This window comes from Ahaetulla prasina, chromosome 8 (genome assembly GCF_028640845.1).
Source record: "Ahaetulla prasina isolate Xishuangbanna chromosome 8, ASM2864084v1, whole genome shotgun sequence".
NCBI lineage: Eukaryota > Metazoa > Chordata > Lepidosauria > Squamata > Colubridae > Ahaetulla > Ahaetulla prasina.
In genome coordinates, this window is record NC_080546.1 from 32,626,154 (window position 1) to 32,748,049 (window position 121,896).

The 121,896-nt window shown below is 38.0% G+C and overlaps 1 protein-coding gene across 2 annotated transcripts; it reads left to right on the forward strand.

The window, feature by feature from the left end:
* Positions 1–55,861: 55,861 nt before the first annotated feature.
* Positions 55,862–121,639, forward strand: GATB (glutamyl-tRNA amidotransferase subunit B). 2 transcript variants are annotated; one of them, XM_058193167.1, is made up of 15 exons: positions 55,862–56,058; positions 78,189–78,330; positions 79,637–79,799; positions 81,528–81,678; positions 87,502–87,615; positions 90,196–90,394; positions 91,467–91,589; positions 97,480–97,593; positions 101,442–101,526; positions 102,729–102,773; positions 104,451–104,640; positions 111,461–111,594; positions 112,721–112,799; positions 118,120–118,254; positions 119,081–121,639. In XM_058193167.1, the coding sequence occupies exons 3-15, from the start codon at positions 79,648–79,650 to the stop codon at positions 119,204–119,206; spliced, it is 1,647 nt and encodes a 548-aa protein (XP_058049150.1). In that variant the 5' UTR covers positions 55,862–56,058; positions 78,189–78,330; positions 79,637–79,647; the 3' UTR covers positions 119,207–121,639. The 2 variants fall into 2 exon arrangements, 1 of the variants encoding a protein (XP_058049150.1); XR_009156319.1 differs by lacking the exons at positions 55,862–56,058; positions 78,189–78,330 and having other exon boundaries at positions 79,648–79,799; positions 119,081–119,269; positions 119,640–121,639.
* Positions 121,640–121,896: the final 257 nt, after the last annotated feature.

Genomic DNA, 121,896 nt, shown 5'->3' on the forward strand with positions numbered 1-121,896 from the left:
CCGCCCTTCTCCGAAGACTCAGGGCGGCTTACACTATGTCAAGCAATAGTCTTCATCCATTTGTATATTATATACAAAGTCAACTTATTGCCCCCAACAATCTGGGTCCTCATTTTACCTACCTTATAAAGGATGGAAGGCTGAGTCAACCTTGGGCCTGGTGGGACTTGAACCTGCAGTAATTGCAAGCAACTGCTGTTAATAACAGACTGTCTTAGCAGTCTGAGCCACCAGAGGCCCGGTGCCTTTCATAAGCCACTGTGAAGAGTGTGTTCTACTCACAGACATCTCTTGCATGATTTATAAGTCTGAATATTCAAGATTCTAATCACACAGGAAGCCTAGAGATAAAATACCGTTCTTCTCCAAAAAGATGACCCACCATGAAAAGAAGCCCTATCACGTTTTTGCAATCAAATTAAACCCCACCCACAAAATTAGCCCTAATTAAGACCCCGCCCACCCTGGGGTTCAGGGGGTGGGGCGAGGCACACAGGTAAAAAATAAGCTAGGGTGGGGATGTGGGGGTGGAGCTGCCCTACTTACCAGGCCTTGCATACCCCAACACTTGTCTCGCCTTCTTCTGTGGCTGCTTCATCTGCAGCTGCTTGCGACCACTCACACACATTGCCCCAGCTTCTGCTGTGCTTTCAGATGCCTGCCGGAAGGCATCTGTAGCTGATAACAGAGCTCCGGATCTGGAGCTCTGTTACCGGTTGCAGATACCTGCCGGAAGGCAACTGAAAGCAAAACAGAGGCTGGGGCGATGCGTGCGAGTGGTGGCAAGCGGCTGCAGAAGAAGTGGGCCAGCAGCGGGCTCCTGCTGGGTGGGGCTGTCAGTGCCACCACCACAAGGTGAGTCAATAATTAGAGCCCTCCAAAAAGACTGCCTAGTCATTTTTTTGAGGGTCAAAAGAAAATAAGACCGGGCCTTCTTTTGGGAGAAACACAGTAGGTTTGCACTGATGACATTTGCTTCCTGGTTCATGCAGAAAATGATAGCTTTGCTTGAATGGGTGTTGCCATTTCAGACATTATTCTTCTTACTTGTGTATTTCTACCTATATGAGGAGTTGGAATCTTTAAGTACAGCTACTGCCTTTGAAGATCTTAGTTAAAATTAATGTTTCTCATTCTTGGCAATTTTAAGATATGTGGACTTCAACTCACACAATTCTTGAGCCAGCATGGCTTTTATCTCTTTTTCATAGCCTAAGTCAAACAATGACTTTTCTCATTCTTCTTCCTTGTTCCATGACTTGTTTGCATGCCTAGAATCAAAATATGGAAATAAAAGACTAATGATACTTAAGACATATCAGTCCTGTCTCCTTAGTAATAGAAGAAATCATCCAACATTTATAGTGTCCGTAATGTAATTGTGCCCCATATAACAGTGGTAATTTGTGTTCCTGTGTTATTATTTTTACCGATAGATTTTTTTGTGGTATCATTCTTTTTTGTGAGAAAGAAAAATTCTTTCGATATTATAATGCTTATATTCTTGGAGAAGCTCCTGAATGAGATCAAATGTAATCAAGTTGGTTGGTTGCAGCTTTGTTGCTATGTAAATCTTGGCTGCCTTAGATACAATCCCTGTCGAAAAAAGGATTCAGCTGATGGTTTAAAATGGAATAGGATTACTTTGTTGGTTTTCATCTGAGACTAGAGATTGTGGCTTCTTGGCCGGCTTCTCTTCTCTGGGGGTAACTGAATAACACTTTGAGCATAATCCTCCTTAAAACATCAAAAAAAAAACCTGCTTGGGGAACATGATTACAATTTTGGCATCACTGATATCTTGAATTCTATAGACTCAAATTTATTCTAAAACACACACATTCCTAGTGCTAGATGTGTACATCACACCTCTAGAAGCTGTCACTATGTTTCCAGGTTCATTGCACGCATGTAACTGAGAATTCACAAATACAAGGATCAAGATGCTCAATAGCATCTTAAAGACATACAGTATGCATAGCAAATATTTTATTTTTCCACATCCAAAATAAATCATTCTCATACCCCTTTTCTGAGCATGATAACAAGCATCTGTTTTCTTTGGTTTTGTTGAATAGTCCATCTTAGACATGAAGTACAGCTGTGTGATCTCAACCTACCTTAATGAGTTATTATGGGGGAAATGGGAGAAGAAAGCATTATGGACATTGTCTTGAATTGCACAAAATAGAAGTTAGAAATAAATCTAATTAGTAAATAAATAAAATACACATTTGAAAATCCCTACATAGAGAGTTATATGAGCCATATCCAATCCTCCAAATATATAGATGTTGACTTCCAATGAGCAGCTAGCTTGGAAATTAGAAGCTTGGTATCCACACAGCTCAACAGGGCTACAACTTAGGGAAGGGTGAGCTAGAGCAGAGCTGTCAAACTCACAGCCCGTGGGCCAGATGCATCATGCACTGGCCACACACACACACACACCTGGGTTTAGCAAAGGGGGAAATAGTCCCAATACGTCACATGACACCATCATGACAATGTGAGTTTTACACCCCTGATCTAGAGAATATTGCTCCTAATCACTTCTGTCAGTTTTGTAATTGGCAATTCCTCTCCACAGTTAAAAAAATCACTGCAGTTCAATATACAAGGTGTTTTAATGAAGTTCTTCTAATTAAAGCAAACCATAAATCATTAAGATTATATTATGAATATATTATGCAATTACTATCCCTCATTAATGATCAATCAGGAAACTACAGTGAAAGTTTTTGCAGGGATATGGCCTTTCATCCTCTATTTGATCTACATGATCACATCACAGCCAGTTTCAAGCAATAGTTGGAAAATGGACGGGCTCTCTGTTCTTGTATGGGAATTAAAAAGTTAAATAAAAATAGAGCTTTTGAAGAAAGTAACATCTTTCCTAACCTAAAAGAACAGAATGCCTTTAGTGAGTTCAAACGAACCAGTTTGCCATAAAGTTAAATCACAAATTATCTGATGTCAATAGGGTAGAGATTTCTTTGAATCTCTCTCTCTCTCTCTCTCTCTCTCTCTCTCTCTCTCTCTCTCTCTCTCTCTCTCCTCCCTCCCTCCCTCCCTCCCCCCCTCTCTCTCAACAGTGATGCCACAGATTATTTAAAACCTAGGATTGCTCTGACATCTTATGGAAAGTGCACTGTTGAGCTTGCCTTCTTAGGCAACTCAAGGTATGTTCCTCTGAGCACCCTCTTACAATAATGCATAAATGGAAATAGGTTTGCTGGCCTGTGGGAGAAGCTTTCAGATTCACCCCTTAAGCCTATTAATGCCCACTAATTCACAAGCTAAAAGCTGAACCTTTCTTGCTCAATGGAATAGTTGGTTATTGTATCGGCAGTAGTCACTGAACTGCCAAAGTGGAAAATCCCTTAAAGCCATATCAGTGAAACGAAATTGGCTTCATCCTTTAGTTCTTTGGGATTGTGCCCTTCCTAATTAAAAATAATGGGAAGTAAGTGGTGCGGGTGAAGTTATATGCTCTACAGAGTGAGAACAAACAATTATGATTCATATCACACAACTGTGAAACAGGGCCTTTGATTTGTATGTGCTACACAATTATTTAGCTTTCTAAATAAAAAGTATGTTCACATGAGCACTATGTGGTAAATCAGAAACAGTTCTATACTTGTCCAATCTCATGACGCTAAACAATTGGAAGTTGAGATAACTTATTTCTGGCTCTGTACAGTTTACTTTAAAATATTTATTTTCTTTTAACTTGAAAATTCCGGACAGTTTTTTGTGTAAGTGATTTTCCCATAATAGAAACACTTACCTCAATCACCTTAACTCTTATGATCAAGGAAAGCATTATTTTCCCCTGTCTACCCCAACTTTAGAGTCCTGTTGTTGGTGCCTAATTTAGAATGCATTTCCTTCACTTTGAGACTGCATCACCAACAACAGCTACTACTACTATAGCTATTGAGAACAGCAGCTGTTTCCAAAAAAGATGCTGTCATACTCAGTGGTAAAGTTTTTTTTACATGCAACAAAATAATGATGTCATTGCAGCTAGGGTTCTCTCCAGAGCAAGCATTCTGCTTTAATTTAAGCAATCAATAAATAAATAACTGCAATAGCAAGCAATTATGCCAGCAATTTGTTTCATTTCTTTTCTGAGTAGAAGTAAAGTGAATGGTTTTTGTTGCTTCTGGATCTAGGGCACTTCTATAGCAAGACACTGGCTTGATGACACTTTTTGCCTAGCCTCTTGGTCAGCACTGGACAGCTCCCCAGATATTCTTGGTATTTTGAATCAGCAGAACTGAGGACAACTGCAATTTTTCTCAAAAACTGTTTGGTGAGAGATTCAAAATAATGAATAAAACACTAATATTGGGAGGGGGGAATGTTTGTTACTAGTTTCTTCTGGGACAGAAGTGCAATAATAAACAACGGTCAAATTGCCAAAACTGAGATTGCATAATTTAAACAAAATTTATAACTCATTCTTATCACATAAATGCATTTTCATTTCTTTCCTTTTTTCTGCATGGCACATACATAAATGATTCATGGACTCCCAGCAACTTTGTTCTCTCATCTGACAACATAATAATCATTAGATATTTCAGAAGCCACTAGAAGCTTCAACTGAACTCCCAATATTGCCATAAATTAGAGTTAAATCCATGTTGATAGTTTTTTTTTCAAAGGAATGATAAATTCATCTTGCCACCCACTCCTAGCAGAGCTGAAACATGCTTATATAACAGCTTTATATACATGGAATGCCAAACAAGAGAGGCACAGAAATGAACAGAGGCCGTACGATCCAAATTTTTAATTATGCAAACATGATCAAAGGCTCAAGCTCAGTAGTTCCCTTTCCTTCTGTGAGATTAATTGTATTGCTTTACATTGTTTGAAACCTTTTCACCCAATCTTCCAGAAGAGGCCCTGTTATTTGGGGAATCTCAGATTTTACATTATGGAAAATGTACTTTCTTACTATCTCAAATAAAAACATAAAGAATTTACGGATTTTCAGATGTTGGTAAATGACAAGTCCCAGTAGTACCAGTCATAATATCCAATGTTGGGAAATGTACTTTAGCAATGTCTAGATTAGAAGGTCACACATTTCCCATTGCTATCCTGAAGAATAAGCAAATGGTACAGACCTTGGAATCCCAGGTGGATGAAGCAACTAACCTGATGCAAAAAGAACATCATACCAGAGATCTCCAACCTTGGTCCCTTTAAGATTTGTGGACTTCAACTCCCAGAGTTCCTCAGCCAGGTTGGAGACCCCTGCTCTATACTGTATATTAACAACTCAGATGTTTAGTTATCATCTTAACAACTACAGTCTTGAGTCAACTTCAGTTTGCATTTTCCTTCTCTCTCTGGATTTTTTTCCCTTCTTCCTGCTTTAAGAAACAAATTTAATGCTTTATCTTCCTTATCTCATCCCCAATGAGCTTTTCAAAGCTAATTTTGTAGTTTTACTTTATAATGGCACACAAAATGGCATTACTGTAGGAAGTATATGTTAGCCAGCACCTAGTAAGGCATCAGGAGTCTCATAATGCAGATAAAAATACATAATAATGTAAAAATAAGTATTCCATTCTTATTTGTAAGACTACTTGTGCATATGAAACATAGTTTTGTGTTTCTGCACATGATCATGTTTCTAGCTAGGGTACTGACTTTTTGATATGTATGTTAATTTTTGACTGTGTCCATGAGCAAACTAAAAATCCTTCTTCCAGTATTAGTTTTTATTTGACAAATCCTCAAATATTGCCTTGTCTTGACTCTAGCTGTCAGAGAGGGAGCTTACAGTCATCTTCGGCTCTTCCCAGTTTAAAATAATGTTTTCATCTTCTTGCAACATATTTCTTCTTTGAACATGATTTAGCCTACTTCCTCCAAGATGTAACTGATGATGCCAAGCTCCTTGTGGTTATTTTAGGTAAACATTATTGCATTTGATTGGGGTTTACTGCAGTACGTCTCTTCTTATAGGTACTAATCCTCTATAGCCATTGTGGACTAGGCTGCAGGAAAGACTCAATACATAGCTTCAGCAGAGACATCTATTAGTATTATGTCTAGTGCTTTCCAAAATGTCAGGTCTTATGTGAGCTTCACATATACACAGATTTTGCATTGTTTTGAACATTCATCAACATAGTTGAGTGTGTTTTGAAATAGTGTTAGAATTTGTTAAGATGTTGAGATTCTGGAAAGAGTGCAGAGAAGAGCAACAAAAATGATTAGGTGGGCAGGAGGCTAAAACAGTTTCAGTAACAGAGTTGTTAATACCTGACTCTGTGGTCTCTTCCCAAAATCCCCAAAGCTTTAACCAAAGACTATCTACTACTGACCTCACCCCATTCCTAAGAGGTCTGTAAGGGGCATGCATAAGAGCACCAGCATGCCTACTATTCCTGTCCTAATGTTCCCTTTGATTGTATCCAATTTGTATGGTTATTTCATGCTTATACTTATATATACTGTTGTGTTTGACAAATAAATAAATAAATAAAAACATATGAAGGACGGTTACAGGAATTGGGTATGCCTAGTCTAATGAAAAGAAGGAGTAGGGATGACATATAGTACTGTTCCAATATGTGAGGGGCTCCTACAAAAAAAGAGTCAAACTATTCTCCAAAGCACCTGAAGACAGGACAAGAAACAATGAATGGAAACCAACCAAGGAGAAAAGCAACCTAGAACTAAGAAGAAATTTCATGACAGTTAGAACACTTAATCAGTAGAACAGCTTCCCTTCAGAAATTGTGGGTGCTCCATTACTGATGCTTTCAAATAGAGACTGAACAACCATTTGTTTGAAATGGTATAGGTTCTCCTATTTGAACAGGGGGTTGGACTAGAAGACCTCTGAGGTCCCTTCCAACTCTATTATTCTATGTTCAGTTCTGTAAGCTATGTTTTGCTGCTTCTGCTACCAATAAATGTATTTTAGGTTTGATATTGCAATGGTATTATGCCAAAAAGAAGTTTCACAGGGCTATATTTTTATTATTTTTAATATTTTGTGGAAGGAATATCAATTTTCCTATATTTACATTTTGATTTTTATGTGCTGCCAGTCACAGGCACTCACTATGAGTACTGTTATTTCCTTGCAGCACCAATCAGAGATAGAGTTTGTACATTATTCATCATTTCCCATCCTGTACCTTCTGTCCTTCCTCTATTCCTCTTAGTACACTTGACAGTTCCATGATAAGGAGAAGGAATATAAGAAGCTAAAGAGGTATCTAGACACTTCCCATAATCCTTTAACTATATATGTGACCTGCGGCTGTTTATGAAAATAAATCCAGCACTCTTTCCAAAGAATGTTACATCTGTATGCAAAATCATCTGGCAAGTTGAGGCCCAGAGGAAGGATGCAAGGGGAAGCAAGACTATATTTATACATGGGTTTAGCATTGTTTCAAAAGGCCACTAGATCCATATTTAGAAATATCTTTAGGAGTGACCTCTTTTCCTCCGAGGGTGGAGGAAAATGTACAGTTAAATGTAAGTTAAAATGTTAAACCTGGGGGAAAGGGAAATAATTCCCAGTTTTAAAGGCTTAGAGAAAGAATTGTGTTGCTATTGCCTTGATTGCTAAGAAAACTGCTAAGCACACAGGATAAAAGAAGCTTTTGTAACTTTGTTAAGTCCTGTGATTTATAGATATTGCATTATCACTTATTAAGGATAAATAAGTTGGATATTATAAGTTAACACTCTGCGAGTGTGTATTTTGTTTAAAAAAGCTAAGTTTATAAATACCAAAGGAAAGCTTTCAGTTTCTTGATCTATGCTTTGTATCATACTTTAATTCTAACCTTGTCAGTCTTGCTGTCAATATACACAATACTGTGTTGGTAGACAATTGCTCAGGGTCATTGTAAAACAGATACCTGTGAGACTACCGGTATATATGTTTAAAACAGGGATTCTCAACCTTTTTTCCCTGGCCATTGCCCCTTCTGAACCTCATTTTCCTTTGTAAATGAGAGGTAAAGATAATGGAGAAATTTTACCATCTGCACTGTTGTAGATTATAATCTAAAGCATATTTATATTATAAAGGAGAAACAGTTTGGTGCAGTGGTTAAAGCGCAAGGCTAAAAACCTGGAAGACCACAAGTTCTACTTCTGCCCTAGCCATAGGCCACCGATGGCGAACCTTTTACACACCGAGTGCCCAAACTGTGCATGCATGCCCAAACTGAAAGGTGCATGCATGCACGGAAAGGTGCACATGCGCAGACATGTATGTGCACATACGTGGACATGCGCACATGTGCAGCAGAGACCCAAAGACCAGATGGCCAGTGGGAGGCAGGGCTTCCCAACACTGGCAGAACAGCAAGAGGTAAGATCTTTTTTTTTTGTGAGCTTCTGTTTCATTGTTTGCAGGGAAATGGAAGCTCACGAAAGAAATGCCACAGATATCTGACCTGGGGCAATGGCGTGCGTGCCAGCAGAGAGGGCTCTGTGTGCCACCTCTGGTACACGTGCCATAGGTTTGCCATCACGGCCATAGGCCATTCATTCTCTCTCAGCCTTAGAAAGTAGGCAATGGAAAACTACTTCTGAAAGACATTGCCAAGAAAACTAGTTCTGGCAGTATCCAGGAGTCAAACAACTGACTGGAAGGCACACAAAGATAAACACAAAGTCTCTAAATCAGCTAACAAAAACAATCCTACGCTAGACACAATTGTGTAATGGCAAACAGAATTTTTAAAGACATAAAATGTCTAGCAGCAGTATTAGCCCCCCCCCCAAAAAAATACATCATAGCCCCTTCAGCAGCTAAATGGTCCATGCTGAGAACTATTGGCTTAGGGAATAGATAGGTTGTTGAACAAATAGCTAGATTGTTCAACAAAGAAGTTAACAACACAGAAACCAAATCATTTGTATCATATTTAGAAGCAAAAATACACAGATGAATAAGAAGCTAGAGTATCAAATAATGCTTGAATCGAAAAGCATAGATAAAACAAATCAGTAGCAATAGGCTCTCTAGAGAACAAAAGATAACTATAACTTTAAGATGATAGTCATCTTCTATTGTCATTCCCTAGCACTGTGAAATTAAAATATGCTGCCTTTGATACAGGAGATAATATACAGCTTTTAAGATTGTAGCTATTGAAACATCACTAGGCATGATTTTATCTAATCTCATTAAAAACAATCCAAATTAGTAGTCATCACCACTTATAATGGCTAATTATATTGTTGTTTCTTTGTTACAATTATATTCCACTTTTTGCAGGATCCAATCCAGGTCAGCTACTAAGATTGTTGGATGAGCAGGCACAAAAACAGCCAGGGAAGTGATTGAAGCCTGGGAAATCGGCCCCTCATCAGTCAACAAGTGTGCTGATTTATCACCAGCTTATCAAGAATTTAGGAGGTGAGGGCTTAGCAGCACAAGGAAACAATAGCCAATGACTTTATAGCCAGCCATCAACACACAATCAACATTTAAAAAGCCACAGGCAACTTATAATACCATACACAGAATAACCTGAAGCACAGTATAAGTCACAAAGCTCGAATGACTAAACCTCTTGTCCCGGTGACCGTCCCAGATTGGATCCTGCAACAGTATCCTAGGACACAGATATTTGCCTTTATTCATTCTATTTTTTCCCCAAATCTCTATATCAGGTGTGTAAAACTCAAGGCCCCTGGGCCAGATCCAACCTGCAGCGTGCTAAGTTCTGGCCCCCAGAGCTGCCCTGGAAACAGCAAAGGACCAGTCTATGGTGCCTCTGCCAGTAAAAATAGAGCTCAGGAGTGCCACACGAAGCCTGCCCAGGCTCCGTTTTCAGCCACAATGGCCTCCTGCAGCCTTCTGTTAGGAAAAACAGAGCCTGGGCTCCATTTCTGCTGGCAGAGGTCTGTAGGAGGCCATCACAGTCAAAAATGGAGCCTTAACGGGTGATGTCAATTTAGCTATGCCCCTGGCCACCACCACCCGGCCACCACCCTTTGGCCACAGACATACCCAGCCTCAAACACAACCCTGATGCGGCCCTCGATAAAATTAAGTTTGACACTCCTGAGCTACTTCAAGCAAGCCCTATGACTAAGGCGAACTATTGTTTAAATATGTACTACCTGAGCTCACAAACACCTGCATCCCTCAGCATTTCAGATTTTCCTTCATGTTAGGAGGTTTCGCATGGATCAAGCCTAGGCCTGCATAAACAATACCTGTCTCTCCAGCAGTTCATATTTGTCCTCAGATTACTTTTTCCAGTTAATTCTGTATTTCCTGAAAGTTCTTTGTTTCAGAAAGACAGAATGAACTTATACAGAATAAGATGCATATATTGTGCATTTGGTTATGGTTATGAATTCCAATATATCAGTACCTTCTTAATTATTATTCCTTATTATCTCTATGCGCGCACACACACATGTGTATGTATGTATATATGTATGTATGTGTGTATATGTATGTGTGTGTGTGTATATATATATATATATATATATATATATATATATATATATGTTTTCGTAGGTTTTCAAGGTTTTCACAGGTATAGGTATGTAGGTCTTGGCGTGTTCGGGTCTTTTCCCATGAAAAGTTGAAAGTATCTAGGCGACGTTTAGACAAGGTCCTACTCATCATCTTTAGGCTGGTGCTTTCAGCTTTGTGCTTGTGTGAACAAAGCGTAGTCGGCACCGCTGTCTCTCTATAAATACTAAATATACATACATACATACATACATACATACATACATACATACATACATACATACACTAATATATATATATTAATTCAGTGCCAACTCCAGATGATACGAAACAAATGACAAATAGGACATTAAATCTGGAAAAGGTCACTACTTACAAATTACAAAAGGTTTGTATTGCTGAAATGCATGTTAAAATTAATTAGGATTTCTGGAAGATTAGATTAGTTTGATTACAGGAAAAAGCGTCTCCCCAAAAAATATGCTAGAAAACTTAGGCTGGATTGATTTCATTTGCAAACATAAAATGCTCCTCCCCAATCTCTTCGGCTTTATTATTTTTATGTAAAGAAAATGATAATCTTATTGAACCCAAACACATACACTACTGAATTTTAGCTCCAGCTAATCTTTCAACATCTAGTCAAAATGGGATTCATTTAGTATAAAATAGAAGATTGAAGCGCATAGCCTGAAATCCAGAGCCTACATTTTACATAATCACTACTGAGGTTTTCCTTGGATTAGTTTTCAGTGTTGCTTTTTTTCACCATAGTTTCAGAAAACTTCAGTATTTTGTTAACTTCCTAGCTGCTGCCTATTACTGTAGCTTTATCACCTACAATATTCCTTAGAAACCAAAATGCAACATTAAGATCCTTGGCAAGCTGTGACAGAGCAAATGTTTCTTCAATCAAAAAAATCACAGATCATACAAATCATATTATTGGGCTTTCAGGACTGCCAGACAGCAGTCAAGGATATTATAATGACAATTATATCTGTCCTTATTCTATTACAGCAGGACTGTGGGGGTTTTTTTCCTTGCTGTCTGCATGGATCCAGTTCAACTGATATTTAAATATGCAGCAAGGTGAAAAATGTATTTTGACACTTGTCATTACATCTTTAGCTCTAAAAGAAGTGTTGTTTCTAATCAAAACTGACAAAAGTAGTGTACCATCTGATGAATATTACAATTTCTAACGGGCACTGCATAGGGCATTCTAATAAGAGCACTTCTGGGTTTTTTTGACAATGAGAGCTGCAAGGAAATCTTAACCAGGCAGCTCCAGGCATGCAGACAGTTAATTATGACTTCACTAGAAATGAATTCATGAGACTGAACAATTTCAACACAGTTAACTCTCTTGCTTTTCATTTCAGGCAGATCTGTGGTATTAAAATGTGCCCGGAGTCTGTGGGAGTTGCTTAACATTTTTGCCTTTTTAGTAATTCTCTGTGAATGTTCATTGAATCATCTCAGATATTGCAGGGGGAGGGAGATGTAGAGGGAATTTACACTATGGAAAAGATGATAGAATGTTTTACTTCCAGCTCAAAGCAACTCCATATCCCATCCTCCTTTCTCCTCTTGCTTGATGTGGTGCACAAAAAGTACCATCTGTAAATTCAGATTCCCACCTAATATAATTTCCTTGTGTTTATTCAATACCAACTATTAAACTATAATTGGTGATAATCAGTGGTGGAATTCAAATTTTTTTACTACCAGTTCTGTGGGCGTGACTTGATGGGCGTGGTGTGGCTTGGTGGCCATGGCTTGGTGGGCATGGCAGGGGAAGGATACTGCAGAATCTCCATTTCCTCCCATTCCTGGGGGTAGGATGTTGCAAAATCTCCATTCCCACCCCACTCTGGGGCCAGCCAAAGGTGGTATTTGCTGGTTCTCTGAACTATTCAAAATTTCCGCTACTGGTCCTCCAGAACCTGTCAGAACCTGCTGAATAGCACCCCTGGTGGTAATACAGAATTAGTGGTAGTGCTATTAAAGCACATCAGGCCAATTGTTTGTTGAAAAGCCAGAATAGAATGTTGCAGTACTATTTGAAATAGTGTATAATAGCCAGAGTATAATAGCCCTTGGACTAATACGACAAATAACTATAAGCTACATACAGTCACACAAAATGAGCTATGGCTTTTTCAGAGTTCTCAAAGGCTGGTCAGTTATTTCTTCAAACCAAAGGTGGAATTAATTGCTTAGTAACATTAAAAAGACCTGTCATAACTGTGGTATATTCCAAGAAAAACAACAACAACAGTAACTGATCTCAAAACCTCTGGATTGCTCCCAAGTTTATTTGGCCTATCATTGGTCTTTGCTTCTTAATCTACTGAAAGCTATTTTTCTTTTTTATGTTGTAGTGTTGTAATTTTCTTGTCCAAAAATTGTTTTATATTGTTCTACTGTCATTTTAATTTCTTGCAAACAACAATAGAAGGGTGTAGCCTGTTGAAGAGTGTTCAGAAAACAAATACATACTTTCATATGCACTTATTTTCACAACTGTACTCACAGGAATAGAAAAAAGAAGAAAGCAGCTTACAAAGGCCCATTTCTGGCCCCTCAACATTTTGATAATTGGTAGATAGCAAAGAGATACTTGAAATAATAGCTCTTTGCTATAATTTAATGATCAGCTAGATTTTTGCACCCCTGGTATGGTAGCCCGAAACTTCAAGAAGGTGTCAGGAGGAGGCAAACATGAAAACATGGCACAAGTTTTGTCCCTTTGGTAAATATGTCATGATGACACTGTTTTTGTTAGTTTGACAAAGGCATCAAATCATGTGAAGACTTCTATGGAAATCTTACATGATTATATATTCCTAGTGTTTCAAATGATGGAAAGATAAATGCCATGTAAGGAAATCTCATTCAATACACACATACACACACACACACACTCATTCTGCAATGGAACCTTGCATTTTCTGATGCTTTTTCTACTTTCTAAACATAGCTTTTTTTGTTGTTTATTTTATCAGGGACATGATAATTAGACCATGTATAATTGACAGACTGGATTATACCATAGACTTTAGCTGTTATTTATTATTTCATTCTAGAATTTTTAATTGTATATTTATTGAGTATTTTACAGTATTTGTTCTGGTCTCTGGTCTATGACTGTAATAAACTGAATTGATCTGAATTATTAATAAAGGATGTAAGCTGTTCTGAGTAAAACTGCTTTATATTGTGTGCCAATAAGTCATTGTCAGAACTTAGTGACCGCATACAATAAATAGATTTTCTCTATGACAATCTCTCCTACCCTGGTCCTTCAGATCTAATTGCCACTGTAACCGAATCCATCCAATTTGCTGCTGGTTGTGTTCTTCCTGTTCAAGTTTTTCAAGCTTCAGGATTATCTCCAGAAATTTATATCCAATGAAGGAAAATGATAAAATTATGCACTCATGGCCTTTTTCAAAAAATAAAAAACACAAAGAAAAGTAAAAAGTTCAATGAAGTAAAAATAATATTTTTCCCCTTTTAAAAAGGTTTGCTTTGGAACCAGCAAAGCTTGTCCTTTGATTTACAGGACAATATTCATCACAACTGTATTATTTAAAACCATTAGTCCTTTTTAATAATTTAAACAATACAGTTAAAAGAGGAACAGCAGTAGATGCAAGCATTTCACGTTGATTCATCAATACCAACAACACAATAATGCAGTTAAAAATCACCCTAAAATATAAGATATTTATAATCTTATAATATAATGTAAGGGGAGTGCATAAGAGCACAAACATGCCTACCGTTCCTGTCCTATTGTTTCCTTTCATTATATCCAATTAATATAATTATTACATACTTATGCTTATATATATGTTTATATACTATATAGTTATTTTCATGCTTCTGCTTATATATACTGTTGTGACAAAATAAATAAATAAATAAAATAAATGTGCATGCAGAAAAAGCTGTATGTCAAACTACGCCTCTTGTGGGCATAGTGTTTGTCATTGGTTGATTCCCTGCACATGTTATAGACTTAATTAATGCTCTTGCTGGATCTTATATTTTAGGCTGATTCTAACCGCGTTTTTGTATTGTTGGTACTGATGAGTCAATACAAAATACTTGCATCACCACCATTCGTCTTGTAACTGTATTGTTTAAATTGTAGTATTATATAGTATTCATGATAACATATGGGAAAGCATTGTCAGCACTGATTCAGTTGAAGGGGTTGACTTTGTATATAATATACAAATGGATGAGACTATCGCTTAACACAATGTAAGCCGCCCTGAGTCTTCGGAGAAGGGCGGGATATAAATTCAAATATAAAAAAGGGAAGGGGGTTCTTATAATTCTGCTGAAATTAGCCAGACAAAAAATGAAGTGCATTATATGGAATTGACAGCAGCCCTTGGAAGGGCAACAGAAAACTACGCCATGAAGGTCAGTGTGATGTTGAGTGGGGGATTAGCAGAGGACAACCTTTTCTGCTTTTGCCCTTCTGGCTTGTTTTGCTGGCTTGTTTTGATGACTGGACAACCCAGCAATGTAGATAAGATCAGCTTATGTGATTTGGAGGTTCACAGTCTCCTAGTAGTTAGGATCAGATACAATTATGCATGTATTGTTTCAAGCATGTAAATTTTTCAAATTTCTCCCCTCCCCGCCCCCCATTTTTGGGAATGTAATAAATTGACTTTCATTTCTCATTTTTCCGGTCAAATTTGTCAAACATTTAATTCACACTACAATTTAAATGCATGTATGTGGAGATACTATAAGTAAGGTTACAAAAATATGGACCATCATAGAGTTAGAATTTTTCATATCTTTCTCATTATAATTTTTGCAACCACAAAATCCCTGATTCAAGAGCAAACTTTTTAAAAATGCATTTTTATTTGTAATTTTGCCTAATATACATCCTTTTTGAAAATAATTTTCCTTAATTTAATGTTTTTCGTACAGTATTTTTAGAATTATAGGCATTTTTGTTTAAGCTTTTCAGTAACATGATTAATGTTTATTTATTAATTTATTGGAGAACTGCATTGTAAAATTCAGGGAACAGTTACTTTTAAATTATAATGTTTATTAAAAGCAAGTTTAGATAGTTTCACATTCAAATGTAAATTAAAAGAATGTTTCTCTATGATACTTTAAAGTAATATCAATTAAATCCGTGAAATAACACAATTAAAAGTAAGTCCTGTCAATTTAAATAGGTGGAATATAAACATAAGCAGCCAGTTGTAAACTGTTCATGGTATTCTGTGCACACTTATGTAAAAATTAAGCTACTGAATTTAAATGAAAGCTCTATTTATGAAGTATATATTTTTTTTTTGTTTACATTTATACCCCGCCCTTCTCCGAAGACTTAGGGCGGCTTACAGTGTATAAGGCAATAGTCTCATTCTATTTGTATATTTTTACAAAGTCAACTTATTGCCCCCCCAACAATCTGGGTCCTCATTTTACCTACCTTATAAAGGATGGAAGGCTGAGTCAACCTTGGGCCGGGCTCGAACCTGCAGTAATTGCAGGCTACTGTGTTCTTAATAACAGGCTTTTACCAGCGTGAGCTAAACCGGCCCCTATAATAGTCATCTAGTATAGTATAATAGTCATCTAACCCAGAAAATCATCTAAAATGTAATTTGTAAAACAAAATCGTGTCACACAACATTGATGCATTGGAATTTCATTTTAGTGCATGCCATTGTACATACAGGAAATGGCAATAAAAGTTATTCATTCATTCATGCATTCATTCAAACGTTTCATTTATATGCAGTGGTTTTACTTCATTCCAATAAATTAATAAATATTTAATTGCCATCTTCAAGAGATTTACTCAAAATTAAATTTGAAGTCATGTTCTTATAGTACTTACATTTTAAGAATAGAGAACAATGTAAAAACCGAACAACTTATTAAGAAAACAATGATTTATTTTGTCCTTCCTAAAGAAAATCACTAGAAAATGTTACATTGCAGGTTGGTTTTTCTACTGTTCCTGACAACAAATTGGCCTGTGCTTTGGTTTAATCTTAACTCTGTTTTTATGCACATTTGCTATTTCATTGCTGCAAGTGCTGTGAACAAAACAGTTAACTAAATAAGAAAATAGATGATGATGGATTAGATAGATAGATAGATAGATAGATAGATAGATAGATAGATAGATAGATAGATAGATAGATAGAGTTTATGAATAATTCTTCTGATAGAAATAACTCTCATTTTGCTCAGAGCCATATTTCAAAAACACGTCGCATAATCTTAGTTTTAAAAGAAGAATACATTAAAGAAAAGGAAAAATTTTCATAAACACAGCACAAAGAAATTAAGAATCTTATTTTGTAAGCTAGAACCAGAATAGGAAATTATTTATTTGAAACACGTTTTGCCCGTTTCTCTATGCACAACAAATTTATTTTACAAAGGATTTAAAACTCAGTTTTAAAACACATATGTAGTCATCAAAATCATCCAATAAATAGAAGACAATATACTAAAAATGTTGCATTATTTTAAAAGCATATGTTGTAGCTACACAGAAATAATTTTACAAGTGAACAAGCCACAGCAATTTCTTGCATATCAGTAATCAGTTCATGAGACAAATCTAAGGAAGTAAACTTCTTCTAGTTTACTGCTACTATAATTGAACTTCTGGAAAAGAAGCAAGAGAGATTACACAGGATTACTGTATGACAATGCATATAGATTAACAGACAACATGTTTTCAATTAAAGCTTTTTTAAAGAACGAAATAAGGTATTAGATAAGCAAGCCCCTATTTCATTTCACTTCTTGGAGCAGTTGAAAAAATAACTGCAAACAACTTGCCATCTGATTCACCCATCATGTGCTAAATCTACAAAAATATCCCATGTTGTAATGCAGATTATTTTTTATTTGAATTTGTTACATACGACCCAATTCCAATGGACTCTGCACAGGGACATGGTAGTTGATTTCCCTACTATATTATGGAGCCTTTTCCAGGGGTAAAATTCACAGGTTCTGACAGGTTCTGGAGAACCGATAGCAGAAATTTTGAGTAGTTCGGAGAACCAGCAAATATCACTTCTGGATGGCCCTAGAGTGGGGTGGGAATGGAGATTTTGCAGTATCCTTCCCCCAGGAGTGGAGTGGGAATGGAGATTTTGCAGTATTCTTCCCCTGCCATGCCCACCAAGCCACACTACACCCACCAAGCCATGCCACACCCACAGAACTGGTAGTAAAAAAATTCAAAAAATTTGAATTCCACCACTGGCCTTTTCCCATTATCCTAACTGTACCTTCTCACAAACCAGGGAGAATCCATTTCGTTGATGTTACTTTCCTTACTTGTCTTCTTCACACCTTTATTCAGGAGGAAGAGAAAGGAAAAACAAATCCTCCTGTTGTCAGATTTTTTTTAATTTATACTGTATAGTAACCAGCAGAGTAACCAGGATGTATGGAAAGATAGAGTTCTTGTCAGAAATAGACTGTTTTGGGAAATCATACGGTTACAGAAGTAACTGAGAGACAAGACAGAAAAGAGAAAAAGAAAGGTAAATACAGCAAAATGACCCTTGTAGTCTTTAATTTGCAATAATCTTCCAAACAGGAATATAATCCAGGAACATAAAAACACAAAGCAGGTAGTAAAAATAGAAGATACAGGTAATCCTCAACTTAAAACTTTTCATAACCAGCTGAAGTTACAGCACTGAAAAAACTGACATGATCATTTTTCACACTTATAATCATTAAAGCATGCCCACGGTCATGTGATCAAAATTCAATGCTTGGCAACTGATACTTGCAACGTCCCAGAATCATGTGATCACTTTTCACAACCTTCTGACTAGCAAAGCCAGCTTTACTTAACAAAGTATTACTAAGTTAAAAACTGTAGTGATTCATTTAACAACGGTGGCAAGAAAGTTCGTTAAATGGGGGCAAAATTTATTTAACAAATATCTCACTTAGCAACAGAAATTTTGGGCTCAATTGTGGTCGTACTACCTGTACAAAGAAATTGCTTAGATCAATTTGTAACTAAGTTGCATCTGGTTCCACAGAGAGGGCCATTTCCATCTGATTCTCCAATGCTGCTCTGGAACAAGGTGCTTTTCTCTTACCTGGTGGTAGGTAGAGTCCAGAGAGATCTCCTTCTGTCTCCTCTCAGAATGGAAGACAGGAGAGCAGAATGGAAGTTTTGTATGAAACATTTCTGCTCTGGATAGCTCAGAGTTTTTTCCTTCGCAGGCTGTGCTGATTTCTTCTCATTGTCCTGATTGACAAGATTAACTCTGATTAGTCTGTCTGAATCTCTTGTGATTTTTTTCCTCTTTATTATGTATGTTCACAAAACATGGTTATCGATGTCTGTCAAAGACAACAGTGGTGGCATTTGCATAACATCTTAAGCTTTATTAGATTTAACCTTGGACAGGTAATCATTGTTTAATATTCCAGTTGTCAATAATCAGGGTAAATGTATTGTATGAATGCATCCAATGCAAAAAGTAATTCTGTATCCATCACAACTAAATCATGAAAACGTGCTTCTTATAAGCATTTTTTCCCAAAATCAAGGATTATCTACAATCAATTACAAACACTCTCCTGCAGAAAGAGTTAGTTGATTTCCTTCCTTGGTTGGGGACACTGAAATAGGAGAAATTTCAATAAGGTCCCAATGAACCTGCCATGTAAATATTATTCTAGTATGCCAAGAGTTTTCACTCTTCAGAATCTTTTTTCACTCCAGTTTTGTAGGATATACTTCCAGAACTAGGATGTACATCTGCTGATTACAACATCAAGTGACATTCATGGAGTGACTGCATCATTCACATAATAAATATTAGAATAGAATAGAATTCTTTATTGGCCAAGTGTGATTGGACACACAAGGAATTTGTCTTGGTGCATATGCTCTTGGAGTACATAAAAGAAAAGATACATTCGTCAAGAATCATTAAGTACAACACTTAATGATAGTCATAGGGAAACAGTCAATATAAATCTTAAGGATGCCAGCAACAAGGCATACCGTCATAAATGGGAGGAAATGGGTGATAGGCACTATGAGAAGATTAATAGTAATGCAGACTTAGTACATAGTTTGACAGTGTTGAGGGAATTATTTGTTTAGCAGAGTGATGGCGTTCAGGGAAAAACTGTTCTTGTGTCTAGTTGTCCTGGTGTGCAGTGCTCTGTAGCGTCATTTTGAGGATAGGAGTTGAAACAGTTTATGTCCAGAATGTGAGGGATCTGTAAATATTTTCATAGCCCTCTTTTTGACTCATGCAGTAGACAGGTCCTCAATGGAAGGCAGGTTGGTAGCAATGATTAGTTTTTTCTGCAGTTCTAATTATCCTCTGAAATCTGTGTCTGTCTTGTTGGGTCGCAGAACCAAACCAGACAGTTATAGAAGTGCAGACAGGGTGAAATGTAAAATTTGTTATTACCGGTTCTGTGGGTGTGGCTTGGTGGTGGGGTGGGGGTAATGTGTCTGGGTGTGGCCAACTTTTTTTTTTACTTTTAAAAGCATTTTTTTCTACAACCTCTTCAGCTGAATGCTTTTAAAAGCCTCTGATGATCAGGCAACTCAGCTGGGATCGCAGAGAGGTTGTAGAAACAACCTCAGCTGGGATCGGCCGAAGAGGTTATAGAAAAAATGTTTTTAAAGGGTTCTGACAATCCCAGCTGAGTTGCCTGATCGCCAGAACCCTTTAAAAGCATTTTTTACAGTGAAGAGGCTGTAAAAAAATGCTTTTAAAAGGTTCAGATGATCACAACTGAGCCGCACGATCATCAGAGGCTTTTTTTTTACTTTTAAAAGCATTTTTTTGGCTAAAGAAAAAATGCTTTTAAACATTTTTTTAAAAAAACCCTCTGATGATCGTGCGGCTCAGCAGGGCCGGGGGGGGGCAGGGATTTTTGCTACCACTTCTCTGAACCACCCACTGCTATCGCTACCAGATTGGGTGATCCGGTCCAAACCGGGAGCATTTCACGCCTGGGTGCAGATAACAGACTCAATAATTCCTCTGTAGAACTGTATCAGCAGCTCCTTGGGCAGTTTGAGCTTTCTGAGTTGGCGCAGAAAGAACATTCTTTAGACTGGTCTCTTAACTATAGCATTGGCTCTATATTATAATCCTGCTCCCCAATGTTAGCATCTCTTTATATTCTGGAACCAAATGAATACACGGTCAGGATAAATTGTTTTTATCCCATTCCAAAGACATACTTTGCTGAAAACAGGTTGTTTAGAGATTTAGGTAGAATGGATAATATGCATTGAAGGAACGGGCAGATGATTACATATACAGAACAATAAACAGAAAGCATTTCAGCAGGTGTATCATTGCATTGTCACAGGCAGGGAAAGGTGTTTAACAAGAAAGGAAAACACCTTCTATTGAAACAGGAATTTAGAATTTCATTGCTTTGGTACCTCTAGTTACCTGATGTCGATTTTGTTCAAGTTCTCAGAGAGTGTTTTAGGGAGCTGGGATTCGTGATTAAAAAGCTGTACAAGTTACACTCATTCTGCTAAGAAAGCTGTCCTTCAGGCACCCTAGTCGAAGGCAGTGCAACTTCAGGCCTGTTGCGGATGAAAAACAGACAGTATTCCTTTTCTGCAGGTCCCTTTCTACTCCTAGGTTACAGGAGATCTTATACTTCCAAACATTTGGTGCAAAGTGCCTCAGTCTGATAGACTCCTTCTCTCCAGGCCCTAAAAAAGAGGGGATACTGTAAAAACCCCACTCGCCTTCATCGGAAATCTCAATCTGGATTGTAGAGCCATATAGATCTCTCTGTTCACTTTAGGAAACCTAACTATAGCAAACTTCCTTTCCTCCCTGCTTGTATTTTGTTCTTCCATATAATGCCACATTCCTTCCCTCTCTCTTTTACCATGTGCTATTCCCTTCCCAGTATGGATCAATGTGCTAAATGTATTTGAAGAGAATATGTTGACTCCTACAATCCAATTTGCCTTTCCATTCTTACAGGGACAAATATTAGGGCCAATACTTGTTCTTAAGCTAAAAGTTTATAATAAATGAATGTTTTGTTGAAGAACTTAAAAAATATAGATAAAGAGAGAATTAGAAAGAAAATACAAATTTATAGCATTTATATTTTATGTATAATACCTACAGCTGGATACATATGTACACATAAATAAAAAAAGATTTGAACCTTTAAAACAAACACATAGATTCTAAATTGTATTTTTATATTCTGTCCATAAATTCTGCAATCGCATGCATCTATAAAGTATAAAAAATATTCATTCAGAAGAAATCTAAATTAACCTCTCATCTGATAAAGTTCATTTGTTTTCCTTCTGCCTTACATCCTGAAATGAAATATAATATAAATTCTCGTTGACACAGTCCTTTTTCATTTTTTCAGTTGAGAATGCACATCAGATTACTGAGTATCAGAAACTGATGGGGAGAAAATTGGTAATGCATCATTCCAGTCTATCACTGAGCACAGAAAAAAGACATTTTAATTAAGCAACTCATAGAGTAGAAAACTAAGTAAAAGAAAAATAAAACTTGATATTATTTATAATTCTTTTCATGTTAATGTACACGCAGTATCCACAACATTAATATATGCTATTTTGCACTGATTCTTCTCTATATATGTTTAATTGACTGGAAAATTCTGTAGCTATGTTGATCTGCAACTGGATGAAAAACTGCATCCAAATGTCATCAGTTGGTTCTGTGCTATCCTGGAAGCAAAAAAGAGACTAGACTACACAAGACCAAGTCTTAAGAACAAATGCATAGAAAGCCAGAATTGAGAAGTTAGCAACAGACAACAAATGCCAGCTCTGTAAAGAAGCTGAAGAAACCTAGTTAGCTGCTGCAAGAATATCGCACAGACCAGAGGTGGTATTCAGCCAGTTTGCACCGGTTCACGCAAATCATTGGAGGAAATTTGGCCAAGGTCGCTGAACCAGTAGCGATGTCCGGCTGGCCAAGCCCCTGAACCGGTCCCCCGGTCACTACTCGCTCACCCTGCCTGCCATGTTCATCGCTACCATGTTCTTTGCACACCTGTATTCCATTACCTTGCAAGTCCAATGGGATGTGCATATGCAAAGAACATGGTGGCGACGGCAGCAGCTTTTTTCGCAACCTCCAGTACTTTTCGGTGGCCTGTGGTTTGGGGCCACCAAAAACTCTGGTCAGCTTGCCTTCTGGACTCTGGACCAGCTGCCGTGGAAGGTAAGCAACCCAAACAAAGTGGTGTGGTGTGGGAGGAAGTGGGGCAAGGGCTGGGGCTGCTAAAGGAGGGGAAACGGAGGCGACTGGTGAAGGGAGGGTGAGGGTAGATAGGTGGAAATTCCAAAAAAAATCCTACCTTTTCCTGTGGGCATGTCTAGGTGGGGGGGGTTCATGTGAATGAGTAGGTGAGGGTGTGAGTGATGTCAAGATGGACATGCCCACTCAGCGAAAATTTTTGAAACCCACCACTGGCACAGACTGATTACAAACAATAGAATGACAAGTGGATGGTGGAAACATCATTTCTCACCAAGCAAAACTGATGGGATCACAAAGTAGACAAAATAACTGAAAATGAAAAAGCTAAAATGCTCTGAGACTTTAGAATTCAAACAGACAAGCATCTGCCATACAACATCCCAGACTTCTGGAAAGTGGATGTTGCAGTACCTGGAGACAGCAGAAGAGAAGAGAAAAAACTGGAGAAAATAACAAAATACAAAGACCTGCAAATATAAAAACTGTGGCAAAAAAAAGTAAATATAGTACCAATAGTAATAAGAGCCTTAGGTGCAGTTCCAAAACTTCTGGAACACCACTTGAACACCATTCTTCTTGTCCTTTGCATTATTCCCATCACATCTTAAGGTCTGCAACTTTGCATTTCACTCACCACTTCATCTGCTCTGCAGCATCAGCAGGGCATCCTGTATGTCTACAGCTCACATGTCTTCATGCAAGCAGTCCATTCATCGCTTTTTCAGTCATCCTTCAGGCCACCAGCCATATGGGCTGAGCACCCACTTCACAATGGATTTCACGTCAGCTCTGACCACATGTCTGTACCACTGGAGCCTCACTTCTCTCATTTTGTCTGGAGTTGGGTTGTCTTTGAAGACCTTCTGGATATCTTTGTTTAAAATATGATCCAGCTGCATGATTCACCAATGACCATCTGATCATTCACATTTCCACTCTGTGCAGTGCCTGTTCATTTTTCTTTGTCTTTGACCATCATTTCACCCCATAGAGTGCCACTGGGTGGACAGCCATGTGATAAATCTTTGATTTAAGGCGCAGCAGGATCTTCCTGTCACAGAAGATACCAGTGACCTGGCACCACTTCAGCTAGACAGAATTGACTCATGCCTGGACATCCAGAAGCATATCACCATCATTTGTTATACAGGATATGACGAAAATCAGAGTCCTTTACAAGCAGGATACCATCAACTATGATCATACCATCTGTCTGGTCACCACATTCTAGGTATTCGGGTTTTGCCAAATTAAGTTGCAGTCCAAATTTATCGAGCCATGTCTTCCACTGTTGACCAGTCAGTTGATCCCATCTGAGTCTATCCCGGGTCTGAACATCATTGGCATTGACAAAATCATCATCAGTCACCATTAGTCAATTGCAAAAGGCAGTTTTACTTGGAATAGCTTACATTCTGGAATGATACCATTTAAAACCATCAAACAACAACATCTGCCTATCCTAGGTCCTTGAGATGTATGATGTATTCCAAAGTATACCATATCCTACAGTTTATCCCCATAGTTTCCTATGTCCTAGTATAACATTTGGAAATTACTGTAAATGGAACTAGGACGTGAAATGAGTCCAGCACATTGACTGAAGGTAATTTCTGTACCTTCTACATAGGGCCAACTACAGACATGAACGATATATTTTTAAAAATCACCTACTGTATGTCAGCACTCTATTTTAGATGCTCTTTGCACATCCACTGACATATCCACATGCTGCCTACAGCTCAGCTGCAGCTGTTGCTAGAGTGTGCTGGTCTTGATAGTTAACACAAGTATTTCTCAAGTGATTACTACCAGATTTTCTGACAGATTTAAATCAGTCCCCATTTACATGATCATTTCAGTATATGCATACTAAATGAAAAAGCAGTACACATAAAAAAAACCCACAGAAGTTAAGTTGTGCTAAATAATTACACAGATTTTATTATTCCTGATGTATACGGTATGCTCTTTACCTGACTGCTTCTCTGATATAGAAGTATGAGAAAAATAATCTTAGTAAATTGCATCATTACTGCTTCCCTCCCTGCATATCCCATATATGCAAGAGAAGCTCTTTAGGAAATTATTGTCCCCGGCTGCCCAAACTTCACAGGGAGCAGCATCAACCTTAATCTTGTAAAATATCAATAGTAAGCCATCGACATGCTGTCACAAGTAACACTGCATTGGATGAGGTCCATAAAGTCTCTAGAAATGAAGCCCAAAATAAAGGATTTTTATCTTTGGTATATTTTAACTACATTAGACAAAGACTTATGGGCAGCTTCATTAGGAGGAAACCACTATAAGCCTCTCGAAAAACACTGAAACTTGGGATGAGTCAGAGAATGAAAATATGTTATAAATTTATATTATACTAATTATATTATCATACTGTTTTATTGTAGTATAGTGTGGTATGGTATGGTATGGTATGGTATGGTATGGTATGGTATGGTATGGTATGGTATGGTATGGTATGGTATGGTACAGAGGTGGGTTTCAGCAGGTTCTGACCAGTTCTGGAGAACCGGTAGTGGAAATTTTGAGTAGTTCAGAGAACCGGTAGTAAAACTTCTGACTGGCCCCGTCCACATCTATTCTCTGCCTCCCAAATCCCAGCTGACTGGGAGGAAATGGGGATTTTGCAGTAACCTTCCCCCGGAGTGAGATGGTAATAAGAGATTTTACAGTATCCTTTCCCCTGCCTTTCCCCTGCCACGCCCACATGCACCAAACCGGTAGTAAAAAAATTTGAAGCCCACCACTGGTATGGTATTGATATGAATCAATATTGGCTATTTGCTTTTATTATGAATTGCTTATGCTACTATATAATTGTTACTGATTAAACCAATATTTGCTATTTGCTCCTGATATGATATACTGCTAGAAATCATTTATTAGGAATTAAGCTTTGTTATTGGCTTCTGCTTATATTATTGTATATTGTTAGAAATTAGTTGTTAGAAACTAATTTTAGCTTAGTAAATTGTAACCTTAATACTGGTTGGCATTAGTGCGAAGTTTGTTATCTCACTGCTGTGTCTTGCTTCTATTCTTGGCTTCAAGCTAAGCATATCTTTGAAAATATAGAAGAAAATGTTACCCAAGAATATCAGACTCCATAGATAAACAAGGTACAGGAATGCTCCATAGATGGACAGACAGGGGCCTGAAGAAAGAAATGCTTTAAAGATGGTACGTTGGTAATGAACCTTTGTCTCTGATTGGGTAAACTTTGTTTCTATCTGCGTAAAACGTATATAATACTCTGAGCCACTCTCGCATGGTGTGGATATTCCTTACATGCATTTTGTTTGTATGTTTTAGATATAGTTTTCTCACCCAGCTTTTGCTATGGCCATAAATAAAAGCTGATTTTTTTGCAAGTCTCATCTTGAGTCTCACTCTCTTTGGCATCTCAGTGGCTCAGGGAAACCTCTGGGACCTTACTGTATGGTGTGGTATTCCAGTTATTCTCCTGAATCTGTTCCAATAACTGGCATTGTGTTGGGAATATCTGCATAGCATGTGGATCGGAACCTCCAAAGTCCAGATTGGAGTTTTCATAGAGGTTTATGGAGAATAGCGTGGCTAAGATCCTGTGGGACATACAGAGAGGCAGGTCTACTACTCTTGTAGTAGACAAGAGCCAAGAGACTAGTGGTGGTGGTGGATGTAGTGGTATCAAGTGACACCACTACATCAGAAAGAAGGAGTATGAGAAGCTGAAAAAATCCTACAGCCTGAAGGAGGAACTAGAGAGATTGTGCAAAGTTAAGGCCAAAATGATCCTATTGGTGGTAGAAGCACTCAGGGCTGTGACCCCTAAACTAAGAAAATGGCTGTAGCAGATCCCAAGGAACAATATCAAAGCTCTCTGTCCAGAAGAGTGCAGTGTTAGGAACAGCTAAGATATTGTGCAGAAACCTCAAATTCCCAGGCCCCTGGTAGAGTACCCAAAATTAAGGAAGATATCCAAGCCTCATTTTGAATAAAGGAGAGGTTAAAGTAGTATCACCTATGTCTAAGTTTGCACAAAGAAGAAGATGGGGGAACCAATAATTTCTAATTCATTGCTAACTCTTAGAGCAAATGAGGACAAGCAATATAAATGGATTGCAGAGAATTTGTATTATTTAGGTAATTAAGCTAGCAGATGGTTAATGCAATTTATTATAACAGAATGTTAAATAATTGGTTGGGAAAATGTACCAAATGGAACAATATATAGTGCAATGAAAGGGTGACAGAGAGGGGGAGAGTTTTTATATTACTGAATAAGAAAATGAGAAACCATTCATAGATACACACAAAAACAGATTGTGATTTATTTTCAAAAGAACCAAATTTATAATGTGGGCATTGCAGCTGGATTACTGTTATTACTTTGTATACAATAAAGGTAAATTAAATTGAATCTCTAGAACAAAACTGTCCAGATTAAATATCACAATGTATAAATGAAAAGATTCCCATCCAATAAAGATTTAGAGTTTATTTTGACAAACAGTAGAATTTTATTAGTCAATTTCCTTACAGGATAGGATATATTTAGTAAACAGAATTCCTGATTGTGTTCGTACCTATGAAGACTCTCTGCAATCTCATATCATTTTTCTGCCCCAGTGGAGAACCACATAAAGAGCTTTCCATCAGCCCTTGAACTGACAGAAAAGTATACTGTCCCAACTACCATACTCTAATCTACCACAAAGATGGAGCTATCCTTACATCTTTAGTCTGAAACAAATTAAAGGAAGTGGTTGCTGGATTCCTGATGCTTCATTTTTCTTGCCATCAAGTGTTGCCTGTTAGCAGGGAAATCACCAATCATTGTGTAACACAAGGTGGAGGGCTGGCAGATGTTTTAAATGGCTTGTTTAGCCAACTCTCAGACTGCTCTGCTAACAGGTTAATAGAATAGAGGATGAATAACCTTTGAATGTTCAAGCTTTTATGAAGGCAAGCCTGGGTGCCATTTAAATGTTCAACTAATATGCCAAAATAGTCTGACTGACAGGTTGCAGTTGCAGAGGAAGGACATGACATAAGAAAGTGATTGATATTCTTTCCAGTTCTTGTGAGGTGCAATCCATCCCTGGGCAGTCCTTCATGTAGGTAATGCAGGCCATGGTCTAGAAAGCTGTTCTAAGTTATAATAGCAATAGCACTTAGACTTATATATCACTTCACAGTACTTTACAGCCCTCTATAAGTGGTTTACAGAGTCAGCATATTGCTCCCAATAATCTGGGTCCTCATTTTACCCACCTTGGAAGGCTGAGTCAACCTTGAGCCTGCTGAGATTTGAAATGCCAAATTGCAGGCAGCCGGCAGGCAGCAGAAGTAACCTGCTGTACTGCGTTCTAACCACTGCACCACCAATATTCGTAATAATGAATAATGACCCTTATGTAGCTAGCAGAATCCAAAAATAGCCAACACATGGCCCTGAAGCCACAATGCAATACCCTGCTAAACAATACAAATAGTAAAAAGCATGGCCCTTTAGTCATTTGTGCATCCATTGATAACAGAAAACACAATTGGCCAAACCCATATAATCAATAAAACATGCCAGACCTTATTCATGGCCAAAACTTATACAGAGAAAGTAGGCTTCTGCAGAACTCTGGTCTCCTGTAATTTGCTTTACTTTTCAAGTCTTCGTTTGGAAAAGTGGACCGGCAGTGGGAAATATAATTGAAACGATATACATATAACTCACTTATCAGATCTGAGACTAGAGCCATTTTAGGGTTTATTAAACATTTCATTCATCAGTGTCACTACTGCTCACTTGTTAGACAGCATGTTTTTTTAGACCTCATTTGTATACAGTAGGAAACAAAATGGCAAACAAGGCATGGATTCAAAAAAGACTGATGTAGTGGAATGGTTTCTCCCATAATATGCAAAGAGGATGCAGCTTTTACCATTTAAATATTAGTTGTTAATTTTTAATAATTTGAATTTATATCCCACCCTTCTCCGAAGACTCAGGGCGGCTTACATTGTGTAAGGCAATAGTCTCATCCTATTTGTATATTTATATACAAAGTCAACTTATTGCCCCCCCCAACAATCTGGGTCCTCATTTTACCTACCTTATAAAGGATGGAAGGCTGAGTCAACCTTGGGCCTGGTGGGATTCGAGCCTGCAGTAGTTGTAATTGCAGGCAGCTGTGTGTTAATAACAGGCTGCATTAGCAGCCTGAGCCACTTCCCAGCCCTTCTTCACTTGAATGAACCTTCTTCACTTGAATGAACTGTTCACTCTTGAGGTAAGACAATGACTGATCAAGGAAATAATAAAAAGGGATAGAATTAAGCAAATCACGCATAACAAAAGGCTCAACAATGCTTAGGCTAATATTACAATTTTTATATTAAAACAGAAACTGAGCCATATCCCCTTTCTATTTTCTTCAGTTAATTGTATTTCCAGCTAAACACATGTTTGTAAATAGTCTAAGCCTTTTTCTTCACCTGCAGTGATGCATTTAGGTGAACTATTATCTATTTTATTTTCATTTCAAACTGCCACTTCTTTTTACCTATAACCATTATCCTGGAAAAATGGGAGGATTCTGTCTTTATCAGAAAATAACATTTCCTGAAAAAAATTATGAGGAGATTGTACTGTAAGTACAGATTTCTTGATAAATCATCTTTTTCTGAAGATCATTTACTGCTTCAGCAGGGGAAGGAAATACTATGTGTATAGCAAGTATTTCATTTTCCTGCTTACAAAGTTGTAAGAATTTATTAAACAAAATATAGCACTGTCATGGTTACATTATGTCCTTAGCAAATACAAGAAGCAAAAGAATTTCAGCGGGCTTAAAATAAAAGATGCATTCATTATATGTACACACACACACATTTACATATACAGTACATATACCATCAAACTATTCCCTTTGAAAGTAAGCAACATTATGCATAATACAGAAAAACAGTAAGAACTTTAGAGAATAAATTTCAGTGTATGAATTTTATTCTTTAAAGGAACTCCCCTGCCTTCGACATGACCTGAGTAACTCATAGAATCATCTGTTGCAGTGTCCTTCCTGTTGAAGACTACTTCAGCTTCAATCGCAACAATACACAAGGACACAATAGATTTAAGCTTAATGTGAACCGCTCCAATCTTGACTGCAGAAAATATGACTTCAGTAACAGAGTTGTTAATACCTGGAATGCACTAACAGACTCTGTGGTCTCTTCCCAAAATCCCCAAAGCTTTAACCAGAAACTATCTACTATTGACCTCACCCCATTCCTAAGAGGTCTGTAAGGGGCGTGCATAAGAGCACAAGCGTGCCTACTGTTCCTGTCCTAATGTTCCCTTTAATTGTATCCAATTTGTATAGTTATTACATACTTATGCTTATATATATGCTTATATATCCTATAGTTATTTCATGCTTATGCCTATATATACCATTGTGACTAATAAATAAATAAATAAATAAATAAATTGACATGAATGGAAATGAAACCAAGGTCCAAGCATAGAAGGGCAGATAAAAGTGAGACAGAACAAAGGGGGGGAAATATACCTAGATCTAAATTATACCAACATCATATTACTGCTATCTGCCCTTCTATGCTTGGACCTTGGTTTCATTTCCATTCACCCCAATTCATACACTGAATTTTGTTCTTTAAAATTCTCACCTCTCTTGACTCGTGCACCCATTAATTCTTGACAAGGAAACCCTTTCCCATCATTCCTCATTTTGCATAGACGTTTGTTATGTATTCCATTTTCAATGTATTCAATTTATTTTTATTTTTATCCCAACTTATGCTTTTTTTAGTTTCATACCAGAAATTGGACAATCTAAATCTGGTTTCTCAACCAACAATACACTCATTACCTGCACTCAAAAGCAAATGTACACTCATATCTTCAACTAACACTCCTTGGTTGTCATCAGTTACAACTTCAAGAGGTCAGACTTAGACCCTGGATCTTTGTGACAGCTGTAAATCTATACTATAAAGCTTAGAAAATATAAACAAGCTTACTTCAGGGGCTGAGGTATCATGGAGATGAATCCAAGATGGGGAGCCAGAGCTGAGGATTGATTTATGCAAGCCCACAGGTCATTGCTGGAATCAGAGCAGCCCACATTCCAAAAGTTAGACCCAGGCTGGAATGCCACAACTGGCTGATTCCTAAGCCATTTTTATACCACTAATTAAGACATGCCTTTATTTCTGAGTCATGCCTCTGTCTTTCAAACAGCCTCATTGAACATCTATTCACTTGAGCTTTCTGTCTGCAGAGGGCGGAGAGTCTTTTTCTGTTCAGGCTTCTACTTCAGCTGACCTAGCTTGCTGTTGTGCATTCGCAAGAGGGGAGAGCTGATTGCCTGACCATTCCAGACTTACAAGCTTATCATCTAGCTAGTCCTGTTCTTTTTGAGCCTCAACCACCTGTTAACTCTTGAGTTGCAAGGATAAAACCTGTCAACCCCTGCTTCAGTTCAGAGTCTGGCTAAGCAAGGAGGCCCATCACATAACAGGCCCATAATCTTTAATGTCACTACAAACATTCCATCAATGAACCACTACATTTATCTATCAATGCATTAAACAACCAAAGGAAGTTCACACCTCTGATGCTCTGATGCTCTGCTCAGGGCTGAACCATTAGCTAAGCATTCTATTTAGTCTCACGCAGGCTTTACAGGTGATCCTCGGTTAATGACCACTAATTTATACAGTAACAACAAACCTTGGTTCACACCTAAACTTAAGCAGCTACGACATTCCAAAGAGGAAGCCTACAGAAAAGGTGATAAAATGCTGTACAATCAGGCCAGAAGTGCACTAACAAGGGAGATCAGAGCAGCAAAAAGAAGCTACTCTGAAAAGCTAAAGAATCAGTTTTCAGCAAATGAACCAGCAAACATGTGGAAAACTCTTAAAAATATCACCAGCCATGGCAAACCTCCTTCCCAGGCTGAAGGTAATCAACAACTGGCAGATGACCTGAATGAGTTTTACTGCAGGTTTGAAAGGAAACTACAGCCACCTATCTCCACAACCCCCATCTCAGACACACCAACAACAGCCAAGCCTCCTACAACTGACCCCATTTCATTGGGTTCACAACCCCTAGTGATCACAGAAAAGGAAGTGCAGGACCTATTTCACAGACAAAAGCCAGGAAAAGCTCCAGGCCCAGACAAGATAACTCCTTCTTGCTTAAAAGTCTGTGCTGACCAATTGGCCCCCATCTTCACCCATATTTTCAATAAATCACTAGAGATGTGCTATGTTCCTTCTTGCTTCAAATGCTCTACCATCATCCCAGTGCCAAAGAAGCCCACCATCAAGGAACTGAATGACTACAGACCAGTTGCTTTAACATCTGTAGTCATGAAAACCTTTGAAAGGCTAGTGCTTTCCTACTTGAAAACCATCACGGATCCGCTGTTAGACCCCTTGCAATTTGCATACCGAGCAAATAGATCAACAGATGATGCTGTTAATATGGCTCTGCACTACATCCTACAACATCTTGAGTCTCCAAAGACCTATGCAAGGGTCCTTTTTGTAGACTTTAGTTCAGCATTCAATACCATCATTCCAGACATTCTTCTAACTAAGCTAAACCAGCTACAGGTACCGGAACAGACTTGTAAGTGGATCACAAGCTTCCTAACAAACAGGAAGCAGCAGGTGAAGCTAAGCAAGATCACATCAAATACCTGTACAATTAGCACAGGGGCCCCACAAGGCTGTGTGCTCTCCCCACTTCTCTTCTCTCTGTATACCAATGACTGCATCTCCAATGATCCATCTGTTAAGCTACTGAAGTTCGCAGATGACACAACAGTGATTGGTCTCATTCGAGACAATGATGAATCCGCATATAGATGAGAGGTCGAACGACTAGCCTTGTGGTGCAACCAAAACAATCTGGAACTGAACACACTCAAAACCGTAGAAATGGTGGTAGACTTTAGGAGAAACCCTTCCATACTTCCACCTCTCACAATACTTGACAACACAGTATCAACAGTAGAAACCTTCAAATTTCTAGGTTCTATCATATCGCAAGATCTCAAATGGACAGCTAACATCAAAAACATCATTAAAAAAGGACAACAAAGAATGTTCTTTCTGCGCCAACTCAGTAAGCTCAAACTGCCCAAGGAGCTGCTGATTCAGTTCTACAGAGGAATTATTGAGTCTGTCATTTGCACCTCTATAACTGTCTGGTTCGGTTCTGCAACCCAACAAGAAAAACACAGACTTCAGAGGATAATTAGAACTGCAGAAAAAATAATTGCTACCAACCTGCCTTCCATTGAGGACCTGTATACTGCCCGAATCAAGAAGAGGGCCGTGAAAATATTTACAGACCCCTCGCATCCTGGATATAAACTGTTTCAACTCCTACCCTCAAAACGACGCTATAGAGCACTGCACACCAGAACAACTAGACACAAGAACAGTTTTTTCCCAAAGGCCATCACTCTGCTAAACAAATAATTCCATCAACACTGTCAAACTATTTACTGAATCTGCACTACTATTAATCTTCTCATAGTTCCCATCACCAATCTCTTTCCACTTATGACTGTATGACTGTAACTTGTTGCTGGCAATCCTTATGATTTATATTGATATACTGACCATCAATTGTGTTGTAAATGTTGTACCTTGATGAACGTATCTTTTCTTTTATGTACACTGAGAGCAAATGCATCAAGACAAATTCCTTGTGTGTCCAATCACACTTGGCCAATAAAATTCTATTCTATTCTATTCTATTTAGTGATAGTTCAAACATATGACAGCACCGAACAAGTGGTTCGTACAACCAGCCCTCACAGCATTTCAATGGTCAAGTGATCACAATCCAGATGTTTGGCTACTAGCCCAGATTTCTGTCACAGTATCCAGCAGTCATATAAGTGCAACTTGTGACTTTTCTTCAGCATAAAGCTGCACTCCACTTCCCAAATTCTGTTCATCATCATTTCTCCGTTGTACTATAGAGAGTATTTTAACTTACTGCACCCGTGTATGGTTTGCCAATTACTGCACCTTTTTTTTTTAACTATTACCACCTGGCAGATGGTACAGGATTATAAAAACAAGGACAAATAGGCTGAAAAATAACTTCTATCCCAGAGCAGTAGCTATATTGAATTCTATTGTATAGCGTAATATTAATGTAATATCAGGGGTTTTCAATTCAATTGTATAGAATGTGAAGGATGTGTGTTTGTGTTTTATTTTTATAGTTATAATGTACACCATGGTGGGTTTCAAAATATTTTACTACCAGTTCTGTGGGAGTGGCTTGGTGAGCATGGCATTGCTTGGTGGGTGTGGCTTGGTGGACATGGCAGGGGAAGGATACTGTAAAATCCCCATTTCCTCCCGATCAGCTGGGACTTCGGAGGCAAAGAATAGATGGGGATGGGGCCAGTCAGCATTTTTACTACTGGTTCTCTGAACTACTCAAAATTTCCGCTACCGGTTCTCCAGAACTGGTCAGAACCTGCTGAATCCCACCTCTGATGTACACTGAAGAGGGCATTTAATTTGTTGTATGAAGTGCAATGACAATAAAGTAAACTAAAGTTTTCAATCAGAATTCTGAAAGTTACATGTCCAGGCATACTTCAAGAATTGACCTCTCTGTCGCTTTTTGCATTCACTCTTATTATGCTTCCTTTGTAAGGAAACAATAGTGGCAATCTTTCCATTGTTAGCAGAGATACAACAGGTTGCACTGCCATCACACAAGCAAACCACACCAAAATGCAGCCCGTGCTAGGTCATAGAAATTGGGCCTCAGGTCAAGAGCCAATTCCCTCAGAGTCTAAGGAATGAACAGCTCCCTTCCCAAACTTTGGTCACTAGCCACAGTCATCCTTGTCTTCAAAAAAGGAGACCCCAGCCTAGTTGAAAATTACAGACCAATCTCTTTATGCTGCGTCACCTACAAAGTAATGGAATCAATCATCAACCAATACATTACCCTCCACCTAGAAAAAAACATCCTACTCTCTAATAAACAATTTGGTTTCAGAAAAAAAATATCCTCTAATTTACAACTTCTTCACTGCAAAAACATATGGACTACAAATCTTGATCAGGGCAAAGCAATAGATGCAATTTACATAGACTTCTGTAAAGCTTTTGACTCAGTGGTACATGACAAACGTCTCCTAAAACTAAAATCCTACGGCATCTCCGGACCCCCTCCACTGGCTCGTTTCTGGGTTTCCGGTGCTTCTGGTAGGCCTGTTTTTTGCCCTCCCAGGCTCTGGAGGCTTTCCTCAAGCCTTTGGGAGGGCAAAAATATCCTCTCCCAGGTTCTAGAGGCCCTCCAGATGCCAGAAACGAGCCTGTTTCTGGACTTCTGGAACTTCCAGGAGGCCTGTTTTTCACCTTCCCAGAGCCTCCGCGCAGGCCCTACACTTACCTGGCATTCAAAACAGGCCATGTGGAAAATCCAGGGAGGGGAGGGGAGGGGTGGGCGGGGTCAGCCAGTGCTTGCAACTACCAGTTCGGTGAACCAAATTAAAATTAACATCCCGTTCGCCCAAACCCGTCCGAACCAGCTGAAGATATGTATATTAAAAATCATGTAAACTATCTCTATAATAAAGAATTTTTTTGAATATCAATATATTTGTACAATACAGCCTTGAATTCTAAAAACTTACCTAAAAATAATTTATCTTAAGCTAGTCCATTCACAAGACATAGCAGAACCCATTTAAACAGTTAACTTCTCTGTCCACCAAATCAAATTTGTGGCATTTGAACTGACAAAAAACGACTGCTATATCAGAAGCTGGAAGGAATTTTCAAGCATTCCCAACAGTTTTCAAGATACTAGATTGACTCTTATCATGAAACAAGTACAAGTTGTCTTTCTGTATATTAAGTCTGCAGAATTATTGACCTGTTAATCTAAATCAGGGGTGTCAAACTAGCGGCCCTTGACCTAGATGTGTCATGCATTGGCCTTGCCTACCCCCATTTTAGCAAAGGGGGGAAAAGTCATGATACTTCACATAACAATAATGTGACACTGCGAGTTTGACACCCCTGATCCAAATAATTATTAGATGGCAGCAAAGAGATAAGAAAATTCCACCTAGTATCCTGTCTTGCTTTTGCGGCCTACTCATTTAAAACTAACAAACTAACAAACAATTGTAAATGAAGTAAGAAACTATGATAAGTAGAGTTCATCCATTATGCTAAGCCAAAGCATAGTTTTGTTTTGGTTTATTATCAGGGTAAGGGACCCACAACTGCATAAGGCCCCAAAGCTTTTTGCAATCCTTTGAGCCCCCTCTAATCATGACAGCTAAGAGATATAATCTCCTGACATCTGGAGCTGAAAAACATGAAAACTGTAATACAAGGCCTAAAATAGACAAAGGTTTAGAAAAGCAAACAATTGCCTCCCCCATTAAGCTTCACATACATGTATAATCAGTGGTGGAATCCTGCCGGTTTGACATCCAATTCGGTGATCGCGTGATTTGCATGCGCGCACTTCGCATGTGCCCGCCCCTGCCATGAGCTGCGCATGCATGCACAGTTTTAACAAAACTAACCTTCCATGTTACTTCTGGGAAGTAACACAGCTGAGGCGCGGCAACCCACTCTACCACGCAAATCAGCTGAGAGGATAAAGGTAAGTAAAGCGCAAGGGCAGGCGGGCCAACCTGATCGTCGGAGCGAACCAATCTGCTCCCTGCTGATCGTCGGAGCTACCGGTTCACCCAAATCAGTACGAACCGGCTGAATTCCACCCCTATGTATAATGTGTTCCCATCCAGTTTGCAGCCTTCAACTCAAGAAAACTAGTATGCCTCGTTTACCAAAACGTTGCTTACCCCTGACTGTTGTGCAAACCTATACACTGTGATTTTATAAATCAGGTTTTTGCTTAGTGTGTGGTATGACTATGGCTTCAGAAATTACAGAATATGCATATACTAGTTCTGGTTCTGTCTTTTTCATTTGGAATGCAATCATTGCTTCTTATCTTCAAATGTCTCCTGGCAGGCCACTTTTATTGACTTTCTTCTAAACCAGGGGTGTCAAACTGGCATCATCACAGTAGTGTCATGTGATGTGTCACAACTTTTTTCCCCTTCGCTAAACCAGGCATGGGTGTGGCCAGCACGTGACATATCTGGCCCGTGGGCCACAAGTTTGACACCCCTATCCTAAACTATTGATACTGGATGCCTATCTGAGATAGATCTGGGTTAAAGTGTAAAATAGAAGGTTAGGTAAAATGTTATTCAGGTGCACTGAAAAAGAGAGCCTTATCTTGGCAATATTTCAACATGCAAAACAAATTTTAGAATCTATTTATTAAGAGAAGGCAGCACAAATTATGCTTTATGTATTGAATTTTTTACAAGCTACTGAATAATTTATTAACAATGAATGTTAACTAATCTACCATTATTGGTAATCCGTGGGTGACCTCAGAGCAAATATCAATTTGAATTTCCTACAGATATGTATTAAGATGCCCAACCTATGCCAGTGACTGCCATGCTTCAGTTGCTGCTATACATACAAAACAGATTATTCAAATAAATAATAATATGTATTAAGATTGCTAATCAGTGTGGGAAATTAATATTTAGAGCAGAAATAGATTAGAGACTCAAAATGCCTGTAATCCCAATTTGGCAGACTCCCACAGCCAGGAAACATAATAGCAATTGCAAATTGATAGCAGCATTGACAGATTGGCAGTCATGAAGGAAAGAAATTGAGTGAAGCAGAACTATACACTGCAGAAGTTGGCTAATACACACAATAGTGGAGGTTAGAAAATTAATTCTGGAATGGAAGACTACAGACTCTGGTCCTTTCCGTAAAACTGCAATATAGTGTCATGGACATGCCTCCGTCCTGTATTTCTTATTGAAGCATCTTTAACAAATAAACATAGTGCCTTTTCTATGATTCAATGCAGTCTGAATCAACATGTTACTACCGGTAATCTGAAATACTTTGAAGTCTTAATCTGTTTGCCTATCCCTCCCTTGTAACAGGTAAGGCAATGTACAAAAATGGAATAGAAAGAAGGTCCTATCCTGTTGATTGGGTTGCATAGAAAAGTTTGTATTAGCACGGTAACTGGGATAGGTAATGGATGATAGATAATAAAGTTATGGTATTTAAGGCCTAATTATGTGATTAGATAACCAAGTGTGTACAAGGGAAAACATAGAAAAAAAATAACAGAACCTTAGGTAACATTTGTAGAAAGATGGAACACCGTGAAATGCACTCAGTCCAGAATAACTGAAAAACAATAGCCAGGAAAACATAACTGATGCCAAGACAAAACATTGCTAGTGATGCCTGGGGATTATAGCCTCATCAGCATTATTTGATGGACAAGAACATCAAATGCTACAGGCAGAAATAAAAGCACTAGCTCTGAGAAAAAGTGCTGGCTCTTAGCCATCACAGTGTCATTCAATACCCAAAACAGTGCTGACTCAGTTGAATGAACTGCTTGGATGTTGACTGAAATGGATCGGCGAGACCGTGGTTGATTAGATGAACAGCCCAATTATAAAAGGACAAACCTATGAAAGATTTTAGATAAAAAGAGAAGGAACAAAACAGGGCTCTAAGGAGTATATACTGTGCTAAGGAATGTAAGAGAAGACTCCTTCAATTATAGATGGATGAAATTTGGTTAAATATTGCTGGTGCTCTGGGGAAAAATGCCCACTCAAAGAAGGACAAAATGCCCTCTTAAATAAAGCATTTATTTAATAGGCAAGATAGATAAAACAAAATATATTTTATTGGCATGCACAACTACAGTAATCACTGGGGTGTTGGTCAAAATAATGCAAAAGAGCTCCGAATCCAGCAAGGTTACTGGTTATATACCTTCCAAATTGTTACATAAAGTAGTAAAGAAAGCAGTGTAAATCATATTGTGGAGCCAAAATGTAGCATTTGATAATATTATGAGATGACCTTACTATGGCTATCCAAGCATTTGCACATTTCTCCCTATATTAGGTGAAAGGGACTTGGATGATAAGGATCAATGACAAACCCTAGGTGGTGACACATGATAAGGGCAGAATGGAGTAGAAAAAGAGATAGGAACTAAACTTGGTTTGATCTCAATCATCACTCAAATTAACATATTGAACAACTAAAGATGAATGAACATAGAAATTAGCTAATTCCCATGCACTATATGTTCCTACAAAATAGAATCTGTATGAAATACAAACTGGAATTTCTATGATAAACATTTGTTAGAAATTCATTCTAAGAAGAGTGGGGGAAAAGAAATAAGCAATTCTTCCTTCTCAGAATCAGAATCAAGCTATAAGGGACCTTGGAAGTCTTCTAGTCCAGCTCCCTGCTCAAGCAGGAGATACCATTTCAGACAAGTGACTGTCCAGTCTCTTCTTAAAAACCTCCAGTAATGAAGCACCCACAACATCTGAAGGCAAGCTGTTCCACCGGTTAATTGTCCTCTCTGTTAGTAAGTTTCTCCTTAATTTCAGGTTGTTTCTCTCCTTGATTAGCTTCCATCCATTATTACTTGTCCTGCCCTCTGGTACTTTGGGAAATAATTTGATCCCCTCCTCTTTGTGGCAGCCTCTTAAATACTGGAATATTGCTAGCATGTCCCGTCCCCCCCAGTCCTTCTTTTCTCTAGACTAGCCAAACTCAAATCCTGCAACCGTTCTTCATATGTTTTAGTCTCCAGGCCTTTAATCATCTTAGTTGCTCTTCTTGGTACTTTTTCCAAAGTCTCAACATCTTTTTTGTAATGTGGTGACCAAAACTAGATGCAATATTCCAGGTGTGGTCTTACTAAGGAACAAGAGTCTTGATCTTCACTGTAAGCCACCAGCAAGAAGTTTATTCAGCAGTAGCAGATGGGGAGAGTAGAAGACTACTAAAAATTCTACTTATAGCACCAGGTCAGTTTCTATTAAAACAGATATAGTACTATTAATAACCTAACCCTGATGAAAACACTGGCTTAATATATTTCACAGAGACTACAGGAAAGTTCAACTATCCCAGTGCTGTCTCCCAGGCATCTTCATGTTTCAGCTGGCCAGAATTAATGTCCTGGGAGGTTGTGTTTCCTAGACCACAGACATTTTATCTTGCTAATCAGATGGTCCATGTGACAAGTTGATAACTTTGAGTGCACGCTAGAGTATTTGAGTAGCTGGAGTGGTATAGGGGAATGGTTATTGTACTATAACCTTTTCGTGAGCTTCCAACATTTGCAAGGAGATTTGCCCACTCACGAGCAGTTCAAGATTTTATATACCTCACTGAGCTATCACAACTAATATCTAGTGTTTCTAACAGCATATATGCAGCAGGAAGCACACTGGGTTTCCATTGGATAGAACTGATGGTCTGAAGGTTGGGGGCCTTGTCTGAATCCATTCAGATGGACAGATTGTTCTCTGGTCAGCTGTAGATTGGCAGCCAGTACATTGTACATTAGGGAGGTAGAACTGGCTAAGTACACTGATGCACCTGTTTTTAGTCCTACTGTACTATTGATGTAAAGATATAATCTTGTCCATTTCTTGTTGCGTTTGGGGAATTCTTTTCGGCTGATTTTGAAGATGTAGGTCTCAAGTTGATAAACCAAGGAAGTAAGAACAAATTTGAGACAGTTATTTTTAAAGTTAATCTGGGTAGAAATAAACAGATATTTCTTTTTCTAAAATATAAAATAAGTTTTTGCATTTTTTTTTTTACAAGTATACATTTTGAAATTTTGAATCTAGGACGACGTATTAAACCTATGGCTATATTCTGGGTGTAACAGTCTTTATTCCCTTGATTAAAAAAAAAACAACCACGGATGATCATGGTAGATTTTAAGACTGAAGGATTGCCCTGTTGTAAATCTTTGACCAGAAACCTGCAGAGTAGAAATTCTATTTAAGTACTTGGGAATTTCCATTAAGAATTGAATACAAGAAAATTTGGGAAACCAACACATGCCACAGGACTAGAAACACTCAGTGTTCATTCCACTGCTGAAAAAGGCTGATTCTAAAAATCACTCCAATTATCACACAATTCTCTCATACCTCACATCAGCAAGATTCTGCTTAAAATTATATCACAACATCTAGCACCAACCATCGAAAAAGAATTACAAGATGCCCAAGACCCTTCTGCAGGATCATGGCACCAGTGACCATATTGCAAATCTATGCTAGATTTTAGAAAAATCACTTGAATATCAAAGATCAGTTATATATGCTTCATTAACTACAAGAAAGCCTTTGATTGTGCTGATTATGGAGACCCCTACGAAATCTGGGGGTACCAACATATCTAGTCAAGTTAGTGAAATCACTGTACACAAATCAGGAGACCACTGTGCAAACACCATTTGGAAACATCGATTGTTTAAAATAATGAATGCAACAGGGTTGAATTCTCTCTTCTTTCTTATTCAACCTGTATGCCAAAATGATCATGAGGAAGCTAGATCTTGAAGAATCAAAAATCTGTGTAAAGATTGGAGGAAGAAACATCAACAATCTTCAATATGCTGACGATACAACTCATCTCTCAGAAACCAAAGAAGTCCTGGAACATTTGATCATGAAAATCAAAGAAGAAAGTGAAAATTTTGGTCTCTTTCTGAACATCAAAAAGACCAAGTTCATTAGAATAGCAAAGAATGAAAACATCAGAATAGAAATTGACAGCGAAGAGATAGAATGCATAGAAAAATTCATTTTCTAGGGTCACAGATCACTCAAAGTGGTGAATGCAGCACAGAAATAAAACGTCAGATTGCTCTGGGTCGCACAGCAAAAAGGAACATGAATCTAATATGGAAAAGCAAAGGTCATCAGCCTGGCAACCAAATGTCATTTAGTCCGCTGTATTGTATTCCCCGTAGTTACCTACGATTGTGAAAATTGGACCTTAAATAAGCAAGACAGGAAGAAAATCGACTCATTTGAGTTGTGGTGCTGGAGAAGGATCCTGCATGTTCCTTGGACAGTAAAGGTGACTAACAATGAAGTAGTGGAGTGCACAACACCAAATATGTCACTAGAAGGAAAAATTACAAAACTGCATCTCATTTACTTTGGTTAGATTGTGTGGAAAAATTCACCGGAAAAAGCAATCATATTTGGAAGAGTTAGTAGCAAAACGAAACCAGGCGGCCAAAGAACACGAAAGCTGGATACTATCAAAGCTAACACAAGCCAGAGTACCAGTGCAAGATTGGAATAATGTGGAGAGACCTGGCCCATAGAATCATCAAGAGTCAGACTCGACTGAATGGATAACATCATCATCAAGTAGAAAGGCTGGGATCAGATTTAAATAATAAATTAAAATAGTCTCTTTCAACCACAAAAAACTAATTTCAAAATTTAATTTTTAACAAAAAAAACATAAACTGAATTTCTCTACTCTGGCCCTTTACACTGCATATCCAGTATGTAAACCATGCCTATTTAATTTACTGCTCGACAGATAAATCTCTATTTATTGATTCAAATTCATGTAGGATTAAAAACCATTATCTCTTTCACTATCCCTGACAGGTAAAAAATCAGCATGCATCAAATATGGAAAAAATTGTGGACATGCATTGAGAGAGAAATCTGCTTTCATTCCACAAAATAAATGTTATTCAGCTATATCTAATTAATCACAAAAGATCTGTTAGATATGAATCAATGAGTGTGTGTTTGTATGTGTACGAGTGTGTTTATATACATAACACACATACAAACATTAGGATACGTAACTGAATGCTGCAAAAAATAAAACATTAGCATACAGGAGGAAACTATGGAAACACACTAGATGAGCAAATGAATGAAAGCAAGGCAAAATTGAGATTTGTGTATGTATTTCTAATTAACAATAGCAATAGCACTTAGTTTTATATACCGCTTCACAGGGCTTTTCAGACCTCTCTAAGTGGTTTACAGAGTCAGCATATTGACCCCAACAATCTGGATCTTCATTTTACCAACCTCGGAAAGATGGAGGGTTGAGTTAACCTTGAGTCACCAAAAAAGGAGACCCCAGCTTAGTTGAAAATTACAGACCAATCTCTCTATGCTACGTTACCTGTAAAATTATGGAATCCATCATCAACCATTACATTACCCTCCACATAGAAACAATCTACTCTCTAATAAACAATTTGGTTTCAGAAAAAAATTATCATGTAACTTACAACTTCTTCACTGCAAAAACAAATGGACTACTAATCTTGATCAAGGCAAAACAATAGATGCAATTTACATAGACTCCTGTAAAGCTTTTGACTCAGTGGCACACGGCAAACTTCTCCTCAAACTAACATCCTACGGCATCTCTGGACCCCTCCACAATTGGATAACAGCATTCCTGTCAAACAGACAACAAGTGGTCAAAATAGGCAGTGCCCTATCAAATCCTGTTCCTGTCAATAGCGGCGTTCCCCAAGGCAGTGTTCTTGGACCAACACACTTCATATTATACATTAATGATCTCTGCGACCATATTAAAAGTAATTGTGTTCTGTTTGCTGACAATGTCACACTATTTAACACTACCAACAATACAGCTACCCTTCAAAAAGACCTTGACTTTGTGTCAGAATGGTCTAAAACCTGGCAACTCCAAATCTCAACCAGCAAATGCTCTGTCTTACACATTGGAAAAAAGAATCTAAACGCTAAATACAAACTCAACAGATATTATCTTACAGATGACCCCCACCCTGTCAAAGACCTTGGAGTCTTCATATCCAATGACCTAAGTGCCAAAGCCCACTGCAACTACATCGCAAAAAAGGCATTAAGAGTTGTAAACCTAATCTTACGTAGCTTCTTCTCCAGAAACACTACACTACTAACCAGAGCTTATAAAACATTTGCTAGACCAATTCTTGAATACAGCTCGCCTGTCTGGAACCCATACCACATTTCAGACATCAATACAATTGAACGTGTCCAGAAATATTTTACAAGAAGAGTTCTCCATTCCTCTGAATACAACAAAATACCTTATGCCACCAGACTTGAAATCTTGGGTTTAGAAAACTTAGAACTCCACCGCCTTCGACAGGACCTATGTTTAACTCATAGATCTATTGCAATGTCCTTCCTGTTGAAGATTACTTCAGCTTCAATCACAACAATACAAGAGCAAACAATAGATTTAAACTTAATGTTAACCGCTTCAATATTGAGTGCAGAAAATATGATTTCAGTAACAGAGTTATTAATACTTGGAACACACTACCTGACTCTGTGATCTCTACTCAAAATCCCCAAATCTTTAACCAAAAACTGTCTACTATTGACCTCACCCCATTCCTAAGTGGTCTCTAAGGGGCATGCATAAGAGCACTACCGTTCCTGTCCTACTGTTTCTTTTCATTATATCCAATTTATATAGTTATTACATGCTTATACTCATATATATGCTTATATGTTATATAGTTGCTTCATGCTTATGCTTATGTATGCTGTTATGACAAATAAAATAAATAAAAATAAAATAAATAAATAAATTTTAAAAAATTGAATTCCTGGAGTGAGCAGTGAGTTAGCCCTGCAGTATTGTATTGTAACCACTGTGCCACCACAGCTCTATGACCTGCTTAGTTCAAATAATTATTTATTCTTTATATGACAGCTAATTTCACAATTTCTCTAGCAATAAAAACTTGAACTTTGAATTTTCATGTGCCCAGTGGATTATAAATCAACATTATCCCACTGCTCTGAATTTATTCAACTTCCAAATATATTTTAGCCTACCCTTTTTCATGTTTACCTACTAAAATAAGTATATGTTGATACACAACTGAGCATTCATAATTTCTTTTAAGCCTGTGATAGAGGTTATAAAAGAAGGCCTACATTCAGCCTTTGGATTCTGCAAATTGTGCTGGAAAAAATCCGTTATGAACCAATGGAGATCCATTGGAGTTGGATGTTCCTATTGGAATAAGCTGCAATGTTAGTTGTTTGATTTTGATTTACCGTTATTTCTAAACCTACTCAGTTATGGCTTCTTCAGTCAACTATGATTCATCAAATAATGGCTTAGTGTAATTTGTGAACCCATTCATAATTTAAGACAGTTAAGTGAGTTTTTAGCTTCCTTGTTCTTTTTTATTGTTCATTACATCAGAAACAGGACTTTTTTTGGTTATGTTTTATCACTAGAGACCATGAGAGACAAATCTTACATCATGATATATTTAAGTGCATTTCATCACTCTTCCTTATTCTTCCTGGGGACATTTATGTTTATTGTCCAGACTATAATTAAAGTTGAGCACAATGTTTTGGTTTGGATATCATGACAAGCAAGTCTTGAGCAAAAGTGAAAGCAAATACTTTTAAATCTCTGGCTGATATACTTTAGAGAAGAAAACAGAAAGATATACGCAATCTGCTCACCACATTAGTTAATTTAATCTATGGAGTTTGCATAGAAAGAAATAACTAGAACCAAATTTTCATCATAGCACTATGAGATTTGAATTATTTTTTAATATGAAACACTGAGGGAAAAAGTAGGGTCAAGACATGAAAATCTCTCTTTTCTTTTCTTATATATCTTCATCTATGTCGGAAATAGCTTAAGCAAATTCCTTCCAGAAAATGAAAAATGGATTGGTTCCATATTTGTAATATTTACACTCTTAATATCTACAATATCTATTTGTCACTCCTCTTATCTGATAAGAATCCAAGAATATCCCTCCAGGTTGCCAAGTTTCATGCTATTCATTTTGCAGGCAGTCTTCAACTTACGACCACAACTGAGCCCAACATTTATGTGGCTAAGTAAGATATTTGTTAAGTGAATTTTGCCCAGTTTTGCAACCTGTCTTGCCATAGTTGTTAATGTCAGGATTCCAAGTAATAGATCCATTGCAAGCAAAACTCTGAGGCAGGTGAATTCCTCAAAGAATAATTTTATTGGAAATATTAAATTGACACATATCTGTGTTGTGGCCCACCAGCTGCCAGTGGAGCTGATGGCAGACTCAGACGATGAGGCAGTTGGGGAGGAATTTGGGCCGGTTCTGGAGTCTGGAGAAGGCTCTGATGGATGCTCTGTGTCGGACACAGAGATAGAGCCAGGGCTGTCTGACATTTCCCAGCCACCAGAGAGGCAGCTGCCTTTGGAGGCTGAGATTAGTGAGGAGGAAGAACAGCTGGGGCCTGTTCCAGATGCATGTATTGCAGAGCAGTTAGGAGAGGTGAACAATGGAGGACAAGGAGTCAATTTGGGAACCAAAGTACACACTGACTGGCCTCTCCCTAACTGGGGAATACAGTTCATATTTCTGAAGATTTTGCTCATTGTGTTTCATGCATCAAAGACTGCTTGCCAGAACTTAATTTGAAGCCTTTCAGCTGGGAGCTCACAGCCCTGCAATTATCGCAAGGAACTGATATGATCTGTTGCTGCATTTAACTTGTTGCAGGTCTCTTGCTTGGACTTTTCAGTGGGTGCATGCCATTAATTCAGAAGAGATAAATAAAGAGGGGTTTTTCGTGATGAGTCTGTTTCTTGCTTCTGTTAAGGCTGGGTCAGACCATTCTGGTGAAAACTAACTCTGAAAGGCCCCTCGGTTTTCACCTAATGAAAAGTAAACATTTTTCCCTCGATCCAATCAGTCACATGGCCCAATCAATGCAGCATCTGATGGTCTGGTGACACCACTCCTTCCTCCAGCCAGGTGTGAGAACGTCCTTGGTTCCCAAGAGAAAGTATTTTATTTTGACTACACATTCCCAGCTATCTCTAATCCCCCCTCACTATCCCTCACTCCAGTGTGGCAACACTGAAGCTCCAAGACAGCTTCGGTCAGGTCAGTTTAAGGGTTGACAGTAACACAGTTGTTAAATGAATCTAGATTTCCCTTTGACTTTGCTTGTGAGGTTCCAAAAGGTGATCACATGACCCTGGGACACTGCGACCATCAAAAATATGAGTCAGTTGCCAAGCTTATGAATTTTGATCACATGACCATTGGGATGCTGTAATGATCGCAGGTGTGAAAAATGATAAGTCACTTTTTTCAGTGAGATTGTAACTTTGAATGGTCACTAAATGAACTGTTGTAAGTCGAGGACTACCTGCATTTGTGGTTGAAGATTCTGATTAATTTCCTTGCTTGTATTTTATTTTATTCTACTGTTTTTTTTACTTTTATCTCTCTATGGTTATATTCTGTTTTTCATTCTTATTCCTTGTTATATTTATATATTTATACGTAGATTCAACTGATATATACTTACTGTATGTTTATATTTACTTTCTTTTTAGATTTTAGATCATTTTTCCGGGCTATTTTATTTCTGTAAGAAGAGTTTTGTTAATTTGTTAAGTGGTGGAGGGGAACCTGTTGTAACTTAAAGATCATCCAATTTATTATGGTCTTCATGTATTTTTTATTTCATTCATAAAGAAAACAAGAAAAAGTGTCCACAAATTTTATTTCCTAAACTGTTAGTAAAGAGAGAAAAATATTTAGTTTCCACTCATAAAATGAGAATATGTTTACTGTTGCATGCTTAATGATGCCTGCAAAAACATAAAAGCAGAAAATTGCATTTTGTATTGTCTTAACCTTGATAGGAAAGTAGGACTAGTTCATTCTTTCCTTTCTTTGTGAACATTTGTGGCCCGTATTGACTTTCAATATGCCTATGATCAAAATGTGAAGCGAACTGTATACAGATCCAGCCAGTAATAGTATCTATTACCACATCACTTTTTCCAGACTACTGTAAACATGAAAGGTTATTTTTATCCTTGAGGAAGATTCCACTTTTATTGGAAGAAAGACTTCCTTCCAATCAAGCCAAATTGACATACAAACTGGAGGTTTCATGTCTACCCCTTTAAATATCATAATCATCCTAATATATTACATTAATCCCGTTCCTTTTGCAAAAACCAGTTTCATTAGAAGACATTACTGTTCTGTCAGGCATAACTAATAAATGCTTCAGGATTAGCAATTTTTATATGTCAGGAAAGAAAAATTCTCTTCCCCAATTCTACAGTCCCAGCCAAGCTTTTCCTAGGCGCTTATTCTAAGCAATTCTAAAAAAGCAAAACAATGTCGAGGTACCCGCCATCATATCTTATGTCCTTTTTTCTTTGGTCCTTAGAAAGATTTTTCAAGTATTTTACAATCTAAAAATAAAGTCTTACTTGATAAGTTTTTACATTCCCTTTCTCTCCATTTCTGTCCTATGGGAATTATAGCTTCTTCCAATTTGTCATCTCATCATTCTAATTCTGTACTATAGAAAGGGCAACTGTTAGTAGTTGAGCTGCAACAGGGAAGTGTGCCAGCACACGCACTAGACTCAAGGCATTTTCAGGATGTCAATTCGGCTGCCTGGAGTGCTATTAGCCTTCATTAGCCAAAAATGGAAATATTGCAAATGCATGCAGTAAAATGTTTCAGAGTGACTACCACAGGAGCCAGTCAAAAGCCAGAAGTGTGTAAAACTAAAGGTAATCTGATTCTGTCTGGTAAAAAGAATGCAAATATCTTTTCTTCTCTTGAATCTGAAAAAAATATTCAAAAATCAAGCTCAGGAAAGGTTAGCATTATATAAGCATCATTTCTTCTGAATGAACAGAAGATGTTCAATTATATCCAATCAATATAGTTATTACATACTCATGCTTATATATTGTATAGTTATTACATGCTTATGCTTATATATACTGTGTGACAAATAAATAAATAAAAATAAATAAAAAATGTCAGATGTCCGTTAAGCAAAATATTGTGTTACCATGGCCTACCCAATGTCTTAAGTAACAAGATTAAAGAAGAAAGACATTACTAATGTAAAATTTCTTTCAAAATGAAGAACAGCCACTCAGATGTAAATTTCAATATAGGAAATAATTTCATATGAGGGTTAATAGATAACCTGCCAAACAGAAGTCCATAGAGTCACCCTTAGTCTTGCTTCTAAATTTTATCTTTGAAGGTGAGCTTCTGAGAATAATCTAGAGTCGTGATGGCGAACCTATGGCACACGTACCACAGGTGCCTGCAGAGCTCCCTCCGCAGGTACGCGAGCCGTTGTCCAGCTCAGCTCCACCCTGCATGTACTTGCGCCTCCCACCAGCCAGCTGATTTTCAGGTCTCTGCCATGCATGCACGGGGGTGGGGCGCATGCAGGAGACATTCGTGCATGCCCGGTAGGTCTGCTAGGCCCAAAATGGGTTGGGGGGGTCGGGCAGGCATGCGTGGGGGTTGGTGGGAGCACATGGGTTTGTGCAGGCATGCATGGTAGGGTGGGGGAGCAGGGGGTCACGCACGCATGCACACACTTTCAACATGCAACAACAAAAAGGTTAGCCATCACTGATCTAGAGATTCCGATTCTTGAAGAATCAGTTTGGTCAACGCTTCAAATTGTTACTAGATACCAAACTGTGTATGTATCATTTTTATATACTGAGAAAATCAGTATAAAATCTCACATACAAGAACCAATACAGTATATTAATTAAAATGTTGGACTCATGTTTTTTATATGTACATCCCAGCTATACTCTAAGGTTCTTACATAGGCTAAATGATAGGAGTTCCCCATACACGAGAAATCAGGATGGTTCTGATAGCACTTTTTCAAACACACATTTTATAAAGAGGCATAAGCTTTTGTGACCAGCATTAAACTTCATCAGATCATCAATGAATTGTGTGAGTGAGTTACAGCTCACAAGAGCTTATGCCTCTTAATAAAATGTTCTAGTTGGAGAGATGCTACCAAACTTCTCCTGATTTTTTTGGCGGGAAGCAATATGAATCAATACAGGTCTACGTCAACAATAAGTTCTCAGAAGGAATTATGGGATATAAATGCCATTAATTAATAATTGCTGCAACATTCCTTTCCCAGTCATTTTAATAACATTTATTGTTATTGTCAAAAATCTACTCCTTTCAACTCATTCAGTCCTTTAATCATAGTTCAAATTTCCTCACGAATCTGATCATCTGATAATTCATGGCTACAGTTCAAATGCCAAAAGCCATATGTCGTGCTGAACCGATACTGAACCGAGTCTCAAAAAATGCTAGAAAGAAAGTAGAACTGAATTTGTTAAATAGAATTGAATGTTAAACCTTACATTAGTAATAAATAATTATTCAAGGGTTTAGAATTATTCATATTTTGAAGTATTTTTTTTTTGCTTTACTACCAGGCATATAAACTTGTATTTATATGCAAAAGATTACAAAAACACTATTCTGAAATAGCGACTTTATTTTCCCAATCTGAATAAAATTATGGAATAAGATAGGAAGATATAGATCTAATCTGTGAAGTTAAATTTCATAGATACAGCTATGGAGTTATTTTGGCAACCATGAAGGTTTCTTTCCTATTTTCCAATATGTTTTCAACTTCACAGGCTAACTCTTGGAATTTCCTAGCGTGCTCCCATTCAAACACCAACCAAATCCGAACCTATTTAGCTTTTCAAAATCAGCAAAGGTTAGATAGATGCTGTCAGAGATGATCACCAATAAAATCTTTTAAACTTCTTTTAGTATTTCTTTGGAATGTTCATTATTGTCAGAAGGCAGATTAAGATATTTCTCATAAAATGGACTGTTTTCATTTCTTTTTTTTTAACTTTCAAAGCTTTCAAGATTATGTCCATCCCTAATAGATAGCTAAAAAGTATATTTCTTCCTTTCAAACTTTCACCAAAATTATTTTCCTGTTTGAAAGAATCAAAAGCAAATTCCATTTCATCAAACTGAATGAGAAAAGCATGTAAAAGATGAAAGGTTATGCAGGACTCATTAGGAACAGTCTGATTTGATTAAGCTTGTTAAAAGTTTAATAATTATTATTATAAAACCCCAGGTTTATGTCTCTCATTAAAATTTATGAGCCTTCACTGAAGCCTTACTGGCTAACAGATTCTGAAAGTTAAACCTCTTCTGATTGTACTTATTTTGCTCTTTATTTTTATTTCTATGCTACTGTATGTTATTTAAGGCTTATCTGAAAAATCATTCAATTCACCTGTTTCTTGGTCTTTGTTCTGTCATTGTCTCTGCTTTTATGGAAATATTGATTCACCATACTTATCCTGAAAATTTCCTGTTTTCAATTTTATAGAAAAGAACCCTAATCCAGACATTACATTCAACAACTAATTAGGTTTTGTTTTTTTTAAAAATGTAAATAATTTCTGGCTTATCAGGTGTGTGTATAGGCTTGAAGTTCCTTTTTCCCTACTTAAGTCCATTAGAAATGATTTTCCCTTTCAGGCCATATGCAACTTGTATATGTGTATAGGTGGAGTGAAATTACAAATAAAAGCTAAGACAATGATCTGGAAAAGGACACTTTATTCGATATCAAAATAAAGTGGCTGAAGTTTTAAAATTTAAAAAGGAAATACAAATGATAAAAAAATTGCAGCAATTTAAAGTGGCACAAGTTTCTTAATTTCTTCTTCAGAAGTCCAACCCAGGTTCCCATTTGGATATAGCTACAATGAAAGAAAAGAGGATTGTTCTGAAATAATTGAGGACTGGGTCATTTTATTGAATCCCTTTCAAATATTTAATATTGTTGTTGTTATTTGCGAACTTGTGTACAATTTGTGTAAAACCCCATGGACAACTTTCCTCCAGGCCTTCCTGTCCTCTACCATCCCCCAGAGACCATTTAAGCTCACGCTGATTGCTTCAGTGACTCCAGCCAGCCACCTCATTCTCTGCCGGCTCCTTCTTCTTTTGCCCTCAATTGTTCCCAGCATTAGGCTCTTCTTCAGTAGTCCTTTCTTCTCATTAGGTGGCCAAAGTATTTGAGTTTCATCTTCAGGATCTGGCCTTCTAAAGAGCAGTCAGGGTTGATCTCCTCTAGGACTGACTGGTTTGATGGCCTTGCAGTCCAAGGGACTCACAGGAGACTTCTCCAGCACCAGAGTTCAAATACCTCAATTCTTTGATGCTTAGCCTTCCTTATGGTCCAACTTTTACAACCATACATTGCAACTGGGGAAACCATAGCGTTGACTATACGTACTTTTGTTGACAGGGTGATGTCTCTGCTTTTTAGTATGCTGTCTAACTTTGCCATAGTTTTCCTCCCCAGGAGCAAACGTCTTTTAATTTCTTGTCTGTAAATACATACTAGGACATTTCATAAAAGAGCAAACAGTAATAACATTCTTCCTGTATAACTTTTTCTCTATCAGGAGTGATTCTTGAAGCAGTGGGGGATTGAAAGTATGAAAAATAAAATATCCCTAAAATTTGAAATACAATATTCATTTAGCACACATCCTCTAAAGATAGTTGTAGGAACAAAGTGCTTGTCCCTCTATGATAAAAAAGCAGCCATTCAATAAATCTGTAAATTCATAACTTAGTTATATATTAATTCTTGTTCGGCACTGGGACACAATCTTGTCATATTTGTTAACAAAGAGCTTTTACCACTTCAACTTCCTTTTCCCTGCAATCTTAAAATCTTCAATAGTATTCTATCTATTAGAGCCGTGGTGGTGCAGTGGTTAGAATGCAGTACTGCAGGCTACTTCTGCTGATTGCAGGCTGGCAGCAGTTCAGCAGTTCAATTCTCACTGGCTCAAGGTTAACTCAGCCTTCCATCCTTCCGAGATCAGTAAAATGAGGTTCCAGATTGTTAGTAAAATGATGATGAAATGTCGGTAAAATGACCCAAATTATATACTGACTGTAAACCACTTAGAGAGGACTATAAAGCAGTATATCAGTCTAAGACAGTGCTATTGCTATCTTTGCTTGGTTCTTTCAAATATGACCTGATTACTTTTTAATGGAGTCAGTTCCTGAATATATTTTTTCTACAAATATTTCTAATATTATATAATTCCATTTATAAAGAAAATATAGTAGTATAGTATAGTATAGTATAGTATAGTATAGTATAGTATAGTATAGTATAGTATAGTATAGTAGTATAGTACAGTACAGTATAGAATAGTATTTTTAACAATTTCCTCTCTTCTGTGATTGTTATATATTCCTACAATTTTTTGTGATTTCTCTGATCATCTTAGAAATCAAAAGAGAACATCTTTTTCCTTTTATAATGTATTCATATATTCTTAATTGAGATAGATATCATAATTTTTTGCTGGACATTAAAATATGCATTCATTCATAGTATATCTTTCTATTGCTCCATCTTTGGCTATCATGAAAGCTACTTGAATATTTTTCTCCTTGAAATATTGGCAATATTTTTATGCTTTTATACATAATGTCATCTATCTCTTCTCAGAGGCTGTCAGATTCACTTTGACATAAATTAAACATACTAAATCTGTTGCTTGCATTGATCTTATATTCTGACTGTATGTTATCCAAATTAGATTTTATTGATATACTTACACTCTTAACTACATATTTTACACCTATAATTTATACAAACATCTACATTGTAAGATGATACTGTTTGTAAACGATATGGAGTCAATGATATAACCATGTTTGTGCCTGACACCAAATGACCTAGCTTACCACAGACCGAAACAAGCTATGCACAGAAGATATTTTTAAAAAATCGTAACTATTAAATGAATGCAAGATGTATTAAAATTAACTGTGATTTATCAGATAGACCTATTTCATTCAATGTCAGACTTTTATTAACACAGCAACGCACACCCAATCATATGTATATATAATTTCCAAATTTAAAGAAGTATTTGTGAAATTGTAGCCATTCTTACCAGCTAATGTCAGAAGCAAGTTTCTGAAGAGACTCTTAACTTGTTCCAGCAGGACTTTTCTAATATGCATAATCCAACTCCTGTGAAGATGAAACTGATTTAGCCAAACATCTAATTTACGTGTTTGGCAATAGAGGCTCATTTACCTCCTCCTGTGGTGTTTTCACGACAAACCTGGCATGCAACAGGTACTCCATCCTAAAAACAATTTCAGGCAGCATAAAATGTGGGGGGGGGAGGCAGAGAAGCTACTATCATCAGTAAGGAACAAAGCAAGAAAGTGAAGTAAACAAATCTCAATTTTTCCATAGAGGCATAAAATCTGGGCAGAGATCAAAGGAAAGCAGAGGTAATTAACTTTATGAAAAGTAGATCAAGGTAGTATAGTATGATCTGGACACTAAAAAAAATCATTTTCGCTGGTGTTTGAGTAGTTTTTACAAGAATTATAATGCTGTACCTAAATTGTACTATACTTAGCATTTTTCTGATGTCCTAGTTACTTCATAAGTGCTCTCTATGTTAATTTTTATAATATCTCCTGAAAGTATAGTACATTCATCTATAACTATCATATTATCCCCATTTAAGATAAATTAGACAACTATATTATTTTAAAAAAGGAAACAACTAAATTCAATTTACACCAATAATATTCACTCTATTAGTCCATCACTTTATAGTTTTGCAAGCCATTGTTTATTTTATAATGTCCATTCACCGCATCATGTATTGTCGTTTCTTCTTTAAACCTCTCATTTCTCCTTTTTTTTGAAGAACTTATCAACTCACTTCAACCACAACTTTCTTGTTGATCTTTCTTTTCCTTTTTGTTCTTGCTTTATAGTTTGCATCCGTAATTAGCATTTGATATTGTTGGGTGCAAAACACTTAAGATACTAACAAACTACTTGGTGAGAGTAGGTAAAGGAAATGAAAAAAACCCTAAGAAATCTTTAACAAGCTTTCACCCTGTTGCCATCTTGAATCATCCCCAATTCTTTTTCTTCCATTTTTTCACCTATTTCTTAACTCACTCATTCTTCCGTCATGTATTTGTTTCATTATTTAATCCCTTCATTCCAAATTCTCAAATCATCTTGACATACTTCTTTCATATTAATTTGTATTGACATTCATTCACTATCCAGTCATTGGATAGTGAATGAATGTATACTCACATCTGTTGGCACAGAATTCAACTCATTTTGATGTTTCTCTTGCCATATTTAATTCCTGCTTCCATGGGCAGAAACCTGTTGTCATACACCATAATTTTTACTTCTTTGACAATATTCATTCCTTTCAATAGATATTTTCTACCAGAAATTGCCTATTTTAAATCTTATATATTGCATTTGAGGAGTTTTGGAAGATAACCCAATGCCAAAAGCGAGAATTTTTTTTTCTTTTTATATCTAGGTGTATTTTTCCAATTTATTGATCTTCCCATGTGTATCATATGCGCCATGGTGGCATAGTGGTTAGAATGCTGTACTGCAGGCTACTTCTGCTGATTGCTGGCTGCCAGCAGTTCAGCAGTTCAATTCTCACTGCCTCAAGGTTGACTCAGACTTCCATCCTTGCGAGGTTGGTAAAATGAGGACCCAGATTGTTGGGGGCAATAAGCTGGCTCTGTAAACTGCTTAGAGAGGGCTGTAATGCACCATGAAGCAGTATATAGGTCTAAGTGCTATTACTATTGCTGTTATGTTTTCTTCAAAGAGCTCACAGCTTAGCTTTCCAAATAAAAATCTTACTTTATGTTAGACTTATTAGGTTATTTTATTTCATTTTTTTTAATGTCAGGTTTTGGAAGCAGACTGGACTCAAAACATTTAATCATAAAAGCAACACTCCCTAAATTCCAGCTTGTAAAATGTATTTAAACAATGATTAATACCAATGCAAGAATTCTGGTGAGCAATCTACCTTCAAATGAAAGACCTATAGACAATAGGTATGCAAAATAGTGAGGAGGTTTTACTTCTTTTTTGCATGCTTTCTACGTAAAGGGGGGAAAATGTGACTCTTGTGAAAGGGGGCAACTTCACATGCTGCTTGTTTTAATAACATCTATTCAAATTTATATGAATCTGAGAACTGGCTTTTAAAAAAACATCATGCTGCCGTTAGCTGTACTACTTTCTAGATGACTCATAAAACCATTAAAACAGTAAGATCAAGCATCACATTTGCAGCACGACAGATCAAACAATAACACTGCCTGGGAGATAAAAGTAAATCCAACTGATTTTCTTAAGAAGTGAAAAAATAAAAACAATCCTGTTTAGTGTGAAAAATCCCCTGACGATCACACCAGGTGAGCTTCCCTGTAGACAAGCATTCTGAATTCATGCTGTGCTGGAAACAGTTTTGCTAGAGGCAGCCAGGAGGAGCATCAGAAGACGATCTTTGCAGGTAAGCCAAGTTCACATGGGAGAAGGCAGTCCTTCAAGTGCTCTATCCAAAGCTGTTTAAGAATTTAAAGCACTTTAATTTGATTCATGAACAGTCTGCGAAGCTATTTTAAACCAAAATTTTTCAGACCATGTCAGCAATCTAGCTGCTGCATTTTGTATTGACTAAGTGCATACCTGACTGACTGCATTTTTTATTAGTTATCAAAGACAATCCATTGCACAATACCTGGCTTCCCACATCGCACTAAGCTATAATGTGATTTATGCAGTTTTTGCTTGATGTATTGTGTAAATGCGCCTGCTCTGTTTATAAACAACAATTTATGGCTTAGAAAGTTCTATAAGCCCAGCCAATTGTGGTTTATTTGTTAAGTTGTGGTTAAGTAAGCAGGTCATAGCACAATGCAAAAAGTCAATTTTCATGCATGCTGTCAGATTTGCTGTAATACGGGGTGCTTGCCCATATTTGAAAAGATTATGGAATATATATACACTTCAGGATCGTTTGTAAAATGCCATACAGTGCCTTGGAGTTAAATTCCAAATTATGATTTGGCATTCATTCAACTGTGCCCTTTCTTCTTTTCTTTCCATAATCTTATTCCTTTTCTTTCACAACAAACCAAAACTTGCAGTTTTATTTAAATTGCAAACCATAATGACAGAATTCTGGAACAAAGAATCACTAAAACACTTCAAAAGAAGGATATGTAGGAGGTTACAAAGAAAGGAACAAGCTTGACACTGCTTAGTATAAATAATCCTAAATCTTGCATAAATTTGACTGTTTATCTGTCCTGGCAGAATAAAATCCTGCTCCCTCAAAAAAAAGAACTTCACAAAAACAGAACTGAAAGAACAGTGTTTTTTTTAAATCAAAAGATCTTGGAATTTATGTTTTAAAAAATATAGAGGTTACTTTCCAGTGAAATTATAGAGATCCACAGACAACTATAAGGTTGGTTTGTGATGATATAGGATTTATATACCGTTATGTTGGCTGCAACTTCAATATCCAAGTGCAAGAAGGAAGAGAGAACATATCTCATTTGAAGCCCCATGGGCATATTCCCCTTTCAGTAGCTGATGTACAATAACACTGATTAACCCTTTATTATGCCAACATTATTTCTTCACTTCAGTAATGATTTTGTTCAAAGCCTAGCCTGTGGGCTTTATTACGGCTGAAGCTAATGAAAACTGATGTTGCTAAATTGGACCTACATAAACCAGAATTTGTTCATCAGTTTAATATATTACTGTACTTAGATTATTTGGAGGAGGGGATGAAAAGCGAACCAAACTTCTATTCAAATTCCACATATCCTGTAATTTGTGTCAGTCTTACATTTATTTCAGCAATTTGTTAACTTAGTTGCCAAAGCAAGAAAAGAAGGATCGAAAACACAAATATAATTATATAAGAAACAGATAGAACAGCCCATGTTACAAAACAGTTTCTGAGCAGCCTACAAACCACTCTGCCCCAGAACCTGTCAAAAGAGTCAGCTCTTCATGGCCTTATGTTGAAACTTTTATGGTGAATTAACCTTATTGTATCAACCATTGCTCTTCATCTGAAAGACTAATGGAAATGAACTCCCAAGAAATCCAAAAACCTCCCAGTCTAGCTAGAGAAAACGCTATTTTTCACTAAAGCTCCCAAGGTTCTGGAGCAGAGGTGGGTTTCAACAGGTTCTGACCAGTTCCAGAAAACCAGTAGTGGAAATTTTGAGTAGTTCGGAGAACCAGTAGTAAAAATTCTGACTGGCCCCACCCCCAACTATTCTCTGCCTCCCGAGTCCCAGCTGATTGGGAGGAAATGGGGATTTTGCAGTAACATTCCTCTGAAGTGGGGTGCGAATGGAGATTTTACAGTAGCCTTCCTCTGCCATGCTCACCAAGCCACACCCACCAAGCCATGACATGCCCACCAAGCCACACCCACAGAACCAGTAGTAAAAAAATTTGAAACCCACCACTGTTCAGGAGGTCTTAATATCTATAAAAGGCCAGTTCTGAATCAAATCAGAAAGAGAAATAGATAATTCCATATCCAGGAATGTCTACCAAAGTATCTCCCAGTTGTAGCTGCTTTGACTTAGAGAGAAGCCTCAGACTAATCAATGGGACTGTTTTGAACAGACAAAAGTAGGCTTGCCCTAGTTTGAATTTATTTCTGCCACAACAGCGTCAGTACAATCATATATATTTTTCCCCTGCTTCTGTTGTATCCTTGGTCTCACTCCTCAATGTACTCAAGGAAGCAACTAGGAATTCTGAGGTACAAAATACACATTTTTATTAGTTAAATACAATCAAGAATTGCTTTACTCACATTGCAATCATGATTCCCTCCATTACATGGACAACAAATTAAGGCTGAGATATTTATAAATACTAATGATTATTTAACTAACAAATTGCTGATTAATTAGTTAAATGTGTGTGCTGTGCTCTGAAACTGTGAAGTGCTATGGAGGTGCTAAATATTTATACTGTATATAAGGGAATGTGTGATTAAACTGTGAAAGCTGAAACTGAAGGAGGAAGGGACTTGTGGTAGAACAAATGGTTAAGATCTTCTCATCGGATAGCCAGCTCTTTCAATTGCTCACTTGCAATTGTAATTATATTGCATGATTGGTTATGCAATAACCAGTTCTTAGTTGGTATAACAGGTGTAAATAAGGAGATGCAACCCCTAGTCAGTAACTGTCATTTTTCTGGACCGGACTGAAGTGGATGGACTTTCATATTAAAGGAAATTTTTTAAGTGACTTTGCCAAAGGCTCTCTAAATTACATGGACTTCATGGTGGCGCAGGTAGCACAGCTCCGGACATAGTCTTCGACATCTGATTTCATTTTTGGCCACCAGAATTGTCTTCTAGCCAAGTGGAGAGTCTTTAAAAATCCAAAGTGACCTCCTAGGCGAGAGTCATGGCTTCTCTGTAGTATAGGCAGCCGCATAGCGACGGGTACATAAATCTTGCACTCTGGTTGGAATCTGTGGGTTAAATCTTCAGCTGCTGCAGGGCATTAAACTACCTTTTAGTCTCTAGGGTGTTAGTGGAATTGTTTGGGCTCAATGTAACTTACAAACCAAAGGTTGTTCTATATTTTACCTTTCTGCACTAGCTTTTCTATGTGGTATCCACATAATCAGAATGATTATGTAGTTCATGGTGGACCAATATGTTTCCTCCCCACACCAATTCTATATATCCATGATGGCAAATCTATGGCACGCGTGCCACAGGTGGTACGCAGAGCCATATTTGTGGTGACACGAGCGTTGCTCTAGCTTAGCTCCAATGAGCATGTGCGTGCCGGCCAGCTGATTTTTGGGCCTTCCGAGCCCACTGGAAGTTGGGAAATGGGCCTCTGGGGGGTGGAGGAGGCAATTTTCGCTCTCTCAGGCTCCAAGAAAACCTCTGGAACCTCTGGTGGCCTACCACAGCCACCGATAACCTTTTTGCCATCACATGCCAAAAGCAGGGGGAGTGCAGCGGAGTTATGGGCATGCATGGGAAGGAGGGGTGGGGGGCATTGAATTATAGGTGTGGGCACGCGCATGCATGACTCCCTCGTCCTCCCCCGCTTTTGGCACACAACAGCAAAAAGGTTAGCCATAACTACTATATATAGAACAACTCGGTATTGAATTTTCAGCTATACAAGAGATTTCACCAGGGCATGTTTGTGGTTTGTGTTCTTTTTTCCAAAACAATAAATCATAGTATTTCAAGAAAGGAGATATAGTAAACCATACTCTGTGAAACTGTTCACACAGGGCCACAAACTGCCTTATCCTGTCTTGTCCCTGGTTTATCCCAATGTCCCATAAAATAGGAATAGGGAGAATATGGTGGTAGGGAGAATATATGGGAGAATATAGGGAGAATATATGGACATAGCAGGTATATTAGTGGTAACATAAGCGTTATACTTTAAGATAGTCAAGTCCAAAACAAGATTGATCAGAACAAAAATGACATTTAAAGTTAGATAAATACAATTAAATTTTACATTCATTAAATACAATTAATATTCTTTCCCATATGTTTAATAATGTCTTCTATCTATTGTATTAAATATGATAATAAGATAGCTTATTAAAGAGTTCTGCACCCTGCATCTAAGGTCTAACCCTCTTCATGGTTGGCGGTTGAGTTGCTTGATGGCCCCAATTCCCAAATCACCTATTTTATTAAATCCACTTTGTTTATTGTACGTTATACTTATCTCCATGTAAGCCCATGTTAAACTACAGCAGGTAGAGCAATACAACTCATAGCAGAATTATAACTCAGATTATATATAGTAATTGTGCATAAAAAGCTCCTATGAGTACATGTCCAAAAACATTCCACTATTTATTCCAAGATCCTTTAATTTAGTTAATAAACAATTTGGAACTTTTTACAGAAAAGGGCAATGAGGAAGAATATCCTAGTATATTTTGGTATTTGAAATGGTTAGAAGAATTTATATTCTTCATTCAAGAGGTAGTAAAACTAATACATTTAAATTAAATCCAGTCTTTTTATCATATCAGTATCTTCCTCAGAATCCCACTTACTTCAATGGAAAAAAGAATTACATGGATAATTATTTCAATTTAATAATGTTCTGCTACCAAACCTCTGAAGAATCTTCAGAAGGCTGTCCTAAGTTCATTTAGTGATGGCTAACCTTTTCCAGATCAAGTGCTCAAAGCGTGCATGTGAACCCCCAAAATGCAATGTGCATGCAGCCCCTGTGCATGCTCCCCACGCATGTGTGTGGCCCTTCCACATGTGCCCTGTCCTGCATGCCCCCCACCCCCTGCATGCACCCATCCCTGCATTTACCCCCCCCTCCCCACACATACACGTGAGGCCCTGCACGTACGCCCCCCCATCTGTGGCAGAGACCCAAAGACCAGATGGCCAGTGGGAGGCGCACACGCATGCACAGCAGAGCCAAGCTGGGGCAACAGCTCGTGTGCCCACAGAGAGGGCTCTGTGTGTCACTTCTGACAGTTGTGCCATAGATTTGCCACTACGGATTTAGGAGATACAAATCCAGTGATGTCATATGCTGTCATCTCACCAGCATTACTCTGATGGTTTTCTGCAAGAATGTTTATGTTGGCCACTTCGTGTGTCTGTACAAACAAAACCAACATATGATTCTCAGGTATCCGTACATACACAAAACAGATGTATTTCACTTTCCTCCAATCAGAATGTAGGTTGGTTTTGCCTATCTCCATAATGTATTTCCTGTCAGGCCTGGAAACCATACTAGGCCTTAGGGTTCCAGACTCTGCCACATTTTTCCCCTGAGGGGAAGAAGGGGGGTTGAGGGGTATGGTAACATTCTTCAAGCGGTCAAAGTCGGATGGTGTTCACATCTGCAGGAGGAGTGGCAGGAAGATATTCGAATGAACTGGGAGAACGTGGGACCATGTGACCAGCAAAGGGGTTAGGGGGGTGGGACTCTTGGGGTTTGTATAACTGGGAAAAGAATCCAGAAGTTCAGTTTTGGAATTTCACTCATCGTGTGCCAGTTTCCTTATGCTAGTAAAGAACTCTGAAAGACAATGGCTTCTGAGGTTTTTTTATGCAGAAGAGGTTTTTCTGGAACCTTGACAGTATTCCTTGACATTTCCTACAAATAAGTTTATAACACAAAACATTCTGTGCTAAAGCTAGATTTTTATTCTCAGATACAGAAGGCTTCAGCACAAATCAGCTCCTTCATTTTATTTTATTTATTTTATTTTGTCACAACAATATATGTAGATATCATACAAAAAGATTATATAGTAAATAAACCCATATATGGGTAAATATAAGGAGGTATAAGCATATATATAGGAAGAAGAAAAGAAAAACAATAGGACAGGAACAGTAGGCACATTTGTGCGCTTATGCACGCCCCTTATGGTCCTCTTAGGAATGGGGTGAGGTCAATAGTAGAAAGTTTTTGGATAAAACTTTTAGGATTATGGGAAGAGACCACAGAGTCAGGTAAAGTATTCCAAGCACTGATGATTCTGTTACAGAAGTCATATTTTCTGCAATCTAGATTAAAGCGGTTGACATTAAGTTTAAATCTATTAGTTGCTCTAGTATTATTTCAATTAAAGCTGAAGTAGTCTTTAACAGGAAGGACATTACAGTAGATGATTCTATGAGTTAAACTTAGGTCTTGTCGAAGGCGACGGAGTTCCAAGTTTTCTAAGCCTAGGATTTCAAGTCTGGTGGGATAGGGTATTTTATTGTTTTCAGAGGAATGGAGAACTCTTCTTGTAAAATATTTCTGGACAGTTCAATTGTATTGATGTCAGAGATGTGGTGAGGGTTCCAAACTGGTGAGCTGTATTCAGTAGCACTGCAACCCCATTTGGAGTATTACAATGATTGTTCCTGAATGCATTTTGATAAAGACTAACTCAAACTTGAAAGCATTCTATACAAACTTATTTTACCCCATTCAGAATCTGAGAGTTTTCAGAGTCTCCTTCAGGCTTTCCACAATAGCTCAAGAAGGGGGTGGGGATAGCTGAAATCATCCGTGTACTTACAACATTTCACTCAAAACAAGTGGATGACCTCTCCCAGAGGTTGCACACAGATGTTAAATTGGATGTGAATTGCATTTCCCACCCATATGTTACAATGGATTTAATCTTCCAGATCTGGTAAATACCTGAGGCAGCCTGCCTTAACTTTTATATGTGATATTTCAAGTTCTTTATTTCTCATTCAGTAGATTCCCAAGGTTTATGTAATTCAGATTCAATACAGATGGGGAAACTGATGCAGAGAGCTTGTTGTAATCTTATTTATCCTATCTGGTGTGTTTTAAATTCTGAAGAAAAATGTTAAGACATTCACTTCTTGATGCATGCACTGATATTATCTTGAAATTGTCATGCAAGGAGGGGACAGCATTCAATAGTATGTTCTAAGTGTGATATTTTTGGATATTTCAATTGAGCCTAGGAACTAAGGAACTAAGGAACTAAGGATACCATCTATTACAGTTTTTGAAATGACTGAAATATACAAGCATGTTACTTGTTGACATTCAGAAGTAATGTTTAAAATCTTTTTACCAAGTTATTTTTCCATTAAGCTTTTCTATAATAATAATAATAATAATAATAATAATAATAATAATAATAATAATAATAATAACAACAACAACAACAACAACAACAACAATAACAACAACAACTGCATAAACCAGTGCAGATGATTCCACTGGTACTCGGCACACTGGGAGCTGTGCCTAAAGACCCAGGCAAGCACTTAAAAGCAATTGGCGCTGACAAGATCACCATTGGTCAGCTACAGAAGGCCACCTTACTGGGATCTGCTTGCATAATTCGCCGATACATCCCACAGTCCTAAACGCTTGGGAAGTGTTCGACTAGTGATCTGTGATACGAAATCCAGCATAGTTATCTCGTTTGCTGTGTATACTGTCATTTTGTGTTAATAATAATAATAATAATAATAATAATAATAATAATAATAATAATAATAATAATAATAACAACAACAACAACAACAACAACAACAACAACAACAAACATTAACCCGGGGGGAATTAAAGACGATATCTACCAGTTCTCATTCCATGCCATTAGTGATGGTTGGGATTATTTGATATAAAAGGTCTTGCAATATTCTGAGCTTCTATAGTACACTTTAGAGAGGTTTTCTTCTCCCAATTTATTAACAAATTAAATATAATTAATACACTAGGGAGAGGTGAAGATGAATTTGTGCAAACTCCAAGAGACAGGGGAGGACAGGGGAGCCTGACCTGTGTGATTCATGGGATTACAAAGAGTTGGATGTGACTTAGCAACTGAACAACGAATTCTTGCCTCACTCGTTGAATATAGAATAAGGATTTGAGTTTAGAAGCATGTGTAATGTTGGTTTTGATGTTTATTATTGAAAATATGGGCAATTAACATTCTTTAGATGACAACATTTTAATGTGTAGAAAATTTCTTTGGCCAAAAAAATTAAAGAGGTGTTAAAAAGCTTTAATTTTTTCCTTAACGTTGCACAGATGTTTACCTCAAATTGTTCCTGTTGCTGCTTTTATTTATTTTTCAAAAGAAATATGTATATAATTTAAGATCTTGCCTTCATTTTAAGCTATTAATGGAGGCACAGATGGCTCAGTAGGGAGAAGGGCTTAAGTCTAGCTGGCACATCAGTCACACAACCTTTATCTGAAGATGATAGCTGTGGTGGCACAGTGGTTAGAATGCACTATTGGAAGCTACTTCTGCTGACTGCAGTTCGGCAGTTCAGTTCTCACCAGCTCAAAGTTGACTCAGACTTCCATCCTTCAGAAATGAAATGAAATGAAATGAAATGAAATTCTGAAACGGGTAAAATGAGGACCCAGATTTTACAGATTTGTCAGCAATATGCTGACTCTATAAACTGCTTAGAGAGGGCTGTAAAGCACTGTGAAGCAGTATATAAGTCTCAGTGCTATTGCTATAGTCAGAGATGGGCTTCAAAAATTTTACCAAGGGTTCTCTGTCCAGTTGCTGGGTGGGCATAGTCACAGTGGGCATAGCCTAGTCGGCCTCCTGCACTATGGCAGGGAGGCATTTTTGCCCTCCCCGGGCTCTGGAGCCTTTTTCTGAGCCTCCGGGAGGGCAAAAACAGCCTCCCCAGGCTTCAGAGGCCCACTGGAAGGCAGAAACAGGCTCGTTTCCAGCCTTCCTGAACTTCCGGTAGGCCCATTTTTCACCTTCCCCAAGCCTCCGCATGCACCCTGCACATCTGCATCCAAACGGGCTGCGTGGGGACTCCTGGGATGGGCGGGGTGGGGTGGGCAGGTCCAGCCAGAAGTGGGATTTGGGGGTTATCCAAACTGCACAGAATCTTAGCTAGAGGTTCTCCCGAACCCCTGCAAACCCCAGCAGCCCACCCTGGCTATAGTCTAGCTTTCGTTATAATACTTAGCCTTACCAGATATCTGAATAGGCAATGGAGAAAATGGATAATTGGAAAGGAAGATGAATAGGGAGAAAAGGAGAACACACTAATGGTTTAACTTTATTGACATATGTGATAAAAATTACAGCAAAAAATTACTACCCCCAACATGTAACATGTATATGTAATTATTTTTTCCAGCATCAAAAAAACTGATTTTCAATGACAGAAATACGTTAGAGCCCATTATAGGAGGCCAAGGTCTTGTCAATTTCAGGCAGCAGGACAAGGGGACTGGAAGGTAATAATAAGGTCACAAAGTGAAGCTTGTTAACATTTGTTAGTACTTACTAGGGAACCACTATACTGCACTGCAGAGAAAAGCTTGTCATATACTCAAAAAGCTGACAATATTTGATTTTTGATATTTGATTTTACAGATATGGCTGCCAGATGGAGGATCTGTTCTCTTTTTGTCAGACACCTGGTAACTGTAGCCACACTGTAATCTCCATATTGAATTATTCAATATACATTGTAGAACAGAATTCTGACATTGAAGAAGGAAATTCCTGTCAAATTCTTCTTCCTACTTTCCTATTAGCTTTAATGATTGCCTCCTTTTGAAAACCTCAAAACTTCTTGTGGTTGGCCTAAAAGGTTGAAATTATGGACCTAAAAATTTCAGAGTCCTTTACCATATTCCCAACTGGGTAAAAAGTTAAATTGATCTAAATTATTTTGTTTGCAACAAAAATAGCATTTTTAAAGAGGAAAAGAAAGAAAGAAGGAATAGACCAAGAATACTACATTTCCTCATCTATAAATACCACACACCCAAACTTCTTAGTTTGATTACACAGCTACATAAATATTGTTTTTTACATTACTTTTTAAAGTATTTGACAAATCTGACCTCATGTTAATATTTCTGTGGGCAAAGAGTATACTTTCATTCCTTTGTAATTTTCCTATATTTTTTTAATCACCCTTTACAAATAATTTTAGATTTTTAATCTGATGTCTTAGTATTGTTGTTGTTAGTTGCGAAGTCGAGTCCGACCCATCGCAACCCCATGGACAACGTTCCTCCAGGCCTTCCTGTCCTCTACCATCCTCTGGAGTCCATTTAAACTCATGCTTACTGCTTCAGTGACTCCATCCAGCCACCTCGTTCTCTGTCGTCCCCTTCTTCTTTTGCCCTCAATCTTTCCCAGCATTAGGCTCTTCTCCAGTGAGTCCTTCTTTCTCATTAGGTGGCCAAAGTATTTCAGTTTCATCTTCAGGATCTGGCCTTCTAAAGAGCAGTCAGGGTTGATCTCCTCTAGGACTTGCAGTCCAAGGGACTGATGGCCTTGCAGTCCAAGGGACTCACAGAAGACTTCTCCAGCACTATAGTTCAAATACCTTAATTCTTTGATGCTCAGCCTTTCTTATGGTCCAACGTTCACAGCCATATATTGCAACTGGGAAAACCATAGCCTTGACTATACGCATGTTTGTTGGCAGGGTAATGTCTCTGCTTTTTAGTACGCTGTCTAGATTTGCCATAGCTTTCCTCCCCAGGAGCAAGCGTCTTTTAATTTCTTGGCTGCAATCCCCATCTTGGAGTCCAGGAAAATAAAATCTGTCACTACCTCCATTTCTTCACCATCTATCTGCCAGGAATTGAGAGGGCCAGATGCCATGATTTTAGTTTTCTTAATGTTGAGTTTCAAGCCAACTTTTGCACTCTCCTCCTTCACCCGCATCAAGAGGCTCTTTAGTTCCTCTTCGCTTTCTGCCATTAGAGTGGTATCATCTGCATATCTGAGGTTGTTGATATTTCTTCCGGCAATCTTAATTCCAATTTTTGATTCATCTAGCCCCATCTTTCTCATGATGTGTTCTGCATATAAGTTAAATAGGCAGGGTGATAGAATACAGCCTTGCCGGACTCCTTTCCCAATTTTGAACCAATCAGTGGTTCTGTGTCCAATTCTCACTGTGGCTTCTTGACTCGCATACAGGTTTCTCAAGAGACAAATAAGATGGTCTGGTACTCCCATCTCTTTAAGAACTTGCCACAATTTGTTGTGATCCACACAATCAAAGGCTTTAGCATAGTCAGTGAAGCAGAAGTAGATATTTTTCTGGAACTCCCATGATCCAGCGTATGTTGGCAATTTGATCTCTAGTTCCTCTGCCTCTACAAAATCCTGCCTGTACTTCTGGTAGTTCTCGATCCACATACTGCTGGAGCCTAGCTTGTAGGATTTTAAGCATAACCTTACTAGCATGTGAGATGAGTGCAATGGTGCGATAGTTTGAACAGTCTTTGGCATTGCCTTTCTTTGGAATTGGAATGTAAACTGACCTTTTCCAATCCTGTGGCCATTGTTGAGTTTTCCAAATTTGCTGGCAAATTGGGTGTAGCACTTTTACTGCGTCGTCTTTTAAGATTTTGAATAGCTCAGCTGGAATACTGTCTCCTCCACTAGCTTTGTTGTTGCTCAGATTTCCTAAGGCCCATTTGACTTCACATTCTAGGATGTCTGGCTCAAGGTTAGTGAGCACCCCATCATGGTTATCAGGGATGTTAAGCTCATTCTTGTATAGTTCTTCTGTGTAATTTTGCCACCTCTTCTTAATCTCTTCTGCCTCTGTTAGGTCCCTGCCATTTTGGTCCTTTATCATGCTCATCTTTGAATGAAAAGTTCCTTTCATATCTTCAATTTTCTTGAATAGATCTCTGGTCCTTCCTATTCCATTGTTTTCTTCTATTTCTTTGCACTGTTCATTTAAGAATGCATTCTTATCTCTTCTAGCTATTCTCTGGAATTCTGCATTCAACTGGGTGTATCGTTCTCTTTCTCCCTTGCCTTTCGCTTCCCTTCTTTCCTCAGCTATTTGCAAAGCTTCCTCAGACAGCCATTTTGCTTTCTTGCATTTCTTTTCTTTTTTTTTCTTTTTTTTTTTTGGAATGATTTTAGTTGCTACCTCTTGTAAATGTTGCGAACCTCCGTCCATAGTTCATCAGGCACTCTGTCTATCAGATCTAATTCTTTAAATCTATTTGTCACCTCTACTGTATATTCATCAGGGATATGATTTAGTTCATACCTGAGTGGCCTGGTGCTTTTCCCTACTTTCTTTAGTTTAAGCCTAAATTTTGCAAGAAGAAGCTCATGATCTGAGCCACAGTCAGCTCCTGGTCTTGTTTTTACTGACTGTATAATATACACATTATTAGTATACACATCATCATTTTAGCCATTGTCTATCCAATGCAGGATGAAGGCCTCTTCTGCATGTTTCCAATCTAAATGGGTCCTGAGCTTTCTTTTGCCAATTGGGTGCGCAATACTTGCTTAATTATACATATATAATATGTATACACATATAATAATTTATATATAATTTTACAAAGGACATAACTAACACAAAGAAAGAAGGGAGGGAGGGAGGAGGGAGGAGGGAGGAGGGAGGAGGGAGGAGGGAGGAGGGAGGAGGAGGGAGGAGGGAGGAGGGAGGAAGGAAGGAAGGAAGGAAGGAAGGAGTTTATGGTTTCCCTTGCAGAAAATATAATTCCAGTTTCAAAATTGTTTCTTACCTTATATTTACAAAAGAACGGTCCCTTTTTTCTAGTCATCAAACTACAAATCATAAGTGCATTTTTTCCATTTTATAGAAAACATCTATAAGGGCTTTCCAGCTAAAAGCTAATCAAAATGATTAATTTAATCATTTCTGCAAATTCCATCATCTTCACCAACAATTCCTCCATTGGAGTAATGCCAAACTTTTCCATTTTTGAGCATACTGTACAGTCTTTTTCAAGGGCTTATTATTTCTTCATATAATTTAACCATCATTGTCTCAAACCATCTACATAATACAGGCATCAAATTCATACAGACGTATGAATTTGCTATGATACAGTTAATATTTTCTCTGATAGCGTTTATTAGGGATTCAGTTGAAAAACAAATAATGAGGAATGGATCATCTCTACATAAGCTAAAATTTATTCTTACGAGTGTTTTTACTGTTTAATCCACTTATTATTTGTAAATATTTCTAAATATTATTTCTAAACATTTACTTCTAAATTCTTATTGTCAACATTGATTGAATTAAGAAGTCATACAAAAAATATTGTGACTCATCAAATGCTTTACATTAATGCTGTTAAGCAGTGGTGGGTTTCAAATTTTTTACTACCAGTTCTGTGGGTGTGGCTTGGTGGGCATGGCATGGCTTGGTGGGCATGGCAGGGGAAGGATACTGTAAAATCTCCATTCCCACCCCACTCCAGGGGAAGGTTACTGCAAAATCCCCATTTCCTAACTAGGATTTAGGAGGCAGAGAATAGATGGGGGCAGGGCCAGTCAGAATTTTTACTACCGGTTCTCCAGAACTGGTCAGAACCTGCTGAAATCCATCTCTGCTGTTAAGCCCCCTGGAACATCATGCCCCCAAAAGCTAAAATCCATAACCACCCTTTTGGCCTTCTGAAAAGCCTTGAAGACATGGCTGTGCCAACCAACCTGAGGCCTCATTGCAGATGTGGTACTTTGAAAATGGCTAATGGAATAAATAACACCTCACCTTTTCCCTGTGCGCATCTCGCTCCCTTCCTCTCCATCTTGATTAGTTTTATTTTAACCAAATCTTACATTTATGATTCTTATTTATTGTTTTAATGATTCATAGTGTATTACTACTTCTGCCTGCAGTTCAGCAGTTTGATTCTCACTGGCTCAAGGTTGATTCACCTTTCCATCCTTCCGAGATGGGTAAAATGAGGACCCAGATTGTTGGAGGCAATATGCTGACTCTGTAAACTGCTTAGAGAAGGCTGTAAAACACTGTGAAACAGTATATAAGTCTAAGTGCTATTGCTATTTTATTGTCTGTAAGCTGGCTAGAGTCACCTCTGGCGAGATAGGCGGCATACAGAGTTAATAAATAAATAAATACATATATACATACATACATACATACATACATACATACATACATACATACTAGAATTACTTTTAATTCATAAATTGATTACAATTATTAATATTGCAACCTTATTAGTCGCTTGAATTTAATGGTATTTAGCCCTAGAAAACTATGCGTAGGAAGTCTATGTGTAGTCTTAGTGGGAAAGGCAGTCCTGTATGACAACAGCATGGAATGCCAAATAAGAAAAATCCAATGATGTCTTTACATTAGAGTTCCTCCTAAAAAAGGGTGAAACTCGTAAGTATTTTATCATTTCTACTATTCTTCCAGAACATTTTAATATAAAACCATTTTCACTGCAATTATGAATAGCATATATTATAAACCAGTTTGAGACAATGTTAGGACAGCAATGAGATTATGAATCCCAGGGACTTACAGCTTCTCCCTCAAGTCCCCTGCTCAATTACTCTAGGCTTTTTTTAAAACCTTCCTTTATTTGACTGTAGGACCATTGCCATTTTTAGGTCTTACTAAAATTACTGGTACTGATTTGTGTCAGACTGCTTAATCATCATAATTCAAAGCTGTTGTTGTTTTTACAATTATTCCTGTGCTATTTTGAAAGTTAAACTGCTGTGATGATTTGCAAAGATGAGGTATTTTATTTGTTTGCTATGTTAGATGCAGCCAATGAAAATGCTAGTGGAGCATTGCTGACAAATCGTGGCATGTACTACACAGGAAGATAAGCATCAGCTGCTTATCCGGATGCTGTGGATATACTAATTAAAATCAAGAATAGGTAAAAGGCAATACTATTACAGGATTATAGCAACCCAAGATGTAACAAAGCAAGGTTAATCAAACCTTTAGTGTCCTTTCACCTTGACAGACCTTTTGTGCTTCCTTCTTAATGAGTAACACTTCCCCAGAAAGATCTCCATAGTGGACGACTGACATTTGTCTTGTCAAGGTAATCAAGGGTTAGGATCATGACGAATATTTCATTGCTTTACTTGAAGGAAGTAATATTGTTCTCATGTACCATAATTACTGGGAATGTTATAGAAAATAATACGTATTATGGATAGTTGTTTAAATGGTTCTCAAACATTTATATCAACATCTTACTAATATCTGTTAGTTTTGGTTCATTTTTATGTGAATAGTGCAACATAATTTGATGGGTAATATACTTTTATTAGATTTTTGAGGAGCAATTGAGCTTGAACATTTTATGAACAGTGATATTACTTGGATTAAATGGAAACAAAAATAGCAGCAAGCAAGTGCTCAATAAATAATAGGTTTTTGGTTTTCACTATTCATTAACTCTGTTCTACTTTCCAAGAGCGGGGTTGTAAGAAATGTGACAACTCTCATTAAAATTTGTATGTAATATACAAATGGATGAAGACTATTGCTTGACATAGTGTAAGCCGCCCTGAGTCTTCGGAGAAGGGCGGGATATAAATGCCAAAAAAAAAAAATGGGTACTTATTTTTCTCTTACTGTACATGTTTAGATGAACATTGAAGGTATCTTATATATTTTTTACGCTTGAGACTGTTTTCTTTTCATTGTGGGTTCCAAAAATATAAATGATATTTAAACCTGTACCAAGGCCAGTAGTGAAATATAGTATAATCTTATTTCTTATAACAGAGTTGGAAAGGACCTTAATCTTCTAGTCCAACCTCCTGTTCAGGCAGGAAACCCTATACTATTCCAGACAAATAGTTGTCCTTAAAAAACTTCCAGTGTTGGAGCATCCACAACTTCTGGAAGCAAGTTGTTGCACTGATTAATTGTTCCAACTGTGGGGAAATTTCTCCTTAGTTCTAGGTTGCTTCTCTCCTTGATTAGTTTCCACTGCTTCTGGTCCTGCCTTCAGGTGCTTTGGAGAATAGGTTGACACCCTCTTCTTTGTGCAACCCCTTACATATTGGAACACTGATATCATGTAAATCTTTTGTAATTGAAGATGTTAATCCAGGTGAAATGAATGTCATTCACAAACTTAATTACTATAAACGAGTGACTAGTTTGGTTTGCCAGTTCCAGACATCTGGAAAACTGAATATGCATTTTAGAATTCATACGAATGTCTTGATGAAGGAAACAGTCATTTATTCAGTCATTCACTGAAACAATTCAGGTAGAGTTAACATCCATTTCAAGAGACTAGAAAGGAATTGGACGTTTGATTAATTAGAAATGTTCAACTGTCAATTTGGTTCCAGACTTAATTCATTTCAAAAGCAGTCCCAATATCATGGGTGTGTAATCTGAGGCCCCAAGCCACATGTGACTTATCACAACCTTAGATCTGGCTTCAAGAACTCTTCAAAAATTATCATTGAAAGGTAATTGTTAATATGAGATAAGTAAATGGGATATTTTAGTAAATAAAAGAACAGTGACACTACCTGTATATATATTATCTGTTATGGGCAGATATTTACATAAATAAGGAAGAATGTCTATTTGAAGAACAAACATAACTTCTAAATGTCATTAAATGCTCTCATTTTCTTTCCACTTAGGCAAATTTCTGCTTATTGGTAACATACCTTTACTATTTTTAGAGACTTGATATTTGTCTAAACGAGGTACACCGCCTGTTAAAATGTTTGTTGTAAATGTAATCCTGTAATGTTCAACCTGGTTTTCTCATTTAATACCCCTCTCTACCAGTGGTGGGATTCAAAAAAATTTATTACCAGTTCTGTGGGTGTGGCTTGGTGGGTGTAGCAGGGGAAGGATACTGTAAAATCTCCATTCTCTCCCCACTCCAGGGGAAGGTTACTGCAAAAGCCCCATTTCCTCCCGATCAGCTGGGACTTGGGACGCAGAGAATAGATGGGGGCAGGGCCAGTCAGAGGTGGTATTTACCGGTTCTCTGAACTACTCAAAATTTCCTCTACCGGTTCTCCAGAACTAGTCAGAACCTGCTGAATACCACCTTTGCTCTCTATCCTACTCTTTACTTTTATGTAATAGCGAAGGCGTTTCAACTAAAACTAGAATTGACTGTCCCAAAGCCAAATTTTGTCGTCATCCATCAGCAGCCTGCGGAGCTGTTAACGGAATCGGAGCCTGTTCCTAATGCCCGCATGAGAAGAACTGCCAAGAGGCAAGAGCAGCTCAAGCAGAGAGGTCACCTCGGGAGTAGGGCCCAGAGATGATTGGCCCCTCCCATAAGGTTTAAAAGAAGACCAGCACCGGTGTCTCAGTTTGCCGGAAAGCAACGTTGCAGCTGCACTCTTTGCTCTGTTCTCTGCTCTGGACATTTATCAGAAAGGACCTTGGCAATTATCCAAACTGAACTCAGGTTTGTGATAACCGAGGAATGTTTGTTTGTTGGTGAAGCCTTTATTTTATTTTGAGTTACACGATGCTGGGAATGAACTAATTCCCAGCTCTTCGAATAAAGTGTATTTTTCTTAAGAACTGAGTTTGCTGCTACCTACTTGGGTCTGGGTCACAACAGATTGCTTTCTGGCCCACGAGGAGAAGTAGTCAACAAACCTCTAAGAATGGAGGAGCTCCGTGCTGTGACTGCACAGCTTCAGCAGCAAGTAGCTTTGTTATCTGCACAGATGGCTCAACCCCAAGCTCCAGCTCCTCTCCCTCCCTGTAGAAGAGCTCATTTTGCCGTGCCAGACAAGTTTGATGGTACTCAAGCCATGTTTCCTGCTTTTATGGGACAATGCCAGCTTTTTATCAGCCTGAAAAGAGAGGACTTTCTCACTGACCGGGATAAAGTGGGATTTGTACTCAGCCTGCTTTCAGGTTCTGCAGCTCACTGGGCCATGCCCCTGATGGTGCAGGATAGTTCTCTGTTGGATGATTTCAGGGGGTTTTGTGATCATCTCCGACTGATGTATGAGGACCCCATCCACATGCAGACTGCCACCAGACCACTGAAGACCCTGAAGCAGGGCTGGAATCCATTGCAGGAGTATATCAATGAGTTTCGGCTGCTTAGCCAGGATTCAGCCTGGAATGAGACAGCCCTTATGGATGCATTCCAGGATGGCTTCTCAGAGGAGTTGCAGGATGAGTTGGTTCGGGCAGATACCCCTCCAACCCTCAACACGCTGGTACATCTGTGTCTTAGGATCGATGCCCGATTACAGAGACAGACCGGTTGACATGCCTGCCAGGAGACCCATGTGGTTTTAGTCAGGCGGGAGTCTCCACCTCCATGGGTGAAGCCCATGGAAGTCGGCACAGCCAGACACTGTCTGTCAGTGGCTGAGAAAACTAGATGACGTTCAGGAGGGTTGTGCTTGTATTGTGGGGAACCTGGGCACATGGCCGCCTATTGCCCACAGAAGCGACAAGGGGAACCGGTTCCTGTGCCTGCCCCAAAGCCACAGAAAACCTTGTCGGGAAAATACCCTGAGCCTGATCTAGGGGAGACTCTGGATTGGGTGCGCACCAAAACCAAGGAACGCCCAGCAGATGTGGAGCCCGGACCACCACCACCCGACACCTGATTTTGGCAGCAAAAGTCTTCTTGCCCAATAATCAGCAGGGGATTCCAGCTCGCGCCTTGGTGGACTCCGGAGCTACAACTAACTTTATGGACACGGCGTTTGCAACCAAATATTTAATCCCTCAGTTTCCGGTGGATCCTCCCATGCTCGTGGAGACCATTGATGGCCTAGTACTTTTGTCTGGGCCTATTACGGCCACCACACAACCCTTGCGCATGACCATCAGATCTCATGAGGAGGCCATTCAGTTTTATATTACCTCCGGCCTGCATTTTCCAGTGGTTTTGGGCTTGGCTTCGCTCCGGACATATGACCCGCAGATCTAATGGTCCCAGAACTTCATTGCTTTCCCGAGCCTGCAATGTGTAGACCACATCCGCCAAGTCTGTGCAGGCCAGCTGCAGGATCCAACCAGGGTGTCCTTGCCTTCCGTCCGTGAGAACTCTGTGGATGTTTCCAGCGTGAAAGAGGCAGATCGATTGCCCCCGCACCGGCCATACAATTGCCCCAGTGGTCGCAATCAAAGGGCGGATGCGCTCTTGAGTAAACTGGAGTATTCCCACATCGAAGACCTGCTTCCGCTCCAGACAGTGTTGCCTGTAGAACCTTTCTCCGTGGTTCAGGAACCAGTGGATTTACAGGCTCCGACACAGAAAGCGCAGCAGCCTGCCTGTCCACTCCACCAACCTGACTGTCCCCAACTGGCACCACATGATGGAGATGAACCACCCATGTACAAGGTTGCCAGCATTCGGGACTCCCGGTGGCTCAAAGGACAGTTCCAGCATCTCGTTGCATGGAAGGGATATGGGCAGGAGAACTTCACCTGGGAGGATGCAACCTCCATGCATGCACCTGCCATAGTGAACACCTTCCATGACCAATCCCCGTCCTGGCCGCATCCGGATCTTCAGCCCCGGGGGAAGGGCCCTGTGGTGGGGGATAGTGTCGTGATCCGTCAGCAGCCTGCGGAGCTGTCAACGGAATCGGACTGCGAGGAGCCTGTTCCTAATGCCCGCATGAGAAGAGCTGCCAAGAGGCAAGAGCAGCTCAAGCAGAGTGGTCACCTCGGGAGTAGGGCCAAGAGATGATTGGCCCCTCCCATAAGGTTCAAAAGAAGACCAGCACCAGTGTCAGTTTGCCGGAAAGCAACGTTGCAGCTGCACTCTTTGCTCTGCTCTCTGCTCTGGACATTTATCAGAAAGGACCTTGGCAGTTATCCAAACTGAACTCAGGTTTGTGATAACCGAGGAATGTTTGTTTGTTGGTGAAGCCTTTGTTTTATTTCAAGTTACATGACACTGGGAATGAACTAATTCTCAGCTGTTCGAATAAAGTGTATTTTTCTTAAGAACTGCATTTGTTGCTACCTACTCAGGTCTGGGTCACAACAGATTTGTCTCTTAAAAATTTAATAGGAATTCCAGTATATTCCTTACAGTTTATCACAGATACTTCAAGCTTTCTGGATATTTTCTAGGTAATCTTCAGGATGAATATCTGTATTTTGAATGTCATGTGTACAGGTCTTCATGATGCTATAAGGATCAAGTAAGCATGTTAATCAGCATACATGCCTGTAGAACATAAGTTACCTCTTACACATTTCATGTGTAAGTACACATGTGTAAGTACACATTTCTTACACATCTCATATTCTTCTAGTACTTGAATCTTTGTCTATTTTTTATAATAATTCTCCTGTAGTATTGGAAGTTACTTGCTATTCTTAGAACGGACTAGCATCTTTTACTATGCAAAACTCTAATGATAATCCTGCTACAAATACATATCTTTATTTAACCCCATTTCAACAATCTGGCAAATTAAGAGTTTTAATAATAGCAGCTGGTATCACAACATTTTAAGTCAGGTATTGAATAATTCTGTAGATATCTCAAGCACTGAAAATAGTTATAATTATATGTTCACATATAGTTCGTAAGACTACACTACAATCAATGGCATCAATAGTTCCATTGTAAAACATTAACCAAAATATTTTGGCATTAGAATGTCTAATTTGATAATTCTTTAGAAGGAACAGTTAGTGACATCAGGAAAGCTGGGCTTTTACCCCCTATCTTTTTAAATTCTTTAAGATAGTTAGTTACAGCACTAGAGCACTGGAATTTTGACACATGCTCACACATTTCTTAATAGAAATAATGTAACTGAATCAATTGTGACTTAGCTCAAGAAATGGTAAAAAAATAAACACTTTGTAAAATACAATAAGCCCTCAAACATTTGAAAGTCATTTTTCCCCAAGTTTTCCCTTTATTATTGTTCACGAGACATAAAGCAATACAAAGATATTTTCCTAAAAGTACAACTGTAGTATAATTCTCTACAAATAATTTCAAACTATTCAATTAAAACATTTTATTCCACAAGAGTGAGGAATCTAAAGCCTCTAGAATCTAGATCCTATCGAATTACAACTGCCAGCAGTCCCAATAATGTAGCCTGAAGGGAAGGATGCTTGGAATTTTAGTTCAGCAATTTTGGAAGGGTCACAATTTCCCCACCCATCATACACAGAATATTGAACCATCTGCCCAATATATTATGATCACTTAATACCATAGATTTTACATGTATTTTTAGAGCCCCACTTGAAGGTGTCAAGAACTGAACCTACAATTTTTCAGGCTAAGCATCAAGCAAAATTCATTTCATGCAGAACTTTTTAAAGACAAGCTTTGTGATTTGTTTTTACTTCATTCTCTGTATAACGTTCTGTTTTATACTGTTATAACAGTTGGTTTCAGAATTATTGGTGTTGTACTACTATGATCAATTTGAAAAGTAAGTTCAAGCTTTTCATTTTATACCATAAGGATGCTCTATTAAACCATAATACGTATTATCCAATTGAAGGGAACATGATTGCTTCTGAATGAATGAATGAATGAATAAATGAATAAATATATATATATATATATATATATATATATATATATATATATATATATATATATATATATATATATATATTCAATTACATATCGCTGTTTTACATTCATTATCCAACATGCTGCTAAATTCATGAACACAATAAAAAGGAAAAACAAATGGAACAATATATTCCTCTTTACTGTAATAATCAGCCCAATAATAAATTGGATAGGATGCTACCTGGTGCCTATATAGATGTTCCCACTGCGCTGGAGCACAAAACTTTTTTACCGTTAATAATAAAAATGCCAGAAACTCTAATAAACCTTTCAAAACTCTGCAAATGCATGTGATTTAAGATCTAAAATGGCCTTTATTCCTTCCTGAAGTGTCACAGAGGGATTGCCTCCAATTTCTTTATTGCTATTATAGAAGTTCAATTCATCCTGAGCAGAGAGAGGAGAATTTGAGGAAACAAACAAACATCAGCTTAAATCTGGATGGAACAGTGAAACATAAACAAGTATTTGCTACATCTAGCTGCCAGCTCACCCAGGAACACCATTCATTATGGAAAAATATAATTTGGCATGTACTGGTTAGGCAGCATCTGTAATGTAAAATGCTTCACCTTTCCAATCTTGTTTTCCATAAATCTTATTTCCATTGCATAGCTCATTGCTTTCATCCATATTAAATCATTTATTATTATTTCCATGTCATAATTATTTTGCCCCAAAGAAAATGGGGGCAATTTCTATACAATAACGTCATCTTTCCAAAAGAAACTGACAGCGCTGATCTCCATTTTTGTAGGGATATGAAATACTGTTGAGGGCTTATGTACTCCGCTGACCTCTACTGGATAAAAATTCAGCTGCTGACTCAACAAGCCCATGACTCATCATCTTTTCAAAGAAGCCTCCTACAAGGATGACAAGAACATTTCAGTGAAGTTGTAAGAGCTCTATATTATAGAATACAGTTTTAAATCACTTAAAGAATGCCGTAAAGCATTGTGGAATGGTATGTAAGTCTAAATGTTCTTGCTATATGCCAATCCTTACAGTTGGTATCTACACTGTTACTTATTATCTAGTGGGTTTTGTGAGATAAAGTTAGCATTTGTTTCCAAGCCCAAGGGCCTAAGAATGTTCTGATCTGGATCGTGTCACAATTTTATTGGTACACAGTGGAGAAGGATTATAGGGTGAGCTATAGCACTTAAGGGTCTTCCGTTGTACTATGTTCAATTTACCATAAGGGTTATGACTCTCCAAACTCAGTTGCTTATGGGCAAATAAGACCTCATAGCTGTGCTCAAAAGTGAAGAAATCTCTTATGGCTATTATTTGCATGTCATTAAAAGGCCGTCAGAAATAAATTCAAGCAGTAAATGCTCAAAAACACAGCAGTATCAGAATATCTATACAGTAGCATTCTTCCATTTAACCACGAGAGGAATCTTAAAAATTCTTGTAGCACAACCTGCAAAATGTTCTTCTTTTCAAGGACAGACAAGCTATTAATCTTTAAGATGTTGCCATATCTAGCTACATAGAAATGCAACTATTTATGCAAATAAGGAAATAAAAGAATGCTTTTCCTTAATAGGAAAGTATCTATTAAAAACATCACTGCTTCTCTATAATAAAAGACCTATAGATGAATGTCAGCATTCCTTAATTATTGCTCCATTTCTAGTGATTATGCATGCTTTGTTGCCATAAAATACAGAATCTAGTAACATTTTAACAAACAATGAATTGGCCTTCAATTGTTTGGGTGCACATTGCTTTATAACCCAATCAGTCCTAATGCAGAGGGTTTCTCCATTACAAGAGAATGGAATTGATAATAAACAAAATTTTCCATTTTCTAAGGAAAGCACCCATTAATTACAGGCATGCTATTTGCTTAGTTAACATTTATTAAACATCTGTCACGATATGACTGCTTGAGCACCAAGAACAACGTCCTCTCTAGTTCTTTTTAATTTCTACCCATAGGCATCTAATGCTCTTCTGCCTACTCAATGAACGGGAATCACCGACTCATTTCTACCTAACTCGCACAAAAGTCCCGCAGCTCTCGCTCGCTTTCCCTGCTAGCCTCCCAGTTTGAGTGGAGCAGCTCAGTGATGGAGCATCACGGGAACTGAAGGCTTTCATTTCTCTCGCCATCCCCTTTTCGGTAAACAAGCTCAGGACTGCATTTCCCAAGAGGACTTGCTATAAGAACGAGATCACCTGATGTTTCCCCAGCGCCGAACAAAATGGCGGCCCCCATAATGCGGCGCTACCGCGCTTGGCTTCGAGCTGGCAAAGTTAGCTTTGCGAATGACACCGTACTTGAAGATTGGAAGAGACCGGTATCCACCAGCGTTCTCTGCTGGAATTCGAAGGGGATTGCAACGAAAGAGAACCGGTATGACTGTCGATATTTCGGTTTGTTGCTCTTGGCTGATAAAAAAAAAAAAAAACTTTCCTCGCGTTTCACGTTTCCGCTCTTCTAGTGGCTTCCTGGTACGGATTGAAACGCGAAAGCAGTCTCACTAGATTTCAAATGTCCTATGTAGAATACTGATTAATTTTAGTATTAGTGTATTGGATGAAAATATAATAAACTAAAGCACTAAAGGATAAGGAAAAGAAGGTATTTTTTCTCAAATTTGAAATAGAACTGAAGATGCAGTTAAAGTATAGAATCCAAACTCTTATCTTTACCTGCTGGCAGATCTTAATGTCATGCTGCTTTGCTGCATAAATTCGTGGGCTGCTTCACAACTAGCACTTTTCCCTTGCAGCATGGAGAACGAAAAACATATACTACGGAAAACAGCGATGCATTTATAAATTGTTTGCATTATTGTATGAGCCTGTAACACACACCATCTTGTAAGCAGATTTGTATTAAAAACATTAAATGATGGTATTAATATTCATATATCAAGGTTTTTCTTCTCCTGTAGCAACAGTTTTAAAACTCAATGTGATTTTAAAAATTACACAGCAAGATCACACAGCAAACATTTATACAGGATACCCATTTGGGAAGCCCCATTTACCATACAATGATAATGCAAAGAGAAAAAGAAATCTTTTCTAAATTAGCACTGAACTAAAATACATGCTTCGATGTGCTTTTAAATAAATATCTTCTGTATTATCTGGTCTTAAGTACATTTTGAACACACTGTACAGACAAATATTATATAGCAATGGGTGGAAACTAATCAAGGAGAGAAGTAACCTACAACTAAGGAGAAATTTTCTGACAGAACAATTAATCAATGGAATAACTCGCCTCCAGAAGTGAATGCTCCAACAATGGAAGTTTTTAAGATATTGGACAACCATTTGTCTAAAATGGTATAGTTTTTCCTGCCTGAGCAGTGGATTGGATTAGAAGACCTCTAAAGTTCCTTCCACCTTCGTTATTTTGTATTCTGTAAAATGATCAGGAGCCTACATAAATACTGAAAAATTCTGAAAATGTCCACTTTTATTAATAAATATGATTATATTGGCCCCACTTCATTATGGTTTCAATTATTTCATTTCAAAGAAATACAGAAACCTGAATTGTCATCTTCTTAAGAAAAGAAAAAAAAATTGTATCTACGTAATTCTTTTATGGATCTCAAGTATTGATTTCAGTGCTATTATTACAATGGCATAAGATTGACTTCACTAAATAAATGTATTTGTTTATGTCATTGTATAAATCCAAATCATTTCTTTCAGATTCTGTAAAGCATTTACTGCAAAATTGCACATTCTCTCACTCATATCAAAATACAGATGCATGAAGTGCAGTTACTTTTAGTGGCTATGTAGATTTTGTTCCATTTTTTTCAAATGAAAATTTTTGACACCTTCTCAATGAATGTGACCCTTTTAAAAGGCATGTGTAGGACAATAGGGTAATGTATGTTGGCTATAAGAACTGGCATCTATCTAACAAATCGGGTTTTTTTTAGAAACCTTTCAGTTTTTAATTTATTTAAGCTGTTCAGAATTTGAGTTTCTTTTAATGTCCTATCGTTTTGTTCCACTGTTAATTGTGCTTGATTTTCTTTCCCCTTTCCCAAGTGCTTTAAAATTTTAATTTTATTTATCTAACTACTGATTACACATGTTGGCTTTCTTTTAGTGATGTTTCCTGGGCAGCAGTTGTAGGCTTGGAAATCCATGCACAGATCTCATCCAACTCTAAGCTTTTTTCTGGTTCCCAAGTTCAGTTTGCAGCTCCACCTAATTCTCTAGTATCATTCTTGGATGCTTCTCTTCCTGGCACTCTACCGGTAGGTTTTTTCAGTCCTGAGTATTTATTTATTTTATTTATTTATTTAGTCACACAGTATATATATAAGCATAAGCATGAAATAACTATACAATATATAAGCATATATATAAGTATGAGTATGTAATAACTATATTAATTGGATATAACGAAAGGAAACAATAGGACAGGAACGGTAGGCACGCTTGTGCTCTTATGCACGCCCCTTAGAACATGATCAACCTGGCTTTTTCTAAGGAAAGGAGCAAACTTTAATAAGCTCAAAGCAATGTGGAGTATATAAAATGCAGTTTTATTGAAACATGGTTACAAACACCTATCAGAGCCCAAAGCAGAACATAAAGTGCATCAAAGAAATTTAAAATAATAGATATAAAGACCTCAAATCAGATTCTGTCTCACAAGTTGAACTGAAACAGCACATTTGTACTTAGTCTAAAGCTATACAGATACCAACTGCTTCTGGAATTCCATAGGGATAATTCCATGGTATCAGCTAAGCTCCACTGGAAGTTGTGCTATCTATTGAATCAAGAATGTTAACAAGGTAAGAGTAGCTTGGCTACCACCAAATAGAACATTGACAACTTAAGAATAACAGAATAAAAGAGTTGGAAAGGACCTTGGAGGTCTTCTAGTCCAATCCCCTACTGAAACAGGAAACCCTATATCATTTTAGACAAATGGTTGTCCAATCTCAGGTTTACCTTCTATTTTTTATTTATTGCCTGATTTATTGTAAATAAGAGGCCTATAATGAAGATTTGAGTGTATATTTATATTTACTCTCTTCTCTCATATTATGTTATGTGTTGTGTTATATATTATGTTCCTGTTGCTGTGGCACAGATTGGATAGAGGAATACATAGGGTGGTGTAATATGTAGGCTGGAATGTTAAATTTATTCACAGTTATTAAGGGTTTGTCTTATGACCTTTGTGGGGTCTGCTCTCTTGTTTCTGTTATTCCAAGGAGCCTACCTACTGATACATAAGTAAATTACTGCTGTTTTTAAAATCTTTTGTTATGGATACATTAAGGTTTGTAATACCAGTTGCATCATGAATGCTAATTTAATGTGGTGTTCTATTTTAATATGTAAGCCCATAGCTTGCAAAAGAAATCAGTTAATTGGATAAATGAAGATGGGTAATATCACTGTGTGCATATGTGTGGTTTAGAGTTTTGCTAATACTGAAGAGGTTGAAAAAGCCAAGACTGTGATTGTACTATTTTGGTTGATTACTGAACTTCATTGAGAGTTTTCATCTTGTTTTTTTGTCCTGTTAATGTCAAACCTCAGTAAGTATTTAGAACTACATTCTGATCTTTTATGGACTCTTCTGCAGTATAATATGATTTTGGGTTTTGTTTTGTTTTGTTTTTTTATTTTTTGCTGTTGTAAAAGTTTGTCTTGTTCATACAAAATACAGTAAAGCAGCAATACCTGTTTTTTCAGCTATATGTATTAATATTCATATAAAAATAATCTGTATTCTGAAAGGTAATAAATATTTTTGTCTGGTATTTTTTCTATAATACTTGTATTTTAGACTGGCCACTTTTAAATCTTACATACATAAACAGGGCATATAAGTAACTTAGAATTGGTTATAAGCGGAACAGACTATAATCTTTAGAGTTAATAAATAAGCCAGCATTCTACTCACAAAACCCAAATAGGCACCGAAGTCAGACAGACTAAAATGCCAATTTATCTTTGTTGGACCATTATAATCAAAGTCCTCATTTTTCATCAAACATATTCTATAAAGTCCATTTTTCTGTAGGTTGGCTGCTAGTGTGAGTCCACTGTTTCCTTTAAGGTTATTTTTATTTTTAAAATAATCTAGTTTGAGAAATAGTAACCATCAGTATGGACAGCTACTTTCAAACACTCTTTTGATGATACAGCAACAAATAAATAAATAATAACTTATTTCTGTTGTCTTGTGTATCTTATAGACACAATATTTAAGCCCTCAACTCATGGAATCCTTCAGTTATTTTGAATTTTATTTATCTAACTACTGATTACACATGTTGGCTTTCTTTAGTGATGTTTCCTGGGCAGCAGTTGTAGGCTTGAAATCCATGCACAGATCTCATCCAACTCTAAGCTTTTTCTGGTTCCCAAGTTCAGTTTGCAGCTCCACCTAATTCTCTAGTATCATTCTTGGATGCTTCTCTTCCTGGCACTCTACCGGTAGGTTTTTTCAGTCCTGAGTATTTATTTTATTTTATTTTTATTTAAAAAAAAACTACTTTAGAATGTTCCATAGAAGTCCTTTGTGGATAGGGTGTTTCATATTGACCTTATAACAAAATATGCTCACATTTTGTGAATACAGCTGCTAGTTTCAGCTTGTATGTACCATGTACCCTGACAGTCTGAGAAGTGATGCAATGTAATGTTTAATATTTATGACAAGTTGCTTCAACAAAATGAGAAGAGCAGATTCTTATCTGCACATACTGGCTATGTGCAGATAACCTGGCTTCAGTGCATTTTAAGAGGACTTTTTTTTTTTTAATTGCTCAGTAGTGGATTAATTTGATCCAAATTGGCTTTTTTAAATGATAAATCCTCTTGATTTGCTTGTTAACCTGTGAGGAAAAAAATGGATCTGGTGATTTGCAATTTCAGCTATAGCTTTTTGTCTATACAAGGAGGATCTCTTTCTTTTTATTTATTCTTTTATTGCTTTTAAAATAATGACAGAGAAGTAGGGGGGGGGGACTACACAGATAAAAATACATGTATTGTCAAAGAAAGCACAGTTTTTTTATTTTAAAAAAGTAAAAAAAGAAAAAGAAAAAAGGTATATTATTTTAGCTGTGAATAATTGCAATTCACAGATAACTATATAATTATATATAGTTATCTAATGAAATGTTTACTTAAATACATGTATATTTCTAATATGTTTATATAACTTTTATATAATATTATATAATATAAAGGTAAAGGTTCCCCTCGCACATACGTGCTAGTCATTCCTGACTCTAGGGGGAAATGCTCATCTCTGTTTCAAAGCTAAAGAGCCATCACTGTCTGAAGACATCTCCGTGATTATGTGGCCGGCATGACTGAATGCTAAAGGTGCACGGAACGCTGTTACCTTCCCACCAAAGGGTCCCTATTTTTTTACTTGCATTTTTTACATGCTTTCGAACTGCTAGGTTGGGCAAAGCTGGGACAAGTAACGTAAGTTCATCCCATTACACAGCACTAGGGATTCAAACCACTGAATTGCTGACCTTTTGATCAACAAGCTCAGCGTCTTAGCCACTGAGCCACTGCGTCCCTATTATTATTATTATTATAACATGTATATTTATAATACATTTATATAACTATTATATTTTTAAACTAGAGTAGTTTGTATGAATCTCATATTTCATTATATTTATCTATACATGGTCTATAGCTATAGGCAATTTGCTCATAGATAGTAAGTGCAATTAGATCTTCAATATTCTAGCTGAAGGGATGAGGAGTTTCTTTCTCACCAGTGCTTGGTAGATATGTCCAAACTATTTTATATTATTTATTATACTGTAAGGCTGAAAAATATTTTTTGAATGCAGTGGAGGACTTTGCCAGATAATTTTTAATAGTGAAATGTTTGTATTAATCAAGGTATAACTTGGTCCACAGACCCAATGGGGGAGTACCACAGTGAAGGTGGCTACCAGATTGGTAGCAAACCCACAGATTCCTTGCTTTAGTAATAGTCTCAAATTACTGCATTATCATTGTTTGTTTTATTGTTTCATTATTTTGCTACTGTTACGTTTACATTTCTTTTCATTTCTCTGTTTTTATTGTTGTAAGCCGCCTAGAGTAGACCCATGGCAAGATGGGTAGCAAAGAAATTTAATAAACAAGCAAGCAAGCAAATAACTGAATAGCTCTTTCTCTACCTATCTATATTCTGATTACCATTTCAGTGGACTAGAGCAGTGGTTCTCAACCTGTGGTCTGTGGACCCCTGGGGGGCTGGGATGTCATCACAGGAATTCCGCAAGGGCTTGAAGAAATATTAAGATTTAAATCTTGAATTAAGTCTTTTTTTTAATTTATTTTGTCACAACATTATATACAAGCACATACAATGAAAGGAAACAACAAGACAGGAACGGTAGGCACTTTTGTGCACTTATGCACGCCCCTTATAGTCCTCTTATGAATGGGGTGAGGTCAATGGTAGATAGTTTTTGGTTAAAGTCTTAAAAGTTTAAAGTTTAAAGTCTTTAACTTTAAAGACTTTAAAGTTAAAGTCTTGGGGGTCTGTGGTCACAAAAGGTATTTAAAGGCAATCCATGGTGAAGAAAAGGTTGAGAACCATTGGTTTAGAACAGGGTTAAGCAACCTGTGGCTCTGGAGCCACATGTTTATTTATTTATTTATTTATAATTACATTTCTATACCGCACCATCTCCCGAAGGACTCAGGGCGGTGTACAACCAATATTAAAATACACATAACACTATATAAATATAATAAATAAACACTATTTAAAAACAATTTAAAAACAAATATTTAGTGGCCGAATCACTAAAACGGTCAAAGACCGATTAAAAATCCATTAAAATTTCACTAAAATACATTCTTAGGCTAGTCCCGCTCGGTGAAATAATAGAGTCTTTAGTTCACGTTTGAAGGCCCGGAGGTCAGGGAGTTGGTGCAACTCCGGAGATAACTCGTTCCATAGGGCTGGTGCCGTCACAGAGAAGGCCCTCCCCCTGGGGGCCACCAACCTACATTGTTTGGTCGACGGCACCCTGAGGAGGCCCACTCTGTGGGAGCGCACAGGTCGTTGGGAGGCAATCGGTGGCAGAAGGTGGTCTCGCAAATGCCCCGGTCCTAAGCCATGGAGCGCTTTAAAGGTGGTAACCAGCACCTTGAATTGCACGCGGAAAGCTACCGGCAGCCAGTGCAGGCCGCGCAGGATGGGTGTTATATGGAGCAACGTGGTGCCCCCTCTATCACCCGCGCGGCCGCATTCTGGACTAGCTGGAGCCTCCCGGTGCTCTTCAAGGGGAGCCCCTTGTAGAGAGCATTGCAATGGTCCAGGCGGGAAGTGATGAGGGCATGAGTGACCGTGCGTAATGTGGCTCTTTCACCCCTCTGCTGCGTCTCCCTGTCACTCAAAATATGTGTAACAACCGCCAATGTGTGACACCCGCTGGCATGTGATTTATTGAGCTTTTCGATCCCCGGTAGGCCAACCATGGATAAATCCAAGGAAAGAAAAGTTTCAGAAGAAAGCAAAATGTTTAATGGTATGTGGGCAGATTCATTTGCTTTCACTGCTGATGAGGCTGGTTTGTCAGTATGTTTAATATGTGATGAGAAATTGGATATATACAGTGTTATCTTCATTTTAGATGTCAAAAGGGTTTTGTGGCTCCCGGAGTTTTCTGTGGGAAACGGATCCAAATGGCTCTTTGAGTGTTTAATGTTGCCGACCCCTGGTTTAGAACATATTAGAATTGTTACATAGCAAAACATTTAAATCTATGTATCCATGTTAATTTAGGTCAGTGTTTTGTTAAAGGTTAAAACTCAGCTCTGTGTCATCTTCCAATGAATGTAGTTAAGAGCATTAAAACAAAAGCAACAAACTTACACATAGAGTGTGCAATATTAAAAACCATTGTGCTCTGCACCATAAAATGGAAAAACAAGTTTTCCCTTATTACCCTTTGTACTTCCCATTTGCAGGGAAATTGTGGGTTTTTTAAAGCAATCAAAACGGAAACGCACACTGTTTAAAAAGATATGAATCAAGTTGTGCGTTGTGTGTCTCTCTCTAGGTTCTCAACAGACGATGCGTGGAAGCAGCAGTGTCAACAGGCCTTGCACTGAACTGCACCATAAACAAGAAGTCCTTGTTTGACAGAAAACACTATTTCTATGCAGATCTGCCTGTGAGTATATATCAGGCTTTGTCCTTGACAAATCGGAAGAGGAACATGCCTGAAGAACAGATGGGGGGCAGTGGTGGGGGGCAGGCCAACAAAAGAGAAGCTTTGTTTTTTTTTCAGCCACTGTTTACCCTTCCAAGCTGGATGCAGCCCTGAATTCAGATGAATGGGCAGCTGTAGCCAGGAGCTTGCAGATTGACGATGATTGTTCTGATGGCTGTGCCTCGTGTTTTCAGGGCTTTGGGAATAATTTAACTGGGGAAGGTACCGCTAGGACCAGCCTGCCTTTATTCTCATTAATGGCCTGTTAGGATTAAGACAAACAGTATGAATCTTTTTAAATGAATGTATTATAGACGTATATTGGTGCTCCAGTGACTTCATAAGCACTTATTGTCATTATGCCTGAGAATTTCAAGCACAGTGTTTTGTTTTTAATTTGTTCAGATATCTAAAGCAAATAAAAGCAAACTAAAACAGTAATATTCACTGTATGACACTAGATATTACGTTTAAGTCAGACTTGTTTGAGATTGGGCTTGACTTGTTACATTTAACAAATTGAAGCTGCCCAGTCTATCAGAAAAACAGGATACATCATTATAATAATTAAATAAGGATATTGCAGAGTTTCTTGTTAGCAAACAGCTCCCATTGTCCTCCCCACAACAGATGAAAAGGGATGCCCTAGGCTCACAGTGTATCTTTGTAAAAATTAACTATGAGATGGAGTGATGATATATGATGTGTGATAAGTTTGCAAATATCACTGAGGTTTAAAAGACTATCTTCAGTCAGATTAATGTTCTTCCGACAGATGTTCCTTTTTAATTTTTTATTACATTTCAAAAACATTGCAATTTCTTTTAAAATCCTCAGTGGTCTATAGTAATGTACATAAACTAAAGAGCAGTATAATTATAATAGCATTACAATATATAAATATTGTATACCATATACCATATATAAAATTATATCGTTTAAAATGGAAATTCAATAAAAGGTAGTGTGGAAAAAACCAAGGAGGAAAAAACTAAATCACCTAAAGAAAAGAATTTAATTCCCTTGTTAATATCATTTGAAACCGATCACTCAGGAAGGGAGGAAACCACTGTAAATTTTTATTACTGATGGTATTGAAGCAATATAAAGATGTGGTCCCTTATCTAAGTCCTGACAGAGGTAACTTACATGGTTACATTACCAAATGTGATTTTCCTCCTGATCCTAAGCCACAGGCTTGAATTCCAACCAGATGACCTATTTCATCCAAGCTGCTTTGTAAATGCTGCATCATCAACCTTCTCTAAGAAGGGGAGATGGCAGATGGGCCAATAGCTGCCCACAGTATTTAGCTATGGCTTCTTTAGAAGAAGAAGTACCCGTCTCTTAAGTATGGTGATGTTACTCTTTCGTCAAAGGGAATTCACAACTGACACAACAAGTCTACATTCCCCATTGCAGCAGCTAATATTAAAAAGACTTGACGCAAGTGCACAGGTCAGATCCCACAGGTGGCAGAACTCCTAAGGAAACCAGGTATTGGGAGTGGGCACATTATAAAAGCATTTCACAATTGTAGTGTGAGCTCTGTCCCTTTTGTATGAAATTGCATGAAGTTGCATGCACGTATGAAAAGAGTGGATCTTGTGTCACAGTGTGGTGACGCTGCCTTATGGTATTGCATCATATCTTGCAGGGAATCTCTCACCAACATAAGGTGCATGTTGCAGTTGGGAAGACAGGATTTTTGTAAAATTTATTTATTACATTAATATGCTGATTCCTTATATGGTATCATTTAGAAAGTTTTAAATAGCTGTTTTGACATTCGACAGGATAGCTTCAGTAGGCACAACTATAGGTATGCCTTTGAGATTGCTACTTTGTCTGGATGGGGTCCCTCTGTTTCTGAAGATGCCAGCCCAGTTGCGAACGAAATAGCAGTTTCATTCAGCATCTAAAAACTAGATCGCATCCTAAGCTACTCACTAGCTTGACTGCAAAAGCTCATCATTGGTCAATTGATGCCAGTGGTGAAAACCACCAGGAAAATTAAGCTGGCTGGGGAATTCTGGGAGCTGAAGTCCTCCAGGCTTAAGGTTGCCAAGGTTGGAGACCTTTGCTTTAGATGGTATTCACTCTAGTTCAAGCAGCAATCTAGCCAAGTAGGAAGGGAGAGCTTAACTTTTTTTTTTTGCCAATTAGATCTCTCATCCAAGTCTCCCTGTCCCTCCAGTTATTCTTTCCATGTAATTTTTTGATATATTTTTTTTGATAGTCTGAAGGCATTTAATGTAACATTTATGTATGATAAATTACATTGGAAGGCTACATGTGAATGTTTGAGCATTAATAGAAAAATGAAATTTGGTTATTCGCTGTCACTTTTATTTGTCTTTTTACTTTTTAATCTTTTCAGTAAGAAGTACCTTGAGGGAGGGGGTGGTCAGAACGGAAAGAGTACATGCAGCCTACCATATGGATATCTTTTGGTGTCAATGGTTCACAAGAAGGATGGGTCTGTGTGTTAAAAGGCAGAGATGATCACCTTTCATTTGAAATGAAACATTCTAAATGCAGGCTGGATATCAGATCACTCAGCACAGGAGTCCCATTGCGGTGAATGGCTGCTTACAATACTTTACGCAAGCCAATAAAAATCCGAATGAAATGGTAAGCAAGACTGTGAGGATCAAACAAATACAATTGGAGCAAGACAGTGGAAAGAGTCTTCATGATGATTTTAGAAACCAAACACTCGTTGACCTCAACAGAGCAGGTATGTTTGAAACATATTTATGCATGTAACTGTTGCAAGAAGTACAGTATTTATATGTTTTCAACTGAATGCATATTCTCAAATTAAAATAACTGGATTTGATGCCAAGTTAAAGTTTCAAAGATCAAAGTTTCAAAGAAAGACTTGACTGTATCATCTATACTTAAGGTCTCTAAAGCAGGGATCTCCAACCTTGGTCCCTTTAAGACTTGTGGACTTCAACTCCCAGAGTTCCTCAGCCAGCTTTGTTGGCTGAGGGACTCTGGGAGTTGAAGTCCACAAGTCTTAAAGGGACCAAGGTTGGAGACTCCTGCTCTAAAGAAACTCATGTCGGTGTCACCATTCACTTACGTTTTGTAAAAAAATAAATTTGGAAGCATGACCTCCCATTTCATTTTCTATTTATACACAAACACAGATGCTTTTCTGGGAGCCTGAAGTTCCAGGCTGCAAAATAATGGAACCCAGATGGAAAAATATTTTAGCCGTTTAAATTTAATAGAATAATTAAATGACCAAATAGAAATTTGGTGGCATTTTCCAAATGAAAGCAGTTCCTTTGATCAGGCTGTCTTGGAATACAGATGGATATCATCAGGTGGGGAAATCATGTATCATCAAGATGTTTGAGCACAAACATCTTCACTTTTCTTCCTATGCAGAGATCTATTTGCTGTATCAGGTGTTCAGGGACCAGAAGATTTGCCAGAGACAGGGAATTTCCCATAAATCTGTCTGTTGATGCTACATTTCAAAGCCAGAGGCCATGTTCCTCTGTTTGCTACCAAATTTGCAAAAGGACAGTCTTTTACAGCTAGTTATGAGCATCCCACATTTCTCTTGGGGGACTTTACATTTAGTTTCTTTTTTTATATTAGTGAGATGTGAATTTACGTAAGACAGAATGACAGTTCTGCTGTTGTATGAATGTTGACAGTGATTAAATAATAAATGATCCTGAATTGCCTTGCATAAAAGCTAGAGCAGCTTCAACTAGGCTCAACATTTAGGGATGAACTGATACAATGAGATGAAAAAGCTGCTGTTTTTATCCTTACTCTGCCTCTGGTAGGGATCGGCCTCATGGAGCTTGTCATGGAACCAGATATGTGTTGTGGAGAAGAGGCGGCAGCAGCGGTGAGAGAACTTCAGCTCATCCTGCAAGCTCTCGGGAGCAGCCAGGCAAACATGGCAGGTAGGGGACCTGCAGGCAGTGGTGAAAGCTAAATTTTTTTACTACTGGTTCTGTGGGTTTGGCTTGGTGGACGTGGTGTGGCTTGGTGGCTTGGTGGGCATGGCTTGCTGGGCGTGGCAGGGGAAGGATACTGCTAAATCTCCATTTCCACCCTACTCTGGGACCAGCCAGAGGTGGTATTTGCCGGTTCTCTGAATTACTCAAAATTTCCACTACCGGTTCTCCAGAACCTGTCAGAACCTCCTGGATTTCCTCCCTGCCTGCAGCGTATATTTATCTTTTCTCACCTGTGATTTTTCTACAAGAAAGGCCCTTTCACAGCAGTTTTCTTTGCCATTCAAAGAAAATCATTTAGCATTGTTGGGCTGCCTTTTGTGGTAGTTTTTTCTCTCCTTCATAAGATTTCTGTTGCTGTGTGTGGTACTCCTACCTTAGGTATCTTGGAGACATCAGTGCTTCTGACTCAGCTCAGCTATTTCTAGACTGCTAGCCTTTTGAAATTGTGCACGATAAACCTAAGTGGGAACAGAATGATTGATGGCTCCTGGGCGGATTTTTCTTTTGCTTCCTCATTAGCTGCCCCAAATGCAAATTCTTTGGGACAATACTAATTGTAAACAGATTAAATAATTTTTAGTTTTATACTGCTAGTTGCAAGAGATCCTGGGAATATTGCAAAATGGAAATATTTGAAATCCCTACCCATTTCCTGTAATGCTGTTTCTTTGTGGTGATGGTGGGAGCTGCTACTGGAAGGGATGAATAAGGATTATCACGAACATACACCAAAATGGTATACTTCCATCATGATAATGCCAACTGCCCAGCTAAAGCTCTTATGTGTTTATATCAGGCAGCAAGGATATAGGAATTTGCTATGGGTAGATTGTTGCTTTATTGCTAAAAATAATGTACCATTCATGGTGTACAATATATGAATGATATAACAAGAATAAGCACCTGTATTTTACCAAGAAAATCAGATGGATAGACTTAATAAAGTGATTGCTGATATACTTAGTGCCAGATGATGGGCCCATTAAGTCAGATGCTGGCAGAGGAAGAAATGAAGATCTAATAGCATTTATGATATGGCTAGATCAGGGGTCGGCAGCCCGCGGCTCCGGAGCCACAAGCAGCTCTTTGGGCTCTCTGCCACGGTTCCCTTCCGATCACTGGTTCGCCCCACCCCTCTTATTTCTTTTTTGGACTCCAGGCCGAAGCGGCAGGAAGCAAAGGCTGCCTTACATGTAAATGTGGCGTGAAGGCAGGTACAAGATAGCGTCGCTCCTGCACTTTCCTCCCCACCTTATCTCGTAACCCCCTGGCCGGCTGTGGCTGAGCAGGGAGTGTGTGCACGCACGGAGAGACCCTCTGTAAGTGAGATGCTGCCTGTCCCGCGTGTTCTTTTCCTGAGCTTTGGCACTTGCTTGAGGCACGTGCACACACTCCCGTCTCAGCCACAGCTGTACTGGGCGTCCTGAGAGAAGGAGGGGGAGGAGGGTCACCGGAGAGTGGAGGTCACCGGAGAGTCACCGGAGAGTACCTGCCTTCGTGCCACATTTGCATGTAAGGCAGCCTTCGCTTCCTGCCATTTCAGGCTGGAGTCTCCCTGTGTGTGCGAATATTCCCGGCTCAGCCACAGCCAGCCAAGGAGTTACAAGAGGAGTGGGGGAGGAGGAGAACGGTCACCTGAAGGAAGGAGGGGAAGAGAGAGAGAGAGAGAGAGAAACACACACACACACATACAGAGAAAGAGAGAGAGAGACATAGAGAGACACATACAGAGTGATGTGATACACAGAGAGGGGAGAGAGGGAGAGATACAGAGGGAGAGAGACACAGAGGAGGAAGAGTGGGGGAGAGACACAGAATAATTTTGTGGCTGGGTGGTCATGTGACTAGGTGGGAGTGAGTGACATTGAGTTGGCCATGCCCACCCAGGTTTTGTGGCTCCCAGTGTGCTTTTTTCCTGTAGGAAACAGGTCCAAGTGGCTCTTTGACTGTTTAAGGTTGCCAACCCTTGGGCTAGGTTAAAATAGCTGATATTGTCATGCTGGAAAAGACAGTCAAAAACTGCAGAGAAGGAATTGTGATGGAAATATGGAACGTAAGAAGGATGAACATACAAAAAATCATCACAGTAAAAGACAAAATTAATTCAGTATCAGCAAATTGAAATAGACTAGAATTGGACAGGCAGAAGATCAGACTGCTTACTACTGAGGGTCTGAAAAAAGTGGATTAAACTAATGACAAGTACCACAATCTTAAAAATCCTTGGAATTGAAAGTGAAGACAGTGAAGTGGTCGATAGCTTTTGTTGTTTAGGAACGGCTAAAAGAACAAGCATGCTGCAAAACTTGTATTTGGTAATATATCCACGAAAGCCTTGGAAAACGTAATTAGATGCTGTGAGATATTCTGATAGCTTCAAAGCTCTGTAAAAATGATTTGAAAGCAGCATTTTGAAGAAATGGGATCGAAAAATGTATGAATGCTTTTGAATGCTTGTGTTGCAGAAGACGCTAGAGAATACCGTGGATAGCCAAGAAAATAAATGAATTGCAGAAGAAAATCCAGAATGTCATTTGCAGCACAAAATGATCAGGCTCAAATTATCATATCTGAGCACAAGATGAGAAAACTCAGCCCCCTTTTAACAGTCCATAATGCTGGCCAATATGGAAGGAAAAATAAGAGCACCACCAGCAGCAAAGTAGATGGATTAAAGTAGTGAGAGGTGCATTGCTGGGAAACCTGAAAGGCCAGGTTTAGTGACAGATCATTCTGAAGAAGTCTATCTGAGTGGCCACTAAGAACTGTCACTGACTTAAACCTGAAAGGCCAGGTTTAGTGACAGATCATTCTGAAGAAGTCTATCTGAGTGGCCACTAAGAACTGTCACTGACTTAATAGCACCTAATAATAGCTGGATCATTCTAGAACAGGGGTGTCAAACTTGATTTCATTGAGGGCCATATCAGCATTGTATTTAACCTCGGGAAGCCAGGGTGGGTGTGGCCAAGATAGGTGTGGCCAGCTCAATGTCACTTATGCCAGGGGCACCTGTGGTGGCCCGAGCGCTCTGCCAGCGAAAATGGGTTCTCGCATTGGCTTTCTGCAACCCTCCAGCAGCAGGCGGCCCTCCTGAGCTCCGTTTTAGCTGGCAGAAGCACCATGGCCCAGCCCTTTACTGTTTCTAGGGCAGCCCCGCGGGCCAGATCTAAGCACCCTGTGGGCCAGATCCAGCCCCCGGGCCTTGAGTTTGACACCCCTATTCTAGAATTGAGTGTATTGATGGAGGCAGAGAGTTTTTTCTCTTAGTCTTTTTTATGCAGTTTGGTCTCATTTATTTATCAAATTTCTACACTGCCCATCTCCCCTAAGTAACTCTGGGCAGTTTGCAAACAATTTCAGTCATTTTCTTAAGTATTATACAAATAATATAGTATTATCTATAATACTATAGATAGTATTCCCTATAATAATTACCTATTAATTTACCAAGACCACATAGTTCAGCAAAAAGTACTCAGCGCCCTCCACTTTCATTTTTCTATGTTTTTGCAATTATCTCTATCTCTACAACCACAGTATTTGTTTTCAAGGTTTCATGTCAATCATCATTTGGAAGTAAGATCTTTATATATCCCTGAACAGTGGATTGACCACAAGTTGCCACCCTTTCTTTTCATCGATAAGTAATAGGGAGAAAGAAATCACTTGATTAGAATATGGGCCTTCTAATTATTCTTAGGGGAATATAACATATGAGCAAATAGTGAAGAAATAAAAAACAAGTAAGGGAAAGGGAATACTTGCATGTTTGGAAAGTACCATCAAAATAACGTACCATAGACTGAATGCTCCTTTTATTCTTTATAAATGGAACATATATGATATTTATCTGTTGAGTAAATACTTGCTTCACTTTATGTAATAGTACAGGGGTGTCAAACTCAAGGCCCGCGGGCCGAATCCAGCCTGAAGGGTGCTTAGATCCGGCCCACGGGACTGGCCTGAAATAGCAAAGAACCCGCCCGCAGTGACTCTGCTAGCGAAAATAGGCCGCTGGAGGGCCACAGGTTGCCCTCCTGCACCCCATTTGGGCCGTCCATCCCGTCTCCTGCCCCTCCCGGCCAGTCCCCGGAGGACAGCTACAATGTTGCTCCGGCCCTCCAATCCAGTTTGACACCCCTGTAATAGTATCTTACAGTAGATAAGAAGAGTGGGAAAAGCCTTCCCCTCTTACACCACCATTATTGGTACAGAATTATTGAGGAGATTTTATATTGCTTTATCAGTTTGACTTCTAGATTTTTACAGGCTTGATCAGGAAGTACTGTATCTTCAAAAACAAAATAATAAACTATTTTCTGCCTCAAATAGTTGTTTTAGTGCCTGATTGCTCTATCAGTTTATTTGGAAATCTGTATTAGTTTTTGGCTGTTTTTAAGAGTTTTTGGTTGTATTTGTTGCAAAGATTATAAGTCCTTGAAGGGGAAAAATGGGTTTTTCTCACCTGTCCTTGAGCTATAAATTTTCAAGGACTCTTGAGTAAATCTGTTTGGACTGCTGTTTCCTTTGTGATAGAATTCTACTAAGCCTTCAAATGATAGTCTCATACAATCAAAATCTTCGAAAAAACCTTTTTTAGCTTAGTTGTTTCACTTTTTTGTCTTCTGGATATTTGTTCAGAACTGTGTTGGTATTATAATTAAGTTGGTATTATTATAATATGGATCAAATTATGTGTATTAATAAACTTACAACAAAAATGAAATATACGTCCAAGGTAAACATGTAGTATAAGTTTTACAGTAATATTTGCAGCAATGTGTAGATGAAGATACAGAGGTCAAAAATTATGTAACTCTCCAGATAGCAATCAGATAACTTATAACATAGACCGTAATCAAGCTCACTGCCTGGAACTCTTAGAATAGAATAAATCAGTGGGACAATGAATTCTTTTAAAATGGGTAATAAAACATTATTTGAGTCAATTTGAACAATTCCTGTCCTGTACAGGGTAATAGGCTGTGTAAAATAAGCATGCTATAAAATCTGACATTGTCACAGGGGGCAACCTGTCCAACTTTGCCAAAGAAAAGCCCCATTGATTTTTCATAGTGGATATATTAGTAAGAGAGGAAGCTGGTTACAGTTTATTGGATTGTTGATTAGGAGAGCATCTTCAGAGCAACATCTGAGAGAAATAGGTACAATGTAGCTCAGTGCTTACACGGCAATTTTTATAATTTTCCCTTTCATGTAGTTTTGCCAGGAGTTTGCATCTATAAAACCTTTACAATTTTCAGTGTCTTTTTTTTTTTAAATAACTACACAAATCTTACACTGCTGTCAAGAAAAATTAATTTTGATTCAGAAGTCACAAAGTTTTTTCTCAACTGTCTGTGGAGTCTTAAAAACAACGTAAAGGCTGGTTTGTGCATAAATGCTGAACCTCTTGGGAGCATTCCCCATCAGTGCCTTAAGGTGTGTACAAATGCCACACAGAGAAGGATGCACATATTCCTGTTTGAAATAAGCCTCCAGGAAAGGTTCTGGAGGGTGTTTCATTTGGAAAAAAAAAAGATGTCATAATCTCTTTAAGGTATGTATCCATAGGATTTTAGACTAGATCTAGAAGTGGAGTTTGTGGTCCTTGAGATGTTTCTGAACTACAGCTCTCTGATTAAATTGTCCAGTGATGATGTATTTTGGGATTGTACCTTAGCAATAGCTGAAGGGTCATAGATTCCTCTGGAGAGCCTAAGGAAATACAAACCTTGGATAATCATCATATAATCTTCTACGGCAATTTTGCACATATATATATATTGCAAGCGGTATGGGTTTATTCAACTGCTGATATTATTTTCAGAGGGCCAGTTGAGAGTAGATGCTAATGTCTCCGTACATCACCCTGGCCAACTTTATGGAGTAAGGACCGAAGTGAAGAATATCAACAGTGCTCGGTTTCTCGCAAAGGCAATAGGTAAATAAAACTTTCCTAACTGAAACCCTAGAAACTTGAAATTTAATACCCAACAAAATCTGTTTGTAGAATTAGGCAGTTAATACTGATACAAATCTATTAAGTCTTTAAACTGCATATATAATTTCCCATCTCTGCCTTGTTGATGTAGAACAGGGGTGTCTGGATTTGTTCAAGGGCCGGATCAGCATTGTAGTTCTCCAGCCGGCCGGGGGGCAAGGGAGGAAACAGGAGGGATGCCTCCTGAAGAACCCTGCTGGCCAAAATGGGACAGGGTGCTGCAGGAGGCTGTCCAGACTGAAAGCGGGGCACACATACCCAATGACCCATTTTTGCTGGTAGGTATAGTCCTTAACTTACAACCGGTTGTTTAAAACACTTCTGACCATCATAAAACATTGTGCTGTCCCCCTCTGCACAGTCACATGATGACAATCTGGGTGATTGGCAACTTTGTCATCCACTGGTTGCCAACCACCCTCCCCCCATTATCATGCAATCGCCATTTGCAATCTTTTTTGCCAACAATAAGTTGACTTTGTATATAATATACAAATGGATGAAGACTATTGCTAACATAGTGTAAGCCGCCCTGAGTCTTCAGAGAAGGGCGGGATATAAATGCAAATAAAAATAAATAAATTTTTAAAAAAACTTTCCCAGAAAGTTGAGTGGGGAAGGAAGGTTGCAAGTTGCTGCTTCCTGCCAAAAGATTTCATCTCTCTTCTGTTCACAGGGAGGGGGAAGGGGAAATCCCTTATCAGGCTGTAGAAACAAAGCTTGGATTTTCAGCATCTGAACTTTTTCAATCCACTGCAGGTGTTCCTTCTGTACATAGAAGGATGGGGAACTCCTGTAGCAGGCTGCAGAAATGAAAATCAAATTAAAAAACATCTGAGTTCCATTCCTGTCCTCCAGCACAGATGTTCCTTTCCACACATGGAGGAATGCTGCTTCCTTCCTTTGCCAGGCAGTGCTCCACCCTCTTAAAGATGCACAGAGTTGCTTAATAATCAGAACTGGGAGAGCCAGGATTGTAGTCATTGAGTGAAGCAGTCATGTGGGCATCTTGACTCACTTTGCTCAACAACTGAGATTCTGGTGCCAACTGGTGGTCATAAGTCAAAGGTCATCTGTACTTTTTATCCCATAAAACTATTAGGAAATGGTTATTGATGCTGTCTTGAACTCCCAGTTTGAAGCAGTGGAAGAATTTTGACAAATGGTTGGGAGGAGAATTATATTGCTGTCTTTCCTTTTGAGAAGAATTATTTGCTCTTACATTATCGTTGTAAATATATCTTAATCTATCTAGTGATTTTATTTCTTCTTTTCTGATACTTCTTTCATTATTTTAAAGGACCTACAGCAAATTCACACCATAGGTGCACAATGATAACATAAAGTCATGTCACAAAGTTGAGTTTATGATAGTTGTTTTTATTAGGAGAGCTTCTTCTGCAACAGAGAAATATAGCATCTTATTAAGATTTCTACATGTTCTCAAGAATCAGCTGGATGAGGCCACAACTTTCTATAAGCATTCTAGAGATTCCTAATGTCTATGCTGCCCAGAGTTGTGTGTCAGTGAGATGCACAGCAAACAAATAAACAAAATTTCTGCTGATTTTCATTGTTAGTCCCATCCCCAATGCCATTGGAAACCACTCTGTCTTTCTACCTGATTTCTCTCTTCTACATAATGAAGAAAATGTCAACTTGTAAAGCATTCCTGGCCTGCTCTCGAGTTGCCATAGGCAGGAGGGGAAATCCCTTATCAGGCTGTAGAAACAAAGTTTGGATTTTCAGCATCTGAACTTTTTCAATCCACTGCAAGTGTTCCTTCTGTACATAGAAGGATGGGGAACTCCTGTAGCAGGCTGCAGAAATGAAAATCAAATTAAAAAACATCTGAGTTCCATTCCTGTCCTCCAGCACAGATGTTCCTTTCCACACATGGAGGAATGCTGCTTCCTTCCTTTGCCAGGCAGTGCTCCACCCTCTTAAAGATGCACAGAGTTGCTTAATAACCAGAACTGGGAGAGCCAGGATTGTAGTCATTGAGTGAAGCAGTCATGTGGGCATCTTGACTCACTTTGCTCAACAACTGAGATTCTGGTGCCAACTGGTGGTCATAAGTCAAAGGTCATCTGTACTTTTTATCCCATAAAACTATTAGGAAATGGTTATTGATGCTGTCTTGAACTCCCAGTTTGAAGCAGCGGAAGAATTTTGACAAATGGTTGGGAGGAGAATTATATTGCTGTCTTTCCTTTTGAGAAGAATTATTTGCTCTTACATCATCGTTGTAAATATATCTTAATCTATCTAGTGATTTTATTTCTTCTTTTTTGATACTTCTTTCATTATTTTAAAGGACCTACAGCAAATTCACACCATAGGTGCACAATTATAACATAAAGTCATGTCACAAAGTTGAGTTTATGATGGTTGTTTTTATTAGGAGAGCTTCTTCTGCAACAGAGAAATATAGCATCTTATTAAGATTTCTACATGTTCTCAAGAATCAGCTGGATGAGGCCACAACTTTCTATAAGCATTCTAGATTCCTAATGTCTATGCTGCCCAGAGTTGTGTGTCAGTGAGATGGACAGCACAGCAAACAAATAAACAAAATTTCTGCTGATTTTCATTGTTAGTCCCATCCCCAATGCCATTGGAAACCACTCTGTCTTTCTACCTGATTTCTCTCTTCTACATAATGAAGAAAATGTCAACTTGTAAAGCATTCCTGGCCTGCTCTCGAGTTGCCATAGGCAGGAGAGGGGGGAAACTGATGGAGCAGCATGGCGGCCACAACTGGTGTGAACTCTACAGCCTGCAGAAGTGCTCCGTTGGAGAATGTGATTTATGACACATCCTGGGAGGAGGGAGGAAACAGGGTCATAGTTGGGCCGTAAATTACGTGGGGCAGAGCTGACTTCACTTGGGTATGTGCTGACATGTTGCTCCTAATAAATAACTGGATTTCTTTTGAAATTTGGCTCGAGGCTCATGATTTAATTAGGGCATCTGTGGAACCCTGACAGCAAGTCAGCTCCGCCCTACCAATGCCATGTTTATTTTCTTTAATTACAAAGTCAGCCACATGTCCCTTCAATAGTTCTGCCTGCAATATCTTTGTGTGCCAAAGTTCACTGACTGATTGCATAATCATGTTTCAACACCTGCTAGTATTTCTGACTCTGTGGGAGGAGAGAATTGTTGGAGGAAGCAGAGGAACTAACCGAGAAGCACAGATGTGTGGGAGAGCTCCCAACAAGGAACACAGAAGATGCAGAACATAGAAAAGATGGGAATTCCTTTCTGCTGCCTGCTGTCTTGAGTCAGGAGGGTAGCACATAGAAAAGCCAGAAAGAAAGAAGAAATGTCAGATTCAGCCAAAGACGAGATGGAGATTCCTGCATCTGAAGAAAATGATTGGATGGGGAAAGATTCAACTGAGAATAAAATAAAAGGGGAGGAAGGGAGGGACAAACTGACTTGTGGTCACCCAAAACAAGCAGGAGAGAGAGGCGGAAGCATTTTACACATAGAGACACAGAATGGCCAAATAAAAGCCCTAGAAATAAATGTATTTATAAGAATGTATAAGCAATCTGAATCCATATCAGGAAGAATTAAAGAATGAGCTTACAGTATATTCAAAATGAAATTCCCTATACATGCATTCTCACAGCATTTGGCTCTTACAATATAGCTTCGTATATCTCTTGCTGATAATCATCCTGATTTTAATAAGGCTTCAAAATCATTTATGTTTGGGATGATAGAGAAATAGGTGAGTTTGCAACAGCTGATCTAGACTGTTTGTTCATTTCTTCAAGACTATGAAATACATAGGCAGATTAAAGAGCTGGAGAATGGAGGAACCATTCTAAATGAAACGAGAGCCTTTGATTTTAAGCTTGGGTAAGAGGTTTCCTTCCGTTTTAATATTTGTGGGGATTATTTCTAATTTATCGCAACCACAAGTACACATAAGAAACCAAAAGAAAATTACAGTAGCATCTGAAAGCAGAAGCATAATTATTAACCACTCGGCACTCTTGTGCTTCTTTAAAATGTGTACCTTTTGCCTGTTGATACAACCTTTGGACTTGTGATTGTCTTGGGAAACCATTAAAGTCCTCTATATGGTTTCACCCTGTGGTAGTCTGGCTTTAGGCACATGCTGCACCTCTGGGGTTTGGCTGCTCATATACGTTGCAAGTTTTGCCACAGCATTGAAAATTAAATATTCTACTACTTAAGCTAAGTTGTATTTAAATTAACATCCTATCTCAATGCTAGCTCTTTAAATATGATATACCAAGATTTCAGGACAGTATACAACCACAGTTGCATACTGTGAAATTTTATTTCATATGGCACACATTAGTCAGGGAGATCTACACCCTTATGTTTCAGAATAGTCCTGGCAGGTGAGTTGCTAGTTTGTTCAGTTTCTTGCTTGCACACTTCTCCACGGTGTGCCATGGGGATGTGACCTGGCTTGCACCAGCTGGCTAGCAGCGGTTGGGTTGCTGACACCTTCCAGGGCCTCTCTTGCCGATCTCTCCTCGAGTCTGGGCAGGCTTAGCGCCGGCTCCCATTCTCCTTGCACAGCTAGCCTTTTCCACTGGAGTGGTGTCCATTTATCTATTATTACAATAATGCTTTCAAATTGATGGGTGGATAGGGCACGAGCTAGAGGTGAGTGACAGGAGCTCACCCCATCTCGGAGTGCTACCATTATTCAAACCGCTAAAGTGTTGACTATTTCGGCAGGTCCAGCATCCCTAAGCCACTCCACCACCATGCCTTTAAGGAAGAATTGTAAATCAATATGTTATGCGTTAGTACAGTCCCTTCTGTGGAGACAGAAGAAGATAGAAACTACCAAGTAAGCACAACATATTCATTTACAATTAGTTGCTGTGACCTTTAAAGAGTCAACTCGTGCTTTTAAGGATTATATAGCAAAAGAAAACCATCCACGGGCAGATCTAGGTCACGTGATATTAAACATTGTGATAAGAATAGGTGAAAGCTCTTAACGTGAGGTAGAATCACTTAAGTACCTATCAGGTTTGCTAAATCCATAATTGCCTCTTTCTTTTCTGCTTTTATAGATGCACTGTGCCAATGAGGGACAAAGAAGGAAAACAGGATTATCGGTAATTTCATTTAAATTTTGTTGCATTCAGGAAAATATATGTGATGAGATTAATGAGTTATGATTTTCCCACCCAATCAATTCCTTTCTTCACCTTAAATACCTTCTGAGGATTGAACTTTTGAAGAAAAAGGGCAGATTTGAAAACAGGCAGAAGCTTCCTGCTTGCAAGTATTCTTCTACTCAATTTTCTGAAGTTCCACTTTATCTTTCAGGCAAACTTTCTAAGCACTTTACAGATGTCTACAGAGATTCTCAGTCATCCAGGTCATGGTTGTCCCAAAGGTGTTTTTTTTCAAGAGGCAACTGGACTTTCTGGCTTCTTCAGCTCTAACTTCCATTTCCCACCATCCAGTCAGATGCTGAAGAAGCTTCTTTGATAAGAAGCAAAACGTCTTCAAAGAAAAACCAGAAAGTCCAGTTGCCTCTTGAAGGAGAGAAATAGCATGGGAAGTTGAATTTCTCCATCTTTTCCATGTCATAATTCTGTGAATCAAACCTAGTTATAAGTATGACTACTACAATTGCTGCTGTTATTTTATTGCTTGTGCATGATCAAAGACCAAAACAACGCAATACGATCATATAAAACCAAAATGGGAAATAACAACAAAAATCAAACACAACAAAGATAGCCTAACATTTCCACATTAAATTTCCTTCTTTTGTATAATTAAAGCAATTTCATGCTTCATATAATGCAGTAACTAATTCTTATGCCTTCCTTTTTCTAAATCTGTTTCTCAAAATTTGGATGCGTTTTTTTTTTTTAAATGGAGAAAATGTTTGTATTGAATATCACTTTTGGGGGGGGGAATGCTTTTCTTTATTTAAAGTTACTTTTGAAATCAGCGCCTGAAGCATAAATACAGCTTCTGTAAAGAATATATCCAATCACTTGTAGAGAGATGTAAACCTTGAATTAAGTTTTCAAATCCATCATTTGGTTATACAAGGCTGAAACTAGAGTTTAATCACTATATTTTTTGACGCCTTGAATCAGTGTCCTTTTCAAAAAAAACCTTTGTCCTTTGATGCTGTCATTCACTTTACTTAGCAGCAACAGCCCCTCCCCCCCCCTCCCCGGGCAAAGATGGCAAATGGATTCTTAGCACAACTTCCCTTTTTCATTAAACCGTCAGAGATTCATAACAAGGGGGGTTTCAGCTCATATGAAATGTTCTTAGCAGCTTCATCTCACTCTTCACCAAAGCTCTTCACCAATTGAATAACCAATCCCATTTGGCATAAGATGAGTAGCATCTTTTTTTTCTTTTTTTTTTTTTTTTTTTGCTTTTTTGGAGAAGAATTTAAAATGGTGTCCATTTATTCCTGGCTCTGCACATATGTGCTAGTTGTTCCTGACTCTAGGGGGCGGTGCTCATTTCCGTTTCAAAGCCGAAGATCCAGTGCTGTCCAAAGACATCTCCTTGGTCATGTGGCCAGCATGACTAAATGTCAAAGGCACATGGAACGCTGTTACCTTCCCACCAAAAGTGGTTTATATTTTTCTGCTCAGAGGATTGTTCTCAGCCTTGACTTCCTTGTGAGTGTGGTTGGTTGTACTATCAGTTTGTTCTTATGTAGAGCTTCAACCATGTGCTTTTGTATGTAGCAAAGTTATTTTTTTAAAAAATCAAAATAAATAGGTTTTTTTTGGTGGTTGTTTTTACTCAAGGTTCATGCCCGAGCCAAATCTTCCTCCACTGATTCTTTATGATGCTAAATCCTTGCCCACTCATATAAGTGACCAGCAAGTGATAAATATTGATTGGATTCAGGAGACACTTCCAGAACTTCCCAGTGTCAAGAGAGCAAAGTTTGTTGAACGTTACGGAATTCAGATTCAACACAGCTTTATCTTACAGGTAACTCTATTGATCAAATGATCAAGTAAATTAAAGAGTGTATATGTTTCAGTGCTTCATAAAACATTTTTAAATCTCATAATGTAAACCTGTCTCCGATAGGTTTCAGAGTTCTTTGAAATCTTATATCATTGTAAATTGAATACTTATGACAGATACCTCAGTGGCTAAGACACTGAGCTTATAGATCAGAAAGATCAGCAGTTCGGCGGTTTGAATCCCTGGTACAAGTCTCCTGTGTTAGCAAGGGGTTGGACTAGATGACCTCCAAGGTCCCTTCCAACTCTGTTACTGTTATCTGTTACCACTTGACGCCAGGATTAATATATTAATATTTCTGGTACAAAAAATAGGTCTTTGTCATCCATTCTGTCTAAATTTAAGTATAAGAACATCCCCACCCACAGTTGTCTTGATACACTGAGACACCCAGATAATCTAAATTCATCTGACTTGTGTGCTTTTCTAAACTACATTTAAAAAGTACATATATCCCCTTTGCTTATTACATTTAGTGTTGCATTCATGCTTTGATGGATTTCAAAGGATATATTATTAAATTTCCACTAGATCACCCTAATTGCAATCAGCACTACAACAGGTCTTTCTTCCCCGTCATGTCCCATGTTGTTTATAACGTTTTTAAACATCAGCATAATTAAAGAAGTTAACAAGTCCTTGAAATTAGGGCAGTACATAAATACTTGTGTTAATTAATTACATACTATATCCAGTAAGTCTATAATAAAAACAACAAAACTGTGGTGTAAACATAAGTGGTGTGCTGAAAATATGTAAGGAATGACATACTGAGTACTGTATAAGTAGTCTTCAACTTATGACCACAGTTGGGACCAGAATTTCTGTTGCTAAGCAAGGCAGTTATTAAGTGAATCATGCTCAATTTTAAGACTCTTTTTGCCATGATTGTAACATATTATTTCAATTGTTAAGTGAATCATACAATCATTAAGCGAATCTGGCTTCCCCAGTTGACTTGCCTTGTTGGAAGCTGGCTGGGAAGGACACTGAAGCCATCATAAATACATACTAGTTGCCAAGCACCCAAATTTTGACCGCGTGATCACGGGGATGCTGCTACAGTCATATTTTTGAGGACTGTTTGTAAGTCACTTTTTTCAGTGCGATTGTAACTTCATTATACTTGCCAAGAACTAATTAAAGGTAGGTAGGTAGGTAGGAAGGAAGGAGGGAAGGAGGGAAGGAGGGACGGACAGAGAGAGAATGTGTGTGTGAATTAAGCAACCAGAATAAATAGGCAAAATATCATGTGTCCATACCAACATATATTTAGTGCATAATTTTCTTGACGGTGAAAAGCATTTTTAAATAAGACTCATGTTTGAGAAGTATCCACAAGTTTCTATTTGCATCACCTTCTATAAATGTAAAAGAAAACCTGATTTGTACTAAAACATAGAATAGAATAGAATAGAATAGAATTTTATTGGCCAAGTGTGATTGGACACACAAGGAATTTGTCTTGGTGCATATGCTCTCAGTGTACATAAAAGAAAAGATACGTTCATCAAGGTACAACATTTACAACACAATTGATGATCAATATATCAATATAAATCATAAGGATTGCCAGCAACAAGTTATAGTCATACAGTCATAAGTGGAAAGAGATTGGTGATGGGAACTATGAAACGATTAATAGTAGTGCAGATTCAGTAAATAGTCTGACAGTGTTGAGGGAATTATTTGTTTAGCAGAGTGATGGCCTTCGGGAAAAAACTGTTCTTGTGTCTAGTTGTTCTGGTGTGCAGTGCTCTATAGCGCCGTTTTGAGGGTAGGAGTTGAAACAGTTTATGTCCAGGATGCGAGGGATCTGCAAATATTTTCACGGCCCTCTTCTTGATTCGTGCAGTATACAGGTCCTCAATGGAAGGCAAGTTGGTAGCAATTATTTTTCTGCAGTTCTAATTATCCTCTGAAGTCTGTGTTTTTCTTGTTGGGTTGCAGAACCGAACCAGACAGTTATAGAGGTGCAAATGACAGACTCAATAATTCCTCTGTAGAATTGGATCAGCAGCTCCTTGGGCAGTTTGAGCTTACTGAGTTGGCGCAGAAAGAACATTCTTTGTTGTCCTTTTTAATGATGTTTTGATGTTAGCTGTCCATTTGAGATCTTGCGATATGATAGAACCCAGAAATTTGAAGGTTTCTACTGTTGATACTGTGTTGTCAAGTATTGTGAGAGGTGGAAGTATGGAAGGGTTTTTCCTAAAGTCTACCACCATTTCTACGGTTTTGAGTGTGTTCAGTTCCAGATTGTTTTGGTTGCACCACAAGGCTAGTCGTTCGACCTCTTGCCTATATGCGGATTCGTCATTGTCTCGAATGAGACCAATCACTGTTGTGTCATCTGCGAACTTCAGTAGCTTAACAGATGGATCATTGGAGATGCAGTCATTGGTATACAGAGAGAAGAGAAGTGGGAGAGCACACAGCCTTGGGGGCCCCTGTGCTAATTGTACAGGTATTTGATGTGATCTTGCTTAGCTTCACCTGCTGCTTCCTGTTTGTTAGGAAGCTTGTGATCCACTTACAAGTCTGTTCCGTACCTGTAGCTGGTTTAGCTTAGTTAGAAGAATGTCTGGAATGATGGTATTGAATGCTGAACTAAAGTCTACAAAAGGACCCTTGCATAGGTCTTTGGAGACTCAAGATGTTGTAGGATGTAGTGCAGAGCCATATTAACAGCATCATCTGTTGATCTATTTGCTCGGTATGCAAATTGCAAGGGGTCTAAGAGCGGATTCGTGATGGTTTTCAGGTAGGAAAGCACTAGCCTTTCAAAGGTTTTCATGACTACAGATGTTAGAGCAACTGGTCTGTAGTCATTCAGTTCCTTGATGGTGGGCTTCTTCGGCACTGGGATGATGGTAGAGCGTTTGAAGCAAGAAGGAACATAGCACATCTCTAGTGATTTATTGAAAATATGGGTGAAGATGGGGCCAATTGGTCAGCACAGACTTTTAAGCAAGAAGGAGTTATCTTGTCTGGGCCTGGAGCTTTTCCTGGCTTTTGTCTGTGAAATAGGTCCTGCACTTCCTTTTCTGTGATCACTAGGGGTTGTGAACCCAATGAAATGGGGTCAGTTGTAGGAGGCTTGGCTGTTGTTGGTGTGTCTGAGATGGGGGTTGTGGAGATAGGTGGCTGTAGTTTCCTTTCAAACCTGCAGTAAAACTCATTCAGGTCATCTGCCAGTTGTTGATTACCTTCAGCCTGGGAAGGAGGTTTGCCATAGCCGGTGATATTTTTAAGAGTTTTCCACATGTTTGCTGGTTCATTTGCTGAAAATTGATTCTTTAGCTTTTCAGAGTAGCTTCTTTTTGCTGCTCTTATCTCCCTTGTTAGTGCATTTCTGGCCTGATTGTACAGCATTTTATCACCTTTTCTGTAGGCTTCCTCTTTGGAATGTCGTAGCTGCTTAAGTTTAGGTGTAAACCAAGGTTTGTTATTACTGTGTATTCGCAAGTTCCTTGTAGGTACACATAGGTCTTCACAGAAGCTGACATATGATGTTACAGTATCTGTGAGTTCATCCAGGTCTGCAGAGGTATCTTTAAAAATATTCCAATCAGTGCAGTCAAAACATGCCTGTAGCTTTAATTCTGATTCCTCCGTCCAGGTTTTCACTGATTTAATTATTGGTTTTATGGCTTTAAGTCTTTGCCTTTAAGTCTTTGTAAGGCTTTGTAAGGCTTTAAGTCTTTGTAAGGCTTTAAGTCTTTGTAAGCAGGTACAAGGTGAATCATGCAATGATCAGAGTGTCCTACAGCTGCACGTGGTAAAGACCGATAGGCATCTTTTAGTGTTGTGTAGCAGTGGTCTAGAGTATTCTTGCCTCTGGTGGGACAATACAAAACATTACAGAATTCCAAAACTTTTGTGATTTGTTTTCAAAATGTAATAAACACAAAAGCAGATTTATAAATTTGGCCTTAATTTTGGTCACTGACTCATACAATCTACAATTTTATTGCTAAAATTATAAATTACCAAAGAAAAGTAGGTATTAAATGGCATAAAGAAATTAAAAGTACATGCTAATAGTGAGATGATAGGGAGAGGACACACAAAGGAAAACAACTAAAATACTTAGGAAATATTTACTCAATAAGTTATAATCATTCACACTTAATACATTGAAAGCATAATGTTAATGTCCTCAAAAGTTAGAATATCGTGTTGATAAGTTATTATATCTATAAAATCCCTTAATGAAAACAATACTTAAAACTAAAATAGTAGTCCAATGCACTAGAATTCTAAAAATGTGAAAATATTTAAAGTCAGAACTTGTTCAATAATGATATGCTTTATTTGAGTTCTTTAAGCATCTTTAAGAAGATGCCCTTTTAGGCTTCCACAAATTCAATATGATGTGGTACATATGAGATCCTTAAATATTTTTGTAACTAAATATGAAGTTCTAAAATGATCTCTATATTTGGCAAGTTGTCAGACAGCATTCTGATAATTTCCTGGTAATTTATATATATATATACACACACACACACACACACACATATATATATACACACATATATATATAAAGCCAAACAACAGCTATGCAGCTCACCAGCTCAAATTCCCCTGCAGCACAGACTAGACTGAGCACAACCAAGCCCCCACCAACACAGGACACACCCCCAGCCAATCAGAGCACAGAAAAACCCCCATCCAATCAGAGCACAGCCAAGCTCCCACCCAATCAGTTCAAACCCCCACTAGCAGTTAAAAGGAAGAAACAGCTGCGATCACACATTGCTCCCAGAAGCACGAAGCTGAAGCCTGAAGATGACGAATGAGACTTCGTTGAAACGTCGCCAAGACACTTCCAATTTTACACGGGAGAAAACCCGAACAACCAAAGACCTATATATAGATATATATATAGATATATATATAGATATAGATATATATAGATATATATAGATATATATAGATATATATATATGTATATATATATATATATATATATATATATATATATATATATATATATATATATATATATATATATATATTTCTGTACTCTTTTGTTATAAATATTTGCATGTGACTTAGCGTTTTTTATAACAGATATAAGCTCCAGCAAAGCTAATTGGCACATTATGTACTTTATACAAGTGCATATTTTAATTCATAATGTATAACATTTAGAACATGGGGCTTTAATACTGAAATATAGTACAATTAGTCTTTAACTAACGACAATTGAGCCCAAAATTTCTGTTGTTAAGTGAGACATTTGTTAAGTGTTTTGCCCGATTTTACGACCTTTCTTGCCACAGTTGTTAAGTGAATCATTGAAGTTGATAAGTTAGTAACCTGGTTATTGAGTGAATCTGGCTTCCCTATTGACCGCTTGTCAGAAGGCCCCAAAAGGGGACCTTGGGACACTGCAAAGGTCATAAATATGAACCAGTTGCCAAGCATCTGAAGTTGATCACATGATCATGGGGATGCTGCAAAGGTTGTAACTATGAAAAATGGTTATGTCACTTTTTTCAGTGCTGTGAGAACTTTGAATGGCCACTTAGTGAACTTTTGTAAATCGAGGACTACCTGTACAGGTTGCACTTGTTTGTGACTATTGCTGGGAGCAGGAGGATGGTAGTATATCTATCCTGGCCTCTTTGTTCTGTTAGCATTTTTTGGTATCATTGCTTATGGTATTGTTCTGAAACAGCTTCAGGAGTTAAAAGCGGGGAGGAAATCAATATTGAAAAAGTTCTCCTTTTTTCAGTTCCAGTTACAATTGGGGGTAGGACCAGGGATGCTATTCAGCAAGTTCTGACAGGTTCTGGAGAACCGGTAATGGAAATTTTGAGTAGTTCAGAGAACCAGCAAATATCACCTCTGGCTGGCCCCAGAGTGGGGTGGGAATGCAGATTTTGCAATATCCTTCCACCAGGAGTTGGGAGGGAATGGGGATTTTGCAGTATCCTTCCCCTGGAGTGGGGTGGGAATGGAGATTTTGCAGTATCCTTTCCCTGCCATGCCCACCAAGCTACACCCACAAATCCACATCACGCCCACCAAGCCACGCCCACAGAACCAGTAGTAAAAAAAATTGAATTCCACCACTGGGTAGAACTGATCTAACACTAAATCCCTACTTTGTGGGATTTCTCAGAGCCCTAAATTCCAGTATCATCTACATGGTGTCAGGAAGTTAAATATCATTACTATGCTGATGATATTTAGCTATACATCTCTACCCTGTGCCAATTAAATGATGTCCGCGTGCTGCTTTCCCCATGTTTGGAGGCTGTGGAGATCTTGATACAGTAGCCATATAGCTTTTTTTTGTGGCTGTTTTACCTCGGAATGTACCAGAACTTACTTGTATATTTTTCAGAGAAAGGAAATTTCTCTGGGCAGGAAACAATGTTGGTTGATTAGTCGCTCTTGTTACTTCCCTGTTTCTAAATTTTAGTCAGCTACTTGTAGAAATCTGCATCGTGGAAGCCATAGAATTGTAATCAATTCCATACCTGTGGTAATCATCTCCATTTAGAAGTGAATTAATAATAATATTATCTAGATAATATCGGCATGACTGGCCAAGAAACTGATCTGTTCTAAATCAAGCAACTTCATTGAAGATTCATGCCATGACATTTTTGGAACTATATAGTTTCTTGAACAGCTGGGAATTGTGAAACAGTCAAAGGATTGACTATATCACACAACTGATGACTTCAAATCTGAAGATATGGTTTGTTCATGGGAAAGCTGATTTGGTTGCTTTGTTTAAATACATTTTCTTTCTTAACAGAATGAAGATGGCTTAATGGATTTTTTTGAAAGCGTTGTGAATGCCACAGAGATGAAGCCCCAAAAAGTGATTGGCTGGGTTATAAATAATTTCCTCAGTTACCTAAAATTATATAACATGACTGTAAGAGAAAGGTGAGGTTTTAGATTTTTCATTTTGGTCAAATAGATCTTCGATGCCAATAATTACTTTTTTAAACTAATAGCATCTTCTGATGACATATGGGCATGTGAATAAAGGATTCTGTGAATGTGCTATCACAGCAGACTTCAGGGTTCAGTTTTTCATCTGAATATTTGTTTTGTTAGAGCAGACTTATCCTAAACATTTGCTAAGGGAGAGAAGATCCAGCCCTAGGGAACTAAAGTCTCCCATTATCAAGGTAGGAAGAAAAGAAAGGAACAAAATAAGGAGTATCCACCTGAGTCTGTCCCAATTTGATGCTCTTCAGATGAGAAGAGCCCGTTTCCCAATATCTGCAGACAGCATGGCTGCTTGCCAACATGAGAGTTATAACTTGAACATCTGAAAAATATTGTTTTACGAACAGCTATCCACATGCGCTTATGTTAGAATGCAGATACCAATTACCAGTGCATTATTTCCAGTGAGATACACCACCAAATTTATTGCCAATGCTGACTTGTAACTCTGCATGATGAAAGTTGGATAAAGGCATGTATAATAAAAGTTTAATGTGTTAATATAAGCAAAGTACTATGAATCTGAACTTGTATTTCTGAGGCTTTCTATGGTCATGGATTTGCAGGACTAACTGTAGCCTTCTGTATGAAAACGGTCATCTGAAAAGGACACCTTTCTTAAGGCAACAAAATGGAATGGAAAATGTAGAATAACTAACAATGTACATCCATTCAAGCATATAAAATACTTCCATGTGCCACCTTATAGTAGTAGAGTATGCCAACTTATATGACTACTTTTGATATTTTTGTGAGGGGAGGTGAATGGGGGTAGAATTTTCACAAATAAATGGTCAGACAAAAAAAGAATACAGAAATAAATTGGCAATTGAATGAATATTCTTGGAGAGAAGAAAAAAATGGAAGGAGGCAGATACATTCATTAGCCTTCTGGTATTTTACTTTTGGGAACTGCCACATCCCCTTTCCAGCAGCAAGGCCACCATAGCAACAATACCTTTTGAGTACGTGACACCAAAATATTTTATGAGCCCGCTGAATCAAGAAGGTTGTATCATTTCTAATTTGTTTTCTTTGCTTTATTTGCTTGGTTTAGTCCAGTCACTCCTGTTCTTTTGGCTGAACTACTGGACCTGGTAACAAGTAGAAAAATTTCATCTTCAGCAGCCAAACAGGTATTTCTTTGGAATATTATTTTCCTATAAGGCTTCTTTATGTCAAAGTGTATTTCAATCCATTGTATAATTTATAATTCTGGTTCAATTTAAACAACCCAAAAGGATAGGTTTCTGCTATTTCCACAAACCTTATATGTGTGTTAATATACTAGGAATGGACAACCAGTCTGGGCTGCTGGTATGAGAAGTATTTACGTATTATGACCCTGACTTAAATCCAGTCTTAAATATATATTTTATTTAAACAATGGACATATGGTCTAACTTCAAGTCCAAATTAAATGTGACAATACTACTCTTGATTTCAAAAATTTCTTTTGGAGATTGGAAGGGTAAAGATCAACTGACCTCCTTAATTGTTCTTCACCAGTAAATTGCCTGTCAATTATCTACCTTTCACCTATTGTCTTCAGATGATCAAAAGTGAAAATTTGCAGTAATATGATGATATTAAATTAGCAGTCAAAAAGTAATGAAGACATACTGTATGTGGCAGCTTCTACCTTGGGTTAGTTCTTGATTAAAGAATGCAGTTTCTGTGGAGACTGCAAGTTTAAAGTTAGAGCAAACTCTATATCAGGGGTGTCAAACTCACATCGTCATGGCGGCGTCACGTGACATATCAGGACTTTTTCCCCCTTTGCTAAATTGGGTGCGGGCATGGCCAGCGCGTGATGCATCTGGCCGCGGGCCGGGAGTTTGACAGCCCTACATACTCATCACATAGAACTTTGGTTCCATCTAAGAGAAAGAGTGTTTTTTTTAATTGATGTTATAAACATATATGTGGCCTTATCAGTTAATTTGAGAACATGATTAACAAGGTTAATTTATTTGAATATGTTTCATTGGCTATTTTCAGTTCCATAACCTTTAGTGTATATTGCAGTACACAATACAATGTGTACAAACAATAGTTGCCTAACTGTTCTTTCACTAAGGTGTCCTATGATTTCTTTTATTTAGCTAAATTGATTTTTTTTTAGTACGACTGAAAATGGTTAATGAAGCAAGTGCAAATAAGATTAACCAAGAGTTAAAACCACTCAATTCCTTATTGTGATTAGCAAGCTATGTTAACGTGTTATTAAGAAGTGTCTTAAGAAGTGTCTGTTTAAATTTGAATTTTCCAATAGATATAGCTATTCATGCTCTTATGGAAAAGTGTGTGTGCATGTGTATATATATATATATATGCACACAGTTTTGGCCATTTATTTTTGCTAGAGCAACGTGTTCATTTTCTTTGGCAAAAGTAGCTTCTCATGCTATTAAGAATATAGTCTCTTTGAATATAGAGATCCCTATGCAGATGGGATGAACAATTACCCAAAAGTAAAACTGCAAAACTATAAATATACCCATACAACAACATTCTGCTACTGTAAACAGAATAATTACATAATATAGACTTTCATAGCCTGAAATGCCAAACTTTCAAAGGGAAGAAATGCTCCTTCATTAGATAAAATACTTTGGAATGATTCATTTTGGGTACATCTTAGCTGAAAGTAAATAACCTGAATTGTTTTATTAATCTGGAGTGTTGATCCACTATATTGTTCATAAGAATGAAACCCATCTATTCTCTAAGGGATATTACTATTTAGTTAGTTTTAAAATTCAGAAAGGAAAAGTTTGGAATTAACCGTGATTTAGTTTTCAGTTTCTATGACCTATCGCTTCAGCACTCTTTTTTAAGATCCATTTTTATTGATTGTATTTTTTTCTTTAAACTATTCAGGTTTTTGTCAGTATGACAGCCCACTTAATCAGTTCAGTAAAAAGATACTAGATAATGATTCTTTCGCTAAATGTGATTTTTCTAAAGAATAAATAGATAAGGAGATAAGTCAAGACAGGAAAGCATATCTAAACATATTCTCCAGAAAGTAAAAATATATGGCCCATGGCTACCCTTAACCATTCTTCAAATAATTTACTTGGTAGCGATATCTTGGCGTGCAGATAGGACTTGATTTTTATGAATATTTCTGAAAGTCATAGTGTGAGTGGCGATTGTGATATGTTTGGCTTTGTTTTATTTCTGTAAAAACTACCCACCCTGGGCAACTTCTCCTACCAGCTCATATGGTTCAATCAGTATATATTCCTTGTGAGCTCCTCTGCCTATGCTTTCAAAGTCACACATGGCCTACAAAGCCAAACTAATTTTTCATGTAAAAAAAATTACAAAAATCCTGGGATATTTGAAAAGCAATCATACTGAATATTTAAACCGTTTAACCTAAAATTAATTCAGTTTCTCTAAATGTCATTAAATGAAAATCAGTACCCAATATCATAGTGCTGACTGTAATTATACTACTGGGAAGTTGCTCAGCTCTTTTATCTTCCAAAACAAATGGGAAGACCTCTTACAATATAGTAAAGCATTAAATGTCAATTTTAATGAGCACAAGATCATTATCTTCAAATATTTCAGTCTCCAAAACATCTTTTCTCTGGGACAGCCCTGATTCTTAAGGCATCTATTATCTTTGCACTACAGTCTGGTTGTACTGTACATATATATTTTAGGAGTACAAACATTTTGATCTTAGTACTTTATTTAAGTCAATAAATTTGCTTACCATTTTACCACTTTGTTTTGCCTTTAGGACATATTATTCCTTCCCAACCAAATGGAAATTTTGTACAGTGGCTTTACATTGTTAGTAGGCTGTTGCGATCCATAGCAGGACCAGTGCAGTTTAATAGAGAATAGAGTCAGCTACAGATCATTGTACTAAATGTACATCTACTATCAACCTATAGAAGATACATTACTAAATTCTGGGACAGTATTCTTGCCATAAGAAAACTGTATTGTACTATTATACTTAACGTGTTTTTCGGAGTATAAGATGCCCCGGAGTATAAGTTTTTGGGGAGGAAAATAAGAAAAAAGCTGATTGGCAGATGGATCAGCCTCCCGGAATACCCTCAATCAGCTGTTCCCAGAGGTGAATTTTAGCAACAGGTTCCTTAGTTGTGAGCTGTGTGCCTTGCTTTTTTTTTTTTTCTGCCTCTGAAACTCTGTTTCAGAAAAAACTTTTTTCTGCCTCTGAAAGCTCCAAAACAGAGCTTCAGAAAAAAAGCCTCTGAAGCTCTGTTTGGGGGCTTTTTTTCTAAAGCTCTGTTTGGGGGCTTCTTTTCTGAAGCTTCTTTTCAGATGCTTTTTTCAGCCTCTGAAACTTTTGTTTGAGAAGCTGGGTGGGGCTACATCCGGAGTATAAGACACATCCAGATTTTCACCCTCTTTTTTGGGGGGAAAAGGTGCATCTTATACTCCGAAAAATACGGTAAGTATAACACAGTAAAACTGTGTTATACTTAATTCAGTTGTCTAATTTTATTAAGGAATTGCTAATTATGAGTGGAATTGCTGCATCTGAAACATTTTTAGCATATATAAATTAATAGTACAGAATTTCCAGCATGACAATCGTTTTGCATGAGCTGATTGCAATAATCCAAGCACTGTATTATTTTTTCACCGGAAAATTGAGAAGAAACAGCTGTTTTAAAAGGGCACCTTCTGTGTCACAGCGTGTATGTTTGAAATAGAAGCAAGCACAACATAGAAAACGTTCAAATAATGTTTCTCTTTTAAATAGTTGTTTCTAGAGATTGTTACAAAGTGTTGTAGATTGACTACAAAGATGGAGAACATTATAACATCAGGAAATAAGTATTGCAGATACGTTGTTGTTGCATACAACAACATTGTTGCATACAATTGCATGCAACAACATTGTTGCATACAATTGTGCTTTATAGAATGAATAAATTGGTTATAGGTGCTATAGATTTTTGTATTACACGTAGTCATCATTTAGTGACTGCCTACTTTACCCACTGTTCAGAGGTATGGCAGTTATGAAAATGTAACTGTGACCAGTTCTTGCCTTCTTAGGCCTGTAAAGCAAAGGACAGGTGATGTAACTTAGTTAGCAAAGTTGCAGTTTCATTTAGTGACTGCTTCACTTGACAATGGAGGTGCCATTCGAAATTGTGGTCCCTAAACAAGGACTAGCTATATAATCTTCCACAGCTTTGTAATATATAGTTTGGTTTAATTATATAACTCTGTTCTATTTTCTGGCACTGATCAGAAACTATTTCCCATGACTGTTTAGCCAACAATTATGTGGGAATGAATTTTGCTATTTCATTTGATTGTGACATATACAAATGTTTCATCTGTGTTATTCTCCCTAGTCCAAGCTTCACAATATATTCATAATGATGAACAGAGAATCCAAATAATTAAGCGCAAGCATACCCTAAAAGTTAAAAGATTCAGCTCACCATATTCAAACCATGATGTGGACTATATTCATACACATTGGTTAGCATGTAATGTAGAAAAGGGTTCTTTTATTTCATTTAACCTCCTCTTCTAAGTAATTGGATAATCCTAAATTTTTATAGAACTGATGAATTAATACGATTCTCTTTAATATTATCAAGGATAGGCAGGAGGGGGAAGGCAAATGATTGAATTGTAGAAAACCCAAACTAAGGAGTGTTTTCTTATATAAAGCCTCAGAACATTTGTGAGCTAAAGCAAAAGTCCATTCAAGCCAGGAAATATATTTTCAGCGAAGGCAGGAATTACTACGAATGCAGTTTTTGCGTTTGGTCCCTACAAGCCAGTGTTGATTGCTGGTGAGTGCCTGGACTGGACAAGTCTCTGCAGTTTTCTTAATAAGATTTCAGAAGTAGTTTGCTATTGCCTTCTTCCTAGGGCTGAAAGAGACTGACTGGCTCAAAACTTCATGGCAGGATTAGAGCTCACAATCTTCCAGTTTCTAGCCTGTTGCCTTAACAACTACAACAAACTGACTGTCACTGAATGCTATTAAAATTTAGGAAAACCTTTAAAACAGCTCAGGACGATAAAAATGTTTCCTAATTCTAAAGTAGAGGTACTGCTGCTGCTATTAGCTGTGTTTTAGCATGACTGAACAGATGAAACAGGAGTTGCATGATCTTTCAGGAGGACCCTAGGCAAAACTAAAACAATCAAAACAATTTGGAATGAAAATAATAAATAGGACACAACTATAAAATTGGTAGTCTGCACAGAAGTCTCCATTTGAAAAAGTAGCATAGCATTTGAATTAAGTGGAAAACCAAACCATTAATTTTCTACCTGTCTAGACTGGTATCTCTTTTGAGTAACAAGGGGAATTTTGAAGCCTTAACTGCTTGTCTTTTTTACCTTCTTTGCCTTCTCAACTTGATCTTGTCTTCTGAAAGACAAGAGGCATTTTTCAGCCATCAATTTTCTTTTATCTTGATGCTGCAGGTGTTGGAAGAGATGTGGAAGAGGGATGAGAAGTCTCCAACTCTGATTGTAAAAGAAAAGAAACTCAATCTAATCCTGGATTGGAATGAACTTGAGAGCATCTGTCAGACTGTGATGAGAGACCATCAGAAAGAGGTGATATTGATCACAGACCAGGGAAATTGGGAAGAAAGAGGTTTTGACACTTTAGGGTGGGAAGTGGAGATACGAAATGTAAACTGCCTTTACCACTCAGATTACTATGTTGTTTGGCAACTCTTGAGAGAGAAAAAAATGGAACAAATTGCTTTGTGACACATGAAATGGCCACAAAAGACAGAAACTGACCTAACAACTAAGACCTGCTTGCTGGGGATGGCTCAGATTACATGACTTGAATGCTTTCTGGACAGCAAAGAGGCATTTCCCTTTTGTATAAGCGGTGTAAAAACAATCCTGTTTGTTCCTGAACATGTAGCTCAGTGCTGATTTTTCTGAAGCCTTGAAAACAGGGGTGAAATGCTACCGGACCACTCTGGTTCGGGCAAACCAGTAATAATAAAAATTACCGGTTGGGGTGAACCAGTAGTAAAAAAAACCTACCGGTTCACTTTTGAACCGGCAGTTTAAAAAGGTACCGGTTCAGGCGAACTGGTAGTTTAAAAAAGCTACTGGTTCCTCTGAACCGGTATTTCCGATGATCAGCTGTGGCGCGGGGTTTAGCTTTGCTAGAAAGCAGGATTTGCTGGTTTCTGGCAAAGCTAAATCACGCGCCACAGCTGATTCCCCCGCCCCCGCTGTTCTATTTACTTTCCCAAGCATCCTTTTGGCACATAGCGCACATGCGCGGCCAGTAAACTGATAGCAAACTGGTTCGGATTTCACCACTGCTTTAAAATAAAAGTTATTCAAAGATGTAGCTATATAATAATGTTCAGTACAATCAATCATAACCCATCGTGTATGAAACGTCTCTATTTAGGTGGCAGAGATAAAGAGCGGCAACCTGAAGGTGCTGAATTCCATGATTGGACATGTCCAAAGAACCACAAGAGGACGATCAGATCCTGTAACTGTGAAACGAATTCTAGAGAAACTGCTATCATAGAGGACTAAAAATTATGTGTCTGATCTACTGTTTTTAACATTCTCAATAGCATTAAACCATTGTGTAAGTTTTAATGCAATGCTGAGACCAATTTATCGTTTTTAGCCATTTTTCTGGGAGGGGAGCATGTTAGGTTATTATCCTCTTATGTTCCTATAAATTCAGAATATAAACTCTACAAAGAAGGAAAAAGACTGCAGTGTGCATGAGTTTTCTGAAACCTGCTTTTCTAATATATATAGCAAAAATTATACATTTTTGACAACTGGATATTAACTATAGCCTTCTAATGTAGTTTCTTAACAAATAATCAAATCATTTCTAGTCTTGCTTTAAAGAATTAAACAGAATTAGCAGATGAAGCAGGTAGAATCATTGTTTAAACTAACATAATAATGGATCTTCTAGCTCTAGTCATTGTTATTTCTTACAGACTCAATTCTGGAATTCTTTACTGACTTACGCCGCGTGGCACATCTCTAAACACTGGTGAGGTTCACACACTATTCCAAAATTTTAAGTTTTTAAAGTTTATTTTTATTTATTTATTCTATCTGACATTAGTTTTGTAAATTACTTAAGTTGCTGAACCTACCTAATATTCCTTCCTGTGTTCCCCCCAACAATTCAAAGTCAAGAATAAACTGAGCGTATGTCAACGGAAAGTCTTCATTTCCCAAAGATAGGGATTGTCTTCTGAACCTTTGTGTGCCATCTGGTGGTCAGCCAGGACAGGAATGATTTAGGACTCTTTAAGACAATAGGCTCAGACCAAATGAAATAGCAAAAAATAAAATAAAAACAATTCTTGAATAATAAAAGCGCAATAAAGAAAGAAAGGCATACCAATTTGTATCTCTTCAGCTTACCAAAAATGAAAAAAGGACATGGAGCTGTCAGTTGCACAAAACATTTTTTCCCCCAGGACTTTAATTCACCATTGATGTTTAAACTGTTTGTAGGATTTTACCACCTTTTTATACTTAAAGAAATAAAGTAGAAACAGTAGCACAAAAAGGAAACGGACCACCTGAAAAATACTTTCTAACAAAATGGATACTCTCACAACTTTGTCAAAAAAATAATACAGTATTCTACTACATGTTCAGGGATACAGTAGCTAAGATGCTGAGCTTGTCGACCGAAAGGTCGGCAGTTCAGCGGTTCGAATCCCTAGTGCTGCGTAACAGGGTGAGTTCCCATTACTTGTCCCAGCCTTTGCCAACCAAACAGTTCAAAAGCACATAAAAAATACAACTAGAAAAATAGGGACCATCTTTGGTGGGAAGGTAACAGCATTCCATGCACCTTTGGCGTTTAGTCATGCCGGCCACATGACCACGGAGACGTCTTCGGACAGCGCTGGCTCTTTGGCTTTGAAACGGAGATGAGCACCGCCCCCTAGAGTTGGGAACGATTAGCACATATGTGCGAAGGGGACCTTTACTACATGCATAAAGGCTATTTACTGTTTTGCAAGATGATAATCAAGAGAGATGTACAAAATAATACATGTACAAAACAAACTGGATTCAGGTAACCTGTGCTTGAAAGCCAAATACACATTTTGGTCTGGATGCAGAATGAAATTGGGCCATTATTGTTGCGTTGGGTTGGTCAACAAATTGAGTTGGTTGTTGCAGGCGGAAGTGAGTTTTCATTTGCTTTTGAAGTCAGATAAATAGAGAAAAACCAAACCGAGGTGCTTTCTTGATAATGATTTGGACCTATAATGCTAATGGTGATGTATGCAATCAATAAAAGATGAAAAGTTAGAGGCTAACCCTTTGCATGGCTATTTAACTTTATGGGGGAGCCATGCTCTTTCTTCCTGTCAGCCAAGTGGACAGCAACAGCAGTGCCTGATAAGGAGCCAGAGAGAGATTGGGGAAGGTAAGCCCTGGGGAGCTCCTAAAATGAACGCAGTAAAAAAAAGCCATGCACAGATGCAGAAGGCAGTAATATAAATCTGTCCCTGCCCAATTTGTATAAGATATCTCAGGATCCCTCCAGGTGGGAAGACACAAAACTTGTCACTTTTTCATTTTGCTTAACTTAAAAGTATGATGCTTCCAAAACAGTTTCTCAGAACTTGTGAGATGTGGCTGTTTGCACTTGGAAACAATTTCCATTTAAACCTAATCTAGCAATAATTCTAGGAGCAACACTTAGCGTATAAATCAGAAGGGTGCCATTAAAAAAATGCTACATTTAAAATATCCCATTTTATATTAAGTAATGTAAAAGCATTCTATGACCAGGTTTTTTTTAAAAAAAACACGAAGCAACCATGTTGCATGATTTCCATCCATAATGAACTTGTTTTTCCCATAGTGCTGCTTTTGCATAACACCCTATGCAAAAGCATTGTAATATTTTGAACTTATGAACACCATAATTGTATATTGTTATCAATAAAAACTTACCTCGAAATGTGTGGTGCTCATTTTCAAAAAGAAATATAATACATATAAAAATGTCTATATTCAATTCAAACAGAGGCGAATAAATACCCATACCCAGAAAAAATTGCTGGAAGTACCCTGGGCTCCAACTGGATAGGTGGAATTTAGTAAAATAGTTTATTTAAATAGTTAAGGAATGCTGTTAATGCAATACTACTGAAAAAGTATTTCAGAGATTGCTTACTTCTTAAATGCCTTTTTTGGTATAGTACCCATCACCGAATT

What these genes read in the sequence shown, in the direction of transcription:
- GATB (XM_058193167.1), top strand. Translation starts at nt 79,648, where the DNA reads ATGGCGGCCCCCATAATGCGGCGCTACCGCGCTTGGCTTCGAGCTGGC. An exon ending in CGTTGACCTCAACAGAGCAG is followed by an intron (nt 90,395 to 91,466) that starts GTATGTTTGAAA and finishes TGCCTCTGGTAG; the next exon opens with GGATCGGCCTCATGGAGCTT. An exon ending in TGAGAGACCATCAGAAAGAG is followed by an intron (nt 118,255 to 119,080) that starts GTGATATTGATC and finishes GTCTCTATTTAG; the next exon opens with GTGGCAGAGATAAAGAGCGG.